The sequence below is a fragment of the Erythranthe guttata genome, chromosome 6, assembly GCF_056151865.1.
Source record: "Erythranthe guttata isolate IM_541 chromosome 6, IM_541, whole genome shotgun sequence".
In the NCBI taxonomy this organism is placed as follows: Eukaryota; Viridiplantae; Streptophyta; class Magnoliopsida; order Lamiales; family Phrymaceae; genus Erythranthe; species Erythranthe guttata.
Window position 1 is genome coordinate 15,583,568 of NC_142538.1, and position 119,168 is coordinate 15,702,735.

General features: G+C 35.1%; 12 protein-coding genes and 2 pseudogenes across 13 annotated transcripts; 9 read left to right on the forward strand and 5 right to left on the reverse strand.

Annotated features, from left to right (window-relative positions):
* Positions 1–9,129: 9,129 nt before the first annotated feature.
* Positions 9,130–17,976, forward strand: LOC105957292 (uncharacterized). Its single transcript, XM_088819082.1, is given in 7 exon segments — positions 9,130–9,883; positions 10,338–10,796; positions 11,511–11,941; positions 14,642–15,030; positions 15,032–15,273; positions 15,515–15,883; positions 16,157–17,976. Coding segments are annotated over 7 exon segments (4,344 nt in total). The 3' UTR covers positions 17,857–17,976.
* A 1,481-nt stretch (positions 17,977–19,457) lies between these two features.
* Positions 19,458–24,914, reverse strand: LOC105958286 (Sodium Bile acid symporter family). Its single transcript, XM_012982291.2, has 14 exons — positions 24,648–24,914; positions 24,458–24,557; positions 23,773–23,880; positions 23,583–23,650; positions 23,109–23,187; positions 22,660–22,718; positions 22,484–22,552; positions 22,102–22,215; positions 21,453–21,474; positions 20,812–20,879; positions 20,615–20,700; positions 20,074–20,203; positions 19,832–19,933; positions 19,458–19,758 (listed from the first exon to the last, which is right to left on the reverse strand). The coding sequence occupies exons 1-14, from the start codon at positions 24,846–24,848 to the stop codon at positions 19,684–19,686; spliced, it is 1,281 nt and encodes a 426-aa protein (XP_012837745.2). The 5' UTR covers positions 24,849–24,914; the 3' UTR covers positions 19,458–19,683.
* An 8,070-nt stretch (positions 24,915–32,984) lies between these two features.
* On the reverse strand, positions 32,985–34,019 carry LOC105958255 (uncharacterized). The gene has a single exon (XM_088819942.1). The coding sequence runs from the start codon at positions 33,822–33,824 to the stop codon at positions 33,069–33,071; it is 756 nt and encodes a 251-aa protein (XP_088676068.1). The 5' UTR covers positions 33,825–34,019; the 3' UTR covers positions 32,985–33,068.
* An 827-nt stretch (positions 34,020–34,846) lies between these two features.
* LOC105958285 (acetylglutamate kinase, chloroplastic) lies at positions 34,847–36,177 on the reverse strand. The gene has a single exon (XM_012982290.2). It carries the CDS (start codon positions 36,123–36,125, stop codon positions 35,082–35,084), a length of 1,044 nt encoding a protein of 347 aa, XP_012837744.2. The 5' UTR covers positions 36,126–36,177; the 3' UTR covers positions 34,847–35,081.
* A 2,962-nt stretch (positions 36,178–39,139) lies between these two features.
* Positions 39,140–42,422, forward strand: LOC105958284 (nifU-like protein 4, mitochondrial). The gene is made up of 3 exons (XM_012982289.2): positions 39,140–39,496; positions 40,285–40,446; positions 41,593–42,422. Exons 1-3 carry the CDS (start codon positions 39,277–39,279, stop codon positions 42,054–42,056), a joined length of 846 nt encoding a protein of 281 aa, XP_012837743.2. The 5' UTR covers positions 39,140–39,276; the 3' UTR covers positions 42,057–42,422.
* On the reverse strand, positions 42,297–43,922 carry LOC148770271 (uncharacterized). The gene is made up of 2 exons (XM_088819943.1): positions 43,677–43,922; positions 42,297–43,270 (listed from the first exon to the last, which is right to left on the reverse strand). The coding sequence occupies exons 1-2, from the start codon at positions 43,882–43,884 to the stop codon at positions 42,480–42,482; spliced, it is 999 nt and encodes a 332-aa protein (XP_088676069.1). The 5' UTR covers positions 43,885–43,922; the 3' UTR covers positions 42,297–42,479.
* Positions 43,923–50,259: 6,337 nt separating this feature from the next.
* Positions 50,260–51,206, forward strand: LOC148770272 (nifU-like protein 4, mitochondrial). Its single transcript, XM_088819083.1, has 2 exons — positions 50,260–50,289; positions 50,331–51,206. Exons 1-2 carry the CDS (start codon positions 50,260–50,262, stop codon positions 50,838–50,840), a joined length of 540 nt encoding a protein of 179 aa, XP_088675209.1. The 3' UTR covers positions 50,841–51,206.
* On the reverse strand, positions 51,081–52,705 carry LOC148770273 (uncharacterized). The gene is made up of 2 exons (XM_088819944.1): positions 52,460–52,705; positions 51,081–52,054 (listed from the first exon to the last, which is right to left on the reverse strand). Exons 1-2 carry the CDS (start codon positions 52,665–52,667, stop codon positions 51,264–51,266), a joined length of 999 nt encoding a protein of 332 aa, XP_088676070.1. The 5' UTR covers positions 52,668–52,705; the 3' UTR covers positions 51,081–51,263.
* An 8,631-nt stretch (positions 52,706–61,336) lies between these two features.
* LOC148770274 (copper transport protein ATX1-like) lies at positions 61,337–63,159 on the forward strand. Its single transcript, XM_088819945.1, has 3 exons — positions 61,337–61,514; positions 62,071–62,146; positions 62,849–63,159. Exons 1-3 carry the CDS (start codon positions 61,506–61,508, stop codon positions 62,989–62,991), a joined length of 228 nt encoding a protein of 75 aa, XP_088676071.1. The 5' UTR covers positions 61,337–61,505; the 3' UTR covers positions 62,992–63,159.
* Positions 63,160–65,321: 2,162 nt separating this feature from the next.
* Positions 65,322–67,621, forward strand: LOC105958276 (pentatricopeptide repeat-containing protein At2g27610). Its single transcript, XM_012982282.2, has one exon. The coding sequence runs from the start codon at positions 65,453–65,455 to the stop codon at positions 67,397–67,399; it is 1,947 nt and encodes a 648-aa protein (XP_012837736.2). The 5' UTR covers positions 65,322–65,452; the 3' UTR covers positions 67,400–67,621.
* Positions 67,622–72,718: 5,097 nt separating this feature from the next.
* Positions 72,719–74,839, forward strand: LOC148770275 (putative E3 ubiquitin-protein ligase ARI8 pseudogene; annotated as a pseudogene). The gene is made up of 2 exons (XR_016031576.1): positions 72,719–73,964; positions 74,651–74,839. The product of XR_016031576.1 is annotated as a putative E3 ubiquitin-protein ligase ARI8 pseudogene (transcript).
* A 7,992-nt stretch (positions 74,840–82,831) lies between these two features.
* Positions 82,832–86,995, forward strand: LOC148770276 (F-box protein CPR1-like; annotated as a pseudogene).
* A 1,045-nt stretch (positions 86,996–88,040) lies between these two features.
* On the forward strand, positions 88,041–89,414 carry LOC105957295 (F-box/kelch-repeat protein At3g23880-like). The gene has a single exon (XM_088818936.1). It carries the CDS (start codon positions 88,186–88,188, stop codon positions 89,338–89,340), a length of 1,155 nt encoding a protein of 384 aa, XP_088675062.1. The 5' UTR covers positions 88,041–88,185; the 3' UTR covers positions 89,341–89,414.
* Positions 89,415–112,219: 22,805 nt separating this feature from the next.
* On the forward strand, positions 112,220–112,648 carry LOC148770277 (uncharacterized). The gene has a single exon (XM_088819084.1). The coding sequence runs from the start codon at positions 112,220–112,222 to the stop codon at positions 112,646–112,648; it is 429 nt and encodes a 142-aa protein (XP_088675210.1).
* Positions 112,649–119,168: the final 6,520 nt, after the last annotated feature.

A 119,168-nucleotide genomic window follows, 5' to 3' on the forward strand; every position in this document is an offset into this window, starting at 1 on the left:
AATAATTTTAATAATTCTCGTCAACAATTGAGGTTTATCGATTTAAATTAATTGAAATGAGTTATAATCATATTTTTTAAATAAACATCTTATTTTATTTTTCATTCGATTTTTTCACACTATCGATTTTAATAACATAAGTCAATTTGTATTAACTCAACGCGTTTGTTTATATATTGAATTAATTCAATACTTTATATTTTTCAATAATAGATGTTTTGAAGTATTGAATCGTGATTCTATATATTTTTTCAAAGTTTCTTATATTCCATTTGTTAATAATTTAATTAAAATTTATAACAATTAATGTGAAAATTAATAATGTATTTAACATATTTATCATTTTACACCAGCGTTTTATATTAAGTATATTTATTGTCCATATTTAAACAAAAAATTTGGTTGGCCCAGTGGTCTTCCCCATCTTCTTGGGTTAGAACCCCTTAATTTGCATTTTTTGTACAAAAATAACCGGTTTAATACCCGGGTCTCGGGTCGGATCCTCGGCGGGTCCATGGTCAACGGGGCGGGGCAGTCTTCAGGCCGGGTCCGGGTCAAACCCGGCCCGTGGCCGTGGCTAGCCAAGACAGTAATATTAATTAAAATAATCTTTTTTAAGAAAAAACAAAATTTAAAAAAAAAAGTGTCAATTAACAGTTATATGACTGTCTCTGGCGGTTAAATTACTGTTGGAGACAGTAATTTAACAACCAAGACAATAATATTAATTAAAATAATTTTCTTTAATTAAAAAAATTCAAAAAAAAAACACAATTAACAGTTATATTACTGTCTCCAACAATAATTGTTGGAGACAGTAATTTTGGAGCCAAGACAGTAATATTAATTAAAAAAAATTAAGAAAAAAAATTAAAAGAAAAAGAAAAGTCAATGCCGGAGACCCGGTGGTTAACGACGGTTGACCTGCTAGAAAAAAAAAATAGAAAAAATAGTCTACGCCGGAGATCGGCGGTCTCCAGCGGTGGCGAGTCAAAATTGGAATAAGGGTCAAAATTGGTTAATTGGTGAAATTGGGCTAAATTGGGCTGTAAATCATGAAATTTGAGTTGAATTGAATCTCAAGAAATTGGGGGTGATTTTGGTATATATAAAAGTGTTTTCCTTATTTGCAAATATGTTTGAATGGGCTGAAATTATTTGAAAGACAAAAAATTAGAATGTCCTTTTTTTAATTAAGTGCCCTTGTCATGGGCTCTTTGCCATTAACCCTAAAATAAAATACGAAACTCGCATATATCTTCCTAATAGTTTGAGCATACCATTTGATGGCCTTTTTTATTTTTTAATAGGTAAATAGCATTAAATCACCTAAAGTTTGCCTTTTTTTGGCGTATTACCACCTCAACAAAAGGAAAACCTCAATTCCACCTGAACTCAATAAGTTGTGTTGGATTACCTCATTTTTTGAATTTTCAGGCGAAAAAATAGTCGGAATTAGACCCATGTCCATTGCACATGCGATTTGGAAGGGTTTCTTTATCTTTTCAAAACTAAAATCCATAATTCCTCTTCCATTTCTCTTCCGCTTCTTCTTCGCTCTTCTTCCCCGCCACTCATTTTCTTCTTCTTCGCCACTACAGTAGTCACAAAATTGCAAGAGATGAAACCGCCGACGAAAAAGCGCACTGCAAGAATCAGTATTATACTCTAGATTGTCGATAAATTGCAAGATGAGGTATCAGAGGAGGATGATCAACTGGAAACAATGAAGAAATTATAACATGAGAAGAAATTGGAAGAAGAGAAAACTTGGAAGAGGATAAAAACTTTGAAGAAGGGCTAAAACGGGTACAGGTGGATATCAGGGGCTTGTGTTCAGGAGATGCCAAGCTAACGTATGACCGAGATTCCACGGATTTTTATCATCCCGAACAAATGCAAAGGCTTAAAGGTTATGCAGAAATGGCAATCAATATGTTCAACCAAAGGCAGGGTTTATTTTTTTGACAAAAAAAAAAAAATTTGTGCATAAGTCTCCAACCAAACATCTTTATTATTCTAGGTCTATGGACTATATTTCTTTCACCAATAAGCCCATCCCTTTAATATTTATTATAAATAAATGAAACATTCATGTATATGCGAATATCACCATCAACCCTTTATACACAATTCTTAATTGTAACCCCAATTTCATCAATTTTATCAAAGAAAGTCCAATTTTGACCACAAAAATTCAACTTTGACTTTTTTTTTTTCGAAAAAAAATTTTGCCGCCGAATTCCGGCGTTGACTTTTCAAAATTGGAGCATACTTTAATATGCTCCAATTACATCCTTAATTTAATTTAACCTCAATTTGACCCCAAATTTGAAAAATTATTTAATTTTGACCCAAACCTTTTTTTTTCAAAAAAAAGAAATTTACAAAAAATGTTTTCTTGCCGGCGTTGACCGCCGGTCAACGCCGCTCTCCGATGTTGACTTTTTTTTTTCTTTTTTTCTTCCGGATTTTTTCGCCGGTTTCCGGCGTTGACTTTTTTTAGTGTTTTTTAAAGTTTTTTTTTTTTTTTTGTTTATTTTTTTTTATGTTACCCGCTAAACGTTGACCGTAATTGTGCTGTCACTGACAGTAAATTAACGTAATTATACTGCCAATGATAGTTAATTAACGTAATTGTACTGCCGTTGACAATACATTTATGTAATTGTTCTGTCGTTGACGGTAAATTAACGTAATATTTTTTTTTGTTATTTTTTTTTATTTTGTTTGATTTGTTTACAAGTCACCGTAATTATATTACTATCGTTGACAGTAAAATAACTGTAAACACAATAATATAATTATTTTATTGGGTTTTTTGTTTTGTTTGAGTTATTCACGGAGTAACGTAATAATATTACTGTCTATTATTGTAAAATTACTGTAAACACAATAATATAACTGTGGTTGAAGGTAATATTACTGTTGTTATAGTAATATTGCTGTCAACAACATCAACATTATTATTTTGTTTGGATTTTTTTTGTTTGTTTGAGTTATTCACGGAGTAACGTAATAATATTACTGTCTATTATTGTAATATTACTGTGGTTGACGTAATATTGATGTTATTATAATAATATTATTGTCACTCACAATAATATTAATTCTTTTGGCCTTTTATTATGTTTACATTTGTTGGGCAGTCAATTTAGTAATATTATTTTATTACACAATAATAATGAGTTTTGTTGTGTTAATATTACTGTGCTAGAGATTAATGTAGCAATATTATTGTGTTAAACTGTAGTTTAGTTAATTTTACTGTGTTTAACAGTAATATAGTTAATATTACTGTCAATCACAACAATATTGCTGTTTAAACGAAAAAAAATGTTACAGAAAGAAAAAAAATTCGAAAAAGTCAACGCCCGTGACCGGCGAAAAGATCCAGAAGGGAAAAAAAATTGAAAAGTCAACGTGGGAGACCGGCGGTTACCGGCGGTCAACGCCGAATCCAGCGGGAAAAAAAATTTTGATTTTTTTTTTTTGAAAAAAGAAAAGTTTTGGGTCAAAATTGAATAATTTATGAATTTTGTGGTCAAATTGAGGTTAAATTAAGTTAAGGATGAAATTGGAGCATATTAAAATATGAGGGACTATTCTAGTCTTTTACAAAAATTTGGACCATGTGTGGACTTATTGGTAAATGAGTTTTTTGTCTGGATCTCTTTATGAATAAGTACACATTGATGGGCTTATTTGTAATGACAAAAAAAAAAATATAAATAAAATAAAATAATTAGTATATATACATAAACACCCTTATTTAATAGGGTTTGTCTAGGGTGAGATACCCCATGTTCTAAACTTTTTTGAGATATGCATTAATCACCATTAATTTTCTAAGATTAAATCTGGACCCTAGGAAAATAACATGGCTTATGTTCTAAAAAATAAGTATTTTACCAAATTATCCTTCTATTATTTTTTTATTAAATTAATATAAAATTGATTAACATGGAATTGTCTAATTTACCCCCTACTATATTTTAATTAAATAATTAATTTAAATTCAATGTGACTGAGTTTTATTTGATAAATAATCGAAAAAAATGTATTCATTAGAAATCGAACTTGTGACCTTTTAATACATTTATCACTCCTAACCATCCAACCACATTAACTTATTATGAAATATTTAACCATAATTGTATACATACTGTTAATGCAAATATTAATTGCAACATTCATTATTATTAAATGGTAAAACCCGAAACCCGAAACACGAAAACCCGAAACCCGAAACCCGAAAACCCGAATTAAATAAATGATTAACAAATTTAATAAAATAAAGTTTGAAAAATATAAAGAATTGCAGTTCAATACGCCAAACATCTATCATTAAATATTAGAAGTATTAATAAAATCCTCAATTTAAAAATGTAAAGAATGCTCAATTAAATAAAAAAAACTGCATAACTTAATTTAAACTCACTTATGTTATTTAATCGATAGTGTGGCAAATCCAAATAAAAAATAAAATAATATGTTTATTTAGAAGAAGAAAAAATTATAACTCATTCCAATTAGTAGTTTTCTTACTTTAAAATAAAATTATATACTACAAATACTATATTGTGAATTTTCTTTTAATATTTAATTTAATCAACTAGTAAGATTTGAATCGATGAAGTACAAACCCTTGCAATTAGTAAACATTATTCAAATATTTGAATCAGTTGCTTAACTATTGACATAACATGTTACAAAATTGATTTAACTATTTATAAGTAATGTGTAATATCTTTTTAATTCAATTTTGTCATAAAAATAATATATTTAATTCCTAACACATGTAAGAACCTAATCGTAAATCAAAATATTTTATCAAAGCGTAATATTTGAACCAATTAAGCTCAAGTCCTTTCAATTCGTAAACATTATTCAAGTATTTGAATCGATTCATTAGCGCGCTCAACTATTGACAAGAACGTCTTAATCAAATTAACTATTATTAATTAAAGTGTAATACATTTTTAATTCAATCTTATTATAAAAAAAATAATCCCTAAATTACGCAAGAATCAAATCATAAGATTAATTAAAGCGTATGATTTGAATAAATTAAGCGCAAATCCTTTTAATTTGTAAATATTATTCAAAAATTTGAATCGATTAAGTTCAACCACTGACAAGAACGTATTAATCGAGTTAACTATTTATAATTAAAGTCTACTATCCTTTTAATTCAATTTTAACAACAAAATAATAATTTAATTCGTAAAATCGTAAGAATCAGATCGTAAATCGTAAGATTTAATCTAACCATGAACCGATTAAATCTTACGATTTTTACCAATTAAATTTTATTATTTTTTATAATAAAATTCAATAAAAAAAGGTTACTAAACTTTAACTATACACAGATTGATTAATACGCTATTGTAAATTATTGAGTTTAACCGATTCAAATATTTGAATATTGTCTAGAAATTGAAATGAGTTGAGCTTAATCGATCAAATCTTTGAATATTGTTTTTGAATTGAAAACACATGAGTTTAATTGATTCAAATATTACGATTTAATTAAATCTTACAATTTACGATTCAATTCAAACTTCAAATGCTTTTGAAATTAATTTTTAACTTACACGAGTTGAACAACAGTTCCTTAGATTTTTAAATTATATTATATAAATATTTGTTAGTATGAGATATTTTTAATATATAATAATAATAATTATATGAGAATTAATAATTTATTTAACATTATTTATATAAGTTTTATAACCATTATAAATTGTAGCTTTGTGATATATATCCGTATTGTTAGTTTATTGTCAATTATGTGTTGTGTCTTAATGGTAAGTATTCTTGTATGTTTTCAGATGGTCACAGGTTCGAATTCAAGTTGATGCAATTTTGGATGGGTGGTTTAATGATTTTTACGAATAATGATATAATTGACGTTATAAATTTTAATTCAGCAATAAATATATATTTAAAATTGCATTAAAATAGAGAGGGTAAAATTGACATTTCATTAATAATTTATAATTGCTGATTTTTTTAAATAATAATTGTAAAAAGGGTATTTGCGACAATATATAAATAGAGAAAAAATAGGTTTTTTTTGCTGGGACACGTGGCGCAATATAAAGGGGTATCTCATAAAAAAAACAAATCTCATGTATCCATCTTTATCTATCTTCAATCTCACGTCTCTCTCTCTCTCTCTCTCTCTCTCTCTCTCTCTCTCTCTCTCTCTCTCTCTCTCTCTCTCTCTCTCTCTCCTCTGCATCTCGTCTCTCTCTCTCACTCCCATGTCTCTATTTCTTTTCAATTTCTTTTCTTTCTTTTTTTGAATTTCATTTTTTTTTTGTTGAAGAAATGTTATAGAGATGAAAAATTATGGGATCTTTTTATTTTCTGAGATGATTTCTTCGTGAAATAGTTACGAGCGGAGAACAAACATCACCCTCCCAAAGAAAAAAAAAATGAATTTTAGAAATCCAAAATCCTAACCAAAATCCGCATTGCGCATGCGTGTTCCGTATGTAGAACATTCCCATCGTTTTTTGTTAGCAATTTTCCTTTGTAGGTTGAGTTAACTTCGTTTGTTGTTTGAAAAATTGTGTTTGGTGTTGAGATTTGATCCTCTGGTTTACCATTTGCAATGTATGTTTTAAGTTACATTTTGCATATTTTTTTTTTAATATTTTTGTTGTTTGCAAAGTGTTCCATAAACAATTTTTTTGTTGATGTTTTTAATGATTCTGATTTTTTTCTTCAATTTGGTTGTTTTGCTAGTTTGTTGTTTGCAATTCAATAATGCAAATTGCATTAATTGTTTTCTTTAGATTGTTGTTTGCATTTTGGCGATATCTAGGTAGTTTGTTGTTTGCAATTCAATAATGCAAATTTTGGATTTATTTTATTCAGTTGACTGTTTGCATTTGTCGAAATAATAGGTAGTTTGTTGTTTGCAATTCAATAATACAAATTTTAATTTCAGTTTGCTATTTGTAGTTCACGAAGTCAGCGATGGTGGCGCGACTGCGGTGACGCGGCGGCGATGGTTTTTCTAGCGTATGAGTTTGTACAATAAAATGTATATTTTTTTAACGAATTAGTTTTGTTTTTTAGTTAAATTTGAAAGAAAGATATTTGGGGAAATTTGTTTTGATAGAGAGGTTTTTGAGGGATCTAATTTAATTTGATTAAGGGTATTTTTGGCAAAATGAATATAACTAATTTATTAAATATACAGATTTTAACTTAGATTTATAGACATAAATTATAATATAGAGGGATTTTAAAATTATTGGCTTATCAAATTATCTATCGAGCCATGAAAAAAAATCAACAAAAGACAGAAGCAAATCCACTATCTGTTTTACGTCAAGCAATACGTGGATTAACTCCCGATATAGCAGTAAAAGCAAGACGTGTAGGTGGATCTACTCATCAAGTTCCCATTGAAATAGGATCCACACAAGAAAATGTACTTGCCATTCGTTGGTTATTAGCAGCACCCCCAAAAAGTCCGGGTCGAAATATGACTTTCAAATTAAGTTCCGAATTAGTGGATGCTGCCAAAGAGAGTGGCAATGCCATACACAAAGGAAGAGACTTATAAAATGGCAGAAGCAAATAGAGCCTATAGCAAATTGCCCCTAGAATATAAATATAATGTAGTATATAAAGATATAGATATAGATGTAGATATATTACATTATCTAACTAAATTTTCAACACTAATTCAATGATGGAAAAAAGAGTTATGATGTAGTCAGTTTGGCAAGCTTGGGCCGAACCCTCACAATTAAGATTATTAGGCCAAAAAACTCAATGAATGACAAGAATCAAGGCAGACTAGATGTTCGCCGATGAAGAGTTTAACATATAGAGCACGCGTGGATAAAGTCCACCACTACTTCTCGACTCGCATAAAGAGAGTAGTAGAAAGTGCTAGGTGGCGAGCGAGAGCCGTTAGAAGCAGAAGACTTGAAGATACTCTACCTAAATCGATAAAGGAAACATGTAAATTAAGATGAGCAATCAATGTAATCAATTCGAATAAAGAGATTCTAAATTAGGAAATGTCTAATTAGAAACCTTCTATATAAATGAATGTAAAGACCCTATTAGGATCACGTTTACAACATCAATAAGAACACTTTTATACTCTCTTCCAAGGTCTCTCTCATATACATTCTTTCAGTTCATCATTTCACCATCGCCGGTCCAAGATCCGGCGTCCAGTGTGTTTTCCGACGGTCATAAAGGAATAGAGTTTGGAGTAAGGTCTTGAAGGCGTAGATCCTACATCATCAAGCGGCGTTGTCTGTTGAAAAACGGAGTCGGGTTGAGCATTAAATATAGATATAGATAGATTACATTGTGTAAATTAAACTTTCAACACAAATTAAATGATAGCAAAAAGAGTTATGCACCATTAATGGACAATAGATAATATTGGAAAAACTAGTAAAAGCGCTTGTCCCTCTTGATTTTTCAACCTCAAGTTCTCAGACCACACGATTTTTGTATTAAATGGCATAGACTTGTTCAACTGTTTTTCAAACTTCAGTGTCAGATGATTTAATATTTTGCCTTTCCCGTTGACTTTGACTTGGAAATAATTCATGCTCTCTCTTCCTTCATGACTAATATATGGTCTCATCATATTATAATACATGTACTAATTAATTAGCTTAAATTCTTGTTTGCTTACACAATCATTTCACTAGGAAAAAATTGGAGAGACATTGGTGATACGATTTATTATTTAATATATTGTTTAATTAATTGTTTAGTTAGTATTTTATTATTAATTAATTAGATTAGTATATTTATAACATATATAAGGTCGTGTGTTTAGGTTTAGGATATATATTAAGTATTTTATTAGTTTAGGTAATTATCTTTCCTAGTTAGATTAGGATTCTAGGGTTTTATTCTCTTTAAATAGTCGTCTTGTGCTAGGGTTTTATTATGCAGAGAGAAATATTAAAGAATAGATCTTACGTTTCGTAGGAAATATTTATGATACTCAAGAGATCGCATCAATTGGTATCAGAGCGAAGTTGCGATAACACCAACGCTTCGTTAGCAAGGCAGCGATTACATCAAAGCTACGCTGGAGCAAAGTTGAGATTACATCAATACTTTGTGAAAATCATGATGTCCGAAACAAGACGGTTAGAGCGATTGGAGAAATCCATAGAGAGATTACGGATTGATTTTCAGAAATTGCTCGAACAAAGTCACGGACGACGTCAACGCCACCACAAAAGCCGAAGGGACCACCGTGCATCACCGCCAACGCAACCGCCGCCATCACCAGCACTGCCGCGGCCGCCGAACCTATTACCGGAGAAAGATGAAGAGGATGAAGATGACTTTTTCGAAGATCCGCCGCCGCCACCAATGCCAAGCCTATCGCAAGAGGCAGAGGAAGATGACGACGATGAATTTTTTGAAGAGGCTCAAATTTTCGTTAGTGTTGCGAAAGAAGAATTATCAGATTCAACCGAGATAATCTGGGACGAAGACAAGAAATTGTCGAAGAAGGAGAACGAAGAATTGCATGGAATTTTGAAAGAATTTCATAATTTTAAGGAAGATCCAATTTTAAGTGCAATTGTCGAAGTACCTAATATTTTAAATCATCAATCTGTCGTGGAGCATGAGGGAGTACTGTTCGAAAAAAAATATAACGACAATTTGCCACAAATTGATGAGGCTGTTATTGTGGAGCATGATGAGAATTCGGTGGAATTAGTTGTTTATTGTGAAGGGGAATACCACTCCAAGTTATCTAGTTTTTGTTTGGCTAAAGTGGGTCGCTTTGGAGACCAGGTTCATGATTCCACCGAGAGAGATGACTTAACTCATAAAATCAAGAAAGATAGTCATGTGCTTGTGAAGATTGGTAAGACAAAGGAATACATCTTGCTCGGAAAGAAAGTCGATGAAGTCAAGCATAGGTGGAAACACAAAAAAGAGAGACGATTATTGGGCAGAACCTTGAGGACAAGGTTCATTTCAAGAGGGGTGGTTTGATACGATTTATTATTTAATATATTGTTTAATTAATTGTTTAGTTAGTATTTTATTATTAATTAATTAGATTAGTATATTTATAACATATATAAGGTCGTGTGTTTAGGTTTAGGATATATATTAAGTATTTTATTAGTTTAGGTAATTATCTTTCCTAGTTAGATTAGGATTCTAGGGTTTTATTCTCTTTAAATAGTCGTCTTGTGCTAGGGTTTTATTATGCAGAGAGAAATATTAAAGAATAGATCTTACGTTTCGTAGGAAATATTTATGATACTCAAGAGATCGCATCAATTGGCTATATTATTCTTTTCTTGCTGCAGTGCTGTTATCAGTTCAATGTACGAGCTTCGGCAGCAATATTATTGACGACGATCGATCTTCACTTCTTAAATTAAAATCCCACATAACTTCAGATCCTTACAATAGTCTTACAAATATTTCGTCTCTGATATCTCTAGATATGAGCGGAAACTTGTTCCGCGGTCATATTCCTCAATCCATATTCAATATATCAAGATTGGAAACTATTTTGTTACAGAATAATAGCTTATCTGGAAACCTGCCTGTGGATATTTGCAGCCATGGTAGTCTTCAAAGGCTACAAGTGCTTTCTCTGTATCAAAACAATTTATATGGAGAAATACCGTCGACTTTCGACCAGTGTGTACAGCTTCTAGTATTACGTTTAATGTTCAACAACTTTACGGGACATGTGCCGAGACATATTGGGAACATCACACGGCTTACCTCGATTTTCCTTAGTTTCAACAATTTAGACGGTATGAATCTCTTTGTCTCTATGATGAATCTTACTCTAATTTGTTGGTATACAAAAAATCATGTTATTATTAAAGTTCACAAAAAATCCTTATAATGCAATTTTTTTAACACATAAACCCCTAATAAAATAACACAGGGAGTTTTTAAAAAATTAGACAAACTTGAAAGTTTGGACGGAATTTCACATGTGGCAGTAAAAATCGAGCTTGAATAAGCCCCCACTCCATTTGGCAATCTAATTATCAGGTGGAGTGACACCTTATCCTCTCCTCCTATTTCTATTCGTCCAAGTTAACTGCAAACTTGAAAACCGAACCAAAAGTGTCAAAAAGTGACAAGTATAGGAACGAAAACTGTAATTATCCCATTAAACTACTACTCCCTCTGTTCCTTTATAATTGTCGTTTTTAGCTTGTACACAAGAATTAAGGATCTCAATAAATGTTGCTTAATTTTAGAAAAATATATGTTCTTATACTAAAATGCCCATGCCAATAATTAATGTGAGAGAGTGTTGCAGAAAGTTAATAAGGGTAAAATTGATAATTACACAATTAATGCAATATTGGAAATGTAAAGTGACGGATAATATGGAACAAAAATAATTTAAAAAAGAGACAGTAATTGTGGAACAGAGGGAGTATTGAAAAAGCACAATTTTTATGTTTGACATTTGAACTGATTTTTTTTCATAATTTGACAACATCTCACAGGTACTATTCCAGAAGAGATTGGTAATCTTAATCAGCTGCGGATGTTGTTCATGGACTTTAACAAGTTGACGGGTTCAATACCTCCAAGCATTTTTAACATGTCTTCCTTGGCACTTGTCTCAATATCAAATAACAACTTGTCGGGAATTTTGCCCGTCGACTTATGCAGCAACGGTAATATTGATAGCCTCCTCCAAATCTCTCTAGATAACAACATGTTACATGGTAAATTACCATCCAGTTTGGGTCGTTGTTCGAAACTTCAAACGTTGATTTTGTCGTCCAACATACTTACTGGGGCGGTGCCGAGAGAAATAATTGGAAATATGACGTCACTTACGCTATTATTCCTTAGCAACAACTCATTGAGTGGTAAGATTCTTCGTATTTCATCTCTATTCTCCTGTTTTTTTCTCTTTCTTTTCAGTACGTACTAAGGAAATATGACGTCACTTACGCTATTATTCCTTAGTCAACTTTTGATATATATATAATACGAACATTAACCTGTACATTTCGTGATGTGGAAGCAGTAGCGGAGCCAGGAATTTTAGATAGAGTGGGCTTAACATTTATGGGGTTCAAAGGCAACGTCATCGAGATTTTTTTTTATTCATTCACATAAAATAGCACAAAATAACTACAAATTTATAAACTCTAAATAATAATACAATTTTTTTGGTGGGTGGACTAAACTAAATTACTTGGATGGGCTAAATTAAATTACTTGGTGGACTAATTACACATAGCTATAATTTGTAGTATAAATATTTAAAAATTCAGAGTGGGCTGGAGTCCACCCTTGCCAAAGGGTGGCTCCACCACTGTGTGGAAATTCCTAGTTTTTTAATTGTATTTGAGCTTTTTGCACTGTATATCAATCAGTTTCTAATATTCCGTGTCTTCCTCCTTTGCGGCTAATAAGATCCTACACCTGGTGAAATTCATCATGTGGTTTTAAACCGTAAATTTACATAATAATTATCCACTAAACATACATACACTGATACACACACGTGTGTTATTATGTATTGATCTACAGTTTAAAACTACATATTGTATTTCACCATGTGTATGTTCTACAAAACTCTCACTCGCCCTCTCTTTTCTTTGTTTTCATTTGGTCATTCTAATAACGAGTTAATTGCTCGGAACCCGTTGTGCAATTTTAAATTGTCAAAAAAGTCCTTGAGTTGAAGAAATTAGTGAAACCCCCTTATATTATATTTTGCATAGCATACCGCCCCTTAGACGTGATTTGTGTTGGAAAAGTTGACTTCTTCTTGGTTTTATGAAGCACAAGAAAGAGACAGCATATCTATATACATATAAAAATGGAAGAAAATCAAAGCATCTTTCTGATTCTTATCGTCTAAAGAAAACCTTAGTTGAGGTGGTGAGGCGGGCGGAGGAGCGGAGGTGGTGGGAGATCTGGGTTAACTGCGCGGCGAGTCCGGAGTTTTTATGGTGGGCCGAGCACTTGAGATGCATGTGGTTTTAGGTGTGGTGGAGAAGCCGAGAAGATGGCTTTTCTGAAAATGCCCTGCACTGTATTGAAAATTTTAAAAACTTCATTTTGGTGCTTATGAATTTTCTGGGGTGATTCTATAATTATTGATTTTTTTAGAAAGAGTATTTGAGTTTTTTTAAGTCAAATACCCGGTCTCACAATCCGCGTGTGCATCAGATGATGATCTCTCTTGGGTCTTATTGGTTTTAACTAATTTCTATGGACGACTTTTGTTAATTTTATAGGGTTAAATACAATTTGCACCCCTATACTATGACCGTTGTCGCATTTAACCCCATACACTATGAAATGAGACAAAATAGCCACTGATGTTAGCATTTGTTAGTCATTCCGTCCAGCATGGATGTTTTGGCACTTTGAACAAATGTTTTGATCTTTTTATGACAATTTTACCCTTCCATTAAAATACAAGAAAAAAGACCAAGTAAATGAAATAAGTTCTATTATTTAAAAAAAAATGGCAAAATAATTAGAGAAAAATATAAATACTTTATTAGAAATATAAAATATAAAATTAATAAAAAAATGATTTTTTCTAACTTTTTGAAATTTAAGATCATTTATTTCATCCTCATATTATATTTTTCTTTTTCCCCAAAACTAATATTTTTCAACGAAAAAATCCATATTATTTTATTATATTTAAACTTTTTGAAAATGAGAAGAATAAAGAAAAAAGAGTTATAATTTCTCACCCTTGGATTATGTCTCAGAAAATGGCATGAAAATGTCTTTTTCTATATTATAAAGCAAGGGTAAAAAGGTAATTCCACGGTACAGACTAGTGGTGTCAAAATTCTCATCGTTGACTGGTAACATGAGGGGTCATTTTGTCGCATTCCGTAGTTCAATGGGGTAAATGCAACAGTGGTCATAGTACAATGGTGCAAATTGTACTATCGTCATTGTCACATATACCCTCTTATACTATGAAATGCGAGAAAACAACCCCTCATCTTACCAGTAAACTCTCAAATCTCTAACGGCGTTAGTTTTTGCAGGGTAGTTACTTTTTACCCTTACTCTTATTTGATACAAATTCAATTTTCTGACTTTGTAACTTGGGCAAAAAAAAATCGAACACGTACACAAAACAAAAGTGGTTCCAGAAAACTATGACATATAGTGTTTGGACCTAAAATATGATTTTTTGAGAATTTGAACTACCGGAAGACATTGTTAAACTGGGTAATTATTCCTATATTTAAAAAAAAATTGAAAATATAGAATATAAAATTTGTTCAGAAATTTTGGGTAAAAACACAGGGCTGCAAACAAAAATCATGAAGAAATTGAAAAGAAATTGAGTACAAATGAGTGAAGACCGAATAATGATGCACACCTTTTGTACACAATCAAATGGGTATTTTGGTCCGAAATTTTCCACAACTATTGAAAGTGACAACTTTCATAATATAGATGGACGGCAGTGGTTTGTATAAAAAGACATATTGGACTTCTTCAACAAAATTAATTATTGACTTTGACTGACTAGCAAATAATTTATGTTCTTCCTTCACGACTATGGTCTTATCATATTACATAAATATGTACTAATTAGCTCCAGTTATTTGTTTCCTTACACAATCATTTCATTTAGAAAATGGAGAGACATTGGTTACACTATTTTTTTCTTGTTGCAGTGTTGTTATCGGTTCACTCCACAAGCTTAGGTCAAAATATCGACGACGATCAATCTTCAATTCTTATAATATTGAAATCCCACATCACTTCAGATCCTTACAATAGTCTTGCGAATAATTGGACAGCTAAAACCTCTATCTGTAATTGGATTGAAGTCACTTGCGATCTTCGCAATAATAGAGTAGTGACCGAGTTGGATATTTCCGATATGGGTCTTGTAGGCACAATCCCACCCGAAATCGGAAATCTTTCTTCTCTCGTATCTTTAGATATGAGCGGAAACTTGTTCCGCGGTCATATTCCTCGATCCATATTCAATATGTCAAGATTGGAAACTATTTCGTTAGAATAATAGCTTATCTGGAAAGCTGCCTGTGGATATTTGCAGCCATGGTAGTCTACAAAGGCTACAAGTGCTTTCTTTGTATCAAAACAATTTATATGGAGAAATACCGTCGACTTTGGACCAGTGTGTACAGCTTCAAGTATTACGTTTAATGGTCAACAACTTTACGGGACATGTGCCGAGACAAATTGGGAACATCACTGGGCTTACCTCGATTTTCCTTAGTGTCAACAATTTGGACGGTACGAATTCTTGATCTTTTGTTTCCATGATGGATCTACTACTTTGTTACGTATTGAAAAATCATTTCTCGTTTTTTATTTAAAAAAAACAAAATCAGTACATGATATTAGATAGAGATTGAACCCGTTAAATAATTTGAGTTTGTTGCATTTAGTACCACTGAGTGATATCAAAGGGTAAATTACGACAAAACCATGTTGCGTTTAACTTATTTTTTCAAGATTTGACAATATCACACAGGTACTATTCCAGAAGAGATTGGTAATCTTAATCAGTTACAGATGTTGTCCATGGTATCTAACAAGTTGACCGGACCAATACCTCCAAACATTTTTAACATATCTTCCTTGCAAATTATCTCCATTTCAAATAACAAATTATCCGGAATTTTACCAGTCGAATTATGCAGCCATGGTAATCTTGATAGCCTCCTCCAAATTTCTCTCGAAGAAAACATGTTACATGGTAAATTACCATCCAATTTGGGTCGATGTTCAAAACTTAAAATGCTGGTGTTGTCGTCCAACAAACTTAGTGGTGCCTTGCCGAGAGAAATTGGAAATATGACGTCACTCAAATTCTTATGGCTTAGAAACAACTCATTGAGCGGTAAGATTCTTCGTCTTTCTCTATTTTTTCTCTTTCTTTTAAATAATAAGGTTTTGTTGGGATTTATAATGAAACCAATCTATTTGAGCTGAAACCAATAAATTTTTACAATGATTAAGACATGTGTTAGTTTATTTACCTATACTATAGTATTGGAATCATCCATAAGTAAAAAGTTTCACATGCATAATATGTGATATGTCTATCAAAAGTAGCATAGTATCATGATTGTGATTAGAAATATAATTCATATTATTGTCGTTGCATTTGCAGGAATTATCGATCAAGAGATCGGGAAACTGCACAATTTGACTGTCTTAAACCTTTCGAGAAACCAATTTTCAGGTCCAATAACTCCTGCAATCGGCAATCTATCGAAAATGAAACTTTTATATCTCAATGCAAATAACTTTTCTGGAACAATTCCATCTGAAATTGGGGACTTGAACTTAGTGAAGTATCTTCTCCTCGGTGACAATCGATTAAGTGGCCAATTAACAAACATTATTGCAAACTTAACAAGTTTGCAAATTCTCTTGGTGGCGAATAACGAAATTTCAGGTAATATTTCATGGGATTTGTTCACATCGAATATTGTTGCCATTGATCTTTCCAACAATTTATTTGAAGGTAATTCTATGCCACTAGACATTGATAGATTCCCAAGCTTGATTTCTATAAACCTTGCCAAGAACAAACTTTCGGGCCGAATACCTTACACAATTGGGAATCTATCACCTCTCTCTCACCTAATACTCCATTCCAACGAACTTTTAGGAGAGATTCCGTTATCCATTTGCAACTTGACATCTCTTAGCTATTTTCATTTGTCGAGTAACTATTTGGAAGGGCCAATTCCGCAATGTTTAGGAAACTCGAGCCGATCACTACGAGTTTTGCATTTAAGGGGGAATAATTTTCACGGTCCTTTACCGACAACATTTTCAAAGGGTTGTCTTCTTGAGTCGCTTAATATGAATGGGAATAAATTGGATGGAAAATTACCACAATCTCTCGTCAACTGCGGAAATCTACAGGTTCTTGATATTGGAAATAATCAAATACAAGATGTATTTCCCTTTTGGTTGGAAACTCTTGTTGAGCTTCGAGTGCTTGTCTTGAGATCGAATAGATTTGATGGTACAATATTGCAGGATTCAAATAATGAGCTTCCGTTTCCGAAGTTGCAAGTTTTTGACATATCCTAGAATGGATTTAATGGTTCTTTGCCCGGTAGGTATTTGAACAATTTTAGAGCTATGATGGATGTGAAGGAAAATGGAACCGAAAAAGGAAATTGGTTTTCGAACTATCAAGAGACAATTGTATTTGTTTTGAAAGGTTTGGAGCTTCCAGTGGTGAGAATCCTGACAACATTTACAACAATTGACTTGTCCGATAATATATTTTCAGGAACTATTCCACAAAACATTGGAAGTCTTAACTCTTTGAGGTACTTGAATTTGTCCCGTAACAACATCACAGGGAATATACCAGCATCTCTTGGAAATATGAGTATACTTGAATCGTTGGACTTGTCTTCGAACCGATTGGTGGGGGAAATTCCATTGCGATTGACAAAGTTGACGTTTCTTTCCAAATTGAACATTTCATTCAATAATGTTGATGGGCAAATACCTCAGTCAGGCCAATTTGCTACATTTGACAACAGTTCGTATATGGGAAACTCGGGTTTATGCGGATTTCCATTGACAACAAAGTGCAAACAGAACGACAATGTACAAACTTTGGTTCCAGAGTTGCCACATGTCGATAATGAGTCTGGTTTTATCGATGGTTTTAGTTGGCGAGCTGTTGTTTTGGGGTATGGAAGTGGGTTCGTATTTGGAACCACAATTGGTTATTATATTTTTCGGTATGAAAGACCAAAATGGTTTGTGGGGCTATTTTTCAAGGCTCAGGACAAGATAAATGGAATAGGGAAAAGGAAGGTTGCCCGGCGAAGAACTTGATTGAAGATTTAAATTAATTGTGGTTTTTCCGAAGTTTTGATATATAGTTTATGGGGCTATGGTTTGAATTTTATTTATTTTTTGGTGAGGCCTCCATTTCAAAAAAAAAAATTGTTTAGAGATGTTTTATTTACTTTTAGAAGATGTTTTAAATTTATAGTGGAATACTATGTAATATTCGAAATGATTAATGATTCTCATATGTTTATGTTTTCTATATATTTGAGACTTTGTTGCTGAACTTGGAAGGGCGTTCATTTTGGAAGATAAATCTTTCATTGCACTAAATTAGGAATGCTACTACTTTCACATGGTTCAGTTGTCTTGGACAATTTGCAGTTTTTCGTAACACTTCATGTCTTTACCAGCCGTCGATTTGTGAAACAAGTTAAGCCGAGCCCATTAGATTATTTCAAAATTTGCTGGTATTGGATATTCAAATTTTGGACTAGAACAAGTGTGGAACAAGTTTAAAGTATTAATGTCGAGTCCGCCACGATTATTTAAAATATGTAAGCATGATTGTCCTCTCCCACACCCAACTCTCAATGTATCTACAATATGAGCATCATTTTTGTGAAATGAAAAACAATTATGCTATTAGTTGGTCTTAGGTTGTTGCAGAGAGAATAATGACTTTATGTATGATTACCATGTTTTCAGTATGAGAGGAGCAAAAGAAAACCAATTCTACTTTAAGAAAACTCCCACATCGTAAAAATTCATAATTAGTGACTGAAGGATTACGAGCTGGTGTTTTCTTAGTCCATTAAAGCCAGTTGTACTTGCCCAATTGGACAAACAATTTTTGTTTTGTTGACTTTTTATTTTTTTAGACACATGTTCACAATCTCCGTTTGAATATAATTAGGATCTCAGATGAATTGACTAAGACAACATATATAGTATGAATTTTAAATAATACTCTTGACCTCAAATTATAGAAGAGTTTTTTATTATTATTATTTAGGGTAGATAGCGCTTAACCCTTTGAAGTATGCGTTATTTACCCTTAAATTGATTGTAATTGTAATTATTATCTCCTTTATCACAATGTTAGTAAAGTAAATATTCCTTTGAAAATAATTTCATTCGAGGAACGTAATGGTTAAAATAGGTGAGTTAGATGTCACACCTGATTGATTATGTACACCAGATGGATTCGTCTGACATGGTTTGTTAGCTTATATTACTTGTTGTAACTTATAGGAATGTTTTGCACGTTACTCCTAAACAAATTTTTTTTCTATCATTCTTTCCTCAACTTGATTTTATTTTGCACTGTGCCCAACAATATTATTTTTGTTCAAAACTCGCCGGAGAGCATATCATGTACTTTTTTTGAAGGGTAAGAAAGTCATTTTCATTAGAGTAAAATGAAACTTGCCCCATGAACTATATAGTTCTGCTTATTACTCCCAGAACACAAACTAACTAAGCGCAACTTTCCAATCTCTATGGACTATGGGATCTAACTATAATTACACAACCTTGGTAGAAGGTAAGTGTAATTTACGATCTAAAAGACTTCGCTAATGCAAAATTTCATGTAATATCCTCATGCCATCGAAAATGTTCATTGCATCAAACGGAACATCACATTTTCTCGAAAATTTGTTTTCATTAACGTACATCTACCATTACCAGCACTTGCTGTGTAGTTCTTCAAAACGAAAATAATGCCGATGAAATAAACCTTTGCGTATCGGAATAATATGCCCAATAACATTAATAAATAAACGCAGAGATACAAAACATATGCGTAAACCATATATATGGACACAGCTAATGTGATAGACGTACCCTTCGGTGCATGTTAAATTAGCTCTATGCAACCTTGGCATTTTCGACTTCAGTCTCTTTTCGTTTCCATATGCTCACTAGAAACGAGTCGATGATAATCTACAAAACGTAAACTCGTATAAGCAATAAAATAAACCGAGTATGAGATAAGATGTGAATAATAGTAGTTGACCTGGTTCAAATGAGCTGCCACACAGGGAAGAACGAGTAAGCACGATTCACCTAACGCACCACCAAGTTGCTCGACAACTGCTACCATCACAGGCAACGTTTTCTACAAAATCATTTAAATATTTTAGCAACGGATACTCTAGATTCTCCATCAACAATACTGTTAACGAAAAAATATTCTTTGCCGTTTAATTTGTTTACTTGTATCTTTGTAAATGTGAATGACACTTTAATTTTTGTCACCTGGCTTGCGACTAATAGAAGAGCACTGGCATTTTCTTTCTTGGCGAAAGGTGATTTACTACCTCCAGATAGAGCCGAAAGACTTGGAATTAGCAAAGCGTTGAAAGCTAATAGGACAGCATGCAGAAGCCTGTAACATGTTAGGGAGGCATGTTAGTTGATGCAGCAGCTAACATGTTGGTATCGATAATTCATAATTACACTCACCCCCTTGAAACATATAGTTAGAAACTCTAATGGGAAAATGCATTGAATACGTTATTCCGATAGAGTTTTAACGGACTATTAGTTTCCGGAAGTGGTGGAGACAACAAACTCTATGTTGTCTCCACCACTAGCTAAAAGTAATAGTCCGTTAGAACTCTATCGGAATAACGTATGAATTATCTAATTAGAGTTTCTAACTATGTTTCAAGGGGGTGAGTGTAATTATCAATATCATCATAGGGACCTTAAAGTTATTTAAGCATACCTCAAGGGTGTGGGTGTAATTTACCCTTGAAAAAAATAGGAAAATTGATGCAAGAATAAAGAAACGTACGCTCCCATCACGGCAGCAACGAGAAAAACTGATGGCTTCACCATTAACAGAAGTGACCTTGATCTGCTTACTTGAATCCAAGGTACCTTCGCAATTAGACCATAAAATAGTGATATCAGAGAACTGCCTTTGGTTCTTGCACTGCAAAATGAAAATGCGAATGAAACGTGATAATAAAAGTCAATAGTAGATCTTACCAAACTAAGGAAGATAGCGCTGATCATTGCCAAAAGTTTACGATTTCCATCTGCAAAGTTTGCTACCCCTGCAACATATTTGGTAGAATACAGTCACCACCAATATCGATTATGTGTAACAAAAGCAACATAATGTTATTTAATAACCATCCTATGAGTTCAATTTCAAAGCTTAACTCTGCATTAACTTAAATTATGAAACGACTTAATTTATACAGGATTCACTGTAAACAACTGAAACTCTTACGCTAAAATACAGAGAATAGCAGAATTCTATAGCCACGTCTTCCAAATTTGTTTAATTATATGTGATTTGATGTCTAATTGTTAAGTATAACAAAATAACTTAAAATTCTGAATGCATTTAACAAAACATTGATTACCGTTACAACTAATAATTTTGTATAAAACCAACTTGCAAACTGCGTAGAGAAATCTGTACTCGTCCTAATATTAGCACATTAAGTTTAGCAAACCTTTCCTAAACATTCATATACACTGATATAGCATCAGCAGAAACTATCTTATAATGTTTTGAAAGGAATAACCCAGTACTAGACATGTTACGAAAATAAAGATATATTTATTGTGCTAAGAAAGAACAATACAAAAGCATCAAAAGATATCTAATTGTGTCTCACCTCTGGAGAGTTCTCGAGCAACCTGTTAATTGAGAGAGAAAAAGAAAGAACAATACGAAAGCATTAGATATTATTTAAGAGCACTTACACGAAAGGAAATCTTCATCAATTATTTCACGTCGGAGAACGTTTTAAAACAATTTTCTCATTGCTAATGTTACAGCTGTGACCAAACGATATCACAATAAAATACTCGAGTATTTCTCACACATGATCTTATTAGATATTTTTCCGTTCTAATAATTTTGCACCATATTTTAATGACTGTCGTAAAAGTTGGAAAAAAGAAGAAATTCTCTACAACTGCCAAACAATAAAGCAAATTCAAAGAAGAAAATAGTTCCAGGAAAAAAATGGTAGGCCATTTAAAATAGTGCTTTAACTGACAAAGACGATTGTCATGCGTAGTGTAATGCTCTTCCAGAATATAAATTTGTGAAACACTTGTGTAAGTTTTCAGCCAAGTAGGGATAATCGATTACTCTTCATTATCACCAGTGTTTATCTATTCACTAACAGGTTTTAGGACATCCTATACGGTACTTCACACCAAACGTTCTTACAAAAAAATGATACCCTGATGTAAGAAATAATAGACGAGGACATTCTGAGGTAAACATAGAGTAATAAGACCGGTGAAGAAAGTCACCTTTCCCAGTATGAGAGGAACTAAAAGTGTGAGAACAAGGCTTCTCAACAATCGTTCGGCTGGAACTGATACTCCAACTCCAGCACCTATGAGTTTCGAGATCGAAAAAGGTATCTGCCATGCAAAATTTAAGTATGCATTTAAAAATCACAGTGAATATAAAATCTTGGTCCACTGCAAAAAAACTGTTCACGGATATCCATGGAAATTGAATTCGCACAGGATAGTCATCTATATTGTCCAGTTCAGGGACAAATGAAGGACTAAAAGGACAAAAATAAATTCACAAATTGCACTGCTCGGAGCTACAATTATCTAAGGTTGTAAGAGAATTCATGGTTTTGTGAATGTAGTGTACATAGAGTCCAACTTTAGAACTTACAATTAAAATCCCTAATAAATTGGATATGACAGTCATCGCAAGAGCAAGAGCAGAGTTCCCTCCAGCTAACTGTGTTTCATCAAATCAAACCTGCAGTCAAACTAATAGCAACATCTTTTCTGGTGTGAGAAATCGTAAGTGCGCGTTCATTAGAAACGTCATAACATTTATTTTACCCGAGTTAACGCCACTCCACTAGATAATGTGGTCGGCATACAGCTAAATATAGCAAGTCCTGCAGAAATCACGAGTCTGACAGGTCAAACGGAAATTGGGGGGAGAGAGAGAGAGAGAGAAGACCTGCACTCTCAGAGAAAACACAATAGACTAAAAAATCCCTGAAGTGGAAACACGAGTGCATGTATGTGTGTCTATAAGAAAGATGAACAAAAAGTTTGGCTCACTTCAGAAGACTACAAAACCATGGGATTAAAAAGAAATAGGACCTGAAAAAATAGTCTGCTTTTCAAGTATAATGAGCATAGAAACAGTGCCGACCTTCCTAATCTTCCCAAAGAAACACCTTCACACAATACTTAATCACCCCCAGAAATCCTCTCATTTTGATCCAAAAAGATGACTCGTGAAAATATGCGTTGCAATAACATAACAAAAAATTTCAAACCTGTGACAAATTCTTGTGGCTGGAGCTTTAGCAGCAAAATGACTTTTGAAAATAACGGAGTGAAAAGTAATATTGAAGCCTGCATTACAATAAAGTGTAGAAAGTAAGTGTCTCATAGGAACCTGAGAGACTCGTATAACCACGTGACACTAGTATTTTAACAGAGTCAAGTTTGTAACAAAAGATTTACATAAATAGTAGTCTTAACAAAAATATAAGAAGTTGTACAATTTTGGAGTAATTCTCTTCCAGTAAAGCTTAACTTCCAGCACCAGAAAACAATGTGACAATAGCATGTCGAGATATGGAAGAAAGATAAATATTACTATTTCTGTATATTATGGATTTCACGAAGGTTGATCGGGTTTAGTTTCAAGCCTCCACATCCACAGACACGTCAGGAACTAATGCCAGCCATAAATTACGAACTACAGATGAAAAAAACAAATGAGAAAATAAAATGAAAGATTATACCAGCCCAAAGAGTCCAACTGGCCATGCTTCAGCAGCAGCACCAATTTCATCACTGCGAAGAGTCAGTCCTGTATAACAAAAACCGTGACAAAAACTCAGTAAGGAAATTTCTAAGTTCAAACCTCGAAAGCTAGCATATTATTCACAAGAAACTAAATTATAAGATAATTAATACCACCAAAAACCAAACCTGATATTATAAATATCCCAAAAGTGCTAAATTTTGATAGATAATATGTATCAGCAAGACAACCAAGGCTGGGATTCGCAAGACCTAACACCACTCCAGAGACAAGAGCTGCAACCACCACGATGCATATATGTCAGGTCAGAACATATCGGCCCGAAACTAAAAAAGAATAAATTGGTAACAAATTAATCCTTAATGTATGTGCACCTCTATGAAAACCATGCCACTTCTCTAATAAATCTAGCTTTTTTATATGAAACCCGTTCGAATAATAGTTTCATATTCTATGTCTCTTTAAAAATAAATGGCTTTTAGATGAAGGACATTCAATACATTTTGATTTCCCGTTCGTCAAGCCACGGAAAAAAATGCTTTAGTATACGAACAACGGAAAGAAAAAATCATGCTTTTATTGACAAAACAAGAGATAATGCCCTTCATAACAGAAAATAAAACCAGCCAGTTTCTAAAAAATTGCAGGATTAAACAATTTAGTTGAAAAAATTCAACAAGTAATATACAGTTAAACCTCTATAAAAAAAAAAATTAATACAGTCGGGACTAGGAAAATTGTATTAATTTAGCGAATTTTTAAATTATCGAGTTAATAATTTAACACGTTTTCACGATATTTAATTGAGGTTATTAATTTATGGAGGTTCTACTATATGCACCTCCACCACACCTAATGGTAGAAAATTATCAGCCGCGAATTTCGCAAATGATTTCGGCCAATTTGAACTCAGAGCTTGCGGAAGTCGGCGGTTTTCTCCATCGCCATTTCCCTGAAGCAACACCAAAAAAGATGTTCTAATTTCTAACACAGCCAGCTGAAATGAAAACCTAATTGTGAGAAATTGAAAAGGAGGGGAAACCTGATGGGGCTCCGCGCTTGCTCTAATGCCGCGGCGTATTGTTGGAACTGGACGGAGTTTCCAAAGAAGAGGCGGCGCTGCATTCGAATTGACGGCGGACGATTGAGGATTTAACGGCGTCGGAAGTTGGTGAAGGCGCCGGAAAGACGGGGTTCCGATGATCGGAGGATGGAGTGTTAGGCTTATGAGTGCTCGCGCCATTGTGGGTTGTGGTGCACGCCCGAAATTTCCGCTGTAGAGTGTTGTACGGGAGGGGATAGTTGTACCCAATAGTTTATAATTATTTATATATAATTTTTATATGGGATTATTAATAAGAATCCCCTTACTAATCTTATCCTGTAAAATCTAGGAAATATTTTCCAATCATATGATAGTTATAATTATTTTTATTTTTTTTATTTTTTTTATTTCATTTAATATAATCAAGTTTAATATATCCGTTAATCTTGTATTTTTTCCTCTAAAATTGTCGTTTTACTTAATATTATTTTTATGAGAAAATTATTAATAATTTAAAAATATTTGATTCAAATATATCCTTTAAAATTGCTTAGTTGGTCTTTGCAAGCGCTTTTCCAAAGTGATTATGAGCTTTTTTTAGTTCAAAATCAGTTTTTTTAAGCATTAAAAAGTTCATAATCACTTTGGAAAAGCGTTCCAAACACCACCTTAGTTTTCAAAAAAATTGCTTATACATATCCCTATCCTTCAAATGTAACAAACAAGATTTTTTATTGGTTGTGCACAAGACTTTACAGCGATACTGTGACGGAAGGTTGTGCATGGAGGAATTTAGCCTTCGCATATTGATGCTAGGCGATTATTATTCGGATCACGAGTTGGTTTCGCTTCTCGAAAAATGGAACCAAACACTTGCAAACATGGGTACGAAGAAGTTTCGTCTTTCTATTCGTTCGGAGCACAGTCAGAGACTTGCTAAACTGCCCTCTATCGTCTTTGGAGGTGTGAATCTCTCCAAGAACTGCACGTACATAGATACCAAAGGTCTATTCAAAGGATAGCACACGTCAAGAATCTAAAAACATTCCGCCTCCGACGAGTCTCGATCAAGGACGAGATTTTTTAGAAGATAATCGCGTGTTGTCCATTGATTGAAACTTTGGATGTCACAAAATGTAAAAGGTTGAGAAAAAATCAAGGTAAATGATATTTATAACAATCTCAAGAACTTCACTTTTTGGACGTACTATGATCTCACCTTTCCCGTTGAACTTTGTAGCATCGAAATCCATTCCGATCCCCATCTATTTAAACCATGAATATATCTTTTGCGATGGACTCAACGGAATCCAGCTATTCATTGACCCCTCAAGCATAAACTATTTTGAATACAGGGGAGCCTTTGTCCCGTTCATTTCTTTTGCAACGACTTCCAATGAGTGGGAGGAGTCATGTATACACCTAATATATCTCCATTCAAACGATGATTCTTCGTGGTTCCTCAAGCTAAAAGAATTGCTCAAGTCATTGAGCCAGTCTTTAACTTCTCTGAGTGTTACTCAATATCCCGGCAATGACGTAATCCTAGAAAACATTATGGTACAAGCAGTGGCGAGTCCAGGAATGTAATACATGGTGGGCTGAAATTTTCGGGTACGGAGGCAGCCTCCGAAAAAAAATTAGGATTTTTTTGTGACAAAATCGGAAAATAGGAAGAAAAAAAAGGGTTTTTTTTGCATTAATTTGAATTTTGGGTTGGCTAATTAATAATAATTAGGGTTTTTTTTTTGCATTAATTTGAATTTTGGGTGGGCTAATTAATAAAATTAAGTGGACTTAATAAATATATAGGTGTAATATAGGGAAAAATTTGTAATAAACCTATTGCGGTGAAGAGTTTGAGATTGGATTGCCACTTTTCATCTATTCCATCTCTCTTAAACGCTTCGTTTTGTATTTGTCGTCCACGAAGCATCGAACATTATCGGGGCGGCAAAAGATTCACCGAGTGTCTATGGAAGATTCTGATGCGGAGAAAAAGTGGAGACTTATCGAAAGAAAATTTGGAGAACGTAAGCGTGGAGGTTTATGACAAGAACCGCGAAAACATTATTACTCGCTTTCCGTTGAGATGGAGACAAACTTTGTGAGTCTTTCATTAATCCTAAAATCGCACAACTTTTATGACAAGAATCGCGAAAACATTATTACTCGCTTTCCGTTGAAATGGAGACAAACTTTGTGAGTCTTTCATTAATCCTAAAATCGCATAACTTTCAATGATATATTTAATCGCATAACTTTCAATATTTTGCATTTACTATTATTATTCAAATAAATATTACTTTATTTTTCATAATTTTGAATTTTCTTTAGAAACACTTTTCTTCCAACATTTTTAAACATAAATAAGAAATATTTTATTTTTTTATTAAATAATATTAAAATAGATATGATATTAAAAAGGGGTCTTAAGATATAGGTCCCTAGTGATAAAACTAGTTAGAACTAAATGACATGTCCAACTAAACCTTTGTTTCACATCCTTTATAAAATTCATTCCAAAAGTGCCCCTCTACTCATAAATTCGAAATTTGCATTAAGTAAATTCGAACTGCATTTATCATTTTTTTATTATGCATTTAATATCTTTATTTTTTTCATTTAACATATTTTATTTTATTTTTGCACACTTTGTCATCTTTGTTTTTTTCGTTTTTCACTCAAAATTGTTTAAGTATTATAAACAGCTTATATGTTTTTCTTATTTTTAACATTTTTTTTAATTACGAAAAAAAATTATTTTCGTTGTTGTTAAGAAATACATCAGATTTTAAAAATACAGTGGTATACTATGGTATACTATGAATTTTAAAAATACAGTGGTATACTATGATATACTATGGTGTTCTATGATGTACTACGATATACTATGGTGTACTATTTTGAACCCTACCGCCAACAACTCCCAGCCGTCGCCAACCCTAGCATCCCGTGCGGCCGCCGCATCTATACTCACCTACTACCTTTGGAAAACCCTAGATCTGCTATTTTGAACCCAAACCAAACAAAATCTCTTTAAAAAAATAAAAAAATCAGATTCAATTAGTCGAACATATGGTTTCAACGACATAACCACAGCCCCCGCACCGCACAACCACTGTCGCAGCCACCTGCCGCCGCCCTCTCCACCACGAGTCCACCCGCCATCGCCGGCCTTCGTTGCTATTGGAGAAAACGAGTAAGAGAAGATTGGAAACCCTAGATCTGCTATTTTGAACTCAAACCAAGCAAACATAACCACAACCCTCCGCATTCCACAACCACAGGCGCGACCCTCTCCACCACGACTCCACCTGCCATCGTCGGCCTTCGTTGCTACTGGAGAAAACAAGGAAGAGATAGATGGTTGAGAGAGAAAGAGAAAAAAAAGATAGAAAAAGATACAGTGGAAGACGTGAGGGAGAGAGAGATGCAGAGTTAGAGAACGTGGGAGAGAAAGTAAAAAATAAAGAGAAATAAATCTGAAATTGAAGAAACGTGAATGTATAAGTTAGATAGTTTAGGGTATAAGGATAATATAGGAATAAATAAAAAATTAGGGATGTGGCTCATATATTAATTTAAAAAAAGGATTTAATTAAAAGATTAGATTTAGACTTGTCATTTAGTTCAAATTAGGTTTTCTTTGAGGGGCTCTTGACCTCCTGTCATATTATCCCTATTAAAAATACTCGGTGTAGTGTTTGCAAAAGTTTTTAAAAATAGATTATGAGTTTTTTCTCTTAAATAATTTATTTTTAGGTGTTTACAAAACTGACTTTTGCTTTTGCTTATCTTAAAATAACATGTTTTAAGCTATAATTTTAAAATCACCCATATATCTGCTTATTCTATTTAAATTGATTTTCTAATTTTTTTGTAAACACCCCCAACTTTTAGAATTAAACACTTAACTCATTAACTCACAATCACTGACTATGCTTTTAAACAAGCTTTTGCAAACCACCACCTCAGTATTAGCTCATGAATTGGCTATATTAAAAATGGTTAAATACACAAAAACACCCATGTACTATGGACTTCGTATCATATACCTTCCTGTACTACACATAAATACAAAAACACCCCTCTTGTTATATTTTTTTCCAAAATCTGACCAAAATACCCCTGCTAAGCCTATAAATATAAGGGTTTGTTTGAGCCATTTTCCACTATATTTTTTATCATTTTCGGTCAATTTTGCTTGAGAAATTTTGATATTTTTATTTTTTTCTTCAAAACATTTAATTACTTATATCTTTTTTTCTGAATAAAATCTTTTATTTTCTCATTTTAAATTTCTTCAATTTTTTTCTTAAATGTATTCTGGTAGTTCAAATTCTCAACAATAATATGATTGGAAATATGTTTGTAATTTTAGGATGTTTGAACTACCAAAAGACATTTAAGAAAAAAAAATGAAGAAACGCAAAATGACAAAAATAAAAAGTTTTATTTAGAAAATTAAAAAAATATAAGCAGTTAAATATTTTGGAGAAAAAAATAGGGTAAATTACAAACACCCCCTGAGGTATGGTCAAATTACAAAAAATCCCCTCTTGTTTGGATAATTACTCTTGCTTCATAATGTAGAGTTTGAATGGGATAAAACGGGTACAAAAGTGATAATATTTCATAGGGTAAATTACACCCACACCCCTGAGGTATGCTTAAATAACTATAAGGTCCCTGTGGTATTGATAATTACACTCACCCCCCTGAAAGGTACTTAAAAACTCTAACGGGATAATGTATTGGATACATTGTTCCGATAGGGTTCTAATGGACTATTATTTTTAGCTAGTTGTGGAGATAACATAGAGTTATAGGGAGTTATGGGGTGACATGGCTCCCCCAATATTTCTTAAATCACACATAACTTTTTGTTGTCTTCACCACTTCCTGAAACCAATAGTCCATTAGAACTCTATCGTAATAATGTATCCAATACATTATCCCGTTAGAGTTTTTAAGTACATTTCAGGGGGTGAGTGTAATTATCGATACCACAAGGACCTTACAGTTATTTAAGCATACCTCAGGGGTGTGGGTGTAATTTACCCTATTTCATATAATCTCGAAGATTCCACTAAATTTGAGGAGTTGAGGGGGTGCTTGCAATTATCCAAACAAGAGGGGTGTTTTTGTAATTTGACCATACCTCAGGGGGTGTTTGTAATTTACCCAAAAAAATATAAATACCAAAAATTTCCACGTAAAATTGACTGAAAATGGTAAAATATATAGTGGAAAATGGCTCAAACCACACACACACACACACACACACACACATATATATATATATATATATATATATATATATATATATATATATATATGCTTGAGTAGGGGTACTTTCGTCATATTTTGAAAAAAATGTAATGTGAGGGGAGTTTTTGTATTTATGTGTAGTATAGGGGGTATATGATACAAAATTCATAGTACATGGGTGTTTTTGTATTTAACCCTTAAAAAATACCCATCGAGGTTCAAGGTACCTGTAGAACACGATTCGAAATTTGAAATAAATCGCCAAAATGAAAAACTAAAATCATCCAAAATTATGATGATTTGGAGAAAACATTGGAATTGAAAAGAAAAGAAAGAATGGTCCAAACTTTCAAAATATTAAATAAATAAAGCATAAGACATTACTCGATTATTACATAAAATCAGATTTTATTGATTGAAAAAAAGTATTAATATTTTATTATTAATAATAGGGTAAATTACAAACACCCCTGAGGTATAATCAAATTACAAAAACCCCCCTCTTGTTTGGATAATTACATCTACCCCTCAACTATGATTTTTTCTTAAGACCTCCACCTTTATGGTGCCAAATTCAACATAGTCATTTAGATTCCGTGAAATGTGCTCTAGTTTGTACTCGTTTTGCGTATAAAATACAGTGTCCGATGCACCACAAACGTATATATACATGCTAAAAATCACATATTATGATTATCTTGCTTCATAATGTAGAGTTTGAATGGGATAAAACGGGTACAAAAGTGATAATATTTCATAGGGTAAATTACACCCACACCCCTGAGGTATGCTTAAATAACTATAAGGTCCCTGTGGTATTGATAATTACACTCACCCCCCTGAAAGGTACTTAAAAACTCTAACGGGATAATGTATTGGATACATTGTTCCGATAGGGTTCTAATGGACTATTATTTTTAGCTAGTTGTGGAGATAACATAGAGTTATAGGGAGTTATGGGGTGACATGGCTCCCCCAATATTTCTTAAATCACACATAACTTTTTGTTGTCTTCACCACTTCCTGAAACCAATAGTCCATTAGAACTCTATCGTAATAATGTATCCAATACATTATCCCGTTAGAGTTTTTAAGTACATTTCAGGGGGTGAGTGTAATTATCGATACCACAAGGACCTTACAGTTATTTAAGCATACCTCAGGGGTGTGGGTGTAATTTACCCTATTTCATATAATCTCGAAGATTCCACTAAATTTGAGGAGTTGAGGGGGTGCTTGTAATTATCCAAACAAGAGGGGTGTTTTTGTAATTTGACCATACCTCAGGGGGTGTTTGTAATTTACCCAAAAAAATATAAATACCAAAAATTTCCACGTAAAATTGACTGAAAATGGTAAAATATATAGTGGAAAATGGCTCAAACCACACACACACACACACACACACATATATATATATATATATATATATATATATATATATATATATATATATATATATATATATATATATATATATATATATATATATATATATATATATATATGCTTGAGTAGGGGTACTTTCGTCATATTTTGAAAAAAATGTAATGTGAGGGGAGTTTTTGTATTTATGTGTAGTATAGGGGGTATATGATACAAAATTCATAGTACATGGGTGTTTTTGTATTTAACCCTTAAAAAATACCCATCGAGGTTCAAGGTACCTGTAGAACACGATTCGAAATTTGAAATAAATCGCCAAAATGAAAAACTAATATCATCCAAAATTATGATGATTTGGAGAAAACATTGGAATTGAAAAGAAAAGAAAGAATGGTCCAAACTTTCAAAATATTAAATAAATAAAGCATAAGACATTACTCGATTATTACATAAAATCAGATTTTATTGATTGAAAAAAAGTATTAATATTTTATTATTAATAATAGGGTAAATTACAAACACCCCTGAGGTATAATCAAATTACAAAAACCCCCCTCTTGTTTGGATAATTACATCTACCCCTCAACTATGATTTTTTCTTAAGACCTCCACCTTTATGGTGCCAAATTCAACATAGTCATTTAGATTCCGTGAAATGTGCTCTAGTTTGTACTCGTTTTGCGTATAAAATACAGTGTCCGATGCACCACAAACTTATATATACATGCTAAAAATCACATATTATGATTATCTTGCTTCATAATGTAGAGTTTGAATGGGATAAAACGGGTACAAAAGTGATAATATTACATATAATCTCGAAAATTCCACTAAATTTGAGGAGTTGAGGGGGGTGGTTGTAATTATCCAAACAAGAGGGGTGTTTTTGTAATTTGACCATACCTCAGGGGGTGTTTGTAATTTACCCTTAATAATAAAAACATATCAAGTTTATGAACATAAAAAAAATACAGAAATATTTACACGATATATGCAACGATAGTACACCTTCCTAACGAAGGAGGTGTATGCACTCAATCTACTGGTTCGGATAACAGTGAAACCTCTATAAATTAATAGAGTCGGGACTAGCAAAATACTATTAATTTAGGGAAATATTATGGAACGAACAATAAACAAATCTAGAACCGGATCTAGAACCGGAGTTTTCAGATGCTCATAGAACACAAAAAACTCAACTTATACACAACAGAGCATACAATAATGCTTTACAAAATTACAACTTGATCATGCTAATGCCAGACAATTTTACGACTTTTTTTATTTCCAGATACTTAAAGCCGTACCCGACATTATCTTTGCACATAGTCGACTAAACACGTATACCTATCCAAATTTACTTCATCTAGAGGTGTCCATACTTCATACCATTACGCACTAATTATTTCTTAATTCAGTTTAGCAGGTCGTAAAAAAAAAAGTTGGTTATTAATCTCTAACAGAAAATATTGCATCTCTTGTAACAAAGTGCTACTAAATATATTAACCATTCGCGGAATTGCAATTGTATACATGAATTTCAGATCATCGTGCAGATATCACTACTCAATTTTCCGATCCGTTAATCACTCGGTAAGCTCACGTTCTACTAATTCCTTTCGTACTCGTGCAAATAGCAAAAAAAAATTAATGTAGAAAGAACGATACACAACATAGAAAATGCCACTTGATTGGACTATATTTGTATTTCAATGCGAACTCGTGCAATAGATAAAAAACAAAAAAAACGTATTCGAATCAGAAAACGACAAGCATAGAAAAAAGCATGTAAATCAAGAAGCAGGCATACTCTATGAGCCTGGCATGGTCGTCCCCGCAGTTGGCAAGCTCGACGACCAATCTCGTGCAGACACGTGTCGCCCAAATCACGAGCACCCCTGTTAAGGCCATTATCACGTATCCGCCCCGAGGCACGAACAGAGAGAGCGCCGACAACATGACAATGGGCAACATACAGTATCCGAGCAGGCTCAGGCACTTGTACATATCGAGGTTTCCGTTTCGGCCGGCGAGCATATTGAAGATGACGTAGAGAAACATCGACGCCATCGTCATCCACCCGAGAATGATTCCGAAGTGCAATTTTCCGGCGAGGAGCTGGAACAGGCCGAAGGCGATGAGGAAGAGGAATGGTCCCGAGAGATCGGCGTCCTCGTGGAGGTGGTGGTTGACTCTGAAGGGGTTGAGGATCGAGAGGGTCTTTTGGTAAATTTGCTTGGTGTTTATTCCGAGCTCCTCGAGGAGCGGCGGCTCGTCGTCGAATCCGGCGGCGCCGATTCCTCCGGCGACGGTGGCGGAGGGGAAGTGTGGGGCGGAGGAGAAGGAGGTGGATGCGGCGGCGGAGTTGACGTCGAAGGAGAGGAAGGGGAGGGGGTTGGGGGATCTCTGGGGTTGGAAGGGGGCGGTTGGGGGGCGGCGCTGTTGGGGGACGGAGGAGGAGGGGTTTCCGGCGGAGGGGAAAACCACCGGCGGAACGTTGAATTGCTTGGCCATATGTTCGGAGGAGATCTGATCGGCGTTTTGCTGTTGAATTTATCGATTAATTTCTAATTTCTAATCGAGATAAAATTAGGGTTTATGGAAAAGAAGAAAGATGAAATTGATTGAAATTTGGAGGGGAAAGGGTATGATGTAGAAAGGGAAAGGTTGCGCATCCCAAGTTAAGAGGATTGTGTCTTGCTAGCGAAGGAAATGAAGATCTACTATGCCTAGTGTATAATAAGGAAATAAAAAAGTAAAAAACTAATTTCAAAATAATTTATTTTTTTTGCGGAAATTAAAACTAATTTCAATTTAATTACAAAAATAATCAAAATTCACAATTTCAAAAATTGGAGTAAAATACTTGCTCCAAAAAAATTCGGAGGGTAATCTGCAGGATTCGTAAATTTACATGTTATTCGCATATTGTAAAGTTTATAATAATATTGATGTTATAAAGAAAGATGAAAAAATAAAATGAAACTCTAACCATGATTCAAATCGAATCTTATGTACTTCAATTAGTATCCAAGTAATATCAAAAACTACAAAAATGAAAACCCGAAATTTTCAAAATCGGTATTGAAAAAATATTGTTCTAAAAATGAACATCCTCCATCGGCATTGACAAATTTCAAAAATTTTGTTCCAAAACTACTTGGTTTCGAAAGACAATTAACTTTTCGAATTCTGGAATTGAGGTATGAAATTAAATTGGTTTTTGAATAGCTTTTTATTCCAGGTTTTGTTTCCTTATTTTCCAAAAAATTGTGGATTGAATTCGAATTAGATATGAAACTTTCAAAAATTGGTTTATTCTCATACACACATGGCTTATGAGATCTTACGTCTGGCGAAATTCACTATGTAGTTTTAAACCGTAGATCAGCACACACACATATGGATGCGTGCGTTATTATGTATAGATTAACGATATAAAGCTACATAGTATATTTCACCTGGTATAGGTTCTCCAAAACCATTCCGAACAAATAATCACTAACGCGTGAGGATTTCAATTAGCCAACAAGTTAAACAAATCAATGCCGACTATAAGTTTCTAATACAAAAAGCAAGAAGAAGCTCACTAGTTTGTGAAAGCAACCAATTTTCACTTCCACAATAATTACAATTAAAAAAAACTAGAGAAGTTCATGGCTCCTCCCTCAATGCTTTCCTTTTACTACATCGCTCATTTCGTACCATAAATTTTCGATTATTTCTAATACAATATGACCGAAAAGAAAAAGAAAAAAAAGTTCGTACCAGTTAACCAGTGATCATAGTTCCAGCGCCTTCATCGGTAAGAATCTCGAGAAGCAAAGAATGCTTCAACCGGCCATCGATAATACTCGTAGTCGTAACCCCTTGAGCCAAAGACCTCACACAGCAATTAACCTTCGGAATCATCCCACCACCAATCACTCCACTCTCAATCATCTTCTTCACACCCTTAATATCAATCTCCCTAACCAAACTCCCCGGATCATCCTTATCCAACAACACCCCCGCCACGTCGGTCAGCAGTATCAACTTCTCCGCCCCCAACGCCGCCGCCAGCTCACCTGCTGCCGTGTCGGCATTGATATTATACGACTGCCCCGCCACATCAGCCGCCACGGAAGCAATCACCGGAATATGGCCGTTGTCGATTAACGGCCGGATTATCGTGGGGTCCACGCTTGCAATGTCGCCCACGAACCCTAATTGCGCCGAGTTTGGTGAAGGCCGGGCGGTTAAAATCCGGCCGTCGATTCCGGATAATCCGACAGCTGTTGCTCCGGCCTTGTTGATTAAGGAGACGAGGTGTTTGTTGACTTTTCCGACCAATACCATAGACACGATTTCCATTGTGGATGCGTCCGTGACTCGAAGGCCGTTGAGGAAGTTTGGTTTAATGTTGAGTCTAGCGAGCCATTGGTTGATCTCGGGCCCACCTCCATGGACGAATACTATACGTAGCCCCACGCACGAGAGGAGGACAATATCGTCGATCACGGAAGATTGGAGGGATTCCGATTTCATTGCTGCTCCGCCGTATTTGACGACGATGGTTTTGTTGCGGAATTTTTGGATGAAGGGGAGGGCTTCGGATAGGATCTCGACTCGGGTTTGAGCGGAGGTGGATTTTTTGCTTGTTTCTGATACTGTGGTGGTTGAGTTTAGGGATGATTTGACGTGTGTGGTGGTTTTGATTTTGCGGTTGAGTTTCGTTATTGGGAGGATGTTTCGGGACGGGAGAGAGAAAGCGTTGGATTTTTCCAGGAGTGTTGGTTGAGGGGATGTGAGAGGGAGGGTTTTTGCAGCTAACATAGTTTCTTGAATTGCTTAGACAACGGGTTAATCGAAATCTTGAGATTAGTAGCTGCAATTAAAAAAACAATTATGAAATATAAGGGCAAAGATCGAAAGTGGGCTAATGGTGTACACACAGTTGTTGACAATGTTCAATCTCTTAGATAAAAAAAAATGCAAACATAATGTAATTAGCATTATCGTTTACGAAACGATAAAATGATGACGATAAAATACATAAAACCAAGAGTGTTTGAGCATCGTCATTAGCTTTCTAAATGCATTTCTTGTGTTGCATGTGTTCTGAAAACAATTGTAGGCTCTACCATATAAATTATTTCTCTTCGGGATACCAATATTTTTTTTTTTAAATCAAGAGTTCGAAAATCGTTGAGGATGTCATAAACCCTAAAACACAAGCTACCATTCCGTTACATGACATATAAACCCTAAATCGATCTGATTAAGAACCAGGGGTCTCAAAATTGATACTCCATAAAAAAAAAGGCAATTTAAGAATGCGAGACAAGAATCCTCGAAATTCGCAAAGATTCAATTATCTCAGAAGCCAAAGAAACCATGCCCGGGATCGAACAGATGCATAATTTTGCATACATGCAACCAGAAAATCGGCAAGCATTCTATATTTGCCGGTGCTAGCCAAATAAAAAAATAAAACAACTTAGTCTCCACAACCTACGATTGTTGCAATTGAACTAACATATTGTCAAAAAAAAAGCAAGCAGTTTTATAATGACCGAAGCTGATTGATTTCCTTGCATCGCCAAGTAAGATTGAAGGAATATTCATACAAAATTAAGCGAAAATGAGTGCATATAAGGAAGTAATACTAAATAAATAAATAATTTATCATCCCAATTGGAGAAGAAAAATTCGGTTTCACGAAAGAGAGCAATATTAATTAGGGGCATTTCTTAGCAAAATTTTGTTCGTAAATAAACAGCGAGGAGGCCAGATTTTGATTTAAACTTGCAATTCCGCCCCTCGACGGGCGGAATTTTCTTTCGAATTACTAAATTCGGACCTGCGAAACTTAAAATTTCCCAAATAAAATAATAAGAAACTAACCCTTATGCCAAAACAATGTCCACATTTGTCTATCTAAGAGCACAAAAATCCCCAAAACACACGACGAAGATACTCAAGAATACTTTTTGCACAGTGCACCTATATGGTTGACTGCCGGGGCAGGGGCGAGTTCAGCCTCTATCTAGAGTGGACTCAACCCCCCCTCAATTACAAATTGTTCACTATATTTTACATATATTATTATTTAGCCCACCTAAAACTTATATTATGCAAAAAGAAAAACCTTAAATTTTTTCTCTTTTCCTAATTTATCCAAAAAAAAGTCCAAAATTTTCTTTCGGGAGCTCTGCCCCCGAACCCCCAAAAATTTAAGCCTACCCTGTGGTCAAGTGGTCAGCTGCAGGTTACTTCGTTATCAAAATAAAAAAAAAAACACTGTTTTTTGCGACTTGTACACAATCTTATAGCGATGCATTTATACATGTATGGAGCGCACCCATCGATTCAATGCAGAGAAGATAAAAAAAAAAATTACTACTTCAAACAATTGATGGTATGTATAGTATAGGAGAATAATTTCGATGCAATAACCACAAAACATTGTCAAAATCACAAAATACAAACATGTTTAATTGGGAAAAAGAAAGAAAAAAGGTACCTCAATAGACGCGATTTTGCAGCGGGAGGGAGTGGCGACGGTGGGGGAGGCAACTTGGATTAGATTTCAATTTTTAATACTTTAGGTTAAATAAACAAATCTTGGGTTTTCATTTTAAGTGAGCATTTACATAGTTGAATTTGTGTTTAAGGTGGTGTTTGCAAATGATTATTTAAAAGCAGAAGTTAGTGATTGTGATTTAAGTTAGTTTTAAGTGCTTATTTCTAAAAGTTGGGGGTCTTTGCAAATATTTCGGAAAATGAACTAAAATTGAAAAAGCAGGGTTATGGGTGCTTTAAAAAAAATAGCTTAAAACAGATTATTTTAAGAGAAGCAAAAACAAAAGTTAATTTTGCAAACACCTAAAAACAGATTATGAGCAAAAAAAACCGCATAATCAATTTAAAAAAAGCATTTGCAAACACCACCTAAATACTTGAGTTTAGTTTATTTCAAGTTATTTTTTTGTTAATATCTAAGTTGGACAATTCAGGACACCTTCTAGATATCTTATGGGTTATTTTACAATTTCTAAAAAGTTGTAAACGTTATAAACATATTCGAAATAGTAATTTTTTACACATCTTTGTTGTTTTTCTTATTATTCACACGATTTAATGATCAATTGTAAATTGATGGTTGATAGTTGAATTTATTTTGAATATGTTTATATGAAAATATATAAAAAGAATGTATATGTAAATAAAAACTTATAAGTGTTTGCATAACATATTTATAATATATCCTTATAATTTTAATATTTACACGTTTCTGTCAAGTTCCCGTATTCTTATTTTGGAATATGTCGTTTCCCCGTATCCCTTTTCTTGTTTCGCCCCGTATCATCGTTTCGCATTCGTGCTACAAGATTAATATTTCTAAAATATATTTAGTTATTGTATAATTTTCATTTATTTATTATAATATTGTAGTTTTGTAGTTTTTAAGATTTTGATAAATAAGTAAATAAATACGTATTGGAACGATTTTTTAAAATACGTCTTTATGCCTAACACCATTTTTTTTCTTAATGGAAATGAAGTGTAGTTGTAATATTAATATAACGCGAGGGGTATCCCGACTTTGTAGGGCGAATAGGGAACTAATTGTAAGAGAAACTTAAAAAATAGAATATCATGATTGAAATATACTATTAGAGACTGAACCGTATATGAAACTAGGTCAGAGGGATTTACGCGCAAAAATCCCAAATATCAAAGCTCTACAATTCAACAAAAATAGTGAAGGAATTTTAGGTGAGCAAAAAGAATGGAAAAATAAAGACCTTGGTTATTACATAATGCACCCCAAATAGTTTCATCTACGTTTTTTCAGTCAATTGACAATTCTGCATAAATTAAAAAAAAAAAAAAAAAAAAAAAAAAAAAAGAAAAATATTCATCATCTAATAAACCCCACACCATTCTTCTCCGAGAAAAAGCCTTCGAATAAAATCAAACGATGAAATTGTTTGGACGATTCGTGTACCGAGCAATTCAGTCCAGCTGCAACAATGGCGGATTTTTATCAAAACCATACAACCAACCCAGCGCTGCTCGAGGATTGTACATACACCGCCGGTTACTTTTTTCTCCTTCAACATCTCACCAGTCTAGTGATTTTACCTATTTACCCTCGTCGAAGTCTTCGTTAGCCCTCTCCAACTGGAACCATTTCCGAGGTCTATTTCGTAATCGAATCTATTGTTGCTTTGGCTGCGATTAATTATTATTGTTAGTTTCTGTGTTGATCATATGTTTATTTGTTATCTTATCACTGATTGATGATGAATTTGTGTAATCTCTAATTATTTGCTAACTTTTGCTGGGCGAATGTACTCTGAATGATTTTTTTTTTATTTAATTTATTTGCTCTTTGCTTGCTATTTGTTTATGGTTTTATTAGGGAGCCGTTTCTGTAATTTTTTACTTTAACAATTTGATTTTTGTTTTTCCAGAGCAGTTGCTTTTTATGATATAAAACTATTTCGTGTTAATATCGATTTTTAGCGTTTATGTTGTTATGTACATGGAAATGTAAATGCTTTGTTTTTATTAGGTGGCGTTTATGTGAATTTTTACATCAACAATTTGGTTTTTGCCGAGGAAGATGCTCGACTTGATATTTTGTCTTTCTTATTTCAGACCAGTTGCTTGTAATGAAAACTATTTGCATGTTGATATCGATTTCAGCGTTTAGATTGTTATGTACATGGAAATGTAAATACTGCTGTTTATATTAGGTGGCGGTTATGTAAATAATTACATTAACAATTTGATTTTCGTCGAGGAAAATGATGAACTTGGATGTGTTCTGTGTGTTTTGTCTTTTTTATTTCAGAGCAGTTGCTTGTAATGAAAACTATTTGCATGTTAATATCGAACTTATCGTTTAGATCGTTATGTACATGCCACATGGAAATGTAAACGATTTGTTTATTAATGAAAGCATGCTAACATTATCCAACAGGGCAGAGGAGGAACATGTTTATCCAAACACAATCGACTCCTAATCCTGCATCGCTAATGTTCTATCCCGGGAAGCCTGTAATGGAAACGGGAAGTGCCGACTTTCCTAATGCGCGTTCTGCTATGAGTTCACCACTGGCAAAAAGCCTGTATGGAATCGATGGTGAGTTTTCTCCTCTATATGTTTTGAGGTAGATATATCGTTCCATAATATCATTTATAGTTGGTGATTCTGATTATTGTGCTCGTGCTAAATGAAAGCCAATTGGACTGCAGTTTTCGGTAGCCAAATTAGCAGTGTCCTGTATTTCTTTATTCTTAAAGTTGTTCTGAATTCTTTGTACAGTGTAATGGCAGTGGTTATGAATGATCACTATAGTAAATGTTTTTTCTAATAATGGATATCATACGAGTGTTTTCTTGTCACAATACAACGTCTTACGAGTTCTTTCCTTATTTGCTTTTGCTTTTTGGGGGAGCTGGTTGAACATGATTATGTATAGTTTCTAATATTTTACCGTGTCTTGTTTGGTCTTTAAAAGTTAAATTGGAGCTTGTTTACATTCCTAAGGACCTTTGAACTCCATGTATCATGATTCAGAATTCGTTTTGCGTTTTCTTTCGTCTAGTTCGAAACAATGATACTTGGACATTTTATTTTGTTGATACACAATTTTGTCCTTTTTAGTGCTTCGCTTCAAGATTTTGTACAGTTACTTTTTGGGCTGTCGTTGATGATAATGTATGGTTGTAGACGTGGAGACATTGTTACATGAGTAAAATGAAGTGTGGGTCCCATAAAAGGTCTTTTTTTTCTTTTCTTTTTCATGATATTGTGTGGCTGCACAGCACATTCTTGCTTCTGCTTATGCAAGTTTATTTCATCTATATGAATTGATTTTTTCAAAAACCAAATATTACAAAAAACACCGAACACCGAAAATGGAACACCTTCACATTTGATTTTAAACATGTTTTTTTTTCAATGAAATGATTTTAAAACTGCGGTAGAACTTCATTGGGCTGAGTCAATTTTGTGACCAATTATTTCCCTTGTTTAGTTCTTTAAAATGTCTTGGTTTAAGTTGATAGGACCTTCCAAAAAAAGTGATAAAAAACATGAAGGTCAAAAAAGCTGATTTCACATGGGGTTTTGATTAGTGAATTATATCTGTTCTCTTGTGTCAGTATTATGGGAACAGATCAGCAATTTGTTGGTGTTGTATGTTTGAACTACTGTCTATCTCTGCATCGATTTCATAGGTTGATCATTTATTTAATAGATCAAACCTAATTTCCGTTGTTGCAGGAATTACGCGGGTCTTCTTCGGTTCCGACTTTGTAACCGTCACAAAGTCAGAAGACACCACATGGGATTTTCTGAAACCCGAAATCTTCGCAGCAATCATGGATTTCTACTCCTCTGGGCAGCCATTGATCTTGGATTCAAACTCTGCAGCTTCAATGGACACAGCTATAAAAGAGGATGATTCCGAGGTTGTTGCTATGATTAAGGAACTATTAGAGACTCGCATACGTCCAGCTGTACAAGATGATGGTGGAGATATCGAGTATGTCGGATTCGATCCAGACAGGGGAATAGTCAAACTAAGGATGCAAGGAGCCTGCAGTGGCTGTCCTAGCTCCTCCGTCACTCTTAAATCTGGGATCGAGAATATGCTCATGCATTATGTGCCTGAGGTCAAAAGTGTGGAGCAGGAATTTGACGATGAAGATGAAAACACCGCATTAACTGGAGCACCATACGAGTAATTAACTTGAAAAAGTATCGCCTTCATTTTGGAGTATCAGATTCAGAGGTACTTTAATATTTCTTTGAAGCGTAAGTTGTTACGAACCTGCAAGTTTAACTAGCTCGTAGAAAATGTTTTTGTTTGTTTATTCGTTTCGTTTTGTTTCTTTGTCGTAGCTACGTTATGATGCTTTGCGTTAGCTTGTTATTGTTTGGGTATATATTTCCGGGAATATTATAATTAGATGCATGTCTACAGATTGTGCGATGAAGGCATTTTCCCGATTTGTTGATAGAATAAACCATAACATGCAACCCTTACTGCGGGACTCGCATTTTACACGACATTGTTTTGGTGCATAATTTACGGTAAACATGTTTTTATAGCTCTTTGTGTAGCTAATTTAATTAATTCTCATGTAGAGAAATCTCTTTGCATAAACCTAGTTTTTACAAACTAGCCCTTTACCCTGCATTCCACTTGTGCACTTGAGCCCCTCCAATCCCAATCCCATCTTCTGAGCCACAATTTGCTTCTGCGTCGAAATTTTACCAAATCTCGAAACCATGCAATTCGTGGCGAAAAGCCCGGAAGTCCTGTACTTGTGGGCCCCACCCATGACAGGCATGGGTGTGTTCACATTAATCTTGCTCGCGTAGTTGCTCCTGTAAGTCTGCCCCAACACCCCATCCACCGCATCACTGAGGTTGTAGAATTTGAAAGCCACTTCCAAGTGCGCGAAGCAATCATCCTCCGTTATTCCGTACCCATGCACCTTCGACTCCTCTTTGGTGATGGGCACAACATTCACCGTCACACTAAAGTTACCGCCTACTTCAACTATAACACCATTTGTGTCACTCGTACGAGAAATGGTTACTTGATTGTTGATATTTTTTTTGGAGTCCCATATGGAGCCGACTTTGGTGGGGAGAGAAATGAGGTCGTTATCGAAGGATATGGAGAGGCGGTCTATGTTGTCATCCCATGTTGATGTCGTTTTTGCTGCTATGAGCATTTTGTGATTGTCGAACATAATTCCCATGGATTGGACCCACGTGAAATCTCGCTTTAAATTAGGGTTTCTCTTGCCGATGAAATGGGCGTTGATGTGGAGATTGGTGTCGGAAACCAGGCAAAAGTCTTGGTCTTTTTTGCCATGGAAGTAGAATGTGATGCCGTCTCCACCCACAAATCGAGGATCTTGGCAAAAAGCACCGGGAGTATTGCAAACTGCATGAACCGTAATTTGGTTTTAGCTAATTTTAACCGCGCTAGTATTCAAGTTAAAAGGGTTTGTTTGAAAGCTTGGATTGATTCTCAGGTTGAATAAAGCTCGAAAGAGTTATAATCGAGACAAATAAAAAGCAAGGTCGGGTACCCTAATTTTTTTTTATACATATATATATTATCAATTTTGTTCTAATCAAATCGTGATCAAACCGAGTTTCATATTATTTGGAAACCAAATAATATGGTTTCAAACTCGATTTGTTATGTCAACCAACTCGAGTTCAAACAATTAATTAATGAACTTGAATATACCATTGAGGAGTTCGGTTTGATTTTTCTGCCGTAGAATAAGTTTTTGAGGTCTAATCAAGTAAAAAGAGAGAGGAGAGAGTGAGAGTTCACTCACCGCAAACAGGCTTGCAGAAAATACAGTCCATCAAACAGGTTTGAGGACACTCTAATGGACACAAGAAGAACACATTAACGAGGCACCTCGAACGGAGAGGAAGAGGCGCCCGGCATCTCACTTTCCTCGGCAAAGGTAAAATAGCCGTTGCGTAAGCCGAAAGACATACGACTACAACCAATTGAACCCACGAAAGTACTAGCTTCATTTTCGATTGACTGCACTTAGTTATTATTGCTATATAGCCAATTTTCATCCCTTTTTATACAAGGATGTTACATTGTATTATTGCTTTCTCTCATTGAGTGATGTTCCATGTGAGATGCCCTTCTCTGCCTTGTGATTAATTAAACCGTTTCCTCTTTTTGCGAGTTATTTTTGTAGACGAGAATTTTTGTGATTATAAACATTTTTTGGGGCTTTTGCGCATTGATTTAGTCGAAAATTGCGCTTTTTCTGATGAAACCGGGTGAGAATGACCATTTCTTGGTGTTAAAATTTTGTATTAGAGCGGTTTCAGTTATATATGTGAACTGATCTACATCGGATAGATCTTTACTTTTATCTACATACACCAACATGGGTGTGTGTGAATAAATGGGTAAAATAATTTACACGGTGTAACATGGAATAAACCGTGATCGATGCTCTAATTGAGTTTCTTTTTGTACAAGGAACTAACCACATTGACGCAAGCGATAGTGGAAGGTTTACATGCATGATTTAATGGGGAAAAATGAAAAGTTATATCCAATCACAAGTTCTGGTGGTATAGATTTTTGTTATTATTGTTGGAACAAGTGAATTCAATGTGAATTCAATATTGAAATTAGTGGCAATTCAATATTGGAAGGATTGGGCATTCATCGTAAGATTGACTTTTAGAATAAATGTGAATTTGAAGCACCATTGTTTAGATATATCTAGACAATTGTCTTTTGATTTTTCTATGTATTAAATTAGAATTAGAAGAGTTGTTCGTCTAGGAGTCGTCTTGTAATTTATTAGAAAATTAATGTACTCACTATAAATATGGAAGCGAGAGCTGATTGTAAGCAAGACAAGAAACAAAAAAGAGAAGTATTTTTTTCATTCACAAAACACTGGTCTTATTACTTTCTCTACTAAAAAATATAATTTTTTCAAGTTTTCACAAACTCACTAACATACAATTTCGGGATTAGTCATTTTATGATTGTATCCCATCCTGGTGCCTACAATTATCGTGCGATGATTGGGGGTGATCAATGTTAAATCCAGAATCTACTTTTATTTTTGGGAAACTACGAGAAACACACCGAGAAACCCCATGAGGTAACGTCTAATTACAAAAATCTCATTCATGTTTACGTAATTACGAAAATCCCCCTAAGGTATGTTGTCGTTTTACACAGTTCATCCAGTGTGTTACTTTTGATAAAATCTTTTTTATTCCGTAGAGTATTCCTCTGAAAATATTATTTTTGCCATTGTTGGGTAATTAGTTTGTAACTTGTAAGCATACTAATTATTTAGGGGTATTTCTTTATTATATAATTTTTTAAAATAGAAAATATAAATTAAAAATAACTAAACATATCTTGTAACATTATTTTTTTTTGTTAATATTTTTTCTAATTTTTTATTCAATAAAATTGATTTTACATATTTTGGAAAAATATTCTCATATTTTTATTTTAGGTTACAAATATTTTCATTATTTTTTAATAAAATTTTAATAATATGTCAATTTAAATGAAATTCAAAAAGTATAAATCAAATATAAAAAAAAAATCATTAAAAAAAAAAACAAATTGCAACCCAATACGATCATCGAAGTCATTGCTTTTACTTCTTTCTTTTGAGGGATATTAGGGTAATTTTCAATGTATTATTTTATTCGTAAAAAAAATATATCGTAGGGGGACTGTGCAAGACGACAACTTACCTAAAAGAGATTTTTCATAATTAAGCAGATATGGGGCAATTTTCCTAATTAGATCTTACTTCAAGGAGTTTCTTGTATTTTACCCTTTATTATTTTTCAAATAACAGAAGGGTAAAACGGACAAAGCATATTTTATGTGGATTTTAACGTTCATACACTGGCCAGAGAGGGATAATCGTAACTACGCAAACATGAGAGGTATTTGTCTTAATTAGACCATACTTCAGGGGGTTTCTTGTAATTTGCCCTTTGTTCTATTATGTTTAGGTTTTCTTATATTTTTTTCAAACTAAATGTATTTTATTATGTTCTTTTGTTTCTTTATATCTTACTCTTTTTATTCTAAACATGTGTCATTTTTCATCTTTATACAAATCTTAAGAAACTCAATAAATATATCTTGGTTTTAGTAAAATAAGTATTGTTAGTCTAAAATACCCTTGTTTACTAATGAATGCACATAGAGTATTGGAGAGTCATTAAGGACAAAATTAAAAATTATGTAATTAATGCAACATTGTAATTGTAAAGTCACAGATAATATGGAACAAAAAATAATTCTCAAAAGTGATACATATTGTAGGTAATATACTTAAGTTTTGTGTCTATGGCGAGTCGCTACGAGTTGATGCATACGTCGGGCATGGGTAAGTGTTTTGTGTCTGTGGCGAGTCGCTACGAGTTGAAGCATATGACGGTCAGGGGTAAATGTTTTGTGTCTATGGCAAGTCACCACGACTTGAGGCATATGACGGGCAGGTGTAGGTGTTTTGTGTCCATGGCGAGTCGGTACGAGTTGAGGCATACGACTAGACACGACCATGGGCCGGTTCGGTCCGGTTCTGGGCAGGTTCAATTCGGTTCGCGGTTCACTTTTTTCGGAACCGGAACCGTCTCGCTACACACGGTTCTGCGGGTCGGGCCGGCCCGCCGGTTCACTCCAGTTCCTGGATGGCCCGAAAATTTATATCCAACTCATATATATATATATATATATATATATATATATATATATATATATATATATATATATATATATATATATATATATATATATATATATATATATATATACTTGATGGATAAATAAATTAAAAAAAATACTTTTAAATAGGAAATAAATAAAAGAACTTGAACTTAATTTTATAGGAAAAAAGGGGATTCAAAAAAGAGCAAATAACGACCGGTTCAGCTTTTTTTTTTTAATTTTTTTTCTTCCCAAGATCCGGGTGAACCGCCGGGCAGGCCTTGCGGTTCACGGTTCACCTATTTCTAGAACCGGGCTCGTCCCGAGGCCGAAAACCGGTTCATGACCGTGTCTACAAGACGGTTCGGGCCAGTTTCGGGCCGAAAACTGGACCATGGCCGTGTCTACATACGACGGGCTGGGGAAACTGCTTTGTGTCCATGACGAGTCGCTACGAGTTGTGGCATACGACGCTCAGGAGTAAGTGTTCTACGAGTTGTGGCATACGACGCTCAGGGGTAAGTGTTTTGTGTCTATGGCGAAGCACCACGAGTTGAGACATACGACGGTCAAGAGTAAGCGCCTCTCGTAAAACTTTGATCTGAGGACTAAGGGGTACCTATGCCGAAGATTACACCTCAGCTATTCAACGGTAATATAATATATTTTATTGTAATGGTTTTGTAGTTTATTTAAATGAGATTAAATTAATTTCTGCGATTAGTAGGTAATATATTTTATTTTAGTGGTTCTGTATTTTATTTAAATGAGATTAAATTAATTTACGACAAAAAAGACAGATTTTGAAGTGTTTGTTCTTAGGGTTTGTGCGTTCATTAATTGGACTAATTATAATTTTTTTTTTCTCCAACTAGACTGCTATTGTGAGGCATTCATTATAGGCTATGAGTACAAAAAGAGCAACCCTGAAGCGAAGGCCTACATTATTTCTAGGCAACAAATTGTTGATCCCCTATGGCGTCATACGTCGGTAAAATGGTAAAAAAAAATGAAGATGGAAGTCAATATAAACTATGCAAATAAGATGATCCTGATGCTGTGTTTTACACAACGGCATTCATTATATGCTACGACTACAAAAAGAGCAACCCTGAAGCGAAGGACTACATTATTTCTAGGCAACAAATTGTTGATCACCTATGGCGTCATACGTCGGTAAAATGGTACAAAAAAAATGAAGATGGAAGTCAATATAAACTATGCAAAGAAGATGATCCTGATGCCGTGTTTTACACAGCTTTTGACGCCCTAAATTATGTAGCATGTTGTAGCGTTGGAGTTGCTATGGCAGCCAATTACCAATATGTTGCTAATATCCAGCCATTAAAGGAGATTCCTAAAAAGGTACGTGTTCCCAGGGGCGAGTCCACCCTTGGGCAAGGGTGGACTCAAGCCCACTCTCATTTATTATTTTTCCCCCTATATTATATCATATTTCTATTTAGCCCATCCAAATTTTATTCACTACCCCACCCAAAATTTCATTTAATGCAAAAGAAGCCCCATATTTTATTAATTAGCCTATCCAAAATTTAAATTAATACAAAAAAGTCCCAAATTTTATTAATTAGCCCACCCAAAATCCAAATTAATACAAAAAAAACTCTAAAATTTGTTTTTTTTCTTTTTTTTTTCTCGTTTCTCCTTTTCCTATTTTCAAAAAAATCCTAAAAAAATCTCGGGGGCGCTGCCCCCGAACCCCCGAAAATTGAAGCCCCCCCTGTACTGAATTCCTGGCCTCGCCACTGCGTGTTCCCAAACTTTATTCTATTGTAAAAACTTTTACTATATTTTGTCTAATAATATATATATATATATATATATATATATATATATATATATATATATATTGGTTTTCATTTAGGGTCCCAAAGTTAGTGGAATAAACCGAGGTTTTTGGGCATTCCGACACCAAACAACATGCGATACGTAACGGCCATCCGGTTATTGCCCATGGTAAACAATGTCGTAATTTCCAAATTTCAGTGAGAAGGTAATGATTTTATTTTAAATGTCTAGAATTCAATTTAATCAAGCGAATTAAGGGAAAATATAGAGACATTAATGTTTGATTTGTTGACAAGTCAACGTCATTATATTACTGTCGTTGATAGTAAAATAACTGTAAACATATTAATATTACTGTCAACCACATCAATATTATTATTTTTTTGGGTTTTTTGTTTTGTTCGAGTTGTTGAAGGAGCTAGTAACGTAGTAATATTACTGTAAACACAATAATATTACTGTGGTTGATGGTACTGTCAACCACATCAATATTAATTCTTTTGGCCTTTTATTATGTTTACCTTTGTTGAACGGTCAACATATTAATATTACTCTATTACAAAATAATAATGACTTGTGTTAATATTACTGTGCTAGTGATTAATATAACAAAATTAATGTGTTAAACTCCGTGTTCTAAATAGCGGTCGTGGCGGTCGATATATCGGCCGCCATATCGGTATCGGTTATAAACCTTTACGATTTTGTTGAGGCGGTTTGGAATATCGGTTTTTTACGGCGAGGCGGTTTGCGGCGGTTTTTTGGCGGGTCAAACCGATATATCGGTCAACAAATCGTTTTTTTTTTTTTTTTTTTTTTTTTTTTTTTTTTTTTTTAATTAAAATTAAAATGAAAATATGTTTTGATTTTTTGTTTTTCTCCAATTCTTTCAACTTCCAAAACCAAATCAAGCACTACTCCGCAATTTATGCTTTGTTGTGTTTATATTAATTGTTGATGCGAAAGACTTGCGTAGTATTTGTATTTCGTAAGAATCTTTTATTATATTATGATCTTATTATTTTTTTAAATTTTTATTATTTATTGAGTAATTAGAATTATATAACAACATATGAATGATAGGATATAATTATGTTTAAATATTCTTTTATATATATTTTAAATATTTACAAATAATATTTAGAAATATATTACACTATATTTAAAATCCGATATATTTCCGATTTATCTCCGATAAATCACCGCCGCGCCGATTTATCGTGTGGCGGTCCCTAACCGCCACGTACCCGATAACCGCCTTTTAGAACCTTGGTTAAACTGTAGTATAGTTAATATTAATGTGATTAACAATAATATAGTTGATATTACTAGCTACCACAACAGTATTGTTGTTTAAACGGGGGCAAAAAGATGTTAAAGAAAAAAAAAACTCCGAAAAGTTCAACGCTCGAGACTAGCGTTGACCGACCGGCGACAGAAAAATCACGAAGAAAAAAAAAGTCAACGTATGAGACTGGCGGCCAACGGCAGCGACTAGACACGGCCATGAGCCGGTTTTTGGCCTGAAACCGGCCCGAACAGGCCCGTTGACCGGTGAACCGGTCACGGAACCATGAACCGGCCTGTGTCCCTCAGGACGTGCCTGATTCTAGAAATAGTTGAACCGTGAACTGTTGAGTCAGCCCGGCGGTTCACCGGGATTGAAAAGAAATTAACAAAAATGAAAAAAAATAAACAAATAAAAAAAGATGAAAAAAGCTAAACAAGCAGTGAACCGGCCGTTATTTGCTCTTTAAAATGTCTTGGTTTAAGTTGACAGGACCTTCCAAAAAAAGTGATAAAAAACATGAAGGTCAAAAAAGCTGATTTCACATGGGGTTTTGATTAGTGAATTATATCTGTTCTCTTGTGTCAGTATTATGGGAACAGATCAGCAATTTGTTGGTGTTGTATGTTTGAACTACTGTCTATCTCTGCATCGATTTCATAGGTTGATCATTTATTTAATAGATCAAACCTAATTTCCGTTGTTGCAGGAATTACGCGGGTCTTCTTCGGTTCCGACTTTGTAACCGTCACAAAGTCAGAAGACACCACATGGGATTTTCTGAAACCCGAAATCTTCGCAGCAATCATGGATTTCTACTCCTCTGGGCAGCCATTGATCTTGGATTCAAACTCTGCAGCTTCAATGGACACAGCTATAAAAGAGGATGATTCCGAGGTTGTTGCTATGATTAAGGAACTATTAGAGACTCGCATACGTCCAGCTGTACAAGATGATGGTGGAGATATCGAGTATGTCGGATTCGATCCAGACAGGGGAATAGTCAAACTAAGGATGCAAGGAGCCTGCAGTGGCTGTCCTAGCTCCTCCGTCACTCTTAAATCTGGGATCGAGAATATGCTCATGCATTATGTGCCTGAGGTCAAAAGTGTGGAGCAGGAATTTGACGATGAAGATGAAAACACCGCATTAACTGGAGCACCATACGAGTAATTAACTTGAAAAAGTATCGCCTTCATTTTGGAGTATCAGATTCAGAGGTACTTTAATATTTCTTTGAAGCGTAAGTTGTTACGAACCTGCAAGTTTAACTAGCTCGTAGAAAATGTTTTTGTTTGTTTATTCGTTTCGTTTTGTTTCTTTGTCGTAGCTACGTTATGATGCTTTGCGTTAGCTTGTTATTGTTTGGGTATATATTTCCGGGAATATTATAATTAGATGCATGTCTACAGATTGTGCGATGAAGGCATTTTCCCGATTTGTTGATAGAATAAACCATAACATGCAACCCTTACTGCGGGACTCGCATTTTACACGACATTGTTTTGGTGCATAATTTACGGTAAACATGTTTTTATAGCTCTTTGTGTAGCTAATTTAATTAATTCTCATGTAGAGAAATCTCTTTGCATAAACCTAGTTTTTACAAACTAGCCCTTTACCCTGCATTCCACTTGTGCACTTGAGCCCCTCCAATCCCAATCCCATCTTCTGAGCCACAATTTGCTTCTGCGTCGAAATTTTACCAAATCTCGAAACCATGCAATTCGTGGCGAAAAGCCCGGAAGTCCTGTACTTGTGGGCCCCACCCATGACAGGCATGGGTGTGTTCACATTAATCTTGCTCGCGTAGTTGCTCCTGTAAGTCTGCCCCAACACCCCATCCACCGCATCACTGAGGTTGTAGAATTTGAAAGCCACTTCCAAGTGCGCGAAGCAATCATCCTCCGTTATTCCGTACCCATGCACCTTCGACTCCTCTTTGGTGATGGGCACAACATTCACCGTCACACTAAAGTTACCGCCTACTTCAACTATAACACCATTTGTGTCACTCGTACGAGAAATGGTTACTTGATTGTTGATATTTTTTTTGGAGTCCCATATGGAGCCGACTTTGGTGGGGAGAGAAATGAGGTCGTTATCGAAGGATATGGAGAGGCGGTCTATGTTGTCATCCCATGTTGATGTCGTTTTTGCTGCTATGAGCATTTTGTGATTGTCGAACATAATTCCCATGGATTGGACCCACGTGAAATCTCGCTTTAAATTAGGGTTTCTCTTGCCGATGAAATGGGCGTTGATGTGGAGATTGGTGTCGGAAACCAGGCAAAAGTCTTGGTCTTTTTTGCCATGGAAGTAGAATGTGATGCCGTCTCCACCCACAAATCGAGGATCTTGGCAAAAAGCACCGGGAGTATTGCAAACTGCATGAACCGTAATTTGGTTTTAGCTAATTTTAACCGCGCTAGTATTCAAGTTAAAAGGGTTTGTTTGAAAGCTTGGATTGATTCTCAGGTTGAATAAAGCTCGAAAGAGTTATAATCGAGACAAATAAAAAGCAAGGTCGGGTACCCTAATTTTTTTTATACATATATATATTATCAATTTTGTTCTAATCAAATCGTGATCAAACCGAGTTTCATATTATTTGGAAACCAAATAATATGGTTTCAAACTCGATTTGTTATGTCAACCAACTCGAGTTCAAACAATTAATTAATGAACTTGAATATACCATTGAGGAGTTCGGTTTGATTTTTCTGCCGTAGAATAAGTTTTTGAGGTCTAATCAAGTAAAAAGAGAGAGGAGAGAGTGAGAGTTCACTCACCGCAAACAGGCTTGCAGAAAATACAGTCCATCAAACAGGTTTGAGGACACTCTAATGGACACAAGAAGAACACATTAACGAGGCACCTCGAACGGAGAGGAAGAGGCGCCCGGCATCTCACTTTCCTCGGCAAAGGTAAAATAGCCGTTGCGTAAGCCGAAAGACATACGACTACAACCAATTGAACCCACGAAAGTACTAGCTTCATTTTCGATTGACTGCACTTAGTTATTATTGCTATATAGCCAATTTTCATCCCTTTTTATACAAGGATGTTACATTGTATTATTGCTTTCTCTCATTGAGTGATGTTCCATGTGAGATGCCCTTCTCTGCCTTGTGATTAATTAAACCGTTTCCTCTTTTTGCGAGTTATTTTTGTAGACGAGAATTTTTGTGATTATAAACATTTTTTGGGGCTTTTGCGCATTGATTTAGTCGAAAATTGCGCTTTTTCTGATGAAACCGGGTGAGAATGACCATTTCTTGGTGTTAAAATTTTGTATTAGAGCGGTTTCAGTTATATATGTGAACTGATCTACATCGGATAGATCTTTACTTTTATCTACATACACCAACATGGGTGTGTGTGAATAAATGGGTAAAATAATTTACACGGTGTAACATGGAATAAACCGTGATCGATGCTCTAATTGAGTTTCTTTTTGTACAAGGAACTAACCACATTGACGCAAGCGATAGTGGAAGGTTTACATGCATGATTTAATGGGGAAAAATGAAAAGTTATATCCAATCACAAGTTCTGGTGGTATAGATTTTTGTTATTATTGTTGGAACAAGTGAATTCAATGTGAATTCAATATTGAAATTAGTGGCAATTCAATATTGGAAGGATTGGGCATTCATCGTAAGATTGACTTTTAGAATAAATGTGAATTTGAAGCACCATTGTTTAGATATATCTAGACAATTGTCTTTTGATTTTTCTATGTATTAAATTAGAATTAGAAGAGTTGTTCGTCTAGGAGTCGTCTTGTAATTTATTAGAAAATTAATGTACTCACTATAAATATGGAAGCGAGAGCTGATTGTAAGCAAGACAAGAAACAAAAAAGAGAAGTATTTTTTTCATTCACAAAACACTGGTCTTATTACTTTCTCTACTAAAAAATATAATTTTTTCAAGTTTTCACAAACTCACTAACATACAATTTCGGGATTAGTCATTTTATGATTGTATCCCATCCTGGTGCCTACAATTATCGTGCGATGATTGGGGGTGATCAATGTTAAATCCAGAATCTACTTTTATTTTTGGGAAACTACGAGAAACACACCGAGAAACCCCATGAGGTAACGTCTAATTACAAAAATCTCATTCATGTTTACGTAATTACGAAAATCCCCCTAAGGTATGTTGTCGTTTTACACAGTTCATCCAGTGTGTTACTTTTGACAAAATCTTTTTTATTCCGTAGAGTATTCCTCTGAAAATATTATTTTTGCCATTGTTGGGTAATTAGTTTGTAACTTGTAAGCATACTAATTATTTAGGGGTATTTCTTTATTATATAATTTTTTAAAATAGAAAATATAAATTAAAAATAACTAAACATATCTTGTAACATTATTTTTTTTTGTTAATATTTTTTCTAATTTTTTATTCAATAAAATTGATTTTACATATTTTGGAAAAATATTCTCATATTTTTATTTTAGGTTACAAATATTTTCATTATTTTTTAATAAAATTTTAATAATATGTCAATTTAAATGAAATTCAAAAAGTATAAATCAAATATAAAAAAAATATCATTAAAAAAAAAAACAAATTGCAACCCAATACGATCATCGAAGTCATTGCTTTTACTTCTTTCTTTTGAGGGATATTAGGGTAATTTTCAATGTATTATTTTATTCGTAAAAAAAATATATCGTAGGGGGACTGTGCAAGACGACAACTTACCTAAAAGAGATTTTTCATAATTAAGCAGATATGGGGCAATTTTCCTAATTAGATCTTACTTCAAGGAGTTTCTTGTATTTTACCCTTTATTATTTTTCAAATAACAGAAGGGTAAAACGGACAAAGCATATTTTATGTGGATTTTAACGTTCATACACTGGCCAGAGAGGGATAATCGTAACTACGCAAACATGAGAGGTATTTGTCTTAATTAGACCATACTTCAGGGGGTTTCTTGTAATTTGCCCTTTGTTCTATTATGTTTAGGTTTTCTTATATTTTTTTCAAACTAAATGTATTTTATTATGTTCTTTTGTTTCTTTATATCTTACTCTTTTTATTCTAAACATGTGTCATTTTTCATCTTTATACAAATCTTAAGAAACTCAATAAATATATCTTGGTTTTAGTAAAATAAGTATTGTTAGTCTAAAATACCCTTGTTTACTAATGAATGCACATAGAGTATTGGAGAGTCATTAAGGACAAAATTAAAAATTATGTAATTAATGCAACATTGTAATTGTAAAGTCACAGATAATATGGAACAAAAAATAATTCTCAAAAGTGATACATATTGTAGGTAATATACTTAAGTTTTGTGTCTATGGCGAGTCGCTACGAGTTGAGGCATACGTCGGGCATGGGTAAGTGTTTTGTGTCTGTGGCGAGTCGCTACGAGTTGAAGCATATGACGGTCAGGGGTAAATGTTTTGTGTCTATGGCAAGTCACCACGACTTGAGGCATATGACGGGCAGGTGTAGGTGTTTTGTGTCCATGGCGAGTCGGTACGAGTTGAGGCATACGACTAGACACGACCATAGGCCGGTTCGGTCCGGTTCTGGGCAGGTTCAATTCGGTTCGCGGTTCACTTTTTTCGGAACCGGAACCGTCTCGCTACACACGGTTCTGCGGGTCGGGCCGGCCCGCCGGTTCACTCCAGTTCCTGGATGGCCCGAAAATTTATATCCAACTCATTATATATATATATATATATATATATATATATATATATATATATATATATATATATATATATATATATATATATATATATATATATATATATATATATATATATATATATATATACTTGATGGATAAATAAATTAAAAAAAATACTTTTAAATAGGAAATAAATAAAAGAACTTGAACTTAATTTTATAGGAAAAAAGGGGATTCAAAAAAGAGCAAATAACGACCGGTTCAGCTTTTTTTTTTTAATTTTTTTTCTTCCCAAGATCCGGGTGAACCGCCGGGCAGGCCTTGCGGTTCACGGTTCACCTATTTCTAGAACCGGGCTCGTCCCGAGGCCGAAAACCGGTTCATGACCGTGTCTACAAGACGGTTCGGGCCAGTTTCGGGCCGAAAACTGGACCATGGCCGTGTCTACATACGACGGGCTGGGGAAACTGCTTTGTGTCCATGACGAGTCGCTACGAGTTGTGGCATACGACGCTCAGGAGTAAGTGTTCTACGAGTTGTGGCATACGACGCTCAGGGGTAAGTGTTTTGTGTCTATGGCGAAGCACCACGAGTTGAGACATACGACGGTCAAGAGTAAGCGCCTCTCGTAAAACTTTGATCTGAGGACTAAGGGGTACCTATGCCGAAGATTACACCTCAGCTATTCAACGGTAATATAATATATTTTATTGTAATGGTTTTGTAGTTTATTTAAATGAGATTAAATTAATTTCTGCGATTAGTAGGTAATATATTTTATTTTAGTGGTTCTGTATTTTATTTAAATGAGATTAAATTAATTTACGACAAAAAAGACAGATTTTGAAGTGTTTGTTCTTAGGGTTTGTGCGTTCATTAATTGGACTAATTATAATTTTTTTTTTCTCCAACTAGACTGCTATTGTGAGGCATTCATTATAGGCTATGAGTACAAAAAGAGCAACCCTGAAGCGAAGGCCTACATTATTTCTAGGCAACAAATTGTTGATCCCCTATGGCGTCATACGTCGGTAAAATGGTAAAAAAAAATGAAGATGGAAGTCAATATAAACTATGCAAATAAGATGATCCTGATGCTGTGTTTTACACAACGGCATTCATTATATGCTACGACTACAAAAAGAGCAACCCTGAAGCGAAGGACTACATTATTTCTAGGCAACAAATTGTTGATCACCTATGGCGTCATACGTCGGTAAAATGGTACAAAAAAAATGAAGATGGAAGTCAATATAAATTATGCAAAGAAGATGATCCTGATGCCGTGTTTTACACAGCTTTTGACGCCCTAAATTATGTAGCATGTTGTAGCGTTGGAGTTGCTATGGCAGCCAATTACCAATATGTTGCTAATATCCAGCCATTAAAGGAGATTCCTAAAAAGGTACGTGTTCCCAGGGGCGAGTCCACCCTTGGGCAAGGGTGGACTCAAGCCCACTCTCATTTATTATTTTTCCCCCTATATTATATCATATTTCTATTTAGCCCATCCAAATTTTATTCACTACCCCACCCAAAATTTCATTTAATGCAAAAGAAGCCCCATATTTTATTAATTAGCCTATCCAAAATTTAAATTAATACAAAAAAGTCCCAAATTTTATTAATTAGCCCACCCAAAATCCAAATTAATACAAAAAAAACTCTAAAATTTGTTTTTTTTCTTTTTTTTTTTTCTCGTTTCTCCTTTTCCTATTTTCAAAAAAATCCTAAAAAAATCTCGGGGGCGCTGCCCCCGAACCCCCGAAAATTGAAGCCCCCCCTGTACTGAATTCCTGGCCTCGCCACTGCGTGTTCCCAAACTTTATTCTATTGTAAAAACTTTTACTATATTTTGTCTAATAATATATATATATATATATATATATATATATATATATATATATATATATATATATATATATATATATATATATTGGTTTTCATTTAGGGTCCCAAAGTTAGTGGAATAAACCGAGGTTTTTGGGCATTCCGACACCAAACAACATGCGATACGTAACGGCCATCCGGTTATTGCCCATGGTAAACAATGTCGTAATTTCCAAATTTCAGTGAGAAGGTAATGATTTTATTTTAAATGTCTAGAATTCAATTTAATCAAGCGAATTAAGGGAAAATATAGAGACATTAATGTTTGATTTGTTGACAAGTCAACGTCATTATATTACTGTCGTTGATAGTAAAATAACTGTAAACATATTAATATTACTGTCAACCACATCAATATTATTATTTTTTTGGGTTTTTTGTTTTGTTCGAGTTGTTGAAGGAGCTAGTAACGTAGTAATATTACTGTAAACACAATAATATTACTGTGGTTGATGGTACTGTCAACCACATCAATATTAATTCTTTTGGCCTTTTATTATGTTTACCTTTGTTGAACGGTCAACATATTAATATTACTCTATTACAAAATAATAATGACTTGTGTTAATATTACTGTGCTAGTGATTAATATAACAAAATTAATGTGTTAAACTCCGTGTTCTAAATAGCGGTCGTGGCGGTCGATATATCGGCCGCCATATCGGTATCGGTTATAAACCTTTACGATTTTGTTGAGGCGGTTTGGAATATCGGTTTTTTACGGCGAGGCGGTTTGCGGCGGTTTTTTGGCGGGTCAAACCGATATATCGGTCAACAAATCGTTTTTTTTTTTTTTTTTTTTTTTTTTTTTTTTTTTTAATTAAAATTAAAATGAAAATATGTTTTGATTTTTTGTTTTTCTCCAATTCTTTCAACTTCCAAAACCAAATCAAGCACTACTCCGCAATTTATGCTTTGTTGTGTTTATATTAATTGTTGATGCGAAAGACTTGCGTAGTATTTGTATTTCGTAAGAATCTTTTATTATATTATGATCTTATTATTTTTTTAAATTTTTATTATTTATTGAGTAATTAGAATTATATAACAACATATGAATGATAGGATATAATTATGTTTAAATATTCTTTTATATATATTTTAAATATTTACAAATAATATTTAGAAATATATTACACTATATTTAAAATCCGATATATTTCCGATTTATCTCCGATAAATCACCGCCGCGCCGATTTATCGTGTGGCGGTCCCTAACCGCCACGTACCCGATAACCGCCTTTTAGAACCTTGGTTAAACTGTAGTATAGTTAATATTAATGTGATTAACAATAATATAGTTGATATTACTAGCTACCACAACAGTATTGTTGTTTAAACGGGGGCAAAAAGATGTTAAAGAAAAAAAAAACTCCGAAAAGTTCAACGCTCGAGACTAGCGTTGACCGACCGGCGACAGAAAAATCACGAAGAAAAAAAAAGTCAACGTATGAGACTGGCGGCCAACGGCATCGACTAGACACGGCCATGAGCCGGTTTTTGGCCTGAAACCGGCCCGAACAGGCCCGTTGACCGGTGAACCGGTCACGGAACCATGAACCGGCCTGTGTCCCTCAGGACGTGCCTGATTCTAGAAATAGTTGAACCGTGAACTGTTGAGTCAGCCCGGCGGTTCACCGGGATTGAAAAGAAATTAACAAAAATGAAAAAAAATAAACAAATAAAAAAAGATGAAAAAAGCTAAACAAGCAGTGAACCGGCCGTTATTTGCTCTTTTTTGAAATCCCCCCCCCCCCCCCCCCCCCCCCCTCTATTGTTTCCTATAAATACCCTCACACCACTTTTTTTTTTTTATAAAATTAAGTTCAAGTCCTTTTATTTATTTCCTTTTATTTTTTTCCTATTTAAAAGTAATTCTTTTAATTTATTTATCAATCAAGTATATATATATATATATATATATATATATATATATATTGCTTTCCTTTAACTTATTTACCAATCAAGTATTTCCTTTTGTGAAAATACTTTCCTTCAAGTCGTTTGTTGATAATGTTAACAGGAAGCGGAATTCCCTGTTCAATAGTACAATGATCCATTAATAGCAGCACATGCAAGTAGGAAAAAAAATGAGCCAATTAATTTATTTCTTAGAAGGTAGTAAGTACGAAAACCTCATTATATTGCCCCAAACATGCAAAATTCATATTGTTCAATATTTGCAGCATTTTCGTGCAATTTGAAGTAATAAACCTATGAAATAGCTTTTAACTATGCTGAATTATAATACGCGGCAAAAAGCTGGTATGGAGCAAACGTATATTACAACAGCATAACGTACATTCGCAATTGGATAAGACAATACACACACGATAAAATGACATAGAATTTTTAAAGGCTGATGTAATTACATAAGATATAGATAGTATTTCATTTATTTGCATGTACAAATATGTTTGGCAGCGTGGAAGCAAAATTATGATAGATAAATAATGAACCTATTTATCCCTTCGATCAAAGACATTCGTAGATGTATATGGAATGTAGTACAAAATACAATAAAATAAGAATTTTCCACTTAGAATATGGATTGCAAGAAAATGTATGACCTCGAACACTACTTTAAGCAACAGTACTTTAAGCGGGCACATATTTCTATGGTTGCGCTAAAAAATATACACATGAATTACTAATATTACTCTCCTAAGTAGTAATAAATATTTTATTATTTTTAATAATTTTTAATAATATTTCAATTTAAACAAATTAAATTCAGAAAGTATATATTAAATATCAATAAATCAGAAAAAAAATAGAAACTGTAACCCAATGCGATGAGAGAAGTCGTTGTTTTTACTTTTTTCTTCCAATGGATATTAGAATAATTTCAATATGCTATTTTATTCGCCAAAAGTAATACCGTAGAGGGCATGTGTAAGACGACAACCTACTTCGGCTGGGTTTTCATTATTAAGCAAATATGGAGGTATTCGTACTTAGACTTTACCTTATGGGTTCCTCGTAATTTACCATTTATTATTTTTCAAATAACACAAGGGTAAACGGAAAAGACACATTCTCATGTGAATTTTGACAATAGTGGTCAGAGAGAGATTTTAGTAAAATAAGAGGAATTTTCGTAATTAGACCTTACTTGAAGGGGTTTCTTGTAATTTCCCATTTATGTTTAAGTTTTCTTATATTTTTTGTCAAAATAAATGTTATTTTCTTTGTTTTCTTTCTTTATATCTTATATTGTATATATTAGGGGTGGTAAACGAGCTGTGTCGCTCGTGAGCCGGCTCGCAAAAAACTCCAACTCGAACTCGAGTTTTTCGAGCTCGAGCTTTTTGAAGAGTTGAGCTCGAGTTCTTTCTAGTTGTTCCTGAGCTCACGAGCCGGCTCGTGAGCTTTTTTATTTTTTTATTTGTTTTTATATATTATTTTTTATTCAAATAATGTATAATAATATAAAATATTATAGAAATAATATAAAAAGAACATATAAATATTAAAATATATATATATATATATATATATATATATATATATATATATATATATATATAATTACAATGTATTGTTTATTTTGAATTTATTTTATTATAATCTAAATATTTTTTATTAATAGTAATAAATAATAATATAAAAAAAAATCCCAAAATGAGCTTGGGCTTGAGCTCGAGCTCGACAAAATAAACTCGAGCTCAAACTAGAGCCTAAAACAGGCGACCTCGGCTCGTTCACACCCCTACGTATACTGGTGTTTGGTGTACCCTTATTTTCGGTACGATACCGTATACATGGTACTCTACCATTATTTTATATTACGGTAAAGTTTGAAAAAATAATCTTGTCAATTTTTCTTACTAATTATATTATTTAAATGTATTTTATATTTATATATTTATTGAGCTAAACATTCCAATTAATTGTATGATTCCATGTAGCACAATTTTATTCATATGTGCATATAATATATATCGAGGATAATGAAGAAATGAATTTATAGGATGTCAAAATATATTAAGAATATTAGATAATTAAATTTTATTATTCTAATTGTTTTCTTTGCTTTTCTTAATATCAATAATTGCTACATTATTTGGCAGTTTTTTAAATAATTATTATTTTTATTTCATTTTCCTTTCCCTTTTCTTTTTTTTTTTTCTTTTTTTTTTCCTCAAGCCCTCAACGCCGCACGATTTATTTATTTAATTTGTTTGTTTTTTTATTTATCCAATTATCATCATCATCATCTCCTACCGATTTCCCTCCTTCAAGAAAACTCTTTTGTGATTTTCCGTTACACTAACACCGTCATGTCTCAGGTAAAGAATTCCCCGCCGTTAATTAAATCATTCTAGTTTCTTTTGATTTTATGATTTTCCCCCATTTGTTTTATTTCGTCTATAAACACTGTTGTCTGAGGAAAAAAATTGTAAGAGAAGAACTAGGGTTTGTCTTTTGTAGTTTATGGGTGATAGTTAATTACAGTAGAACCTCGTTAAATTAAAAATCTCGCTTAATAATTTCTTCAGTATTAAATTATTAGTTCGATAATTTGATATTTTGCTAAATTAATAGAATTTTGTTAGGCCCGATTGTATTAATTTATAGAGGTTTAACTGTAGCAGTTAACCCTCTGTTACAAAGCAACAGAACCCGTTTTCGTACTTGGATCAATTCTTGTGTATATAGATAGACGAATCATGTGTTTGTTTGTTCTGTTTCTTGGCGACTTTGTGTATGCGTTTAAATTGATGGAATTCGAACTTCAAGGCCTTCTATATAAGTTGGTTATGCATTTATATTCGATACAATTTTTAATTAATGTTAGACAAATAATTATATATATTTTATTCTTGACTTTGTGCCTAATTCCAGACTGTTGAGCTTAAGGTGGCGATGTCATGCCAAGGCTGCGTCGGAGCTGTGAAGAGGGTTCTTGGAAAAACCGAAGGTTTGTCGATTAATTATACACATATTATATAAAACATAGTTTACCAGTTTGCTATTATGGAATTGAAGCTTTAAACATTCCAATATTAATTCCAGCATTTAAATCTCTATTTTAATTTAGTCCCCTCAAACAACAGTGTTTAGCGGTATTTCCAACAAGTTCGAATTTATGTCAAAAATATGCAGTTTATAAATATCTGAGTCATTTTTTTTGGCTTACAGTATATGGTAATATATTATACATCTGTTATTAGGCTTGTTTTTCTTATGTCTGAACCGGGAGAACCTAACGGTCGGTGTTTCAATTTATCTCTTAAGCATCATGTTCAGGCCTCGTTTGGTTGGGGAGATTAGCCATGATTTGCTAAATAATTGGACTTTTATTTGATGTTTGGTATCCCCAATTAATTGCCGGGTCGACCCGCCAAAATTATGTTACTGTGGCTTATATTGCCTTATCTTGCCTCTTAGGGAGCCTTTTTTGTTGGACGTCGCGAGGTCTGATAAAATAATTGGGTTTCATTAGATTATTTAATTCAATGTATTGTTAATTATGATTAGGCTTGCTTGCTTATCAAGTGATTAACGATTTAAAATTTATCAAACGATAGGATCGTTTTGCCTTATCTTGTTTAGTTAATTCTGTAACCTAATGAGCAGACGGAAGAGTTTATATAATATTGTAATAAACTTATTTGAGCAGGTGTTGAAACATTCGACATCGATTTGGAGAAGCAAAAGGTAACGGTGAAAGGGAAAATCGAGCCGCAAGCAGTTCTTCAAGCCGTTTCAAAGACTGGCAAGGCAACTTCTTTCTGGGAAGCAACTGCCACATCAGCTGCGTGATCAGACGCAAAATGCTGTGTAATATGGTTGTAATAATTTGTTATTTGTAAGTACTTTTGTTTATCATGTGCAAAGCCATACATAAGTAGCTTCTTGCAATTATAGCATTTTTTTTCGCCTGTAAAGAAAATGTGCCTCTTTAATTATATGCTGCAAATATGGTTTCTATGTTGCATCATTGTGATCTAATTATGGTAGATGAAAAATCTCTCTCATTTTCATCCAATATAATTAGATTTATATATACCAATTTGCAAAGTTCGATTTGCAAATTTTCAGAACATTTCGGAACGAAATTGAAATTAAATTTATATTTCGAAAAAACTTTATTTCTTCGAATGTTGATATGAATATGATAACCGTTCATGAGGATAATTTGGCAAAAATCCTCCCATATATATACTATTAGTTACAACCCGTTCTAGCATTTTTTTTTAATAAGGATGGGTCATATATACTATTAGTTAGAACCCGTTCTAGCATTTTTTTAATAAAGATGGGTCAAGTCTCTTTACCCTTCCCTCTATTATTAGTTGCACTTGCACTTTTCATTTCATTTCTATTTCCATTTTTATTTTCGTTTTGTTTATTTAAAAAAATAGTTTTTTAAATATTTTTTGTAAATATTTTTTTAATTAATAACAAATAATATTTTTTTCAGCAGTTTTTAGTTTTGTTTTTTTCCAAAATCAATTATAATATTTTCGAAATCAACTACATTTTTTCTAAAAATGAACTAAAAAAATTTCATTTTTTTTTTCATATCATTTATTTTGAATCCATTCGTTTTCGATTTTTTTTTTCCAGCTAATTTACCAAATCGACAAATTACCACGTATTATTGAAATAACTAAAAAAAAAAAATCAAAATCAACTAAAAATAAATCAACTATTTTTTTTTTTAATTTCATTTGTTTAATTCATATTTTTTGATTTTTATTTTTCCAGTAGGTTATATAATTGAAAAAAAATAAGAAATCGAAATCAATTACCAAAAAAATTGAAAATCAACTGAAAAATGTGGGAAATAGCTAAAAACTATCGACAACAACTATAAAAAAAATAGTAGGATAACGAAAAGAACTATAAAAAATAGTAGAATAACAAAACAACTATATTGCTGTGAAAGATACCCAACATCAAAGCATCACACAAAAAAAAAAAAAAAATCAAAACGATGGAGACAACGGGGCAGAGGTGGCGGAGGCAAAGTCACTAGATCCGACGGTGGAGTTGAGGGATGGAGGTAGAGAGGGATTTTTGAGTTTTTGATGTCGTCTTCTACAACTAGATCAAGAATTGCATCGATGGCGGCGGCGGTGAGGTGAGGCGGCTTCGACTTCGACTATGTGCGCGTCCTTGAGGTTGTTCCCAAAGTCGTCTGCTCATGCTATGATTTTAGGGGTGGGTGGTCGAGGCTACAGTGGAGTGATTTTTGAATGATATAAACGAGAGAAGAGAAGATGGACAGCGGATGAATGATGTAAAATAATTAGGACAGATGTTAAATAATATGGCATTAAGAGCAAATTAGTATTATGTAGGGGAATTGTTTTTTGCAGTTTGAAAATTGCTATTTGCGGATTCTTACAAAACCCCCCAGAAAACACTTTATTTCACTAAAACTCCAAAACTTCTCAAAAAAATCCAAAAATACCCCCAAAACGCGTAAAAGCCCAACTTGGGCGTCCATTCATGCAGTGCACGCCCAAGTTGGGCGTGCAAGTTGCATTTGGGCACCGGAGTTGGGCGTCCGGTGCAATTTTTTTTTTTTTTTAATGTTCGAACGCCCAAGATTGGCGCCCAAGGCGTGTACGAACGCCCGGAACGTGCGTTCGTACACGCCTTGGGTGCCCATCTTGGGCGTTCGAACATTTTTTTGCGAAAAAAAAAGCCCTACAAATCGATTTGTAGGGCTTTTTAACATGAAATTTCAACCTACCCAATGCATATTACACATAAAAGAGTCGAAATTACATCAAAAAATCGAAGCCCAACCCTTCTTCAAGCTTGATTTCGAATTTTCGATTTTTTTTTTTGTTTTTTTTTGCTATTTGCAGTTTTGGGGGGTTTTTTGATATTTTAAAAAGTTTTGGGGGTTTTGTTATAAAACGCGAATAGCAATTTTGTGACCGCAAATAGCATTTCATTTATGTAAAGTAGTTTTAGAAAAAAATGATTTAATTTAATAATTAAGGGAATTTGACTAATATTAAAGAGGGTCGTATTGTATCCATCCTAGTATAATCAAATGTGTTCGAGGGTTCTCACCGATAACTCCCTAATTCCTATACATAACAATTATTACGTGACTTCGAATTTATGCGGCATTTAGTGGAGAGATACATATAGCGATTTCCAAAATAAGATGCAGTTTGCAGATTACAGGATAGAGAAAACAAACTTCACCAAACTATAAATTAGAGTTACTATCGTCAATGTACAAGAAACATCTTACTGGATGTCCTTTTCTCGCCTCATCCGATTATTTGCTGAGAAGAAATCAATCTTCAATGGCAAAGCGATTCATGCTCGTCTTATCATATCTGGGTTGGATCCCGATGTTCAGACTAACAATCATTTGCTTTCAATGTACTCCAAACTCGGGCACATCGACTATGCACAGAAACTGTTCGACGAAATGCTCGTGAGAAACCTCATCACTTGGACATCACTTATCTCTGCTTATTCTCAATTGGGTCTCTCGGAGAAAGCCTTGAGTTGCTTCCGATTGATGGTTCTTGATGACGGGATTGCTCCGAATGAATACACTTACGTTGCTGCTGTTTCAGCTTGTGCTCAAGTTGGTGCTTTGAGGAAAGGAAAAGAGATACATGGAAAGATGTATAGGAACGAAGAAACCGTGAACACCTTTGTGAATAATTCTTTGATTAACTTTTACGGGAAATGCGGGTCGTTGGAGTCAGCTAGGCTAGTGTTCGATACAATGCCCGAGCCGAATATTGTTAGTTGCGTCTCACTTATTGCTAGTTATACGCAGTCGGGTGACAATGAGGAAGGGTTGATAGTTTTCTTGAAATTGTTGAGAATGGGGGTCGAGATTAACGAGTTCCTTTATGGGAGTGTATTAGGCATTTGTGCTGCTTTAGAGATTTTAAAAGTCGGAACGCAAGTGCAGTGTTTGGCGCTCAAATGTGGTGTTAGAATGGATCAGTTTGTTGTGACCGCCTTGGTTAATTTCTACACAAAATGCGGCGAATTGGAGTTAGCTAATCGGGCATTGAGAGAAGCAAATAGGCCGAATGTGACAGCTTGGACTGCACTGATTGGAGGGTACGTACAAACGGGGAAATGCAGAGAAGCAATTGATCTTTTTCAAGAAATGCTTTTTGCAGACTTGAAACCGAACGAGCAGACACTCGCTTCTGTCCTCGGAGCCTTGGGTAGGGAAAAAGAAACCCGACACGGTATACAAATCCACTGTTTGATTATAAAACTAGGATTTCAATCTTTTACCTTTGTTTCCAATGCAACATCGGACTTTTACGCAAAAATAGGTTGCCTCGACGAGTCGTTCAAAACATTCTGCGAAATGGAAGTACACGATATTGTTAGCTGGAACACTTTAATAGCTGGGTTTCTGAACTATGGCCGTTATGAATTAGCAATTAAGTTTATCGAGAATATGATGTTGGACGGATTTGACCCTAATATTTACACGTACTCTGGTATTTTAAGCGTTTGCGGTGATTTACCGGCTGCTGAGTGGGGCAAGCAAACTCACTGCCGCGTAATAAAACCTGGATTTGATTCCAATGTGGTAGTTGGAAGTGCTCTAATAGATATGTACGGAAAGTGCGGTCAACTTAACAATGCTCGAAAAGTTTTCGACTTTCTTCCGATCAAGAATCTCGTTTCTTGGAATTCCATGATAACGGGTTACGCCCAACATGGATTTGGAAGAGAAGCTCTGGAGATTTACGACATCATGCTGAGGTGTGGAGTTAAGCCGAATGACGTCACATTCGTCGGAGTTTTGTCAGCGTACGGACATGTAGGAGATTTGGAGGCGGCATTGCAATGTTTTGGTTCGATGACTAAAGACTTTGGAATCGCTCCAAGAACGGACCATTTAGCATGCGTGGTCAGTTTATATGCGCGGAACGGTCAAACGAAAGAAGCTTATGATTTGATAAGGAGTTCTCGTGTTGAGCCGAATAAAGTGGTTTGGCGGAGTCTTTTGTTTGGTTGTGTGAATAATAAAGACTTGGATTTGGCTGTATTGGCTGCTGAGAAGATTTTGAGTATCGATTCGGATGATGTATCTGCTCGGGTTATGCTATCGAATATCTATTCTGATTCAGGAATGTGGAGTGAAGCTTCTGAAGTTAGAAAGGTGATTGAAGGGAAGACAGTGAAGAAGGAAACTGGGTATAGCTGGACTTAAACTGGGGACAATTGAATTGTTATTTATTTTATTTTTTTAATTATGATCTGGTTAATGGGGATTCTAAGGTTGAGATGCTACGTCGAGTAATAATTAGACTGTATTTAGTATCTACTCTTCGTCGATACACAGAAACACATACATCCATGTGGGTGTTTGTGTCTTGCCTTATTTGGGGAATATGCCTTTTGCTGCTCCAAGTCATTGGATATGTTCATCAAATGGGTGTAAGAAATACTTTATTTTGTTACTTTTAGAAGAATCACACTTCTCACACACGAATGCTGCATTTTGGCACTCTGCATTCCCGATTTTTTTTATGGCACTTAGCGCATTGGAAACATGATTAATCGTTCAAAGGGCACCCTAATTTAATTTCCGGCCACAGATCTGCCCTTGACTTTCTATTTGACTTGTAAACAGAGTCTTTTTCGTCTCTTCTTTCCACAGTTTGAGGTCGTGTGATGAGCATGTGGCATTACATTTTACAGGTAAAAATTTGATATTTTTTACAATAAGAAAAAAAATTCGAAAAGAAGGCAAAGATTAGGAATGGCCATGGCCCGGGTTCTGGAAAACCCGCACCCGCCCCGCTAGCAAAATCACCCACCCATACTTGCTCCGTACCCATTCTGGGTGTGATTCTTTTATACCCACACCCGCCCCGTATAAAACCCGCAGGTACATCGTACCCGTAAAGTTTTTTTATTTATTTATAATTTATTTAACTAAAATGTCTCTAAAAATTACTATTTTATAATATTTAAATGTACAAATTTAATAAAAATATTTAAGCGGGTTGCATAAGAGGCAGGTACGAGTGCATATACTCAAAATACGTACCCGCTACGGGTGAAATTTTCAAAACATATACTCGCCCTATTAGTTAAGGGGGTACCCGGTGAATCCGGGGGAGGGGGGGCAGGTACTTGATGTTGCGGATTAAATTGCCAACCCTAGCAAAGATCAACACACAAATCCTAAATCACTCTTCACCACTTAACTGGATTTAGGGCTCTGAAATTCTCTTTTGTTGCTGTCGACAAACTCTTCTCTTTTTTCTTTTTTGCCATTGATAAACTCATTAAATTTTTTTGGTTTTAGAGGTCAGACCGGACCGCCTCGTCGACATGTCACGGTTGAACCAGTCTGGTCCGGTTCTAATAACATTGATTAATACTATTGCATTACTTGTATATATATACACACACACACATACTAGTATTCTTCCCCGTGCTATGCACGGGATAACACTTTTAAAAGTGAAAATAATTAATTTAATACATTATATCAACATTCATACAAATTTAATAATATAAACCTATTCAGCAACAAATTATATAAACTCAATTTTCCTAATATGAAATTGATTGTTAAATAAATGAATACATAAAAAAATAACAATAATTAAAAAAAAACAATCTTAGAGGAAAAAAATAGAAAAAAAAATATTTTTAAGATGCCATTAAAAGGAAAGCTGAATAATAAAGAAAGATGCTAATTGTTGCATTGATGCATTGAGATAAGAACGAAAAAAACAAAGAAAAAATATAATAAAAAAATTAATAGAGAAAAAAAATTACAAAAATTTCCTTAGGGTTGCCCTAGCGTTCTTTTGTTTTATATACGACTAGCAATTTTTCTCGTGCGATGCACGGGATATCATATAATAAGCATATTAAAAATAGATTGATGAAAAATAGGAGATTAATAATTGTTGAAAATTATATAGAAAATTAGTAGAGAAAAATATTGAAAATAAATAATTACAGAAGTACCATTATGGTAGAATTCTTCATGGGTTAGTTTCAATTTTGATAATTGTTAAAAATTATAGTTAAAATTTAGTAGTATAAAAAAATTTAAAATAAATAATTACAACAATACCATTAGGGTTTTTCTAGGGTTGCCCATCGTTTCAATAATTACAGAAGTACCATTATGGTAGAATTCTTCATGGGTTAGTTTCAATTTTGATAATTGTTAAAAATTATAGTTAAAATTTAGTAGTATAAAAAAATTTAAAATAAATAATTACAACAATACCATTAGGGTTTTTCTAGGGTTGCCCATCGTTTCTTTCTTTTATATGTAAGATAAGATAATTAAACTGTAGTAAATAAATCCACATAGGTGTGTGCAAGAGAGAGAGAAAGAGTAAAAAAATATACTATCCGAACGGATAAAAAATTTGCTAGTGAATTTGCAAATCTAATTTGCTATACGAAGGAAGGAAAAAACTAGAAAATAGGAGATTAAAAAATACTAATAACTAATATTAAAAAAATACAAATATGCCATTAGAGTTTTTTAGATTGCTCTAACGTTTCTTAATATATATATATATATATATATATTTATATATATATATATATATATATATATATATATATATATATATATATATATATATATATATATATATATATATATATATATATATACTTATAAACCGTAGGGCCGGCCTCGGGTAAGTCGTGCTCGTGGTTTGGGGTGAAAGTCGGATGGATCGGATCGAAATTAGCCTTTTCGGAAATTTTCTAAAAAAATCGGAAGTACAAAATCAATTCCGATTCAAATTCCAAAATTTTTGGAATCTAAAAATTCATTCCAATTCCAAAAGACCCGGAAATCTTGGAATTTCGGAAATAATTCGGAAATCACATAATCTTTAAAATTTCAAAACTTAGCGGAATTTTTTTAAGATGTTAATATTTTTTCAAAAATAAGAACATCCACGTCGATAAAAGTAAAACTAATAACTACTAAAATTCAGTGCAAAAAATAAATAAAATTGAACACAACATAAAATATAATAAAACTTCTAATAACAATTCATTATGTCAAAATTCTAAAACAAAACTACTAGGTGTATTTTTCGGAAAAATAAGTATTATATAATATATGTTATTTATAGGTGTACTTTTAGAAAAAAACTGGAATTTTTCGGAATTAATTTTGGAAATTAAATCGGATCTGATATCAGAAATTCCAAATTTATTTATATAATTCCAATTCCAATCAAAAAAATCGGAAAAAATTGAAAATCGGAAGCAATGAAAAAAGTTGTTCCAAAATTGGAATTTTTTGGATCGGAACCGATGGAAATTGGAATTACCGTTCCAACTTGCACCTCAAAGTCGTGGTCGTGGAGTGAGGTATTATGATGTAATTAAAATTCTTAAGTGAGTATCTCAAAAATAAGGAAAGAGAATCCTAGCGATAGAATAACTAAATTTTTAAGTTAGTAAATCTACGATTGAGTTTTGATCTAAGAAGATAAGTAGCATGTACGTATCTTTAATGGGGTTGTCTAGGGTCCGAGAGGGGTTGTACTACTCGGACCCAAACGATTTAATCTGGTGCGTAGAAAATATTAAGTAAAAATTTATAGTCGTTGATTTAAAGTACGAACTAGTACGATCCAGTACGAACCTATGAATTTATAAATTAAAGTACGAACCCAGTAAAAATAGATCGTACAAAGGTCGTACTCCATCGTACTTCATGTAAAATTACTTTATTAACCTTACATTATTAAACCAGAGAATTAAAAGTAGGGTTAACTGTACTTTGCCCCTAACTTTGGTCATTTTTGCTCTTTGCCCCCCAAATAAAAAAAATAATTCCACGATCATACCTTGACTAACTAATTTAGTCTAATTTCACCAATTAACCAATTTTTGACCATAATTTTAATTTTGACCCCAATTTTGACTCGCCACCACCGGAGACCGCCAGAGACCCACGGTCTCCGACGTTGACTCTTTTTTTCTTTCAAAACTTTTTTTTTTTGTCTGAATTATTTTTCCGGTAGCTCAATTGCAGGGTCTCCGGCTTTGATTTTTTTTTTTTTAGATTTTGTTTTTTTCTAAAAAAAAACTATTTTAACTAATATTAATGTATTGGCTGTTAAATTACTGTCTCCAGCAGTTATTTAATTGTCAGAGAGAGTAATTTAATGTTAATTAACCTTTTTTCTTTAAAAATATATATTAATTAATATTACTATCTTGACTGCTAAATTATTGTCTCTACAGTTATTTAACTGCCGGAGACCGTAATTTAACTGTTAATTGACTTTTTTTTTTCTTAAAAAAAATATTTTAATTAATATTACTGTCTTGGCTGCTAAATTACTGTCTTCAACAGTAATTTAACTGTCGGATACAATAAATTAACTGTTAATTGACTTTCTTTTTTGAATTTTTTTTTTCTTAAAAAAAATATTTTAATTAATATTACTGTCTTGGCTCAAAATTACTGTCTCCAATAATAATTTAACTATTTGAGACAATAATATTATTGTATTAATTAATTTTATCGTCTTGGCCTGCATTATTGTTGTCTTCGACTGTAATATTATTGTCTTCGACCGTAATATTACTGTCTCAAGCAATAATATCACTACTTGGGACAATAATATTAGTAATATTACGGTTCGGGAAAATAATATTCATAATATTACTGTCCGAAACAGTAATATTATTGTCTGAAACAGTAATATTATTGTATGAGACAGTAATTTAGTAGGCAAGATAGTAATATTAATTAAAATATTTTTTTCTAAGAATGTTTTTTTCAAAAACGAAATAAAAAAAATGTCAACGCCGGAGAGCGGCGGTCAACTGCGGTTGACTGGCCGGAAAAAAAAATTCAGAAAAAAAAAGTTTTCAAAAAAAAAAAAGTCAACGCCGGACACCGCCCGCCCCGTCAACGCCGGAATCTGGCCGGAAAAAAAAAATTCAGAAAAAAATTTGTTTTCTAAAAAAGAAATATTTTTTCAAAAAATTATTAAAATGGGGGTTAATGTGATATATTTGTTTAAATTCGGGGTCAATGTGTAATATTAAGGAAGTTAGAGTATAATAGATAAAAAAATAAATTATGGAGGGTATTTTAGAGTAAAGACATGGTGATGGGTTTATTTGAAATTGTTGTTTATGTGGACCAATGTGCATTTAAGTCCCTTGTCATGGCCCTAATTATTAATTATTATTAATTGTTACTTAAGTTTTAGTTATATGGATTTTTACGTAATTTCACTTATAAGGTAGGTATCGTACTTTTTTTTATGGGGTTCGTACAAATCACACGTGTCACATTTTTATTGATTGATTTTCAATCGTTTGGGTCCGAGTAGTACAACCCCTCTCGAACCCTAGACAACCCCGTATTTAATTGAAGGAAGGACTCTATTAGGTTAAATTAATTATCTTCCACCGCCACTATATAAACGTAAGAAGAAGAAAAAAAAAAAGAAAACAATTTACAGAACCTGCGTTAGATTCGATTCACTTCCCAATAAGAAAAATTTCCGTCGTTTTGTCAAAGTAATTTCCCATGGACTCCGATGAAGATTCCTCCCACGACGAACTAGACTTTTGTTTCGTGGAGGTAACACACGGCGGCGGCGGCAGCGATGGCGATGAAAGCCGCCGCAACAGCCAGAAGAAGAAGAAGAAACATTACACAATTCTCGAAGAAGAAGAAATCAGAAAGCTCCAAGCCAACGATATCTCCGTCATCTCCACCTATTTCTCCGTCTCCAGAACCCTAGCCTGCACCCTCCTCCGCCGCCACAACTGGAGCGTCACCTCCCTCTTTGCCGGCGAGGAAAAAGTCCTCGACTCAGTAGCACGGCTATCACCACCACCACCGGAGCAGCAAGAAGAAGGCACGAAAGAACTCCTCCGATCCTACGTGGCAGCCCACGGTAGCTTCAAATTCTGCCCGGGCCCCGGATGCAACCGTGTGGTCCAAATCGAAATCGAAGACTCTGAAAACAATGAAGTGTTGTGCGATTGCTCGCACGCGTTCTGCTGGAACTGTACGGAGGAAGTCCACCGCCCCGTCGACTGCAAAACAGTCGATAAATGGATGCAACTCAAAGCCTCCGAAGCAGAAAACACGAGATGGATATTGGACTACACGAAGCCCTGCCCGAATTGCAAAACGAACATCGAGAAAATTCAGGGCGGCAACGTAATGACGTGTTTCAGCCCATGCAACCACAAGTTCTGCTGGCTATGCCTCGGCCCCGTTGATGTCACCCACACATGCAACAAGTACGAGGAATCGAGAGCCCATGGTGTAAGGAAACACTTGATGGTGCACGCGCACTACTACGAAAGATGGGCTTCCAATCACAGATCGGGCGAACAAGCCGCATTGGATCTTAACTTGGCGAGAAACGACAATGCATTGCCGTTTGTGATCCAAGCTTGGGAGCAGATAGTCGCATGCAGGCGCGTGCTGAAGTGGAGCTACGCGTACGGGTACTACTTGTGCTTGGAGGGAAGAGTGGCTAAGATTGCGTTCTTCGAGTACCTGCAAGGGCAGGCGGAGGCGAACCTTGAGAGGCTCCACCATTGCGCTGAGGAGGAGATGTGGAAATACGAGAAAGACGAATATTGTACCGGTTTCGGCGCGTTTAGGAGGAATCTTGTGAATCTGACAAACGTCACGAGTAAATACTTTGAGGAGCTGGTTCGAGCGTTGGAGAATGATCTTTCTGAAGTTACTGACACTAGGAAGAAATCGCGGTGGGACACTTGATCTAAAGGTATGATAAGAACAAACTTTATTTTTCGAAAATATTGATTAGATTGGATGTCATTAAATTGATGCTTATGGTTATTGAATAAAAGATCGTAATTTTGAATAATTTATGAGATATACAGTTAAACCTCTATAAATTAATACAACTTGCACTAGCAAAACTTAATTAATTGAGTGAAATATTAAATTATTGAATTAATAATTTAGCACGGGACCAGGATAAATTATTTAAGTTTATAGAGTTTCTACTGTATATTAATTTTATCTATTAAATAGGTATGTGTGTGTTTACTTAGTTGTGATCAGTGTGAGTTCTAGCATATGCAATGTTTGTGAGCGCGTGTTCGCATGTGAGCGTATATTTTTTGTTCATGCACAATTCTGCATATAATACTTTTGTAATTGTTCATTGTGTGTATATTTTCTGTGCAGCATGACTACTCACCATTCACTACATTTGAGTGTATTCTTATGTGTAGTGTGAGTTTATGCACATGCTTTTCTGTGTGCAATGCGGTGTACATGTATTTTTGTATACGTAAAAATTCATGTATAATCTATCTATTTATAAATATATTGGTAAGTATACATTTATGTTTGCACAGGACATTTATGTTTGCTCGTCGATATGATATTGAAAATCTCATCATAGAAACTGACTCAAATGTTTTTAATTTCATGTATTGACAGGAATGAAGTTATACACAAGGAAATTCAACACGCTGCTCGACGACTCGTTGATTGAATTCAAGCATGCGATTATGAAGTTTCGTATACGGAGGTGAATCTACAGCAGACTTGCTTATGTTGGTTATAAATTTTCATGGATTATTAAATTAACTTTGGGTGTGGTTTGCCAGTAGTGGTTTTTCATTGATGGTATTATCTGATAAAAACTAAATGTATATCACTGAATTATGTTATTTTATTTTCTTGGATTAATTAACTTTACTTGTAATCTGGAAATAGCTGTTTTCATTGATGGAAGTTGATTTGTTGAATAATGTTAGTAGAGCTAAGATGGCCTGTAGTTCTTGTCTTTGAAGTAGTCATTTTGCGTTGGCTACGGCCTACAATACGATTATATCTCGTTTTATGGACTAGGATTTCTTGATCAAATGATGGTTTTATTGATTGTGTATAGGGGTGGGAATCCAATCGAATGGATTGGAAATGACTTTCTCGAATTTTTTTTAATTTTTTTCGGAACTAAAAAATGGGTTCTAATTTTCTTTCCAAAAATATTGGAATGCGAAGATTCATTCCGATTTCGGAATGCGAATTTCAGAATTTACATTAGTTTATAATCTTTTGTTCCAAATTCAGATAGTCATAGAATCAAAATTTTCACAATATTTTTCTATCTTTTTTAAAAAAATTGAATGAAAATACAAGAAAATTAAAAAGAAAATTCGGTAAAACACAATAAATAAAAACATATGTCGGAACAACAAAATTGAAACACAGTCTTTTCTAAGGTTTTAATTACTCGAGTCTTCGATATTTATATTTTTCATATAAAATATAACATAATTTATATTATCGAATTACAAAATATATCATAATATTATATTTATATATTTCGAAAAATCATAGAAATATTCGGAACTAAAATCAGATCGGAAATCGGAATTTTCGGTAATTTTATATACCATTCCGATTCCGTTCCAAATAAATTCGGAAGAATCGGAAATTGGATTGGCGGAATTCGAAAATTTCTTTCCGATTTCCATTCCTAATTGTGTGCATGTTGCTACATAGATTATCAACTTAGAACCTGACTGCAAATGCAAATTTCATGGCACTTTGAGCCCGGATAAAGTTTTGTAGTTATTTCACAAGGGCGTCGTTAACCCAAAATGCACTTCGAGTGGCTGCATAAAAAATGGCAAATGGCAAAAAGGCCCATCACATGGGACTTAAATGCATTTTAGTCCACAAAAAAAACAGTCTCTCAATTAAGCCCATACCCATGTCTTTAGTCTAAAATACCCTCAATAATATAATTCTTAACAATTCCACCCATTATGCTCCAACTTCCTTAATATTACACATTGACCCCGGATTTAAACAAATATATATCATTAACCCCCAAAACTTCTTTTTTTTCAGAAAATAATTTTTTTTCTGAACTGTTTTTTTTCCGGCCAGATTCCGGCGTTGACTTTTTTTTTTTTTTTTGAAATTTTTTTTTCCTGATTTTTTTTTCCGGCCGGTCAACCACCGTTGACCGCCGATCTCTGGTGTTGACTTTTTTTTTTTTTTTTTTTTGGAATTGTTTTTTCTTAGAAAAAAAATATTTTAATTAATATTACTGTCTTGACTACTAAATTACTGTCTCAAACAGTAATATTACTGTTTGGGACAGTAATATTATGAATATTATTTTTCCGAACAGTAATATTATTAATATTATTGTCTAAGACAGTTAAATTACTGTTGGAGACAGTAATTTAACATCCAAGACAGTAATATTAATTAAAATAATTTTTTTTAAGGAAAAAGATTAAAAAAAAAAAAAGAAAAAAATCAATTAACAGTTAAGTTACTGTCTCCGACAGTTAAATAACTGCTGGAGACAGTAATTTAGCAACGAATACAGTAATATTAATTAAAAATATTTTTTTTAAGAATAAAAAAGTCAATTAACAGTTAAATTACTGTCTCCGACAGTTAAATAACTGCTGGAGACAGTAATTTAGCAACGAATACAGTAATATTAATTAAAATATTTTTGAAGAAAAAAAAAAAATAGTCAATTAACAGTTAAATTACTGTCTCCGACAGTTAAATAGCTGCCGGAGACAGTAATTTAGCAGCCAAGACAGTAAAATTAATTAAAATATTTTTTTTAAGAAAAAAAAAAAAAAAAAGAAGTCAACGCCGGAGACCCGGCGGTCAACGGCCGTTGACCGGCCGGAAAAAAATTTCAGGAAAAAAAAATTCAAAAAAAAAAAAAAAAAAAAAAAGCCAACGCCGGAGACCCGGCGGTCAACGTCCGTTGACCGGCCGGAAAAAAAATTAAGGAAAACAAAATTCAAAAAAAAAAAAAAAAAAAAAAAAAAAAAATCAACGCCGGAGACCGGCGGTCTCTGGCGGTCAACGCCGGAATCTGGCCGGAAAAAAAATATTTCAGAAAAAAAATTATTTTCTGAAAAAAAAAGTTTTGGGGGTTAATGTGATATATTTGTTAAAATCCGGGGTCAATGTGTAATATTAAAGAAGTTAGAGCATAATGGGTGGAATTGATACGAATTAGGGTTAAAATTGAGGTCAAAATTGAAATTTGGGTTAAAATTGGTTAATTGATGAAATTGGGCTAAATTGGGGTGTAAATCATGAAATTGGAGTTGAATTGGGTTTCAATGAATTGGGGGTAATTTTGGTATATATAAAGGGATTTTCCTTATTTGCAAATAAGTTTGAATGGGGTGGATTTATTTGAAAGACAAAAAAATTGGATGTCCCTATTTTAATTAAGTGCCCTTGTCATGGGCCTATTTGCCATTACCCCTATAAAAAAGAACAATACCTTGTTACAAACTTGCACACAATTGCCGTAACGGTTAATGATTTATTTTCAAAATAGGAATTACCCTCCAACGTTATGAATGGAAATCTAAACACGTCTGCAAATTTTTCTTCTTATAGAATACGAAAACGTACCATCGTGACATTCGCTTGATAATACAACATCTGCCGTGCCGTAAGATGGTCTTTTATATGCTACACTGTTATATATGAGGTATATTTTGAACTGTGAAGGTGTTCGAAATTTGCCGCACAACGCTTTACGTGTTGCTAGGATTCGACCGAGTGATTATGCACTCTACAGGGGTTCTATTTATAGGACTGGAAAAGTTATGTCCAAAAGACACAACTTTAGAAAAAGGAAGGGGCTAAAGAGGTATGACATCTTTTCGCACGGACCAAGCACCAATTCGACAACTCCAAATCAGACATTCTCAAGTGTCAAGGCCCACGACCCACGAGCACAGGCTCGGAGAGGAGGGCGGCGGCGCATGTGTGGCTTTCACTTAAAATCACACTTGCTTAGAAATTATATCTCTAGCTGTCCACCTTCCATCAAAGTTCTTTTTTCAATGCGAGATGGTGCCTTTTCCCCTTTCCATTCACTCTCCAACGAAAGATCTTATTTAAGTGTCCATCTAAATGCATTAATTTCTCATTCATCGAAAATCGATTATGCGAAATTAACTACATTAGATTTATCTACTCGAAACGTAGATGGCGAAATTAACTACTTTAAGGTTGATGGATCACTTCTGCTAGTGGAATCCGAGGCTATAGCGGCGCTTACGGCTATTAAAATGGCGAGGAATAAAAGTTGGGAATCAATTATTGTCTACAACTTATTCAATCCCTTCACGATAAGGACAATGATATTCATCGGTCGGTGCTTTTGTGGAAGAATGCCTCTATATTGCCAAAGACTTCCATTTTATTAAACGTTCTGGTAATCGCTTAGCTCATGTTTTAGCAAAAACTTTGGCTAATTATAATTGTACTGTTGGTACTGAACTTTCTTTGGAAGTTGTAGCTTTTGCCTAATGAAATTTCATCATGTTCTTAAAAAAAAGGAGTTTTTCAAACGGTTATCAAATATGCACCATTATTTGTTATCCAGCTAGTCGGGTTGACCTGTCCGACAACAGAGTGCGGGGTGCGTGATCATTTTTAAAAAATTGTCTCAATTCATTTCAACCCTTACGAATAGGTCTTGATCCCGGTCTTGTTTGTTCTAGGGCAAGACTCTCAAGGTATTTCAAACCTCCCGATTAGGGAGAGGACCTACTGTTTGTTATTCCTGAGCAAGTGCCCTAAGGTATTTCAATCTTCGTGTTTACCTCTCGGGCCTACAACCTGATATTTTCGAGCAAGAGCTATGAGGTTTCCGACCTTAGCGTGTAGGCCCCGAGCATTCTATTTTTGCTGTTTTCCGAGGAAGGGCTCCGAGAAATTTCTATTTCTACTACTCTTATTTTCGGGCAAGGGCTCTAAGGATTTCCGACCTAAGCGTGTAGGTCGCGGACCTTCTATTTTTGTTGTTTCCAGAGCAAGGGCTCCGAGGAATTTCAACCTTAGTGGTTACCTCGGGGACCTATTATACTGTTATTTTTTAGCAAGAGTTCTGAGGTTTTCCGACCTTAGCGTGTAGGTCACGGGCCTTCTATTTTTGTTGTTTCTAGAGCAAGGGCTCCGAGGAATTTCAACCATAGTTGTTACGTCGGGAACCTACTACTGTTATATTTCAACCTTAGTTGTTACGTCGCGAACCTACTACTGTTATTTTCGAGCAAGGGTTCTGAGGTTTTCATTGAAGAAAATGAAGAGAGAGGAGAGAGGGAATCATCTCATAGGAGCAATTGTGTTATTTCACATAAAAAATAACAATAACAACCGCACAAATGGCGATTGAGACACACGATCTCGCGTTAGGGGGGGATTTGCGTTTAACTAAATTTCACATCGGAATTTTTGCTAATTTATTTATTAGAGGGAGATTTTTTGCTAGTTTGAGATTAAACATGGGCATTTTTCGCAATTTACCAAGAAAAGATGAGTGAGGGGGTCTCGCTTTGTGATAATTTTGAAGGCTCCATCTTCCCCCGAAATTGCCGTTGTCTCACCATTGTCGATTCTCTTCCTTAAACCACTCTCTAGTGAATGTCTCGCATAGAATATACTCCATGTTAAAGATGGTCCAGTGAAGGCCTAGTCCCCAATGTCGACATAACTGTACATGCGTTAGTTGATATTATCAATCCAACTTGAATGAATTGGTTGATGATTGATTATTTATAAAAACAAAAATTGAGTCAAAAATAAATTGGTTGTTGAGTAAAACCGGCCAACAGACAACCCTAACAAATATATTCAGGAACAAATTTTGGTGGGAAAATGTTTTGCAGTATATTGAAGAGTAAAAAAAAGGGGCTTAAGCTATAGGTCCTTGGTGACAAAACTTATTAGAACTAAATGACAAGTCTAACTAAACATTTGATTCACATCCTTTTTTAAATTTCATTCCAAATATACCCCCACATACAAAAAATAAAATCTGCATCAAGTAATATTTAAATTGTATTTATCATTTTTTCATTCTGTATTTAGCATTTTTATTTTCTCATCTAGCATTTTTGTTATTATTTTTTTTCGTAGAACATTTTTTATATTTTTTTGCATTTTCGTAATTTTCCTTTTTTTCTTACATAATATTGAAAATTATGATTTTTTAATTTTTTTCGGCCGTAGTCTTCTTGTTGGGTGCTAAATACCTAACACGCAAGTGCACGTATCGCAAACAAGTAGTAAAAGTGGACTCGTGAGAGTCGGATGTCGATCCCACAGGGAATACTCAAATTATCCAATCCTAAGTACCAAATTCTAACAATTATGATTTTTATCCAGCCTACGCAAGGTTATCAAATTTAATCAACTAAATAAATTAAACTAATTATAAAAGCAAATAAACAATAGAGAATATCAATAATAAAACGGATCCAGGATTTTATCTTTCCCCTATGCAAGAATTGCTCACCCAAAACCCCTTAATTATGAAATATATGATTCATGATTATTAACCCGAGACACTAATTTACTGATAACCCGCTGTCGCGTGTATTATGAGTCTATTATTCATAAACGGTTCACTATATGTCTATGCAAACAAATTATGAATAAAGCATTAACTAACAAGTCTCGTAATTGGCTACCTAAGGTGATATATGTATGTCTACGACACCACATGCAATTGACACACTCATCCGGTGAAAACTACTCGAAGGTTCTTATACTTACCGTCTAATTATCAAAATAGCTCTGTCGAGTCAATCCCAATAATCACAGATAAAGCACATAAATTGATCAAGTTCATGCACTAACAATCATAACAAGTAGAAGAAATAATCATAAAATCATAATTGCATAATCTCAAGAAAACGGGTTCACACTTCCCCACATAGGGTTCCAACAAAATCCTAGATTAAAAGCTTAGCTACTCGTAATTCTTATGATAAATAAAATAGAATTAATAAAAGAAATAAGAAAAACTATGCTTGAGTCTTCGTTGATCTTCGTTCTTCGCGTTTTGTGGTGTCAAATTTCGTCCTTATGGTGTTGAGACTTGTTGCTTTTATAGGCTTTTCTTGATAAGGAAGTAGTAGAAACCTAATAGGAATCAATTTCCGCCACTTTCCCCCATCACGATTTGTTCGTCGATTTGTGCCATATTGGAGTCCGAATTTTGGAATGTTGTGTAAATAAGAATTGTAGCCCTTGAAATTAGCTTTCCAATTCCGTCAAAATCACCTAATTCGGAGTTCGTATGAGAGAGATATGCTCGAAATGGTGGACACTGTCAAAGCTGTGGCGAGATTCCTTCTTCCAATTTGATTTGTTTCCTTATTTGCAAATTTTTCTTTTCTTTTTTATCTTTTTTCCTTCATGGACACCTAATTCTCGTTTTTCACCTATAAAACACAAAATCAATCAATTAAAGAACAAATATAATTAAATCTAAACAAAAGATCCACGTAAAGTAAACGTATTGAGTGTAAAATCTACACTCAACACTTCTATAGAATCACATAGGAAATCGTAGTAGTCTGTAGTCATGTATAGACACTCATAGAAAACTATAGTAATCCGTAGTCACATATTCATAAAACTCTAATTCCTCTTTTCAACTCTAGCCGCCAGACATCATAGACATCCATAGACAATCATAGACATCTATAGACATGAAATTGAAAAATCTTAGATCCGCCCCACCAAATCGTCGATCTCCTCTACCAAACCCTAGATCTGCGACGCCAACATCACCACGCCGCCAAAGATGGCACAAACCCCACCTATGCTGCCATTGCCCCCATCCCCACCCCCAACGTCGAGCGCCACCTACACCATTTCCCAGCCCCGAGCACCGCCGCCCAACGACCCCATCCTCATGGCCAAAAATAATTGTCACCATGAGCGCCTCCCCAGAGCGGCCGCCGCCGCCATCGCCATCCCTCCCCCCATGCCACCGCCTCCAACACCATAGTCGATTCCATCGTCATAGCTTGAGATCGTGAGAAATAATTTGAGAGAGCGAGACAGAGAGAGTGAGATAGAGAGAGATAGAGAGAGCGAGACCGAGAGAGCGAGATAGAGAGAGCGAGACAGAGAGAGCGAGATGAAGAGAGAGGCAGAGAAATATAGAAGAAAAATAAAGAGGAAAGAGAGCGAGATACAGAGAGAGGCAGAGAAAGAGAGAAGAAAAATAAAGAGGAAAAATAGATCTGAGAGAGAAACGTGAATATGTGGGTTATAATATTTAGGGTTAAGGGCAAGATAAGAATTAAAAAAATAAAGAATATGAGTCATATTATTTCAATCTAGTGATTTAATTAAAAAAATGGATTTAGACTTGTCATTTAGTACAAATTAGTTTTGCTACAAGGAACTCATAGCATATTACCCCAAAAAATACAATCATTTCATTTGAGTCAACGGGCTTGATTTGAATAGGGGGCGAGATGCTAATTAATTTAACACAGGGATTTTTCTAGAAACTAGACATTTCGCATGGGGCTTTATGCAATTAACTCAATAATAAATTAAAAAAAAATGTTCACCTAAATTGAATCTTTCGCGTTCAACTTTCCTCCCTAAATCAACATTATTTGCGCTCAGTAAACCCTCTCTGTACTTTCTGAATTCTCAAAACTCTCTCTCTCTCTCTCTCTCTCTCTCTCTCTCTCTCTCTCTCTCTCTCTCTCTCTCTCTCTCTCTCTCTCTCTCTCTCTCTCTCTCTCTCTCTCTCTCTCTCTCTCTCTCTCTCTCTCTCTCTCTCGATTCTGTTCAGAAATGGCGAACCCCGATCTTCCGGAAGATATCTTGCTCGAAATTTTCTCACGGCTCCCGGGAAAATCCATAGGCAAATGCAGGTGCTTATCAAAACAATAGCGCACTCTTCTCTCCGATACACACTTCGTCAAATCCCACCTTGATCAAAAACCCCGCCAAGAAAGTCTCATCTTCATCTCTGATTCACTCGCAATCCACACAATCGACAAGATCGAGTACGACGCCGTTTCAAGACCGATTGAAATCAAACCGCCGCAACATAAATGGTACAGAGTTGTGGGTTCTTGGGACGGCTTGGTTTTGTTGCAAACTCATGAAAGTGGAATCTTTCTGCTCAATCCCGTCACCCTGCAGCTCGTAAAAGTACCACCAGCTACAGAGAAGACAGGAAAGACCCACAAATACGGGTTCGGGTACGATAGTACAATAGCTGCTTTCGATTTGGCACGCGAGGTGTTCGATGAAATTCCTCTTCCAAGTGGCATCAGCTCACAATAGCTGCTTTCGATTTGGCACGCGAGGTGTTCGATGAAATTCCTCTTCCAAGTGGCATCAGCTTGGAGCGAATTGTATGGAGGTGTGAACTTGTGGTTTTCGACGGTTGTCTTTGTCTAGTTGAATCTAAGTGGAATTCGAAGAATGATCTTTGGACTACGAAGGAGTATGGGGTGGCGGAATCTTGGGCCAAATTCAGTTTTTGTGGTAATTTTTGTCGCCAATTGTATGGAGGTGTGAACTTGTGGTTTTCGACGGTTGTCTTTGTATAGTTGAATCCAAGTGGAATTCGAAGAATGATCTTTGGACTATGAAGGAGTATGGGGTGGCGGAATGTTGGACCAAATTCAGTTTTTGTGGTAATTTTTGTTAGAAATACTTATAACCTGTATGTTATATTGACGATGGGGAAGTAATGTTGTTGAGTTCATCGGAAAATTTGCATTTTTACAATTTGAAAGAACTGACTATGAGAGACGACATTGTTGATAGCGGACTTGTTCCCTTAACAACGAACTGTGGAAGAACTTAACAAGATAAGAGAGTTTGAAGGAAAGTATTTTTATTGTTTAAGTGCTTGTTGGATTTGTTGGATGATTACAAATGAGGACCCTACCCCTATTTATACTAGGCCACCTCCTTAATGGACGGTGGGGATCTATTTGATCTAACGGTTAGGAGTTGTTCACTAGAACACTTCAAAGAATTCCTACAAAATATCTACCAGGGAGGATTCTAGAAAGCTTTCTAGAATTCTCCAAGAATATCTATCTATCTCTATACATTTGGGCCAATCTTGGGCCTAACCCTATTTGGGCTAAATCTTGGGCTTCTTAAACTCCCAACCAAGGGAAACTGGCAAAGGGTTAGGCCAAAACTAGCGGGTCGTGATACGAAGCTCTAATTACTATCAGTTTCTTTCTCCAAATCTTCGGATGAGATAAAAACATGAAAACCAAAAAATAATAAGAAAAAAAATGAAAAAAAAACAAATAGGTTGAGATCACTTTTCACACTTTTTCCTCACAAATAGGTTTCAGATCTTGCAATATTAACACCATTATATCATGCAAATTAAAAGCATGTTTGACTGAGCTTATAAGCTCTTACATCTTATAAGATGTTAAATAGCTTAGAAACTATTAAAAGGTGTTTAGTAATTGTTTTTTAAAAAAGAAATTAAAATCTTATATAAAAAAAAGTTGTTACGGAGTTTATAAGACGTTTTTAGAAAAAAATACATCAATTCCACATTTTTTTATATAAGATCTTATTTACTCATTTACTAAAATATTAGAAAAAGTATAAGATTTCATTCAACTAACTGATAAGCTATATATCCAAACACTTTATAATAAATGTTCTTGGGATAAATTTTTAAATGTTTCTTACGCCTCGATTTATTGCGATCCTTCGTTAAGGATCACATTGAATACGTTGCTCTTGACCCCATTGCTTATGCTGCCAAATGGCAAGGTTTTGTTTGCTTACGTATCGAATTTCCTGATTTACAACCAGGAAGACAATCGGTTTAGGGAATTTTGCATATATGACTTTGGCAATGTTTATCAAGCGGAGGTCTACGTTGAAAGTTTAGTCTAGCTAACTTCTACATGATTAATTGCGATGACGACGATGATGTGACGAAAAGAAAAGTTTATTATTCAACGATGGTGTTTTATTTTCTTCGAAACTAACTTACTTTGGTTATTTTCTACTTAAACTTCTTGTTTGGTTGGTGATATTTATGTTGACTAATTAAATAATTTGATCGTATGTGATGTTCGACCAACAATTCATGTGGACACTTGAGTTTTGTTCGTGATTTAATACGAAATTCTGTACTAAATCTCCCGTTGTCCAATTACACAATTGAGTTCTTGCAGCAAAGTTCTGTTATGTATGTGTTCTGTTAATTGTAATATTCCATACTAAATATGAATTATATGTTGGCCATGGTGGATATATAAATATCAATAGCAGTGGAAAACACGAGCTTTTGCGTCCAAAAACTAACACCCAGATCATACGGCGGACCAAAATTGAAAAACAAATTGGTTAGTTTAAAGACGTTAACACGCAAATCAAATTGCAAACATAAATTGATGTTTTTCTTTTGGTTAGATTGAGAACTGAAATTGTGGCAAAAACATATAGGGACTAAAATCAATTTTAGTGTATAATATATGGACCAAAAATGTAGCCCACATTGGACCAAAATATAAGTGGTGATCATGTTCAACCTATGCATCCGCCAAACTCACGAAAACCCATCGTGTAGGAGCTGACTAACACATTCGTCGATAGCAACGAAAACCCATCGTGTAGGAGCTGACTAACACATTCGTCGATAGCAACGAGTACTGATATGAAGAACATCCGTAGATTGGGTTCAAGCTAGGCAGGTTTATATTTCTTTTAATAATATGTTATTAAGAAATTATAATTGTGTTTTGAGTAATTAATTAAACTATTATTTAAAAATTAAAACTGATTACACGAACTCATAATTTTAGTGTATCACCAACCTACATCAAACTTGTGCTCGAATTTTAGGAATTTCTTTAAATTTTCTTCAACTTAGTTTAATATTTAATATTTGAAATTTTATTATTTCAACAAATTGTAGTACTAAATATTAATTTGTTCTTACCAGCTTAGATATACTCTGATTGTTTTTTTTAATTGAACAAACACATCAAAATTGATCGAGACTACTTATTCGTGTCAATTCAAAATTTATTTTTTTGAATTATTTAATTGTAAAAAATTAAAATAGTCTCGATTTTTTTTTTGTAAATTAATGTATATTTTTTCAATATTAATGGGTTTCGACCTATTAAATTGGATCCTATCCGTTACTATCGAGTATAATGTGGTAGTCCAGCTCTTGCGGGATAGGTTTTCATGGATTTTACGGGGTTTAAGGATTCAACTTGGACTTCGCCTTTAGTATAAGCATAAAAGAAGAATAAAAAAAAAAAAAAACAAAAAAAAAATAAACCCTAGTTAGGGTAAGTTGTGTAGTCTTAGGTAATTATCAATTATGTATTATGATGTAAGTAAAATTCTAAAGTGACTCTAAGTATGAGAAGAAAAGTAAGAGGGTTTATTAGGGATAACCCCCTTGTTCATATTTTCTAATGAGGTAGATCCAATTTTTTTCCCCTTTTTGAGATAGACTCAATTTTGCCAACTTGGCAAAATATATTATATAATTTTCCTTTAATACCCCTGTTTTATTTTTAAACGGCATTTATTTCCTTTACTACGTGATTTGAGATTTGCTGATACGTTGCCTAAAATCACGGAATAAAATTACGTGAGATCATTGGCCGTTATATCAAATCGTGTACAATATTTTTCGAAGGTTCTCTTCAGCGTTCCAGCGGTTTTTTATCGTCTTTGAAGATTTATGCACCGGCGTTGAAATAGGATCGAGTTATAACTCTCTCTCCGCTGGTCAGAATTCAATGGTTTAACTACCGTTAGATTCCTTTCGTTGAGCTCTTTCTTTGGATGGTGATTTGATACAGTTTGGATCTCTAAATCTGTTTCTGTAACCGTTTTACAGTCCACGCGTATTTGAACGATGGTGGGTCTTTCTGGCAGTCGGAATTTGATGGGCTACCCATCGTTGGATTTCTCTCGTCGGGATCTATATTTTGATGGCAATTGCTCAATTTTTAATTGTCAGATTTATTTCTATATTTTTTTTATTGCGAGTGTGGAACCTTAGGTGGTTAGCGTCGGCTAGGGTTTTGGTATGAGGCACTTGGTGTGAAGAGTCATTGGTGGTTTGGTCTAAAATTCGTAGCATTTTGCAGCTATGATCTCTCTCTCTCTCTCTCTCTCTCTCTCTCTCTCTCTCTCTCTCTCTCTCTCTCTCTCTCTCTCTCTCTCACACACACACACACACACATAATCTCCAAGTGTTTGTCAATTTTTTTAGTGTTTTGATGTTTTTTCAATTTTTGTTAATTTGCATAAAAATAATTTTTTTAATGTTGCAATTGCAGCTTAATGGAAGCCATTGATTCTCTCATTAAAGGTGTCAAAAAAGTTGGCTGAAGTTGTAGATGAATTTGATGATTTTGACATCTGCTTCAAGTTACAATATTCTAGAAATTGTGTACATTACTATACATTACTCGTACCATATAGTAACATGTTGTAACATATGCATGTAATTGCGTATTTCGACTTGTATTTGATGGTTATGAGTTGATTTATAATATAAATATATAAATTGTGACCTTTTATTGTTGGTGTTTATGAATTTGTTTTGTATAAGCGTTGATATTCATGTGTGTACATAATTGGTCTACTAAAAAATTGGGGTAGAAAAAAAAATTACTACGAATAACTCTAGTTCAGTAGAGTAACCTATAGTCAATTTCAGTACAATAAATATATCGAACTAAAAAAAATTATATATATTATAAAGAATATACATATAAAAAAAATAAAATAAACAAATAGGTTTTTATAAAAAAAATAAAAAATAAACAAATCAGAGAAAGTGTTAAATACAGAAGTAAAAATGCTAAATGCATAACCAAATGTTGAATGTCCTCTGGGCGAAAATTGCATATAAGCACCGTATAGTATTTTCGCCCTGGGGATCTATAATGATGATTTCTCTCTGGGTTTATTCGTAATTTATTAGGCAACGAGGGTATATCAAACTTACACTACAAATTATTGTGTGGCGGCTGCGCTAAACGATGATTGATGTTGAATAAGTTAAACAACCGCAACCCTAGGATTAAAGAAAAAAAGAAACAAGAAAACAAAACCCTAGCGCTGTCTTCATCGTACGAGACAATAACCTCAAAATTATTCCACAGCTGTCGGAAATGGCTGAGATTCCGGAAGAAATCATCACAGAAATCTTGCCAAAACTGCCAGTAAAATCCCTCTTGAGATTCAAGTGCGTGTCAAAATCATGGCGTTCTTTGATCTCCAGCAAACACATGGTCAAAGCCCACCTCGAAAAGTCAACGGAGAACAAAACCTTCCCCCACCACAGCATCGTTTCAGCCACTTGGGGGCCGAGTACTTGTGCAGTAAAATCATGTCCCTTGTACGCATTGTTGACCGAACGAACCGCTCTCGCGTCACCTCTGATCAATCGTCCAACGGCTAGGATTATAGGAGAATCGAATATCTCGGCTTCTTGCAACGGTCTGATCTGCATTATGATCGGACCCTACCGGTTCTCTTTGTGGAATCCCGCCACGAGAGAGTCCAAGGATCTGCCCCACTTCCTCACCGGACTCGAGCGCTCTCTGTTTACGTACGTTAGGAGATACGGGTTCGCCTTTGCCGAAATCAACGGCGACTACAAGGTTTTTGCTCTCTTTCACGTGCATGATGTTACTTGCAAATTTTTTATCGTAGGGAAAGCATATAGCTTGAATTCCGATTCTTGGGGAGGAACTATGACCTACAGCAATGGATCTCCGTCTTTCGACGATACGTTTCATAAATTGGGAACGTTTGCGAGCGGGAAGCCTCACTGGATAAGTGATAAGATAAGTGATAAGAATGGAACGATGTCCGAATGGAAGATTGTTTATTTCGATTTCAATAGTGAGACTACCGGAGTTGTGGAGAAACCTAGTTGCGTCGAGAAGGATTCTTATAATATTCGTAATCTAAGATTGGGAGTTGTTGATGAATGTCTTTGTTTGTTTTGTGTTGGTACGAATCGGTTCGATATCTGGGTTCGGAACAAGTACGGGGCGGAAGATTCTTGGGGTAGATTTTTAAATGTTTCTTACGCATCAATTTATTGCGATCGTTTGTTAAGGATCTCATCATTGAATCCGTCGCTCTTGACCCTATTGCTTGTGTTGCCAAATGGCGAGGTTTTGTTTGCTTACGTATCGAAGTTCCTGATTTACAATCAGGAAGACAATCGGTTTAGGGAATGTTGCATATATGACTTTGGCAATGCTTATCAAGCGGGGGTCTACGTTGAAAGTTTAGTCTCGCTAAATTCTACATGATTAATTACGATGACGATGATGATGTGACGAAAACAAAAGTGTATTATTATTCAATGATGGTGTTTTGTTTTCTTCGAGACTAATTTTGGTTATTTTCTACTTAAATTTCTTGTTTTGTTGATGATATTTATGTTGATTAATTAAATAATTTGATTGTATATTTGATGTTCGACCAACAATTCATGTGGACACTTGAGTTTTTGTCGTTCGACCAACAATTCATGTGGACACTTGAGTTTTCGTCATGATTTATTACGAAATTCGGTACTAAATCTCCCATAGTCCAATAACACAATTGACTTCTCGCAGTGAAGTTCTGTTGTATAACAATTAACAAGAATAGTGATGAACATATGATGGTATATGTGTTCTGTTAATTGTAATATTGCATACTAAATATGAATTATATGTTGGCCATGGTGGATATATAAATATCAATACCAGTGCAAAACACGTGCTTTTGCGTCCAAACTAACACCCAGATCATACGGCGGACAAAAATTGAAAAACAAATCGGTTAGTTTAAAGACGTTAACACGCAAATTATTTTAGTGTATAATATATGGACCAAAAATGTAGCCCACATTGGACCAAAATATAAGTGGTGATCGTGTTCAACCTATGCATCCGTCAAACTCACGAAAACCCATCATGTAGGAGCTGACTAACACATTCGTCGATTGCAACGGGTACTGATATGAAGAAAACCCGTAGATTGGGTTCAAGGCGGGTTTATATTTCTTTTGAACGTAACCCGTAAAAGCATCATTTTGTAATAATAATAATGTGATATGTTATTGTTTCATGGTTGATACTTATGGTTATAAAAATGAAGGATTTTACGTCGTACTTTATCTATTAATATCGTATTTAAACATAAAATCGTTTTTTTTTAAGATATAGACAGATTCAAAGATGTGTGTGTGTGTATTTTTTGTATGCAGTACATGTATGTTTTTTTAGTTCTGTTTGATGTATGGGTGTGTGCTCTTGTTTATGTAATGTTTGTTATTTTGGGAGTTTATTCCGAAGTGGTATTGGAAATAATTTTAATCGTCGAGTCAAGAACTCGATTTTTTTTTCGTTGAGACAAATTTAAGAAACAAATTTACTTCGTACAAATGCTCTTTATTTTCAGGATTTGTGTGTTAACTAACATACACAAACTTGGTAATAGAGGGGCTGAAAATGCATGAAACCTTTCCACAAGGACCTTGCTCCAATTCATGTTCACAAGGCCCTTCTCGCGTTCAAGTATTTCACATTGTGCATTAATTTAAATTGAAAAACCAAACCAAAAAAAGTAAAAAATCGGGCGGTTTCGAACCGTTCGAAATAGCAAATTAAACCAAACTCTTCAGTTCATGTATAGCTATCTCCCTCAGACCCCGTCATTCGTTCATATCTCTCGATTTACATCTGGAGTCGGAACTATGATGTAGCAGGCGACCCCCTACAGATTTTTACTTAATATGCATACATAAGTTATTTGATTTATTTACTCATATAGTAAAAATTGGACAAATTTCGGCCACCCACTGAATTATGATCAAATTACAAAAATTTCCCTTTTGTTTGGGCAATTATAACCATCCCCACAACTAAGTATTTTCTTACAAAAATACCCCTCCAGAGTTAAATTTAGAGATGCTAAATCGGTAAAATCGAACCGGAATTCCGATACGCCAACATTTCATACCGGCTAAATCGGCGTTGACTTTTTTTTCGAATTTTTTTTCTTAGAAAAAAATATTTTAATTAATAATAGTGTCTTGGCTACTAAATTACTGTCTCGGACATTAATATTACTGTTTGGGTAATATTATGAATATTATTTTCCCGAACAGTAATATTATTAATATTACTGTCTAAGACAGCAAGACAGTAATATTAATTAAAATAATATTTTGTAAGAAAAAAAATTTCAAAAAAAAATATCAATAAATAGTTAAATACTGTCTCCGACAGTTAAATAACTGTTGGGGACAGTAATTTAGCAGCCCTTGAATTAACTTTGGGTGTGTAGTTTGCCAGTAGTGGTTTTTCATTGATGGTATTATCTGATAAAACTAAATGTATATCACTGAATTATGTTATTCTATTTTCTCGGATTAATTAACTTTGCTTGTAATCTTTGAAGAAGTCATTTTTTGTTGGCAACAATACGATTTTATCTCGTTTTATGGACTAGGATTTCTTGATCAAATGATGGGTTTATTGATTGTGTACATGTTCCTAAATAGATTATCAACTTAGAACCCGACTGAAACTTCAAATTTCACGGCACCTTGAGTCCGCATAAGGTTTTGTTGTTATTTCAAAAGGGCGTCGCTTACCCAAAATGCACTTCGAGTGGCTGCTTATAAAAAAAAGAACACTACCTTTTGCGCACAGTTGATGATTTATTTTCAAATAGGAATTGTCCTCCAATGTTATGAATAAAAATCTAAAATCATCTGCAATTTAATACAACATCAGGGTAAACTGCATAAAACTCCCTTGTGTTATGGGAAATATGCACCAAACCCCCATGTGTTAATTTTATTGCGTAGAATCCCCCTGTGTTTTATTTTACTTGCATGAAATCTCCCATTCTGTTAATATTTAAAACCGTTAACTATTTAGGGAATTCCATGCAAATTTTTGAAAACACAAAGGGGTTTGGTGCATATTTTCTTCAATATATGGGGAATTTATGCAAAAATATTTTATTTATTTAAAATTTGATTTTTTTTTAAATCATGTCAAACAGATATATTCAATTGAACTATTAAAAAGTAAAAACTAGTGGTAAGGATGAAATTTCTAACAATTTTTTTTTTTTAATTTTGCCGTTTCCAATTTAATTTTCTAAATTTTAGAACATTGTTTCTCTCATATGGATTTCCAAATTTTGATTCCATTTCTTTTACAAAAAACAATTGCATCAAAATTGAAACTAAATTAAAAAAATTTGGAAATTTCCAATTTTGAATTAAAAAAATATTTATCAATGTATTTTATAAAAATCAAAATTAATATCAATATTGTTATATATTTGTATAATTTATCTTGGATGTATTATATGTCAAAGAATGTAAATAATATGAAAATTCGAATTTAGTTTTGATATAAATAATTATATTAATAATTTTGAAAATTCGACTTTCAAAAATTGAATAAATGTATTGACTTAATTTCAAAAAAATAATACATCTTTTAAATAAATAAATAAATTTTAGATAAATTCCACTTGTATTTTTAATAACATGCACCAAACCCCCTTGTGTTATGAAAAACTTGCATGGAATCCCCTAAATAGCTAACGGTGTTAAATGTTAACGGAATTGGGGATTTCGTGCAACATAAAATAAAACACAAGGGGATTATACGCAATAAAATTAATACAGGGGGATTTGATGCATGTTTTACATAACACATGGGGGTTTTATGCAGTTTACCCTACAACATCATGAATGATGATCTTATGTAAGTGTCCATCTAAATGCATTAATTTCTCATTCATCAAAATCGATTATGCGAAATTAATTACATTAGTATCTACTTAAAACGTAGATGGCGAAGTTAACTACATCAAATGCATTAAGGTTGATGGATCAATTCTGCCAGTGGAATGCGAGGCTATGGCGGCATTACCGGTTATTAAAATGGCGAGGAATAAAGGTTGGGAATAGATTATTGTTTAAGGAAATTTTCTTCAACTTATTCAATGGCTTTACCGGTTATTAAAATGGCGAGGAATAAAGGTTGGGAATAGATTATTGTTGAAGGAAATTTTCTTCAACTTATTCAATGGCTTCAAGATAAGGACAATGATATTCATCGTTCGGTTCTTTAGCGGAAGAATGCCTCTACATTGCCAAAGACTTCCATTTTATGAAACGTTCTGGTAATCGCTTAGCTCGTGTTTTAGCAAAAAAATGGCTAATTATAATTGTATTGTGGGTACTGAACTTTCTTTGGAAGTTGTAGCTTTTGCCTAATGAAATTTCATCATGTTCTAAAAAAAAGGTTTTCAAACGGTTATCAAATATGCACCATTATTTTGTTATCCAGCTAGTCGGGTTGACCTGTCCGACACGACCCATCGGGTTGGTCAATATGATCATTGCCTTAACGTCCAAGCGTGGCCTTTCATCATCTATGGCTACATGTCGTGATCGTCAATTTCAAACAAAAAAAGTAAAGAAAAAGATCAAGAAATATATTTGAGAATTTGGGGGTGTAGACGATAAGCTTGAACTCGAGTTTTTCGACTTGATAAGCTCGAACGTATTATTAGTTGTTCCTTAGCTCGCGAGCCGGTTGGCAAACTTTTTAAAATTTTATTTTTGTTATAAATATAATTAATATTTTAATGGCATATGATCTGCACCCTCAAGACCTCACTCCAAGCCCTACTTCTTTTAAACCGTCGAAAAGTACATCACACGTATCCCGATGGTCGTGAAATGATGATCCGAAAATAATAAGCATGAGATAGAGTTTGGAAGAGAGTATAAAGTGTTCTTATTGATGTTGAATCGTGTCCTTAATAGGGTTTTTACATTCATTTATATAGATGGTTTCTAATTAGACACTCCTAATTTAGAATCACTTTATCCGGATTGATTACATTGATTGCTCAATTACTCATCTTAAACATGTTTCCCTTATCTATTCAGGAAGAGTATTTCCGAGTCTTCTGCTTTTAAGGGCTCTCATTCAGCTCGCCACCTACCACTTCATACCACTTTTTGTATGCGAATTGAGAAGTAGTGGTGGACTTTATCCATGGGAACTACATGTCAACGAGCTCTATATGTTAAGCTCTTCATCGGCGAAGATCTGACCCGCCTTGGTTCTTGTCATTCATTGGATGTTTGGCCCAATAATCTTTGTTTTGAGGGTCCGGCCCAAGCCTGCCATACTGACCCCCATCATCTACTCCCCTATTCTCTAGTGGACCGAACAAAGTGGTTCACTAGAGAATATAAGAGCGAAGTGATCCTATCTGTCCAAATGCTTATGCTTTAGTTCGCTTTCCGTATAATCATAATTTTATTATAAGTATTTTTCGTTGAGCCTTTTAGGAACGTGACAAAGTCTAATGAAATATTTATCGAGCCACGAATCGATCTCCAATATTTGTGTACGTCCTCAAGAAATTGACTTGTTTGTTTTCGGTCGAAGCCGCCAACAGGCTGGGGGCGCGTGTTCATTTTTAAACAATTGCCTCAAGGTATTTCAACCCTTACGATTAGTTCGTGATCCTGGTCTTGTTTGTTCCAGGACAAGAATCTTAAGGTATTTCAAACCTCTCGATTAGGGAGATGACCTACTCTTTGCTATTCCTGAGCAAGTTCCCTAAGGGGTTTCAATCTTCGTGTTTACTTTGCGGGCCTACTACCTGATATTTTCGAGCATGAGCTATGAGGTTTTCCGACCTTAGCGTGTAGGCCGCGAGCACTCAGTTTTTGTTTTTAAGGGAGGAAGGGCTCCGAGGAATTTCAACCTTAGTTGTTACCTCGAGGACCTACTACTGTTATTTTCGAGCAAGGGCTCTAAGGTATTCCGACCTAAGCGTGTAGGTCGCGGACCTTCTAGTTTTGTTGTTACCGGAGTAAGGGCTCCGAGGAATTTCAACCTTAGTGGATACCTCGCGGACCTATTATTGTTATTTGTGAGCAATGGTTTTGAGGCTTTCCGACCTTAGCATGTAGGTCACGGGCCTTTTATTTTTTTTGTTTCCGGAGCTACGATTATGAGGAATTTCAACTTTAGATGTTACGCCGCGAACCTACAACTGTTATTTTCGAGCAAGGGCTCTGAGGTTTTCCGACCTTAGTGTGTAGGTTGCGGGCCTTCTATTTTTGTAATTTTCGGAGCAAGGACTGCGATGAATTTCAACCAAAGATGGAGTAAACTGCAAAAAGTACCCTTGTGTAGTCTCAAACTGGCAAAAAAACCCGTGATAAATAAACTAGCAACAATCCCCCTATAATTTTTTTTAAAATAACAAAACCGACCCATTGTGATTTACTAGTTGACCGAATGTAAATTGACAAAATATACCTTTCAATAAAAAATATAAATTAGAATAACATAAAATATAGGCCAAATTGAATAAAAACAAAATTTGAGGTCGAATTACAATTTGTGCTGAATCTTTTAAACATAATTTAAGGACTTGAGTGCAACTTCCCCAACCCACCACAATACCACCAACAACATCAACTCTACCTCCGCCACCCAAAAGTCCGGCCACCATCCAGCCAACTACCATCACCAATACGAACCCCAATCCCACCACCAATCTTATCTCCATCCTCATCACTCCCGACATCATAAAAGAAACACCCACAAACACCAAAAATGGCAGCATCGTGGTTTGCTTCCTTTCTCTTCAAATTCGGCTGTGTTTGATAAAATTAGGCACTTAATGCTGAAAATATTATCTGAATACTTAATGCTGAATAAATAAGTTCGTTTGGTAATTATATATCTGAATAATGTAAGATTACGATATTATCCCTAAGAATAAATTATTTATTAGTTGAATTAATAGTACTTTTTATGTTAAAAAAAATTATAAAATATGTTGAGTAAAAGAATCATATATTTCTTCGTTATAAAATAATGTAATTAAAATGAAGATTTTACAAAAGCCAAAAACTAGACCCATTGTAATATCTCAGCTACAATATAATTAATAATATAATAAAAAATGGGTTGGTGGGTACAACTCCAAGACCACCGCCTAGAATACACTGCTTTTTAGCTTTTTACTCGTTCAATTCTAGATGGAGAGTAGAACCACCGTCACCGCCTCAATTTTCTCTGCCCACTAGGAATTTTTTTTTTATAGTTATATTTAGTAATTGCAATAGCATAAGCCTTTTATCATTATTGCTCCAATTTGATGAAGATTGACTAACTGAGATAACTGTTGTTGTCAACTGGAGGATACAATTATGGTGGTCTAGAAATTAATTTGATATGAATTTCAACAAAAAAGACAGAGAGTTGGTCGCCAAACTCAATTTTTTGTAGGGATAAACGTGTCAAAAATCCGTTCAGAGAAGCTCTAACTCAATAAACGAGCGTTTTTTGACTGATTCGGTAAGTGATAAATTGAATCATTAAGATGTCTAAACCAAACGTACTTAATGGGTTATGTCTATTCGGAGCTCATTAAGAGCAATCAAACACACTTTTATGTTTTTTGCTTCAATTCACCAGATTCTCACCACTTTACCGACACTTATCTTCACTCTAAATAGAATTTCTTGGTCTTGTTCTTCTTGATTTCATTGATTGGATTACACATAGATCACTTCTCGTAATTAGAAATCGCAAAACTGAAATCTTCTCGCAATTTGAAATCGCAAAACTGAAATTTAGGGATTTTCCTTCCCAATCTCATGGGCGGTGATAGCGGCCACGCAGCTACCGACGCCTCCGGTGAAATTAAATCGAACAAGAGAAGCAGCAAGAATTTGGAGTAGTGTAAATATGCATTTTTTGCCGACTGATTTTCACATGTTTCAGATGAAGAAAATGAAGAGAGAGGAGAGAGGGAATCATCTCATAGGGTTAATTGTGTTATTTCACATTAAAAATAACAATAACAGCCGCACAAATGGCGATTGAGCCGGACGATCTCGCGTTAGGGGGGATTTGCCTTGACTAAATTTCACAGGTCTGCTTTTGTGCCACAACGACTAATAACCGATAATGTGTTGGTCGCTTACGAACTTAATCAGTTTATTAAAACTAACTCGAGAAAGCGATCTAAATTTATGGCAATGAAATTGGACATTAGTAAAGCATATGATCGAATTGAATGGTTCTTCCTTAAGAAAATATTGAGTAGACTTGGTTTTCCTCAAAGTTTAATCGATTTGATCATGCTTTGTGTTTCTACAGTCTCTTACTCGTTCTTGTTTAATGGTTCTCAGTGTGGTTCAATTACTCCCTCGCGTGGTCTTAGACAAGGGGACCCTCTGTCCCCTTATTTGTTCATTATTTGCACGGAGGCCCTTATTGCCATGTTACATGCTGCGACGAGAGAAGGACGTCTACAGGGCATCAAAGTAGCTCCCACAACGCCTATGGTCTCCAGCCTTTGTTTTGCCGACGACACCTTGATCTTTTTTCAAGCGTCGGAAGCGAATGCTCGTACCCTTAGAAATATTCTTTCACAGTACGCACATGCCTCCGGCCAGGTCATTAATTCAGACAAATCCACGTTCGTCTGCTGCCCCTCAACCTCTCTTGCTGAAGCAGAATTGATCCACTCAATTCTCGGGTTTCAAAGGGTCGACAGACATGACAAGTACCTTGGCCTTCCTGCGACTATGGGTCGGACTCGCAAAGAGATTTTTGGGTATCTCAGAGACCGAGTATGGCAGCGAATTCGGAGTTGGAGCTCGAAGCAACTTTCGAAAGCCGGGAAGGAAATTCTCATTAAAGCAACTCTTCAAGCTATACCGTCATATGTCATGTCATGCTTCCGTCTTCCCCAAGGATTAATTACTGAGATTGAGGCGGCTATTCGGCGATTTTGGTGGGGATCTGGAAATGGCAAATCAGTAGCTTGGATGCCATGGTCTACCATGTGTAAACCTAAAGGAGTGGGTGGAATGGGATTTCGTGACCTTAAAGCTTTCAACCTCGCTCTTCTCGCGAAGCAAGCATGGAGAATCCTTACCCAACCTGACCTGCTCCTCACCCAAATTCTCAAAGCTCGCTATTTCCCTCAAGGTGGATTTTGGAACGCTACGGAAGGTCATCGACCGTCGGCGACATGGCGCAGTGTTCTTCAGTCCCGTCATCATCTTCGAGACGGTTTTCGGATCCGAATTGTTAATGGTCAATCGACGTCAATTTGGGGGGACCCTTGGATTATTGGCGAAGGGTCGGCCATGATTATCACCGCCCGGCCGAAGCATACCTCCTTCCCCAATTCTGTTTCTGACATCATCGACCATCGGACAGGTTCTTGGAATTTGACTATGATCGAAAACATCTTTTGGCCGGTTGACATGCACAGCATATTAGCGGTGCCCATAGGTGGGCCCTCGAGTCATGACCGTGTGATTTGGTCACTGTCGGAATCCGACAAATTTACAGTGAGGTCCTGTTATCACAACATTATGGACAAATTTCTTCGTGGTACGCATTCGGGAAAGGGCAACGGGGGAGATGCCAGCGGCACGCAATCTCGTAAGTGGCACAAGATTTGGAAACTAGACATTCCTCCTAAGATCCGAAATTTTCTATGGCGCGCGTGTGCTGAAATCCTCCCATGCAGAGTGGAACTTTTCCGACGCACGATTACCCAAGACCCGTTTTGTCCGTCGTGCGGACATAAACCTGAGACGACCCTACATGCAATTTTTTGGTGTGAGGGCGTTAGACAACTCTAGAAACAGGCCCCTTTTCATCTCTCCCATTTCGATGATGGCAATCCGTTCTGGAGTTGGTTGGAATATCTGGAGCAAACGTTAGCTAAAGTGTATTTTCTTTTGGCGGTGGTGGTGTGCTGGAAAGTCTGGGAAATGAGAAATCGGCAGCTTCACGGGGAGGAGTGCTTCAAATTAGCAAATATTATCGGTTGGTGCAGTGTCTATCTCCAAACATTCAATGAAGCACAATTTCGCCACCTCAAACCTCCATCACCTAACCTCCAAGAAGTCTGGCAGCCTCCACCAACGGGAACCCTTAAAGTTAACGTGGACGCCGCATTTCCTCTGGGACAGGACTACTACAATATTTCGTTGGTGGCCCGTGACTGCACCGGTCGATGCATCTGGTGGAAGGTGAGGAAGTTAATGGGCAGGGTCCGACCACCTGATGGAGAAGCTCGTGCTGTCCTCCAAGCACTCATCACTACCCGTAATCGTCAATGGCAATCTATAATTGTAGAGGGGGACTGCTTACAAATTATGGAAGCTCTACGCAACAAGGCACATTCGCTCAGATCCTACGGTGCCATTTTAGAAGAATGTTTTATTGAAGCTCGTTTTTTTTTCTTTTTGCAATTTTTCCTTTGTTAAGAGACGGGGCAATAGCTTGGCTCATGAACTAGCTTCCATCTCTGTTTCTGACTGTTCGGAAGGGACTATTCTCCCTTCACATTTGGCCAATAGTGCCTAATAAAGATTGCAATGTCTTCTTCAAAAAAAGAGATTACACATGGGCACTTTTTTCAATTTACTCGGAAAAGATGAGTGATGGGGTCTCGCTTTGTGATAATTTTGAAGGCTCCATCTTCCCCCGAAATTGCCGTTGTCTCACCGTTGTCGATTTTCTTCCTTAAACCATTCTCTAGTGAAGGTCTCACATAGAATATACTCCTCCATGTTGAAGATGGTCCGGTGAAGGTCTAGCCCCCAATGTCGACATAACTATACATGTGTTGGTCGATAATCGATCCAATTTGAATGGATTGGTTGATGATTGATTATTTATACAAAAATATGTGTCAAAAATAGATTGGTTGTTGAGTAAAATCGATCAACAAACAACCGTAACAAATATATTCATGAACAAATTTTGGTGGGGAAATGTTTTCGGCAGTATATCTTATATATAAAAGTAAGAAACTCTTGGGTAGCCCTAAGAAACCCTAATGGTATATATAAAAGTAAGAAACGCTTGGGCAGCCCTAAGAAACCCTAATGACATATTTGCAATTCTTTTAATATTAATTATTTAAGAAAATCTAATGGCATATTTGTAATTTTTTAATATTAATTATTAGTTTTTTTCATCTCCTATTTTCCAACTTTTTCAATCTAATGACCTTCATAGCAAATTAGATTTGCAAATCCGCTATCAAAATTCTAATCCATTCGGATAATATTTTTTTACCCTTTCTCTCTTATATCCTATGTAGATTTATTTGATACAATTTAACTATCACATATTTAAGTTTTCTTCCCTTTTTCAATTCCGTGCAACGGACGGAAAAAATTGCTAGTTGAAGAGTAAAATAAAAATACAGTCATTTCATTTGAGTCAACGGGCTTGATTTGAATAGTGGCGAGAGGCTAAATAAAACGCATCATGCAGTCAATTTTCCCTCCATTTCTCTCTTATGTCCATTATTTTCCCTCCCTTTTTCTCTTTATCTCATTTATTTCCACTGCAACCCATCTTTCATTCTCCTATTCCCTCCATTTTTCTCTTTACCTTTTTTTCTTGTGTTCTTAAAAATGTCATGCTACAGTTCAAGGAGGACAACAATGAAGACGTCCTGGACTGAATTAAACCCAGGAAGGAGATGCGAAACATGTCAAAAATATAGGGTAAGAAAAAAAATTTGAAATAACATTTTTGAATTGATTTGTAAGTTTCAATTTTTTATGAACGATTATCTGTTATTAAGAAATTGGAGGTTGCAATTACTTCGCTTGGGTTGATCCCCCAATGTGCGAAAGATCTCGTCAGATAATTCCTGGCTTACTTCGAAGAATTAACAACAATGAAAAGGAGTTAAAGAAGATTGAAGAACAGTTGAGCAAAAAAGGATCAAGGGAAAAGTGGTTGTGGATGGCCTTGGTAGTTGCACTGTTATTGGTTTATACTCTTATCTAGATCTTTAAAATTGTAGTAGGATTATTGTGGTTTTTTTAAGAGGAAAATAATAATACTTGGCCTATGTAAGTTGCAGAATATGTGAATGAATTTTTATGTGCAATGAATATATGTACTGAATTTTTATGATCTGTGTAATGATCAATATTTGGAACTGTCAATATGTGTGTGTTGATCAATATTTAAAACAATTAATCAAATTGTAAAAGATGTGTCAACCAATACAATCAAAGAACTGTTGATCATTCATTGCACATAACAAAAGGCATGAGTGCACAAAATAACAAAATGCAGTTAGCTCTCAAAAGTTACAAATCTAGCAAGGAAATAATCTACCAAGCTTACACAATAGCCAAAAAATGATCAAACAACAAAATTAGGAACATGTTCAAAAGTAATCAATCCAGCTAGCAAAAGGAAATGATATAAAATATGCAATATGATCAAAAGTTCACAAAAACAACAAAATTCACTGGATTTTTTCACCCCTAATCATCCTCATCAATTAATCTTCTCCCGACAGACTTCATTCTGCTACCACATTCTTCAGTTCCTAACTTTGATTGTGACTGTTGGTTTCTTGCAACATGAGCTTGTTGGCTTCTTGTCACTGGAACTGGTTGGCTTCTTGTCACAAGACCTTCTTTATTTTTTGTCAGTGCTTTCTTCTTTTGGGTTTCCCTTTTTCTTTTCCACTACTTCCCTGTGTGGTGAAATGATTTTTCTTGGTCTCAAATTCTGTGATGGAGATGAACCATCAATTTGTTGGTTTCTTGCCTTTGTAGTAACAGACATCATTGGTTCCTTACCTTTACCTTTTTCTTTTCTTGTTGGTTCCTGAAATTACATCACATGTCAGATGATTAATCATCTAAGACAATACTTTTAGAAAACCAAAATATAACTTATATTTTCTTGCATAATCTTTTCTTTTGCTTTTCTTGTTATTGGTAATTTGTTCCTTGTAGTTGCATTCTTCACAGCAGCTTGAGTTCTCTACATAACCAAACAAATACCATTACACACATGAATTGTAAGAAATAAATGAGTACACACTAAACTTAACTACCTTTCTTTTGTCATTTTTCCCTGATGCCATTTCAATTCCAGTAACTTGACTTTCTAGCTGTGTGATTGTAGCTTTTGTAGCTTGTGTAGACTGTGGAGCTTGACTTTCTAACTGTGTGATATTAGCTTCTGTAGCTTGTGTAGACTGTGGAGCTTGACTTTGTTTTCCCTATAAGTTAATAAACCATGAATTTTGTTAGTTAGGTAAACCATAAATACAAGACATTTTTAGAAAATAAATATAGTTTATGACATAAATACAGTTTACCTTGTTCAGAGGGCATCCTTTAGCATTGTGTTTTTTCTGTTTACATAGGCTACAAGTCATTAAAACACCCTGTCTTCCCAATTTTCCAAATGTGGTTATGGTTTTGGCAACTGAAGCTGGTATATCTTTTGAGCCACTGGTTTCTCCTGGCAGTTTTCTTCTTTTGTGAAGCTTTGGCCTACCTGTCATATTTCTCAATTTCTGGGGGAAGCAATGGAGATTTTGCAGATATTGGCCAATTGTCAGGTCCCTCAAGTGTGTCCATTAGGTGACTGTACACTCTCATATATGTTTCATTTGTGTAGCATTGTTCAACATAGTCTTCAGGTTGCTTTCCCATGTAATAAATGCCTGAAATGGCATGTGCACATGGAATTCCAGCTAGTTGCCACCTCCTGCAGCTGCAAGTTTTCTCTTCCAAGTTCACTTTAATTCTGTCACCATAACAGTTCTCTATTTCAAATTGAGCCTGACCATTCCAATGAACAATGAACTCCATTGACTTCTTCTTCCACTCTTCTACTTGCTTCTGAATATTAGGACATATGTTTCCATTAAACTTCTCCATTTTATCTCTCTTCACATGTATCCTCTTCATCAAGATCTTTCTGACTACCTCAAGCATATCAATGATTCCCATACTTCGAGGCCTCAAAATCATTGATTTGAAACTTTCACACATGTTATTCAAGAGTTTATCACACTTTGAATTTGTTCTAAAAAAAACATCTAGACCAATGTGCAGCTAGTCTTTTTGCAAGCCACTCGAAGGCAGCTTTCTCCTTCCCACTCAAATCTCTCATGATTCTGTTGAAGTCCACAACCCTTGTAGCTGTAGCAGTTTGCCATAAAATGTTCTTCAATGCTAAACCACTGTGTGCTAGCTTAAAATTGCAGTACATATGCATTACACAGAACCTGTTCTCACTGTTAGGCATCAGTTCCTTTATTGCATCTATAAGACCTTTTTGCTTGTCATTCATTATTGTCCATTTTCCATAATTCTCAATTTGCAGGTCCTCTTTCAAGAGCTTCATAAACCACAACCAAGTACTCTCTTTTCTTTTTCAACAACAACATAAGCAAATGGAAACATGCCATTATTTGTATCTATGCCCACTACACACAACAATATCCCCTCATATGTGGACTTTAAATGACATCCATCAAGGAAAATGATCTTTCTACAACCATCTAAGAACCCTTCTCTTAGAGCATCCTAACAGATATATATTCATTTAAATTTCATCTGATCTCCATCACCCTTCCCCTTGATTATGATTGTGGTTTTATGACTGCATTTCTTTATCTCCTCAGCATATCTCCACAACATGCCAAACTGCTCAGCACTAGACCCTCTATTCAACTCTACAACTTTTTTCTTTGCCCTCTACATTTGGTGTGTGCTGAATAGCAGCTTACATTCCTTCTGTGCAACAACCATCATTGAGTCTACTGGCCAATTTGGATCAGCTCTGATTTTATACGCAAATTTAGAGGCCAACCACCTAGAATTTGCACAACCAACCCTTTCTTTTCTTGGACATTCATGAATTGAATTGATTGTCTTGATTTGAATGGTTGATTCACTTCTCATTTGAGAAGCATAAACAAACCAAGGACAAGTTTCATGCTTGCAGATTGCTTGGACCTTATATTTCTCATTCAACTTCAGTTTTATATCCCTGCCATTCACTCTTCCATCCTGCCTTACAGCTTCCCTAAAAGAAGCTGCATCAGGGAAGCAAAGGCCAAGCTGAAACTGTGGGTTCTCCATGTCTATGTTTGAATTACACTGGGTAATTGTGGTGCATGAATTGATCTTTCTTGGGGATATCTACAACCTGAGTCTCTACCCCTATATTTAACCTCTTAGACCTTTTAGGTTCTTCACTCTCACTGTCTGGCCCAAGCCCACCCCACTTCTACCCCACAATCAACATTTTCATCATACTGAAAGTCATCATCTGACTAAAAAAATTTACTATCAACCAGAAAATCTGAATGCTCTGATCATCCCCTACCGATTGCCCATCACTACCCCCACTGTCATTACAATCAATCAGATCCTCTAATAATTCATCCATTGTTCTACTATCATTAGGGTTATAAACATCATCATCAGAGTGTGCTTCATCAACACCATCCACTGGTTCATCAATATCACCAACAGGTTCATCAACATCACCAACATACCCAATTGCTTCATCTACTTCTGAAAAATCATCTTCATATTCAAATTCCCCTACACTTTGATCAGATTGTTCTGCTTGTTCATAATGCTTTACACAAATTGCTGCAACCCTTTGATCATCAAGATAAATTCACCAACTCTAAAGCATCATCGTCATTTTGCATAACACTACAATCATGCAGCCAACTTCTAACACTACAATCATGCAGCCAACTTCTATCATGAAAGAAATCATCCCAATCATCCAAATTTATCTCCCTAGCCATTTGAGTTATCTCACTCATTGGCATTTCATCCACACAACAATGGTCAAAGTAAGTTATATTTCCACCAATATAGCAGGTCCCACCCAAATCTATAATTTTTCGAGAATGAAGCATCATTATTGTGAAATTATCACTATTTGGGCCTGCCAAATCATATAAAATACATTTTCAGAAAAAAAAAAATTGTAATATAGCAATGACAAAACATAAAAAATAGGACACAAAACATGTAGGAGACGGATAAGTGGTCAATATCTAGACAAATAGGTAACAGCAAAAAAAAATTATAAAAAAAAAAAACACAAGTGTGGTCCTGCTTTACACTCTAAATACTATAGAATACAACAATTCATAAAATAACATTTGACAAAAAATCAACCAACTGCCACTGCATTGGATACATCGAACAAAAGTTTTTAAAATCCAAGAATAAATTAATACATTAAAAAGTAGAACATACCGTAATCTGGAGCATTTTTTGTAAAATCTGCAGCGTCGTTACCCTCTCTCACTTTCCAAGTCATGATAGAGTGTGAAGATCTTCAGATTATCGCGAAATTGGAGATGAATCCTAAACCCTAGAAAACGAGAAAAGGGGCTGATGAATTGGAATGTTTGAGAATGTGTGAGGATGTGTGAATGTCAACGGCAATTAAGGCTCAATATTTTAGGACTGGAAAAGACAACATTAGCCTTAAGTTTAGCATGTGCAACGCATGTGGGTTGAGAACCGGTCATTTTGACCTGAAAATGGGTAAAAAAGAGCAAAGTGGCACAATTAACTGAGTACAAATGAAGTCCTGCAAAACAAAAATTGTTCAGGTGGTGATCCGCAAAAACTTAAAACGTTTAGGTGGTTTAATGCTATTTACTCTTAAAAAAATGTTCACCCAAATTGAATATTTCGCGTTCAACTTTCCGCCCTAAATCAACATTATTTGCGCTCAGTAAACCCTCTCTATACTTTCTGAATTCTCTCTCTCTCTCTCTCTCTGCTGGACAGAAATGGGGAACCCCGATCTTCCGGAAGATATCATACGCAAAATTTTCTCACGGCTCCCGGCAAAATCCATAGGCAAATGCATGTGCTTATCAAAACAATGGCGCACTCTTCTCTCCGATACCCACTTCGTCAAATCCCACCTTGATGGAAAACCCCACTAAGAAAGTCTAATTTTCATATTTGAATCCCTCGCAATCCACACAATCGACAAGATCGAATGCGACGCCGTTTCAATGCCGATTAAAATCAAGCCGTCGACGCATAAATGGTACGGAGTTGTGGGTGTTAAGTGTATATTTTTACACTTTATCGTACCTTTTTATTTGAGCTTTAGGTATGTTTTAACGATAATTGGTGCTTAAAAGTTGATTTATTGTATTTTAGGTACAAATTGAGGAATTAGAAAAGTATGGGGTAAAAACTGCAATTTTGGAGAAAATATGGGCCAAAAGTGAAAAAACCAAAATATGAAGATTTAAAGCTCAGACGGCCGTCCTAGTTTTAGTTCAAATTGTGGGACGGCCGTCCGAGACCTCGTGGCAGCGCAGTAAAGGGATTTTAATTGCACAAGGAAACTGCCTTATTTCCCCAAGTTTTTCACCCTATATAAGACCAAGCCAAGCACACAATTAGGGATTTTTTTACACAATTTCAAGGGCAATAAAGCAATAACGAAGACGAATAATTCGAAGACTCCAAGCATAGATTTATCATTTATGACTTATTTTATTTACGTTTATTCTTTAATCATGAGTAGCTAATTTTCTTATTTCTAAGATTTTATTTTGAACCCTATGTGGGATTTATGAACCTTTTTTTATGATTTTATGCAAGTTTTAATTCCGGATTATTTCTCCTACTTGTTTTATTAAGTGCATCAATTTGATCACCTTATGTGCTTTTATGTTATTGTTAATCGCATGAATCGGAAGATAGGGTTAATAATTAGAACTGTGGTAGAAGAGCATTTGTGGTATTAACATAGGAATATAGTTAATCTCTTAGGTAGCCATTATTGAGATTTGTGCTTAATACTGTGTTCTAGAATTAATTGCGTAGGAATACAGTAATTGAATCTAGAGTATTAGAATCGTAATACATGCGGAAGCGGGTTATGATTAATTTAGCATCTGACATTAATAATTCGGCTTAATTACTTGCATAATTAAAGGAATTGGGGAAATAATAATCACATAGGGTGAAGAATAAAATCCTAGGCTTGTTTACTCTGATTCAACCTTCGTTTTTAATTGCTTTCGTGCTCATTGTTTTTTAATTTGCTTTTTAATTTAGTTTAATTTAGTTAATTCTCTCCAAATTCGACTATGTAGGGTGGGCTTGATAATAATTGGTAGGATTTAGCATCTAGGATTAAATAATTAAATATTTCCCGTGGGTTCGATATCCGGACTTTTAGTCCACTATATTACTTGGACGATACGTGCACTTGCGTGTAGGTATTACAACCAACAAGTTTTTGGCGCCGTTGCCGGGGAATATTTTAATTATTTATTTTATTCTATCTCTAGATTTGAACAATTTTCACGATTCACCCATTTAATTTTTGTTTTATTTTATTTTTCTTTTTAGGTACTGTGTATGCGCATGAAACTCGATCTTGCTAGAGAACCGTTTGATCGCGAAATCGAACGTACTTTTCGAGCTGCTAGGAGACGTCAATGCGCAAACAATACAATGAAGGACGAAGAACGCAGAGACGCAGAGGGTCATTTACTCGATGCGAATGGAATTCGCATCCAAGACCCACCTCCTCAACTTCCGTTACAGCCAGCAGCTAGGCCACGGGCACTTCAAGATTACATAATCCCAACTCTAGACGGATTCCGCCCGAGCATCCAATATCCACCTATTGAGGTGCAAAATTTTGAGATCAAGCAAGGCCTCTTGACGATGCTCCAAAATAACGGGCTATTTAGTGGATTGGCAGGCGAAGATCCCCATCTTCACATTGTCAATTTTCTAGATACCTGTAATTCCCACCGTCAAAACGGCGTTTCCCAAGAGGCGCTTCAATTAATTCTCTTCAAGCACTCCTTACAAGGAAGAGCTCGCGAGTGGTTGATGTCCCAAGCCCCCTACTCTATCTCGTCGTGGCCTCAACTCCTCAACCTTTTCATGAAAGTTTACAGCTCACCCAAGAAGGACGAGAGAATCTGACGAGAAATTCATAATTTTGTCCAAGAGCAAGGTGAGCAATTATACGAGACATGGGAGAGATTTAAGACCCTTTTGAGGTAGTGTCCAACACATGGAGTCGAACAATGGCGGCAAATCCACATTTTCTACCAAGGGATTAACGAGAATGCACGAACGGTCTTAGATGCATCAACTTGGGGAAATTTCATGAGTCAATCGATACCGGATGCATTTATCATGTTGGATTAAATTGCACAAAATTGGTTTGCCAAGTCAAGCGAGAGGACGGTTAGTGGAGCCAAGAAAGTTCCCGGAGTGTTGGAGTTAGATGCAATTACGGCCCTTCAAGCTCAAGTGACCCAAATTGCTCAACAAAATCAACTCCTTCTACAGCACATCAAAGCAAATCCACCACAACAAGTCCAAGCCGTTGAATCTCCATGTTGTGAAATTTGCGGTGGTAATCATTACACGCTCCAATGCCAACAAGATGTGGAGTCGCTCAACTACGTCAACAATGCGCCTCGCCAATTCCAAATCAAGGGTGGAGATCACAAGGGCAATATGGAGGAAATCAACAAGGCCAAGGGTATCAACGACCTCAAGGTCAATTCCAACATCAAGCCCCTCTTCAACAAAGCTATCAAGGCAACAATCCACCGGCTCAAAAATCGAATACGGAGGAAATATTGGCCCAATTCATGACTGCCACCCAAGCCTCGCTGCGGAACTTGGAAAATTAATTCGCTCAATTTGCTTTGAATCAAGAAAACCGTCTGTAAGGAGCATTGCCATCAAACACGGAGGACCCAAGAAAAAGGCAAAACGAGCAAGTACAAGCGGTGAGCCTACGTAACGGACGACAATTGGAAGAAGCCCCGAAAAAGGAGACAAATAATGGAAGAGCAAAGGCGACCGAGGCGGCGGAAGAGGACACAAACGTTCAAGGCGAAACTTCAAGGGAAAATATTACACCGGCTCCTCCCAATCCATACCCACAAAGGTTCCAACCACCGAAGTTAAATGCCGAATACCAAAGCTTTGTTGACAAGATGAAGGAAATCCGTATCAATATCCCTCTCATCGAAGCACTCCAACAAATGCCAAAGTGGGTGAAGTTTGTCAAAGAACTCGTAACCAAGGGACGAAAATTGCAAGGAAACAAAATGATTCAACTCACCGAACAGTGTAGTGCAATCCTTACGAGACCTCTCCCTCAAAAACTCGGCGACCTAGGTAAGTTTACTATCCCTTGTACAATAGGAGATAATTTTTTTCGATCACTCATTAATTTAAGGGCTAGCATCAACCTTATGCCTTTTTATACATATAAGAGTCTTGGGTTAGGTGAAATTGAACCAACGGCTATAACACTCCAATTAGCCGATAGGTCTCTAGTCTACCCAAAGGGGGTTTTAGAAGATGTCTTAGTGAAGGTTGACGAATTTATTCTTCCTGCTGATTTTGTGATTCTTGATATGGATGAAGATAGAGAAATCCCAATTATTTTGGGAAGGCCGTTTTTAGCTACTTCACGTACTGTTATTGATTGTGCTAGTGGGGATCTCACCATGACGGTGCATGACCAAACTATTAAATTTAACGTTTTTAATGCAATTAAGCGGCCGCACAATTCTAATGAGTGTTTTTCTATTGATTTAGTGGAGTCTTGTTCTTTTGAAAATTTTGATTCGTTACTCTTGGATTCTTTGGAGGCATCTTTGGTTGTAGGTAATGATTGTGGAGATGAAAGAGTGGAGAAGAAAATTTGTTGGTTAGATTCCGGCGACTTTCTCGCTCGGCAAAAGTTTGAAAGTTTGGATTTGGCCACCCTTACCACCCCCAAGGCATTCAAGACGTCATTGGAGGAACCACCACAGCTTGAGATGACAGAATTACCCGCACACCTCAAATATGCCTACCTCGGTAAGAATGATACTTTGCTGGTAATTATCTCACAATCTCTATCTACTTTGCAGGAACAAAGGCTATTGTAAGTACTGCGGGAACACAAGTTGGCGCTTGGATGGAAAATTGCGGACATAAAGGGAATTAGCCCTTCATTGTGTATGCACAAAATCATCTTGGATGATCAACAACATCCGTCAGTAGAGCAGAAAAGGTGTCTCAACCCCATCATGAAAGAGGTAGTCAAGAAGGAAATTCTCAAGTGGCTTGACGCAGGTATTATTTATCCGATTTCTTATAGCGCATGGGTGAGCCCCGTTCAATGTGTTCCTAAGAAAGGAGGTATGACAGTTATCCATAATACAAATATGAATTAATTTCATCTAGAACAACAACGGGTTGGCGAATTTGCATGGATTATAGGAAATTAAATAAAGCCACTAAAAAGGATCACTTTCCTTTACCATTTATTGATCAAATTCTTGATAGATTGGCGGGTAAAGAATTTTATTGTTTTTTCGATGGATATTCGGGATATAATCAAATAGCCATTGCACCGGATGATCAACACAAAACCACATTTACATGCCCTTATGGTACTTTTGTGTTTAGATGCATGCTTTTTGGTTTATGTAATGCACCTGCTACTTTTCAGTGGTGCATGATGGCTATTTTCACTGATATGGTAGAGAACGATTTAGAAGTATTTATGGATGACTTGTCTATTTCCGGTGATACTTTTGACACTTGTCTTTGCATGTTGGCTAAGGTTTTGCGCAGGTTTCAAGAAACCAACTTGGTGCTAAATTGGGAGAAGTGTCACTTCATGGTGCATGAAGGAATTGTGCTTGGGCATAAAATCTCGGGAGAAGGCTTGGAAGTGGACAAAGCAAAGATTTCCACAATTGAAAATCTTCCGCCACCTATTTTGGTCAAAGGAATTAGGAGTTTTCTTGGACATGCGGACTTTTATCGGCGTTTTATCAAAGATTTTTCAAAAGTTGCCAAGCCCCTTTGTAACCTACTCGAGAAGGAGAAAAAATTGAATTTTGATGGTGAGTGTCTTCAAGCTTTCAACGAGCTTAAACAAAGGTTAGTATCCGCTCCTATTATTTGCGTACCGAATTGGGACGAACCGTTTGAGCTTATGTGCGATGCTAGTGATTTTGCGGTTGGCGCCGTTTTAGGTCAAAGGAAAGAGAAAAATTTTCGATCAATTTATTATGCTAGTAAAACTCTTAATGATGCACAATTAAATTACACCACTACGGAAGAAGAGTTAGTAGCTGTTGTTTTTGCTTTTGAAAAATTTCGCTCTTACTTGTTAGGATCCAAAGTTATTGTTTTTACTGATCACGCTGCCCTAAAATACTTGTATACTAAAAAGGATGCAAAACCTAGACTCATTAGGTGGATTTTAATGTTGCAAGAATTTGACATCGTAATTCGTGATCGAAAGGGTAGTGAAAATCAAATAGCCGATCATCTATCTCGACTTGAGAAAGATGTAGACGAAAGTGATAGAATTTGCATTAACGAAATTTTTTCTGATGAACAGTTGCTTGCTTTTGATAATAAGGTACATCGGTTTGCCAATTTAGTAAATTATTTGGTTAGTCAAGTGCTTCCAGCGAATCTTAACTATCATCAAAAGAGGAAATTTTGGCATGATGTTAAATTTTATTTTTGGGAAAAGCCATTTCTTTTTAGACAATACAGTGATTTGTTGGTACAGAGATGTGTCCCGGAACATGAGCAGCAAGACATACTCTTTCATTGCCATGGTTCGGATTATGGAGGACATTATGGGGGCGAAAGAACAACACGTAAGGTTCTTCAATCAGGTTTTTTTGGCCCACTCTTTTTAAAGATTCGTATAAATTCGCTATTACTTGTGATCGGTGCCAACGCACGGGCAATATTTCGGCTCGCCATGAACTCCCATTGAACACGATAATCGAAGTCGAGCCTTTTGATGTTTGGGGTATTGACTTTATGGGACCTTTTGTCCATTCATTCAATAACCAATACATCTTAGTGGCCGTCGATTACGTTACTAAGTGGGTGGAGGCAATAGCCACCCCTACTAATGATGCATCTGTAGTGTGTGTTTTCTTGAAGAAACAGATTTTCACTAGGTTTGGAGCACCACAGGCAATTATTAATGATGGTGGATCGCATTTCGTCAATAAGCAATTTGACAACTTGATGGGAATGTATGGCGTAAAGCACAAGGTTGCACTTGCGTATCATCCACAAACGAATGGGCAAGCTGAAGTTACGAACCGCGAAACCAAGAATATCTTGGAAAAAGTGGTAGGTCCAACAAGAAAGGATTGGTCCTAAAAACTCGATGATGCAATATGGGCATATTGCACAGCTTTTAAAACGCCATTGGGAATGACCCCTTACCGTGCGGTGTTCGGTAAAGCATGCCACTTACCGTTGGAATTGGAGCATTGTTCTTATTGGGCGCTAAAAAGATGAATTTTGATTACAAAGAATACAAGGAAAGAAGGTTATTGCAAATCAACGAGTTGGACGAGTTACGAGAGCAAGCGTACGAGCGCAATTGGTTATACAAAGACAAAGTCAAAAGGTGGCACGACAACAACATCTTGCACCGTCAATTTCAAAAAGGGCAAGAAGTTATCTTGTTCAATTCACGGCTTCGGTTATTTCCGGGAAAACTTAAATCAAGATGGTCGGGGCCGTTCATAGTCCAACAAGTCTTTCCACATGGAGCTATAGAGATCAAGGACCGTGAATCGGAACGAGTATTCAAAGTAAATGGGAATAGACTCAAACACTATTGGGGAGATGGTGGCGAATGCCAAGTGGCCTTGATCACCTTTGCTTGAAGAGCAAGAAACAACGTCCGGCTGAAGACTTTAAACTTAGCGTTTCTCGGGAGGCAACCCGAGCTTTATTGTTTTCCGTAGTTTTCTTTATTTTTTTCGTTTCGTTTTTATTGTCATAAGCATGCATTCTAATCAATTTATTTGAATTTAACTTTTCAGGGTCGAAAACATGATCGGGGGGTCCAGACGGCCGTCCGCCCGGAGAAAAAAAAAAAAAAAAAATATATATATATATATATATATATATATATATATATATATATATATATATATATATATATATATATATATATATATATATATATATATATATATATATATATATAGTGCATTTGAGACGGCCGTCCCAAAAAAGTAAGGGGAAGGTAATTCTCGGACGGCCGTCCGAAAATAATGCACAAAACCGGGACGGCCGTCCCCAAACCAGTGACGGAAGACTAAATGTGGGAAGGCCGTCCGAAAAATAGAACAAAACGTGGGACGGCCGTCCGAACTCACAATGGGACATTTTAAATTCTAAAAATAAGATTTTCTCCCCCATTATTTTCTAAACCCTTCCCTTTCTTTCTCTCAACCTCCCACACACAAATTTTCGATTTTTTGGAATTTCTCTTGCAAATATTCTTCAATTCTACACACATAATTCACTCACACTCTCCGATTCTTAATTTGTGTTGGTGTTGATAGGGAGGCTAGAGACTCGAACCAAACTCTACAAAATCTACTCTTTCAAGGCACGCCCACAAGGTGTTCGACAATTTGCTCCAACCAAATTTGGGGGTCGATTCTCGTCCAATTCTTGCCGAATCCATTCCAAAAGTTCTCCCAAATATGTCATCCAACAAACAAGGCCGTACGAGCGAAGCATCATCTTCCAAAGGGCAGGGAAAGGGCAAGAAATGATCCACCAAAACGACGATCCCCCACCCCGCAAAGGATGCCTTTACTGTAGAAGGCGCCGCGGCTCTATTCGATAAACAAGCAAATAAAACAGTCATCGCGGAACGAGCTTTGTCAATCACCATACCACACCTCGCCGATCTTAATCAAGAAATTCTACGACGAGGATGGCAAAAGTTGAGTGAACCGGAGCCGATTTACATAATATCGATCGTACGAGAGTTTTATGCGAACACGTTGGTACTCAAGCATCCACGAGAATCCACAAGTGTGGTACAAAAAATGTATATTAATTGGGCGACGGATGATATAAATCAATATTACGGGCTCCCGTATTTGGGTCAAAGTTGGCGAGAGATGAGCAACGAAGTCACCAAAGAGCAAATTGGTGAAGTGTTGAGTGATGGACATCCAAGATGGATTGAATACCCGGACAAGGGGACGTATGAGCTCAGTTAGAAAAGCATCAATTATGAAGGCAAGGCATGGTTGACGTTTATTTGCGCCAACATAATCCCGACTACCTTGTTTAGTCGGATCAACCACGAAAGGTGTGCGCTCGCCTATTACAGTATCACAAGGAAGCCGATCAACATCGGGTCAATTATGTACGATCAACTTTGGCTTTCCATGCGCGACAATACAAAGGGAATCTTCTTCCCTAGTCTCATCACGGGGTTGTGCAAGAGAAAGCGAGTCCCCAAGCTACCGAACGATATCGAGCTCACCATCCGAAAGCCGATTGCCGATTTTTCGGCATCACAATTCAAAGAAGCAACCCATAGAGAGCCGCAAGCCGCTCCTCCAGCCCGAGACGACCCCGAAGCCTCAAGCTCCCGTGCCGATCGACGATTTTGAAAGAAGATGGAGCGAGAGATGATAATTACGAGGAACCGATTGACTACCGTTGAGCGCAAAGTCAATACGGTGGAGGCACTTCAACGGTGGTCGAGCAAAATGCTACAAGCTATTGTCCAACACTTGGGATGCGGGATGCCCGATTGCATCGAGCCGGCACCTTTACCGGCACCCATTCTTGAACCCGTACCCGAGCTTTCCGATGAGGACGAGCGTGAGAGAGCTAGGGAAGAGCATCCCGATTACATCGACTCCGACTAAATCAGGTGTTTTCTATCCTTAAACTTTGTGCTAATTTCGTTGAGGGCAACGAAAATTTTAAGTTTGGGGGTGAAAAACATGTTTTTGTGCTTATTTAATTTAGTTTGCATGCATTAGGTTTTATTCGTTTTTATTGCTTTTCTCGTTTTTCCGGAATATAAAAAAAAATTGCTTGAGTCCAATGCATCGATGATTTATGATGATGAGAGATGATCAGTGTTTGATGATAAGATTGCTTGTTTTGTGTGATAAGGATTAGATGTTTGTTTAGCTTTCGATTCAATGGAACTTAGAAGCGAATTATTGCTAGGAATCACACTTTGTGCATTGCTTTGGTTTAATGTTTTTATTTTAAATTTGGAATTAATTTGTGCTAGATCATGCCATGTTCGGTTTTAAGACTCACCTTACGAAATTTATGATACGAAGTATTGAGTAGTGAGTGATTTCGGATATGATTTGGGCCTTCTTTAAACCGTTTGAGCCTTTCAAGCCGACCTTTTTATCGAAATTATCCTTAGAACCTTGATTTGAGCCTCGGAGAAAAGGTGTTCTTTCTTTTAGCCAATGTGTAAGGTAGAATAGGTGGAGATTCTTGAAAAATTACCCCTTGCAGTTCGGTCGAAAATTTTTATAAGGTCCTTCTTCTTCTTCGAAAAAAAAAACACAAAAAAAAAGAGAAGAAGAAGAAACTAGAAGGGAGAAGTAAGGACTAGTTGTTGAATTGTTTTGAAAGCTCGATCCATTGCCTCAAAAGCAAAAGTGGAGACTTTTGAACTTTTGAGAATCGAGTTTATTAAAGTCCTTAGAGGTGAATTCATTATTTCAAACGCCTATCTTTCAAATTTTGGCGTAATCACCTCAATTCAAGAATAATAGTCACATATACCCATATTTCCTACCTCGAACCAAATAGCCTAACAATTGGAAGCCACAAAGCCCCAATGATCCCAATAGCTTAATGTTCGATATTAGTAGAGAATAATAATTTGGTGAGTATTTGGAGTCAAATATACGCATGTAAGTATAAATTCTTTCTATCTTTAATTTGCAAATATTGGATGCTTGAAGCAATTGTATGAAGTGTGGTTTTTGGTAATGGTGAGTGACTAAGTGTTGTTGAATTTTGAGCTTGCGAATGCCTAAGAATTGTCATTATAATTACAAGTTCTGAAAACGTGAAGTTGATCACTGATCTATGGAATGAGATGTAGTAGTTGAGTTATTTGCTTATTGATAGATTTTGCTTGAGGACAAGCAAAAGTTCAAGGTTTGGGGGTGTGTTAAGTGTATATTTTTACACTTTATCGTACCTTTTTATTTGAGCTTTTTGTGTGTTTTAACGATAATTGGTGCTTAAAAAGTTGATTTATTGTATTTTAGGTACAAACTGAAGAATTGGAAAAGTATGGGGTAAAAACTGCAATTTTAGAGAAAATATGGGCCAAAAGTGAAAAAACCGAAATATGGAGATTTAAAGCTCGGACGGCCGTCCGAGTTTTAGTACAAATTGTGGGACGGCCGTCCGAGACCTCGTGGCAGCGCAGTAAAGGGATTTTAATTGCACAAGAAAACTGCCTTATTTCCCCAAGTTTTTCACCCTATATAAGACCAAGCCAAGCACACAATTGGGGATTTTTTTTACGCAATTTCAAGGGCAATAAAGCAATAACGAAGACGAAGAATTCGAAGACTCCAAGCATAGATTTATCGTTTATGACTTATTTTATTTGCGTTTTTTCTTTAATCATGAGTAGCTAATTTTCTTATTTCTAGGATTTTATTTTGAACCTTATGTGGGATTTATGAACCCTTTTCTATGATTTTATGCAAGTTTTAATTCCGGATTATTTCTCCTACTTGTTTTATTAAGTGCATGAATTTGATCACCTTATGTGCTTTTATGTTATTGTTAATCGCATGAATCGGAAGATCGGGTTAATGATTAGAACTGTGGTAGAAGAGCCTTTGTGGTATTAACATAGGAATATAGTTAATCTCTTAGGTAGCCATTATTGAGATTTGTGCTTAATGCTGTGTTCTAGAATTAATTGCGTAGGAATAGAGTAATTGAATCTAGAGTATTAGAATCCTAATACAGGCAGAAGCGAGTTATGATTAATTTAGCATCTGACGTTAATAATTCGGCTTAATTACTTGCATAATTGAAGGAATTGGGGGAATAATAATCACATAGGGGGGAGAATAAAATTCTAGGCTTGTTTACTCTGATTAATCCTTCGTTTTTAATTGCTTTCGTGCTCTTATTTTTTTAATTTGCTTTTTAATTTAGTTTAATTTAATTAATTCTCTCCAAATTCGATTGTGTAGGATGGGCTTGATAATAATTGGTAGGATTTAGCGTTTAGGATTAAATAATTAAATATTCCATGTGGGTTCGATATCCGGACTTTTAGTCTACTATATTACTTGTACGATATGTGCACTTGCGTGTAGGTATTACAACCAACACTGGGTTCTTGCGACATATTAGTTTTGTTGCAAACTCACGAAAGTGGAATCTTTTTGTTGAATCCCGTCACCCGGTAGCTCGCAAAAGTACCACAAGCCACAGACAAGACAAGAAAGACCCACAAATACGGGTTCGGCTACGATAGTTCCACTGATGAATATAAGATTGTCGAAGCAAGGTATTGTGTGCCTCCTATAGACCAATCCGATATGTTTGTCGACGTGTATTACGTGAAACAGCGTTTTTGGAAACAGATCGACGATTCCCCGTACATTCCCTATCCTCTTCGACGCAGCCACGGTGCTTTCTTGAATGGGGCTATCTACACACGGCCATGGGCCGGTTCATACCGATTCACAGTTCACTTTTTCCGGAATCGGAACCGGCCCGTAATATGCACGGTTCGGCGGGCCGAGTCGGCCCGCCGGTTCAATCCGGTTCCGGAAAGTACTTTTATTGCTTAAGTGCTTGTTGGATTTCTTGGATGGTTACAAATGAAGACCCTACCTCTATTTATACTAGACCACATCCTCAATCGACGGTGGAGATCTATTTGATCTAACAGTTGGGAGTGGTTCACTAGAACACTCCAAAGAATTCCTACAAAATATCTACAAGGGAGGATTCTAGAATATTTTCTAGAATACTCCAAGAATCTCTACTCCTCTATACATTTGGGCCAACTTGGGCCTAACCCTATTTGGGCTAAATCTTGGGCTTCTTAACTTCCCAACCCAAGGGAAACTGGCAAAGGGTTGGGCCAAAATTAGCGGGCCGTGACAAATAGCTGCTTTCGATTTGGCATGCGAGGTGTTCGATGAAATTCCTCTTCCAAGTGGCATCAACTTGGAGCGAATTGTATGGAGGTGTGAACTTGTGGTTTTCGACGGTTGTCTTTGTCTAGTTGAATCTAAGTGGAATTCGGAGAATGATCTTTGGACTATGAAGGAGTATGGGGTGGCGGAATCTTGGACCAAATTCGGTTTTCGTGGTAATTTTTGTTGGAAATACTTAAAACCTGTATGTTATATTGACGATGGGGAAGTAATGTTGTTGAGTTCATCGGAAAATTTGCATTTTTACAATTTGAAAGAACTGACTATGAGAGACGACATTTTTGATAGCGGTTCGGACACGTTAAATCACGAGGCATGGACGTTTGTGGGGAGCATTGTCTCGCCTTTTGCCGATACCTAAACACGAGCACTCGATGGGAAATTGTTGGTGTAATTCCTCTATTTTAATTCATCGTTGCGTATCTTGATCTTCGGTTACTCGGTTCTTTGATTTTCGTAATATTTCTATTAGCAATTCATGTTAATGATTTTGATGAATATATTTTTTTTGATGTCTTTGAGAAGTTTAATTCGTTGGTAAATTTTCTTGTGCACGATGAAGGTTAATTAATCCCGGTAGTGACTTCTAAATTTCGACACTTTGCATGATATGTTACTTAAACAATTTCGAAAAAAATAAAAAAAAGGAATTTCCCGACCCAATTATCGAGTTTCTTATTTATCAAAACCCAATTTGGCTATTAAAATGTGAATCCCAAAATCTCAATACCGAAAACACCAAATTCACCTCTACTCACGAAAACATTTTCGGTCACTTATGTTCGCAGCTCGATAAAATACACATAAATCGTCGTATTTGGAAATATTGGATCCACCCGTTTAAGGTATGTTAGTAACTAACCGAAATTTGAAATTGGGGGAAAATCAGGGCACCGAAGCTCTAATTACTATCAGTTTCTTATTCCAAATCTTCGGATGAAATAAAAACATGAAAACCAAAAAATAATAAGAAAAAAAATGAAAAAAAAACAAATAGGTTGAGATCACTTTTCACACTCTTTCCTCACAAATAGGTTTGAAATCTTGCAATATTAACACCATTATATCATGCAAATTAAAACCATGTTTGACTAAGCTTATAAGCTCTTAAAAGCATCTTATAACATTTTAAATAGCTTATAAACTATTAAAAGGTGTTTAGTAATTGTTTTTCAAAAAATCTTAGTTAAAA

Bases quoted from the DNA above. Each gene is read 5' to 3' on its own strand.
- LOC148770271 (XM_088819943.1), bottom strand. From the start codon at position 43,884: ATGAAGCTAGTACTTTCGTGGGTTCAATTGGTTGTAGTCGTATGTCTT. The intron at 43,271-43,676 runs GTGAGTGAACTC...CGGTTCATGCAG, and splicing joins TTTCTGCAAGCCTGTTTGCG to TTTGCAATACTCCCGGTGCT.
- LOC105958285 (XM_012982290.2), bottom strand. From the start codon at position 36,125: ATGTTAGCTGCAAAAACCCTCCCTCTCACATCCCCTCAACCAACACTC.
- LOC148770277 (XM_088819084.1), top strand. From the start codon at position 112,220: ATGCCACTTACCGTTGGAATTGGAGCATTGTTCTTATTGGGCGCTAAA.
- LOC148770274 (XM_088819945.1), top strand. The intron at 62,147-62,848 runs GTTTGTCGATTA...TTATTTGAGCAG, and splicing joins GGTTCTTGGAAAAACCGAAG to GTGTTGAAACATTCGACATC.
- LOC148770273 (XM_088819944.1), bottom strand. From the start codon at position 52,667: ATGAAGCTAGTACTTTCGTGGGTTCAATTGGTTGTAGTCGTATGTCTT. The intron at 52,055-52,459 runs GTGAGTGAACTC...CGGTTCATGCAG, and splicing joins TTTCTGCAAGCCTGTTTGCG to TTTGCAATACTCCCGGTGCT.
- LOC148770272 (XM_088819083.1), top strand. From the start codon at position 50,260: ATGGGAACAGATCAGCAATTTGTTGGTGTT. The intron at 50,290-50,330 runs GTATGTTTGAAC...TCGATTTCATAG, and splicing joins ATCAGCAATTTGTTGGTGTT to GTTGATCATTTATTTAATAG.
- LOC105958284 (XM_012982289.2), top strand. From the start codon at position 39,277: ATGAAATTGTTTGGACGATTCGTGTACCGAGCAATTCAGTCCAGCTGC. The intron at 39,497-40,284 runs GTCTATTTCGTA...ATTATCCAACAG, and splicing joins CAACTGGAACCATTTCCGAG to GGCAGAGGAGGAACATGTTT. The intron at 40,447-41,592 runs GTGAGTTTTCTC...CCGTTGTTGCAG, and splicing joins AAGCCTGTATGGAATCGATG to GAATTACGCGGGTCTTCTTC.
- LOC105957295 (XM_088818936.1), top strand. From the start codon at position 88,186: ATGGCTGAGATTCCGGAAGAAATCATCACAGAAATCTTGCCAAAACTG.
- LOC105958255 (XM_088819942.1), bottom strand. From the start codon at position 33,824: ATGGCCAAGCAATTCAACGTTCCGCCGGTGGTTTTCCCCTCCGCCGGA.
- LOC105958286 (XM_012982291.2), bottom strand. From the start codon at position 24,848: ATGGCGCGAGCACTCATAAGCCTAACACTCCATCCTCCGATCATCGGA. The intron at 24,558-24,647 runs GTTTCCCCTCCT...GTGTTGCTTCAG, and splicing joins CAAGCGCGGAGCCCCATCAG to GGAAATGGCGATGGAGAAAA. The intron at 20,880-21,452 runs GTGAGACACAAT...AATATGTTGCAG, and splicing joins TGCTCGAGAACTCTCCAGAG to GGGTAGCAAACTTTGCAGAT.
- LOC105958276 (XM_012982282.2), top strand. From the start codon at position 65,453: ATGTCCTTTTCTCGCCTCATCCGATTATTTGCTGAGAAGAAATCAATC.